Here is a 107,870-nt window from a genome sequence, read left to right as displayed (position 1 = left end):
AACTAAACTAAGACATTTTAAAGTCAGTATACTTTGACTACATCAGGAAATCTAGAAAAGAATACAAGAGCACCAAAGATTTTAATGAGCTTTGGACCACAGACAAACATCTCAAGAGAAAGATACAAACTTGACTGAAGGCACAAAAGCAAATCTTGAGCTTCCTGAAAGCATTGCAGAAGTATAATACATTTGTCATTTTACAGTAGGCAGATATGTTTGGCTTGTTGACATACTATATAAGTAACTCTTTCAATATGATCAGCCAGCAAGTACAGAAGACTTGCAAGCTAAGGCAGAAAATACCCTCCCACAATTCCAACTCCAATATCAAATTTTCGTAAGAGTACATAAAGCAATAAAGCGACCACACACACACAATGATTTACGACCCATTGAGAAAACTATTGTTTATTTAGAAAAAAGGTTACACTGGTAGAATTCAGCAGATAAAAAATTTTTTGTTTTTTCTTTTTTTAAAAATGTCATTGTGAAACTTTTCAGACTAAAGTTCAGCGATAAAAAGCTCCTGTAGCTGTAATTGAAATTTAATTTATTTCAGTTTTGAAGAGAGCACTTCCAATTAATCTAAAAACAGCATGACAAACAAAAGGCGTGGCAAGGGACAATTGAGCACAGGTTTAGGTTGAGATGGAGGGGATAGGGTTCATTCTTTGTTTCTTTTAAAGAAGTCAACGTTGTACACAATATACAAATAATCCCTAAGCGTTGCATGAAAACAGTGCTCCCACTTGGTTCATTTGTTTTAGTCACCGATATTAAAAACAGGCCAAGTAATAAATAAAAACTGAATTTAAATGAGGTAAATTCAAAAAGGTTCAATAACTGTTTATTTGTGGTTTTCAAACATCTAAAAGAATGCATTTCAGGTCAAAAGAATTACTAAACTCAGGCAGTATTTTAGACAACCTAAAGTGGAACTCTGTACACATGAAACCTCATTTGCACTATGGCAACTGTTTGCAGCACATTGTGCTAAAATATGGAATAGGTAACACTTTCAGCCAGGTACTGAAAATAAATGTGTAAGAAACTAAGCAACAAGTTAAAATACAGTAATGTACAACCCAACAATTAAATCTTCAGCATGGGGAAATAAAGCAGAGAACTGAATAATTTAAGGAGATGCAGATGGGTCCTCTTCATTCACAAATTTCTGTGCAATCTATACTCTGGAAAATACATTTCTGGTCACAGCTGGATATCTTTCCATTTTAATCTCACCTGCAAAGAAGGCACACACAACTGAAGTTAGATGCTGTTTAAATGAATACCCATCTCACATTTTGTTCCATTCACAATTCAAAGAACAAGGGAGAAAATGAAACCATTTTCAGTCATTTATTTCCTGACTCCAGTTTATTCCATAAGAAGAACTATGTTAATATAAGTATTGCATTGCAAATACTGAATACAGTGTAAATACAAATTTAAAGACACAAATAAGAAACAAGTAGTCATCTGTCAAGGTGAAAACTGTTTTAGAAGTACAACCTCCTCAAAATGTTACTGTATCTAAATTAGACAAAATAAATGCAGTCAATAAGAAGTTGTACATGAGGCAGAATATAAGAGATTTAACAAACAGGAGCAGGATATTAAATTCCATAACCATGTTGCTACTAAGAGCGTTTTTTCATATTTCACTATACAAATTACAGGGTATTGTCAGTATTTTCTGCCAGATGCCCCAGGCTAGCCCGCTGCATGCTTGATGTGAATTTCAGTGTGCAATTGCATTCACCTAAGCATTTGTTTAAGTCATGAATAGTTACAAAAACCACTTGTGCTTTTAATTAACTACAATCCTCCCTTTAAACTGAACTGCTGGACAAGATAAAACTTTACTTTTCTATTGAAGAAGCTACAATTCCTCAGTAATGAACTTCATCTGCCAAGAAGCGCCTCCCCCCCTTTTTTTTTTTTTTAATAAACACAACAGCAAAAAACATTTAAAGAAAATAACTACGTCTGAGATCCCCTCCAAAGAGTGTAAGGTATCAGTGCAAACTTTGTTACCCAAAACCCCTCCACACATCTGCCTTTGGCTTCAGTGACAGAGGAATGTCAAATGATCAAGATCCTTTTTCCAAATAATCTATCCATCCAATCCCTCTATGGCAACAATCCAACTGTGAAGCCAAGTTCAGAAGATGCTTCTAGACAATCAGAAGATTTCAGGAAGGTTCTTCCCCTACTAAAGCTGCATATTGGAGAAGAGAAAGCAGCTTTCCTGCAACATTATATTTCCGTGTCTAAAGCAAAACTCATTTGCCATCCTTGCACAACTTCTGCTCTAAACTGTTTTGATTTTAGGTTTTGTTGTGGTGGTGTTTTATTTTTAAGACCCAAGCAAAGCACAGCTATACTTCTCCTGCAGGGGACCTCACCATTCAGGTTTTGAATATTCTCCAAGCCGACAACCCCATACCTCTCTGAGCAACCTGTTCCAGTATTTCACCTCTCTCAGAGATCTCCCCGGCTTACTTTTTAAAATAGAATTCACAACAAAGCTTTCATAAGAGGTAGCTCTGCCTTCTAGACCAGCTAATACCATCATGAAAACAAAAACAAGTTTTCAGCCTCATTAATCTGCCTTATACATTGTTCTTTAATAAGAACAATATTACTCTGAGAAAGCAAATAGCTCCAACAGCAAAAGATATTCAAGTGAATTAAAAATTTGTGTGAAGTTTTGTTTGTAGGTTCTCGAGCATTCAAATAGAACACAAGGAGAAATGAAGTAGAAACAATTCATCTCTTCTAAATAGAGAACAAACAGGAATTATTATTGGACAAATTGGAAACAAAGAGAGAAGCCATATTCAATAGTTTTGAATAGTAATTATTTTCAGATTTACCCAACATAAGCACACTGGTCACCCACTGGTCTATGCAGAAAGATTAGAAGTGAACAAATTTTAAATTCAGTGGGGCACTTTACTTCCCAAATAACTGAAAATGTTATTCCTCCTCAGATCTGATCAAATAACAAAGATTAAGTGGAGGTGAAGAACTGACTTACTATACTATATAGCAATTTGGTTTAATAGTTACTGCTCTCCATACAGATAAAATGAAAGAGGATAAAAAAATTAAGTTTCCAACACATTAGGCAAAGATCTTCTTAACCAACAAGTAGACTAGCAGGACTACCAGGATCACAGTGATTCACCCTTGTTTTTGTATGGCAACTGTTCTTGGAAAAAGTGCCAAACATACAACTGCACCCAACACTGTCAACCACCTCATCCCACCTGACCCCATTTTTGGGGGGCCAAATCAGTTTGAGCATCTATTCAATCTCTATACTGATGACAGGGAAAGCTATTTAGCTATTTCTCTAGGACAGAATTTTTAAAAACTGTAGTTTCAGCCCTTTCACACTCAGGCTGTTTTGTGTGTATAGCCTTTACCAGTCAATAGGAGCCTCAGGAGCTATCAAGTCAAACAAGGTAAACCATAAAAATTTTTACCTTGACTAGAACATTCTTCATTATCTGTGCTTGTCTGAAGATTTATGAGTAGATTCAGCATTAAGGAAAAATATACATATATTTATCACTGCATATAATAAAAAGGAAGCTACTTTTCCGTAGCCTTCCTGTAACATTGACATGTAAAAGGATATTGTTTCTTTTCTTCTTTCCCTCCAGCACTCTCTCGTTTTTCTTTCTTTTCTGTTTTTTCTTTATCATGTCTTGATTCCTTCAAAAAAACATATGGAAGTAGTTTAGAGTATACACTAGACAGTCTGACTAAAAGGATTAAATGAGTCACATAGGTTAAAAAATCACCAGTCAGAATGACTATAGTCAGCTTCTGTGATTTTTGAGATTTACTTAACTGTCTTACAGCTCAATAATAATCTCTATCACTGAGGAGTTACAACTGGGAACTTATTTAATGTAAGTATGATGACAACATACTTACCTGGTTTCACAAAGTCTTAACACACACACTTGACAACACGAATACAAGCAAACTGGTTTATATTTAAATGAGACTTGCTTTTACATAGTTGCTCACCAAAACAGTCTGCAAATGCACTTTAGGTTTTGGATACTCTAGCAATTTCTGAATTTTCCTGGCTACTGCCAAGAAGAACTACTTTATCCTAATTTATCCTATCAGGAGTGACTGCTGAAATATTTAGAGCCAAAAGGCACCAGAAATTCCACAAGCATTTTCCTACATATTTACACTGTACTTTATTAGGCCATAAAACTGCATTATAGTGGAGTAAAAAGAGCGAGCTTATTCCATCGAAACAAACAAAAAATGAAGAACAAAAAAATCCCAAATCAAACAAGTAAACAACAACAACCACCGAATAAACTAAATGATAGTGGCTTATTTTACCTTTTTGCTACCAGAGGAGCTCTTTTCCATCTTTTCTGCTTTGATTGAATCACCTTTTTCCTTTCCTGAAGATTTTGATTTGCTCTTCTCCTTCTCTTTTTCATTTGAGCGAGGAGAATCAGAAGGACTTTCACTTTTGCTATGTTTTGAAGAACCAGCTAAAAACACAACAAAAAGTTTTAATTCACAACAAATAAAAGCTTAATACACATACAAACACAAAACAGAATACGTACTTGTCCCGTTTTCCTCTTTGCGTCGTTTAGCTGAATCCTGTGGTACCTCTCGGTCACTGTTTGAATGATCCTGGCACCAAATACACAGATATTAGTAGATTAATTCATACTCCTAAAGTAGGTACCTGCTAATAGTGTTATTTTGAAGTACTGTTTTTTGAATAGTTAAAACGTAATGGAGTTATTCCAGCTTGTTTAAGCTACCTTGAGATCGGTTTCGAAGGGAAAAAGTTTTGAATGCATTACTCTAACCCAATCTTTGAAAATGTAATGGAACAAAAGAAAACAACCCTAATATGGATCACTTCTACTTGCACAGGCTATGCCACCAATTATTACTGCAAGAACTCCAAATAAGCTTTCCAAGTATATACCAACTTTTTCTATACTAGTTCACAGAAGTTTCACCAACCCTTTTTCGGTCTTTCCTGTCCTTTTCCTCTTTCTTCTCTCTCTCTCTGGATCTTTCCCTTGATTTGTCCAAATCTTTCTTGTCCACTTCTCTCTCTTTACTCTTGGACAGTGTTGGAGTAGTGTGGTTAATGTAGTGCTGTTAAATTAAGGCAATATCACCAAATATTAATATATATTCCTAGATGCATAGGAATAAGAAGTCTTACTCTAACATAACAGATCTAGCTCAAAGAGCAAAACTTAATACTTTGATTAGAAAAGTGACTGAAGACACTTTCAAACTAGTCATATATAATTTAATTTACAGTTTTGTTTCCTCAGCACTGAAAATTCAAGAAACCTTTCACTTAACTGGAACACCTATTAAATAGACACAAAGTTGTTTACCAGTATTGTTTGATACATCAAAACAAATCAGCAGAACTACTGATACAGGATATGCAGACTCGTGGACTGACTTAGCACTTGCAATTCTGCCTGGAATGAATGGAGTCAGTTTCTTAGACAGGTTCTAATTAATTTTTCAAGAATAAACTTAAACCGCAAAGTATTTACGACAACTTTGAATAATGGGTTTTTCAGCTAAAGTAATACAAAACTCCACCTTAAACTTCCAATGATAAAAGCAGCTAAACACAAAATTCTGTGTGTTAGCTCTAATGTGTTCTAGATTGTTACTGCACTCTCTTCTAACCAATTTTAATGAACTGTAAAATATACAAATATTCAGCTTTGTGAAACTAGTAACGTTAATAGTAACATTAACTTAGTGAGGCAAGAGGGGGGACAGGGAGAAGAGTAAAAATCAGAGTAGCATCTTTAAAAAGAAGCACAGTAGCATCAGTAGAACACTTGGCAAAATTTAAGTGCTACTGTGTATATACATAAGGTAGCACACATTATATAAATATCAATGCATTACAGTAACCAATTCGTGTTTTTAAGTACAATTGTATTTTTAGTCATATCTAAGAAACACTTTTAATAAAATAACACATAAAAGCATATTTTAGCTGAAAAATAACTTTTTGGTATTTTCCTAATTTAAGTTACATCAACACACTCATTTAAATTGATATACTTTAGTATTTCCCCCATTCCATAAGTTATTAATTTTATTTGAAAAAGTGTGTTAAAATGTTCTATATTTTTTTCTTATTTTAAAAGTACACCAGAAAGAGAAGCATGCACAAGATTAGTTTAGAACAATCTAGAATCCGTTAGAACTAACCAAAACAAACACTTTCAAATAATTTTATTCTTTTAAGTTAATCCTGTCCTTCTACAGTTCTGACAAATGAGTAACTTCAGACCAGTAACCCTAAGTTTTGGTAAAAAGCACACCAACAACGTTACATCCCTTTTCCTTTTATCACTTACTGGAATGTTATCACCTTCCTATGCCAGTAAATGAGCCTTCAGTATCCCTTTATCTCCGTTCTTTCCCCTCACTCTTTTTTTTTTCTGTCACCTCCCCAGCATGTTTATTCCACAAATTTATCCTTGCTCCCTTGTCTGCTGTCACCTTTTAACATGACTTGGCAAATACATTTTTTCTAAGCAGCCCCATTTAGCTGTCTACCACAGATCCTTTCCATGTGAGTAAGTAAACACTCCTCTTTCCTCCTATTCTGCTTCTTACATTCACATGGCTGTTCAGGTCAGATTCCACTGCTCTTCTACTGTTCCAATGCAGAGTTTTGGAAAAAATTTACTCCCTCCACCTCTCCTTACAAGAAAAACATAGATTTGGCTTGTCAAGCTTTATTAGCTTGCTTCTAGAAATGCTGTTAGCTGAAACCACATCAAATCTGGGGCGCTGCCATATGTTGTATAACTTGGGCGAAGGCCAAAACAAGAATAACACAAATCTAACTCAAGACTGGCAGCATTTATTTTATAACCTGCAATGTAAGACAACATTTTAATGGTCTGCCCCCCAAAAAGTCAGGCAAAGATAGGAATAAAGAAAGTCTGTAAGTACATAAAAGCACTTGACTTCTACTAACTCTCAGTGGAAGCTGAACTCAGAAATCTTACAGGCTTCTAAATATCACATCCTTTCCCCCAGACACGTACATGGCAGTAAAGAACACTTGTCTTACACCACATACCAGGAACATAGTCAAGAAGTGTGAGTTCAATACAAATGTTAGATTTTTTCTAATTTTAAAATCTTAAATATACAATGATATATTTAATCTATAGACACTATCATTTCATCAATTTTAAGTCTAAGAATCAAAGGATGCCTCCTATGTGGACTCCCCGTATAAACAGGTACAGATGGCACTGGAAAGATTCAATTTTAAAAAGCTAGCAAGTATTGGTTATAAAAATCAGAGCTATTTTGAATTAAAACATACAAAGTGCTCTGAACGCTTTGTTTCACAAAAGGGAGCTAAAACTAAAACATTAGTGCAGTGTATAATACAGAATAGAACTGGTAAATCCATCACATTTTTAAATTTAAAGTTATCTAGAATCACATATATTAAGTAAATACACGTAATTCTAGATAAACCTACATGTTATCCAGAAAGTTCAAGTGTTCAACATTTTTCAAGTGATAAGCATTTGTGCTATTTACATAATGATACTGACTCCATAAGCTAAAATCTTAACAGGAACTATGGGAGAAGACTTGATCCATTTCCATCCATTAGCCAGATAAAATTAAATGTGTATTATACATGTTCAAAAGAAGTAGCAGAAAGCTATCTTAATATATTAGCAAGTTCACAGTATTTGTTACTGTCACTGTGTAAGTGGTTGAGTTTTAAAATAAAAGCAACAAAATAGTTGCAGAATCTGCCTAAAAATTTAATACTCTAAAACGTCATTTAAATCTTGAAAGCATTTTTAGTATGCGTTCCCATAAGCTTTCGAATCTGAAGTGTGTTTACAGGAAGCAAACAGATACGATGATCATTTAAGAGGTTGCCTATGATGCTTAGAAATAAAAACATTAAAACATAACTGTATTAAAACATTAAAACATAAACATAAAACATAATAGTAGCAAGGGGAAAAGAGTAGTTATTCCACAGATAATTCTCAAATATTTTTTGTTTTAAAATAACTGATTTTTTTAATACCGATAAAAAAGAAATACTATTCTAACTATTCTATTGCCTCTTGGGACAAATAAAAGGCTTAATCATAGGGAGGTTTCTATAAATGTGCAAGTATCAGTGAGGACCAGAAAAGATGTTTGTTCTGTTCAGAATATCCAAATAGCCAACATTTTTGTTTTGCAGTTTTAACTGACTATTCAGATGTGTAATCTTGCTTACTCGTTTGGAAGTAAGTGAAGCCAAAAGACAGTTGTGCTTCTTTTTCATTCCTTTCTACAGACTAAAGGAGAAGTTATCAGCTATGAAATAAAATCTCTTAGAAATATTGAGAGAATGTTAAATTCAGGGGCTTTTCTTAATGTTGCTTTCACTCAACAACTCTCCTTCTCTCCTGTACAGAAGTTCTACATAGTAAACTGGAAAAAATTCCCTCCTCTACTATACTAGTATTTACAGGAGTGAAATTTGAATTTTCTGATGTGGTTTGCCCCAAGATCAAGGTTGTTTCCTCTGCAACAAAAAGTAAACTTTGGTGGTGTCTAAAAGATTCAAACCTTTGCTGAAGAGTCCTTGAGTTCGTTGAGGTTGTCCTGTAGAAAATGAATGGAGATGACACGTAAGCTGGAATAGTTTTCAGAAACCAGAGGAACTTTGGGAAGCATGGTCGTACCCTCGAAACAAAAAACAGCTACTCCTTCTGGAATAAATCTCATGTTAATACTTCACACCGAGTGAATCTAGGAACTAAAATATTTTCTTAAAAAGGAAGAAGAAAAAAGACATCTATTCTCTAGACCCAATTCTTATGTAAACTACAAAATGTATTTATACCTAATTCTTCATAAAACACTGAAAAACAACCACTCTCCCACCAAGACAAAATATTAAGAAAAATAATCTTAATTCTAAATACTGCTGAACCACAGTTGAAATAGGCTTAAAAGGTTTTTAAACCTGCATCTTCTCCACATTCAGTTAAATGTGACAGAAGTTACTCTAGAACAACTTTTCTTGCCCGTTTATAAAAATAGGCAAGAAAAAATTCTTAGTTACATTTTGAGTAGTTATCACTGTCACCTGCTTCCTAAAATTAATAAACGCAACTTGAGATCTCCAAAATTAGCCTAAATCTTTTAAGTAAATCTTACATTGAAAAAGACGTACTCTTCGGGGAAAAAAAGAAAAAAGAAAAGCTTGTTCTAAAGTTGGTAAGATGGTGAAATTTAAAAGCCCACATAATCCATCAGAGTGCTCATGATGAAGTATTAGTAACTTACAGTTTTAAATGTTCAACGTACTGCAAATTCAAAGATCCCATGAACATAGATGGTTTAGAAATAAAACAAATATGGAGCAAGGAATGGCTACCCTGAGTCTTCAAGTAGGCTACGCCCAAGGTATTGTGCTGCGCTTGAATGCTTGGGGTTTCTCTTTGCTGGGTAGTAGGCTTGGTTGCCACATCTGGTTTTATCGTACCGCAGGGCTCAACATGGTGGGAACCCATTGGAAATAAACAAACCTCGAAGGGAAGGTACAACAGAAGCTGCATGCTCACTGATTATACACAACTACAGGAGAACTGATCACCAAGGAGACTTTAAAATGGAACTCCTTTCAAGACTCCTCCTTAGAAGGCACATATCGGTAAGATGCTCATCAAGAAGCCTGATGAATTCAGAGGTATCGTACATCCCGTATCATCCAGGAATCTTCAGTGCTATAGATTCTTCAATAGAAGTGCAGAAAAATATGCTCCATTCTGCTGCAAAGACTCATTTGCTTGTAGCTACCATTGCACTCCAAAAAAACTGACTGCTTAAAACAATGAGGCACTTCTGTGTAAAAATTCTCTTGCCATTTCCAAACACTATTTACAAAATTTGTGCTAGGTCCTTGAAGCTTTACTTTGGTTAATTAAAAAAGATATATTTTTTAATAGAAAAAAAGACAGTCCGCCAATAAAGAAAAGGAATGCATTTTCTAATGCAATATAAAACCTCCAGTGGCTCCAGTGTATACTTGGCACAAAACTTGAAGGAAGTCGGACATTGGCATCCCAAACTTGTGAGCCTAACATGGGCGCTGCCTTCCTCAGGCTATACTAACCTTTACTGTTGAGGAATGTGATGGAGAAGAATGGGTATCAACTTTTCGGCGTTTTTGTTCTGAGAAAAGAAGAGAATAACATTATTAAAACACATTTAACAGGAGACGACTAATAATATGACTCTCTGAAGTACCAAAATCTAAGTTAGAATTCAAGCTTTTCAACTACATAGAATTTTTTCTTAAGCTACCTAGAGATACCAGCATGCCTTGACCTCGTTATGCAAGCTTGCAGGAAAAATTAAATGTGAAGAAACTGCCACAAAATTATGTGTATTTCAAGCTTTCAATTTTACGTAAATTTGTATCTGAAGAGTTGAACAAAATAGAAGGCATTCCAGTCCTCCTTTACTTGGTTTGCCTAAAGCAATACAATTATAAAACTCAACATCAGCCTCCGCTTATGAGGAACTTAAAATACCAACATTTATCTTATTTATCCTTAATATATGAAAGAACCAATAAGGCTTACTGAGGCCTTCTTAAGGAGGGAAACCTTCTACATCCCTTTTTTTCAGTTCAAAAGTTAAGATTAAACCCTGAGCACACTCTTCAGGATATATGCAAAACTTCTAAGGTCATAGTTATAAGATACGTTTTAATAAAAAAACATTTAGAATTATACCAAAAATATTGTGAATGTCAGTACAAAACATTTATAAACTGATAGGCTTAATGAAAATCAGCAATCACTGAAGACAAGCTTCACACATTCACGCAGTTATCATTCTGGAGATATCCTGAATAGCTACTTCAGGCACTAAAGATGTCTACAAGTCATTGCTAGCATGGCTACATAATAGCTAGCACTTTCTCTCACCATGGTGGGTGTGAGGTGTTCGCTTTCAGTGATTTTCCAAAGACATGTCCTTACTGTTCTAGAAAACGAGAGAAGTTACACCAACAGACTTACCCCTCTCAGATTCTGATGTTTCTGATCGGGGAACAGGAGACTTCAAGGACCCAGCTACTGGAATCTTTTCTCCTCCTTTAGTAATTTCCTTGGATTTCATATCCTTCGCTACATCTTTTTCTCTGGATGGCTCCTTTTCTCTCTCCTTTTCTGCAGCTGACTTTGACTCGACGGTGGTAACAACTGTCTTGGATTTTTCTTCCTTTGAAGCTTTTTCTTCTTTCTTGGCTTTTTCCTTCTCCTTGTCAGATTTTGGTGTTTTCTCCTTGATCTCTCTTGCTTTATCATCTTTGTTCACCCGTTCTTCCTTAGGTTTGTCTTTCCCATCCTTCCCAAGTGCCTTCATCTCTGGAGTGGCAGCTGGAATCTTTTCTTTTTTTTCTTTATCTTTTTCCTTCCCACTTTTTTCTTTATCATCTTTCTCCTTAATAATTTTGCTGCATCAAAAATAAAAAGACCAATTGGTACACACAAAAAAACAGCTTTTGTTTTGTCATCAAGTTTTACTCCTGATGATTTGATAGAACCCCCCGAAGCAGTCAGACATTGTTTTATCGCTATTAGAAAATCATCACGCAAGTGTACTACTTTGTTTATCCTCACTAAACTAAAATGGAATGCATTTAACAATTGTGTCAGCTCAGGACAGCTACGTATTTTGGCAGAAATCATCTTATTTATTAAGCTTTGAAGAAATGGAAACAAGTTAAATGGTAAGTGAAAGAAAAGGTTTGTGAGTTTAAAGACAACATAATATCAAGGAGTGGATTTCTCACCTATTAGAAGCACTGTTTCCATTGCTTGTTGTCACCTTCGGTGTAGTGTTGACAGCTTTATTAATAACTTTCACAGCACCCTGAGACTTCTCCTTTAGTTTTTCTGTTTGAAGAGAAAAATTTCATCTCAACAATATACGTGTAATGGAATAAAACAAGTGTCTAAGCATATTCATGCACAAACCATGTAGCTAATAGCCAAAATAGGTAATTAAATGCAAAACTCCCCTGCAAAACCAACCTCCAACCAACCAAAGAACACACATTGACCCTATTTAGCATCACATTTTTTTTTTTCATTTTAAAAAGCCAAGTTTTGAGAGAACAGGCTTGCAAACATCAAAAGAATTCTACTAAAAATCAGGTTTGTTTACCAGTCTCTTCAGCAGGGCTTTCCTCCAGTTTAGCTGTGTTTATTGTGAGAGATGTAGGCATCCCAGCACCACCTGGCCCATTTTGTACTGTTGCAGCTACAGCATTCCTGGCAGGTGGGTCTTTGTGGTGGAATTCATTTTCAGGTATCATGAAAGGCTTCCTACTTTTCAACTGCCCAGAATAGCTGCAAGTCGCACAGATTGTTAAATATGCACAAACATAAAGCAAAATATGGGTTGAATTTTAAATGAGGATTTAATCTAACAGTTCGTCTGTTATTTTTCACAGTTTTTCCCAACTGATACGCAGTTTCTTCCCCCTTTATCGATCAGCTCGAAAAAATAAAAATAAAAAAAGGAACGAAAAACCCTCACACAACAGAAGCCCTACCTCCAAGCCCTCTTTGCCGCTACCACCACCACACATGCACACACACAGCTGTCAAACACACAAAAAATGGCCTACTGACAACACTGGAAGGGCAACCTGAACTGTCCCTCAAGCATCCATGGATGATTCTGCATTCATCACAGAAAGATGAAAACCATCATTAAGCATTTTAGTTTAACACTTTCAAATTGTATAAACTTCCCAAATCTATGCAGTTTTGCAACAATAGCCCTTGGCTTTCTTCATTTTACTCTCCCTTATATCTACTTGCTGCTATATTATTTCTCTACAATTAAACTATGCTCTTGTGAGTGGAAATCTTTACTATTAAATGTGTTTTACTAGAGTCTTGTAAAGGAAATTAGTGATCATCCAGCACGAAATGAAAGTTTTCATTCACACTGCCAGCCCTGAGATGCAGGATAGCGAAATCTTCTGTGATAAGGTAAAAATCAAATGTGTTAGGACTGTAACAGTTCCAAGTCTTTAGAAGCCTTTCATGATCCACTTTTAACCACTTTCTTAAAGTAAGGTGTTGTTACCCCATAGCCAATGCATATAGATCGGGTCTCTTCTCTTTCTCTTCCTGACATATCTTATGTACTCTTCTTTCCAAGGCTTGGCCCAGGTTCAACACTTTTGGATACCATGGGAGGATTTTGGTCAGCACAATCAGGATGTTTCTGATATGCGTATATTCACCTGTTTCAAGGCAGTGTACAGAAGCCTAGAAGACAAATTAAATCTAATCAATATTTTTCATTAAAACTTCCAAAAACCATGAGATTTTCAGTATCCTTATTTACCTTAGTTAATTTATAGTGCCATTTGTGTACCACATGTCTAAAATTCTCATAATCCAATTGATCAGCTTTATTTCCACCATCAAATCCAGTTGCCCGTAATATAGTTAGGAAGCCTGGATAGTTGCCACATTCCTGCATGTGCACAAAAGACAAAATAAAAATTAAAAATATGTATTTTTTCCAGTAAGCATAAAAACGGGAATTCTGCAAAAGTTAATATAACTGGAGCACTTGATTATTGATTCTGGTAAAGACATGAACAAACTTTACAAGACTTGCACACTTTTTTTTAAAAAAGCTTATTTATGTTGAAGCCTTACTTGTGGGCAAGGGAAAGAGTTATTTGCAATTTAACTAGCTTTTGTAAGAAGTATTATGAGGGTTCCCATATGCTACCTAAATTGTTATCTTCAAGACAGGCTACAAGAAAGTTGGAACTTTACTTTACTTTTGACACTATACAAAAATAACTTAGTGACATTAATTACAGAAACTGTTCTTACATGAGGCCATCAGAATACATTTTTGTTTTGTTCAAATACAATGTTTTTAAAGCAAGTTAATGACTTCACTAAATCCATTTTTATTGGGCCAAATTATACAAGTGGTCGTTATATAACTTTTCACAAGTGGAAGTGTTTTAGTAACTTTACATACCTTTTCATATATGACTCTGTCACTGTGCCATCTAGTCACAGTCTCCAGCATACAGCATAAAAACCTGCCATATCTACTAGCTTCATTTTCAGTGCAACTTGCTACTGTATATATAATATCAGAGAAAACCTGCAAATAGTAGCAATGAAAAGTCACTTTGACTTTACTGAATTACAAAAGGAGTAAGAACCATCAAGAATTTCAAATTCCTCTCATTTAATCCACTGTTAAATTGTTTCCTAAATATAAAGGAGGTCAAATTACAAAAATATTACAGAAATACCTGGAAACCATGGCTATTTGATTGAACCAAATCATGTTCTACTCAGAGAAATTAAAGGTACGTTTGCCTACAGAAGCTTATCAAGTACTCTCATTTTTTTCCAAGATTTTAACTAATTATTAGACCTTTATACTTAGCCCAGAGTTTAAGCTCTGCATACATCTGCTACTGATACACAGTTTTCCAAGTGTAAAGTGCGTCTTCACTGACATGTAACTGTGTTGGTTTCAAACTGTTAATTGAGTTGAACAAGCGAAAATAAACAGAGAACACAAGCAGAATATTTGAATAAGAATGCTCTTTTGGACCCATGAAATCAGAGCTGATCCCAGAGCTGATCCCAACTTCAAGTCTCATCTCAAAGGAAAACAGAAATTTTAATTGAAAACTCATAAAAATATTATCTTCACCAGTCTTATTATACAGACCCATAGATATCCTCTTAATCAAAGCTCATAGTCCAATGTGTTGTAACCACACAGATGATGCACTAGCTTAATTATCTGGCTTCTTAACAGCAGAAAGTGCCAGAAAGGTTCTGATATCCGCAAATAGTAGAGTCAGCTGGTACCGTTAGAGCTGAATGCATCCTGCAAAATTACCCCATTTACATTCACCACCTTTTTTCTCCAAAAGACAAAAAGAATGGCTACATGAACTGTGAAAAATGTCTGAACAAATACCTTCTCCGAGCACCCTGCTTGACCCAGAGAGTCAGGCTACTGCAGCTATCAGAAGTGTTCCCTATGGCATCCTATTCCCATGTCTCAGCAGTGTACAAATTACTCCCATATCTGTCACCAGGGTCAGGTCAGAAGGGTCTTACGGATGCTACTTGCTGGGGCAAGCTTAACAGAAGTTGCAACAGTATGGCCACAGAGCTGAAACAGGAAGGTTCGACGAGGCCGTAGAAACACAGATCACTGCAAGGCTGCAAAATGTATGCAACCTGTTCGACTAATGACTTCGCTCTGGAAGTCTAGATCCGTTAGGATAAACCAGAAACAAAATTTATTGAAAATAATCTTCTGAAGCACTAGTGAAGCTTTGTTTGTAGAATAGGAAGCATAAAGAAAAACTTCTGATTATCACAGATTTTGGAATTAAATATAAGTAAATATTTTGTTGAGATCTCTTTTGGGAGGCAGGTGGGACTCTAGTCTTTCATACTTACAACAAAAATTAAATATATATACACACACACACAAAGCTCTAGCTACTTACTCTGTCATAGCAGAGAAGAGTGGAGAAGTTGGGTGTTTTCTGCTGATGCACCAGTTCTACAAAGTGAGCACAATAAACTGCATCGATTGCCGAAAAAATGCAGCGAGGAAATATACATAACTGCAAAAATTTTGTGATAGTCTCATTTTTGGTAGACTCTTCAAAAGTAAAGAAATTGAGAGAAAAAGGAACAAAACAGTAGATTAATGGGTTAGCACAACTACTCTTCCCAATAAATTCAGTATTGCACATCCATATTCTCCAAGTTGTATTCTACAAATATCTACATATTCGACACTACTCAGAAAAGAAAAATAAGTTCTAACTGTTTGATGAACATGTGAAAGGGTAGAAAGGCTGTTACAGCAGATCTTCTGAAAATAAACATATGGAAGACTGAACACTGCAAAAGAATGCCTTCAGAGGAAGAATAGTCATGATCTTTTTAAGGGCAACTGATGTCACTATGCTGGGATTCTGCACAGGCTGCAGAGCACCAAAGTCGTAACAACCAGAAATTACTTGCTTCAATTCTGTGGTGCTCATGGAATAAAGCTTGTTCAAAAAGAACCATCAGCTTTTACTAAACTAAAAAAAAAGTTGATTTTATTAAATTTTAGTACCTTTGATGCTTTTTCAATAAAAATCACAAGTCACAATTGATTGTTCTATGAGCTGTAAGTTTTAATCCAAGGGCAAGGTAAGCAAGCAGCCACAGCAGAATAGCTAGTTTAATTGTTAGAACTACCAAAGTCCAGTTATTCTGCCAAAATTAATCTGTTAGTGATGTAACCACTCTATCAGAAGTGTCTACATGAGTCAGTCTTGAAACAAAAACAATTTCAAATGTCAATAAGAAAAATGATAATACTACAGCATATGTATTGTTCAATTTCCTCATATAGCACAATTACAGATAATTTATTTCAATGTGGAAACTACTGAAAATAGGTATCTATCCTCACACTTAATCCCAGAAAACAACAACTTGCAGCTGAAGCTTGAGCACTCAAGAGCCAACAATAAGGTATACATTCACCCTCCCAAAAGTCATTAGCATTAAGAGTACCTGTTTATATATACACACACATCATATCTACATGTGCAATTTTCCACATGCTTTTGGGTACTTCCTTAAATCAACAAATGTAGCAGTCAACTCTAGACCAAGCCACAGTCAGGTAGCAATTTTTCAACTAGCCATTTTATGTAGCTAATGTAGTGGTACAGAGAACTAATCAAATATTTATAGAGAAGAACCTCTCTTGATTTAACCGTCAATGGTTCTTTATCAAATCACTTGGGTGTATCTGGCATGGGTTAGACAATAAAACGCTTTTCCACTGGATGATGTTAGGCTCCTTGGGACAGACAGACAACTGTTTCCGCTTAAAAATAAAAAGTTCCTCCAGAGAACAAAACTGACTAGAAAACATTTTGGGTTAACCATACTAGTAATTTCCTCATCCGTAAGAAACATTACCAAAGCGCTCCCAGAGAAAGAAGTTTGTTCTGCCTCCCTATGAAACATTCAGGTGGTGTTTTATCTGATGTTGCTGTTAGACTGACAATATTTATCTTGTCATCGGAATAGGGTAGATATTGTTGGCCAAATACTGACACATTGTTCTTAAACATAGCACTCAAAGTTAGTTAACTCAAATAAATCATTGGGAGTTTACATTCCTATTCCCTGCAATACAACTAAGTTTGTAGAATTCTACCTGCAGAAACTGACCTGCAAACCACCCTGTAGCTATACCATCACACTTAGTGAGTCAAGCTCATATTTTCTAAGTCACCACAAAATTAAAAAACATCTTGACATTGCAAGAAATAAATAAAACATCTCCCTAAAAAGCAACTACTCAGCATTTGCAAAGACACAAAGATACTACATTCTAACTAAAACTTTATCTTGCTGGCAGACCTCAACATAAAGAGAGATCAACTTTTAAAAAATCAACATTTAGAGTACTAGTGCAAGCTAAGATTTCAGTTCTAAGGGCAGTGCTGACTACAAAAATATCCAGAATGTGTCATATATCCCCCCCACACACACTTACTTGCCAGAAGCCAGTTATCCTTCTCCAGTTTCAGTCTCTGTAGAACCCTTTGCACATGCTCCAACTGCTTCTTCTCCTCTTCAAGGAGCTTGTCTTGAAGAGCTGTGCAACGTTCTTTTTCCTTTTTCTTTTTATTTGGAGGCTATAAAACATCAATAAACTCATTTAATATTATACTAACATTTGCTGTAGACAGAACAATGACATTCCTGGTACTGCTAAAAAATGTGAAAAGCTTTCTGTCTCACTAAGTAATGTTCTGCTCTAATAATCACCTGATTTTATTTATGAATACCGGATAGCTAATGACAAAAAGTGATCACCTAAACTACATACACAGGTGTCAATGATTGTTTTCCAGAAGACTGATTTTTCCAGTAATTTTTACTCAGTGGAGCCACTGGTGTTTTTTAAATGGAAATCATATGCAAGGGTCAAATTAGATGACTGAGAAATCAGAACGGTGAGTGAGGTGACAATAAAGCTCTCTGAATGGACCAACTTACTCAGAATTAAGTTTTAACTTTGGTTAGCTTAACATAAAAATCTATTTACATAAAATAGGTGAAACAGCAGTTAAATGATTTAACTCAATATGGTACTTCAATATCCTGTCATTTACTGCAAATCAGTAGTTGATTTTTCAGAGATTTTTATCTTAAAAAAGCCCACACACCTCCATGCAGTCTATCTTACTCCATGGAAGGAAGTAAAATTTAGAACACAAATTATAATGTGCATGCATAACTTGCAGTTCCAGGAAAAGTTCTGTCCCTGCTGGCAAACAATCAATAATGGTATCACAAACAAATAGCACACTCTTCCTTAGCAATGACATATGCATACAAAAACATTTATTTATATAACTTTTAATTCTGTATTTGCTACAAAAACTAATATCCAGCACTACCCAAAGTGGAATAATCATGTCTTCATAATGGCATTTTGAAAAGTACTAGTTTGAAACAGTATCAGTAAACAGATAGTTGCTCTTTGTTTATATATGGGATTAGTCATTAAAAAAGTCTTAATACAACGTTTCATGAAAAAAAGTCTTTCAAGATTAAACAAGCATAAAAACGTATAAACATACCATTTCCTGATTGTCATCTATGGCTTTCATCTGGACTTTAAGTTTATTGACTTCTCTGTCATAGCTACTATGTGGGACAGCAAGGTCATACATTGTCAAAGACCAGAACGTAGCATAGAACTGAGGACTGATATCATCCCAGACTTTGGGAAGGTGCAGAGAGATCACAGCATCATGAACAGGTGCCATTACCAGCTCACACGATGTAATGTATTTGTGAACCTTGTGCTGCTGTTTATTTCCCTTTTCAGCTTTTTTTAGTTCATCATACTTGGACTGTGGATAGAAACACAAAGGTAAACACTTGTAACCTCTGTACACAGAAATCACTTAATTTCACAAAAGCTCTTCTATGTAAGAAAGATTTATGTAAGATATTTTATTTACGTACATAAAGAACTGAAGAATATCATACTGAACCTTTAGTGGATTTATCATTCTTCAATGATGGTACTATCTTTCAACTCACCTCTTCTTAGAGAAATAATTCCTCATAAGGCTTCTGCATTTTTTATTTAGCAAACAAACTTTCATAGGAACCTAACACATATAGTAATAAAATGTAGAATGGCCTCTCTAACAGCAGACAAATTAAAAAGCGTTCTACTTACTGAAATATGGTGAGCATACATAGGTCTCGAGAGGAAAAACGCAGCATCATGAGGTGTGTGAAATTCATTACAGAGAACATCAATTGAAGGCACTCGCTTGATGTAATCCTCTGTGCTTAGATTGGATGCTAGAAACCCACCAAATTGTACCAGGGTGTCATGGCACTATGTAAACGACACAAAGAGAGAACAATTTTATTTTGTTCAGAAATGAACCTAGGGAGGTCTTGAAAGTCTGTTTGCTTTTTTGGTTGCTCTTTCTTTTTCAAGGGTTAACACCACATATTACACCAAGAAATTTCTCATGGGGGAAGAACTGCTTAGTTTTCCATGCTACATACTTCTATCACTCAATGCTGATTCAACTGTTTCTGCACCTAAAGGAAAGACTTACAAGAGTCAGCAGATCTGTAAGAGCATTCTGTTCTACCAGAATGAAACTAATTCCCACTGCCTAAGGCAGCAAAGGAATCGGGCTGATTCTTTAAAAAAAGAAGAATCCCTCTAACAAAATAAGATCAGAAAAACACTATAACCTACTTTAAAATGTAAGTCCTTACCTCCTATGACAAAGGACACTTCAATCTTTCACTCAGAAAGATTAAGTATAAATTATGTTGACATCAGTGTGTTATAATGATATCACTGTAAATTTTAAAAATTCTTATATGTTGTGCTGATACCAAACGCTGACACACTAGAGGTTACCAAAGAAAAGTCTTAATGTTTTTATCTTACCTGGTCATACAGTTTTCCCACCAGCTTCAGATGTTTTTCCCCTCCCTCTTGAAAGATCACACCATTTCTCTGCTGAGCCATAAGCAGGCACAGTGGAAGGGCAAGGTCATGGTCCAATAATGCATCTTTCAATCTCTGAGAGGATTTTTTTGTATTCCTGATTTGGCCAAAGTATCCACCCTGCACAGTACAGGAAAAAAAGTTGCCTAAATTTGGAAACAGCAAATTACAAATTTAAACCATACGTGCTTCTGATCATGGAAATACTGGTGAATTAACATCAATACAGTTTCTTGTGTGTCAATAAAAATTTCTCTCTGGATCCTGTGTTGCTATGCATATAATATTAGAATCAGAAACAAACTTGTCTTGCATGCTGTTAGTTTTCTACACAGTAAATGCCACTTCTCATCATGGGCATCATGACACAGCATCTTTGAGCAGACCGTTGCAGACCTAGGTCTAAGTCTCTTCTATGATTCAATACAGCTATTATTCAATTCAGAAACTTCAGAATTTATTTCTTATTCTAGATATTCATCTGCCTAGGGAGTTCAGTCTAGGTCAGACTCAACTAGGTCTTTGCAGCCGAGGCTGCAACAGTTTGAACCATTAAGATGGCTTAAGATATTACTCCACTCAACAGGGAGTTGCCACACTCATAACTGGGCTAAAACAGCAGGACTGCACAACATACAAGCTCACTGGCTGCTGTAATTTGCAGTCTGTCTTGTAACAGCAGATAATGAAGGCTGCTTTCATTAACAGAGGGATGCTGTGAAGCACAGCAACTAAGGCTTGTGTATACTTTATCTTGGCTGCCTGTCTGCAAGGTCTGTAAGCTCAATGGAGTAGGAAGGTCTCAGACAAAAGCATTAACACCTTTCTCAGCTATGCTGCCAGAGGTCATGAATCAAGAGTCTTCAGGAGCACCATTAACAAGCAACAGCTATTATTAATTAAATCTAATATGAACACACCTCAGCTTTTAGTTGTTCTCCACCAGTCATGGCTTCCAATTGCTCCATCGTCATTTCTTCTGTAATTTCTATCCCTGCCATTTTTTGTACTACCTCTTTTAAAATAAGCAAATCAAAGCTGCACAGAAAAGTGGAGTAAAAACAAGAAAATTTGCTTAAGAAATGGAAGCTGTGACATTCAATACACAGTAGAAAGCAACAATATGATGCATGTTAAACCAAATGACATCTTAAATTGTTTTTTGCAGGGAAAAAGTATGATGAGCACACAAAGATTTCTCTATCACAGGTTCAAAGTTGTTATTTCAAAGCAGCACAAGCATTCAAGAGCTGGATTTTACAGTCCCTTACGAAAAACAGATTTCATTGTTTTTGAAAATATTGAGTATAGTCCTATTAGCTTTAAGTATCAACAAATTACTCAAAAATGTATTGTTCTCTCCTGTTGTTTTACATGCTTCATACTGTATCTATATCATTTCACCTACTGTGAACATGGAATTCACAGATTTTTTTTCTTTTTCGAATTTCTACAACAGTACATGGGTTTTGAAATTTACTGGCACAATTAGTCAACAGAGCTGACGTGGAACACAGAAAACATTGATATTTAAAACACAAGAAAGTACAAAATACTCCAGTAATTATGCCCTCCAGCAACTAGGCTTCATTCCATGCTATGAATTCTAAGGGCGATGACTAATCCTCAACAGAAGTACAGTTAAGGTATATTAGAATCATTCAAATAAGCAATATTTTTTATCTTCTCAAATTTGTGACCTACTTAGAAAAAATGTGTTGACCCATGCACTCCAAAACGAAGTTGTGCATTTAAATAATTTATACTGTTTATAGCTGGAGAAACAAGCAAAAATGTGTCTTCTGTTTAGGAACTTTGCAATACCAACATATACTCTAATCCAAACACTTGAATACTGCAGTCCTATGGAACTGGTCACAGTGGTAAATCTATTTTATTTCTAACATCAGAAGTACTAATATATTTTTTTTAAATATTCTGGGTTTGTGTTTTCTTCTAAATACTTAGTCTTAATATATAAATCTTGGTAAAGACAAGAAATACTACTTACCCTCCTGTAGCTCAATGTGATTGTATCACCATCAGAATACAAAACAAATTGGGGACAGGGGAACACATGAGACAGAGCATCTACTTTGCAGGGAAGGGAAAAAAACTAGAGTTCTCGATATAAATACCCTAAAATAACATGCTGCGTTATCTCCTGCTGTCTTTCAGTAAGACTATGGGGATTCATAATAGAATATAAGTCAATATTCACCTATGCAATGAGAAATAATCCATTAAAATTAATTAAATAAGGAAGCAGTAATACTAAGTGATGATGGCAGAAGGACAGAAGAACATAAAAGACTCAAATTGCAAACCTTAAAAAAAATTTGAGTGATTAATACTGATGTACCAAGAAGCAATTCAACAGTCATTACATAAATCAAAGTATTTAAAACACTATAAAAATCTTAAAAGATCCCTACAGATAAGACATTACAGGAAAGAAAAATCTGAAGTTTGAACAATCACATCCTTCTGTATCATAGATGGTTTTGGTTTTCCCCTCTTTTTTTTTTTAAATAACGGACAATAATTTCTACAACAGTATTGCAGACCAGGAGGGCTTTTTTTGCCTGGTTAGGCAAGAAAACTCTATTAAAATAAGTTACAGATGAAAGACTAGTGCTTCAAATAGTAACACAGCACAGCTATAAAAGTTCAGGAAAAATCCAGCAAACATATTATTCTTTTTTCTATTTAAACTTCTTAACATTTCTAGTAATATAAATGGAGCGTTACCACTACTAGAGTAACTACTAATTGAGTGCTATATATCAGCAGAAGAAACATCCAAAAAAGACATTGTGAAAATGGAGTTTATGAAGATCAGTTGTGCAAGACTTGCCTTTTCCCAGCTTTCAGTTGGTTGGCTACGTATTGAAGTAGGCCAGCAAGTTCAATTGGGTATTTTCTGAAAACAGCACCACAAAAGCTAGCCAGACCTAAAGCAAAGAGAAGCAGAAGCTGTGAATGAATCTCATTATATATATATATATAAGTATTAAACAAATACACATAGAACATCGGCAATGTGTATTTTTTTGTAATACAAAGAAAAATGTTTTTCCATTGATTAAACTTGCCAGCTTTCTGTTCAAAAAAATAGCTGGCAGATCCAAGTGAAAGACTGATAACAACAATCAATAGCATGGCAGATCATAGTGACAGTGAAGTATTAAATGTTAATGTAATAAAATAAAAATACTAACTCTGAAGCCAGCTTGAAATAGTAGTGTCATCATGCTTCATTCTCTCCTTCTCGGGATTTGCCAGTGCTTCAATGATACAGTCTTTAGTGGAGTTAAAGAGAATATTTTTCCTCCTTTTGTCAAAACAAAAGCTATACAGACATTTTTTCCAGCTCCACAATTTGTAATGTATGAATATGATATACAAGTACAGAAAGCATGATACAAGGGATCCACTAACATATAGCTCTGGTGTTAAAAAAAAAATCATGAAAACGGTAACTTAAAATCTTTAACCCACTATTTACAGGTTTGCTATGCCTTCAAGAAGGGTGCAAAAACAGTAAATCAACTTCAAAATAAAGTGTAATTTTCATAGTATGAAAGTAGTGTAGAACAAGTAGAGAGTATTCTGTAACCCTGTAAGTGTAAAAAGGTATTCCAAAACTTCACTAAAATTTCCAGCAAAAAGCAGCAACCAAACAGTATTTACTGACAAAGAAGAGATTTAATGCATCTACAACTGCAACTATATCAGTACCAGATGTATTAATTTACATAAAAGGATACATGCCAAGACATCGTAATTCAGTGAAGTGAGGTATTTCAGTGAATCAACAACTGGGGTTATTAAGTTATCGTATTTTTGTATTTGTGATAAAATCTGAAAGTTAGAAAAAGACACATTAAGCTGGAGAACAAACAGCATACCTTCTCTTTCACATAATAAACCAAAACCTTTTAGCGACACTCATCTTCAAAACCTACTCAAAATACTTAGAAATATGAGACAAAGCATCTCTAAATTCTAAAAAAAGAATTCTATATTAGCATTTTCTTTAAAATTTGACAATATTAACTTTTAATCTATCAGAAAATAAAAATCGCAAAAACATTTCACTGATTTTGTTTTTTCTAAGACCTCTCAAAATCCTAGACCCTAAAGCAGCAACAGAAACTTACAGCTATTTTAAGACTACCAAAAAGAAACTATTTCACAAAATAATACAAGTAAACTGTATTAATCAAATTTTAGTATGTTCTTTGCTACATGATTTAATACACAGACATAGTTACACTTCAAGTTAATACTGAAAAAATACTTAACAATAAATACAAAAAATAATACTTAAACTTATAAATAACAATTGGTAGATAAATAATCTGGTGTATCATTCCTGAATAACCTGATCAGCACATCTGTGTACCTCAGATCTACCTCAGCTGTCTCAAATTAAATACTTCACTCATATACAGAAGCAATGAAATTTTCAGTGCAGTTTTAGTTATTTAAGAGCTATTGTCAACATTTAATATCTCGGTCTTTGTTTCTATAGTACAGCAAATATCACACTTCAAAATTTGCATCAGAAAAGTAAAAAAATTGAAAATAGAACTGCCTTCTCATCAAGACCACAGGTGTTTTCTAATGCTCAAATATCTAGAGTTAGGATAAAAGTCTTTAAACACATGTAACTACATACATAATCAAATAAAATCGTAGGATTGCTGTGACTGAGCTTTCCGATTTGTCTTCCAGAGGGTTTCACATTTTCCTTAGTTAGACGCCTGTAAAAGAGAACATTTTTTATTGCAATGGAAAAGCTAAAAGAATATTAGAACAGGCTAGATCCAATGAAGAGCTTTATTAGTTGCAATGATTAAATCCTCAACAGAAGATGCACTTTTTAAGAAATCTAAGCATAGAAATATTATTCCTCTAGGAATCTGAAGCCTATAGTCCTAGAACGTGTAGAAGAAAAAAACAAACCTGTTGTCCCCATGTTACTATGGGCTGAATTCTAGTTTCAATTTTGAGCACCTTGCATTTTGAAGTTGTCAACAGGACAGATACAGCTTACAAAAACAGCCCGTAACACTGTTAGTTTCTTATGCAAATTTAAATTAGCCACAGATCAGTCACTTTGTATTCATCGCCCTGTTTATTGAAAACAAAAAAGCCCCCACACCCTCACTAATTTTATTGTTTTACTTCCACATCATTCCTTAATAAAGATAAAAGCTTAACACTAAATCTGAAGTTGATACATGAGTGTAAATTGTACACATTAATATTAAAGTAGAAAGGCAACACCTCAGCAGTTTTAGTTTCACTTGTCTCCAGTTCACACCCCACAGATGTTTAAGCACCATTTCTGCCTCAGTGATAACAACAGTATAACACCATCACAACCTCTAGTACTTCGTCAAAATTTTCAAAATGGTCTATATTCTGTACACAGCTTCCATGAACAGCTCCAACATGAAGAAATCCATTGTAACTGAATCTGCAGAGATTTTGGTATGTAGCAAGGTTTTTGAGAACTACACTGTTCTATTTAAATTGTACTTCAAACTTTCAAATTATCTCAGTTTCCTGTCTCAATTCTCTACCTGGAAAAGGAACAATACTGTAAATTGCATAACACCTTTAAAGAGTTTGGCCAAAACGATCATACACAAACAATTTTACCTTAGTTTTATTGGCTTTTCATAGCAATCTTAACTGTCAGCAGTGTGGCTCACCTGCCCAATAGAAATTCACTGTACAAGAAGGGACACACTTCCATAGTCTTCTCTAGCTATGCTCCAAGTCAGAAAAGAGAATCATAATCCTATCTAGATTTCACATCTGCAAGACCGAAGTCTCTTAGCCAGTAACAATTATTCTGTCTTGCCCATGTAGCAATTATTGTCTTGCCATTAAAGAAAAAGTTTGTTTTTAGCCCAAGCTATACAAAGAGAATCCAAATTCTTGAGATGTCACATTGAAGGTAAATCTTCATGCAAGCTCAAACAATTTAAGATGAAAACAAACCATTCCATTCAATTCAACTTATTGCTCTGCTATGAAAACTACAGAAAAAGAAACTGGGACAAGACTTTTCAGTCTGTTGGGATTAAAGAGCCTCCATACACAGAGAAAATTTGTTGCACTCAGGACATTCCCATAAGCAAAGCAGTTTATCAACAGCAGCATATCCATGGAAAAAGTTTTAAAAACATTTAATGGGTCATTTCGCAGATGAAATACCCTTATTGGTGACAAATTAGTCCATTTCACTACTTATTTTACAGTTTTTAAGCACACTACATTAAATATTTTACAAACAAGGATTGTCATTAGAAAAGGAAAGTATTTGTCAAGGTATTTTTTTTTTCTTCTTCAGCTGGTGAGATGCAATACACTGCACCACAGTTGATAATTTATGGAATTAGACAACTTACTTCATAATATATTTGGCTCGGTCTATGGTTTGAGCTTTAACTTTCACTAGAAGTGGATGACTATTGTAGGTTTCGTTTTTCCATTGTCCATAAAGACGGTACCTTGAAAAATAAAAGGAAAACTATTTTTAGTATTCACGGTTTATAAGAGGCCACTTCCAAAGAACAGAAACAAGTTATTCTACTCACCGGTACTGATATGGAAAAGTTTTGAACATTCCCCATAACTCCTCAGACATGCATGCATTGCAGTCCATCAAAGAAAGAGATGGAAGCAAAACTTGATCAGTAATACTCAGCAAACAGCTAAACAGTATCTCCTGAGATAAAGACAAAAAACTCAGGGTAACTACCATGTATGTCAAAAACAACATGAATTGCACATTTGCCACAAAATTATGACTTCTTAAACAAGAAAAAAGTCTAAAAGGACTTAGCTAATAAAAGACTTACGATGTGAGATATTCTTAAATCAAGGACCACATATGCTGTCAGTATTTTTTTTGCCTGTATGAAGTCTTTTGCAAAGTAGCTGACATTTTTCCAAGTGTTATATTCATATTATAGAATCAAATAATACATAAAAATGAATAAATTAGGGACTTGCATGAAGTGCAACATCAGAAAATAGATTTGGGCAACTAACTTCAATGTATTACGGTACTCCTTGCTATTACTTAAATTTTCAGAATTCTAGGTTAAAATCTAAAGGCATTGTATGTGTTCCCAAGGCACACAGTAACAATTTTCATGTTTTTCAATATCAACTATTTTTTTTTAAACTTGTGTTTTTTTTTTTTAAACTTCCGTTTCCCATTTGGACAGTTTTCTAAAGTTTCTGTTTCTGTGGCTATTAGAATAACCACAATGTAAAAAAAAAATAATAATTTCAAGAGAGCATAATCTTTAATATGGTATCACATCCTACATTATAATATATAAATACTAAAAAAGAAATAGTCCTTGTGTTTTTCCAGCACTTCCATGTACGAGCAGCTATCCATGTCTCCAGCCAAGATTTCTTTGCAACAGGTAACTCGGTCATGGATCCAACTGCCTTAGGAGTCAGAACTAATTCCCAACTGTGCACTCTACTCACTTCTAAGCTGCACTTCCTTTCTAGTGAGGCATAACAGACCAGTTAATGCACTACTTGGCAGTTTCTTCTGAGTCTCACTTTACATTCATGACAATCTCCTACAGGAGATGGACAGACTCAGTCTACAACTGTCTCCCTGAAACACATGGTTCTCTTTTAACCCAGAGAAACTTTCTCAGGGCTAAGAAAGAATGGGATAAACAAAGCCTACAGAACAGCAATCATCTGCAGAAGACTGCATGACTCATCTGCAGGCCATGGATCACAGCTGATGTTACCCCACAGTTAGTAAGTTCAAAATCTAAAGTGATTCTGATCAAATTGAACTCTTAGCTCAATTAGTTCTAATTATTAGTGCTTTTAGAAACAGTTCAGATTTTTTTCCTCTCTGCCATGATTCAAGAAGTCAGGAAATCATGACAAGTGAGAAACCGAAGTAATAAGAACCTGCTGAAAACTACACAAACTTTATACTGAAAACTTGCCTGTTCATAAGAAGACTGATCTCAGTGGGATACCTGGATTTCACTGTGGCCAATCTCGAGTTCACAGAATCGAAGGGGTTGGAAGGGACCTCAAAAGATCATAGGGTCCAACCCCCCTGCCAAAGAAGGTTCCTTAGAGCAGGCTGCCCAGGTAGGCATCCAGATGGGCCTTGAATATCTCCAGAGAAGGAGACTCCACAACCTCCCAGGGCAAAAGTTAGTGAGTTAGCCGATAAACAAAAATTACCAATTGTAGTGGAAGTACCTACCCTACTTCTAATTTCTCATTTCTCTATGCTCTTATGCATAAATTATTTAAAATACAAGATGCCACTATGACAGTGTATTTATGTGACAGAGATGCTCTACCTGATTCTAAGCCAACTGGTAGTAGAATGCACTAGGCTATTAGAACAATATTAATTGTGAGGCATCTGTGGGGAGAGAGGAAAACCCACAGCAATTCAAAAAAGACTGTGACTGGCTCAAACCTGCCTATAAAACCAAGACAAGTCTTCAGTGTACGTTTGGTAAAGAATTAAATTCTACAGAGGAAGAAAGGCTGCACAGTTATTAAAAATTTAGTCTCAGTTAAACTCTCATAAGAACTCCTTCCTCCTCAAAAGATGAGAGAAGTAAAATTTACAACACAAGTTCACCTCCACAAATAGACTGCCATTTTACTGAACTAAAATATGTAATAAAAGCAGTGTGCAGGAGGAATGAGATCACTAGAACATTTAAAGCTCTTCCAAGAAATACGTAAGAATTAGCTCTACTAGAAATTAGCTCTACTAGAAATGTTACGTTCATTTTCAGATCAGAAGTCTTTAAGAAACTCACCATTTTCTCTTTATCTTCTTGCTTACTTCCATCAGACTGAAACTATAACAAAGACAATGATGTTAATTTCAGAATAATTAACATAACAGTTTCAGAACAAGGTTACCTCAGCAAAAGCACACACCTAATGGGCCACATGCCTAGTAAATGTTTAATTTTCCAGATTTGTTAGCATTAAAATAGTTGCAGGCCTAGTGGGTGGAAGGACATCTAAAGACCTACACATATCCTCCCCAATCTTCATTAGCACCATCTGCTGCAGTGTATGCTCTCAATGCTACATGCTGCAGTGCTTTCATCTTTTCACATATGGCCTCTTCCTCCTCCATCTAAATCTCTTCATACCTACTTTCATCATCTCTGAACTGGGTGTAGGACACAGCTAAGCCACATGCAGAAACACTGCCACTGGTCCATTATGCCGTTTGTGCATGCAACATTTGCAACCCCCAAAGCTTTAAAATACACCTTATTACACCTAAAAATCCATAGGATATACACTTAATAGTTCTTCTGGAAAAAAATTATACAATACAGGGAAAAGTGAAAACCACTGATATTTGATCCATTTGTGGAAAAAACATCACGGTTATAAAGTTACTTTTACTTCATTTAATACTTACCATGAACATAAGATTCATTACTATCTTGTCTATCATCATAATGTAAAATTTTGACTCTAAGTTACACATTTGCACTTGACCAAGATTTCACCTTCTCTAAAACATACTTTTATCTAAATTCATAACTAGGTACTAAAATTGTGATCGACTGTCAATATCAGCATTTGTTCTAGAAAACACTGCAAAATATACAACATGAAATGAATAAATCACTTATTTAGAAACATTCTAACAATCCAAAATCAGATGCCATCCTGCTAGAAAAAAATTTTTCTCTTATTTTCAACAGCTTTTAAAAGCAACTCAGAGTGAATTAAGAGTATTCTCAGCACTACACTCGCATGGCTCATGAAACTACCTTCCTGATATAATGTGTTCTATAATGTGTTCTAGTCTCCCCCAAAAACCCTGAAAAATGAAGACTGATCTCCTACAATCCAAGATCAGCAACTACAACTTTACAGGACCTACGGAGGTAACCAAAAGAAGTGTTAGCTTCACATGGAAGCTTGCTGTATTTAGTTGTACTTGTTTGCAAGTGAATCATCTAGATATATATCTTGAAGTTCACTATGGAACAGAAAATGCCTGAACCCCAATCTGGTGGGCAGTTCAGCAACAATATGTTATACTATGCTTTGGTATAAATTTAAAGTTCCTGGCAAACAAATCAAAGCACAACATTTTATCAGTCAATAGGATTTACTGTTAATAAGAAATAAAAAGTATACCCAAAGATTAGCTACACAAACTCCTTGGTGAAACTGGTAATTATTAATGGAGTTTACCAAGAGCTTCTAAAGAAAAAAATATTAATGTATTTGAGAGCTATTATTGTGAGCAGAATCAATAGAGAAATAGAAAAGTATTTTCTTCGAACAAAAAATCAAATAAATGAAATATATTGCCTACATATGTAGCGACACTGAATGCTTATGTTGAAAAAGAGATAACTCAAGCATCAAGGAAATTTATTAATATATATGAAATACTCAATTTTCTTACTGGAAATAGGGAATAAACACACCTCAACTTCTACCTAAAAAAGAACCGCACTTCCAACACAAGTTACCAACAGCTATAGATTATTTTCCCCCATCTTTCTCTCACAATAATACCCTCTCAAGATTTTAGTCATAATTATACATTTCTTTTTTTGTTCCACTCACCATAAAACGCATAGTAAGCTAACGCATCAGTAAGTGCATGATTATCTTAAAGCTACACTTGAGCACAAAAGCTGCAGTGCAATGTTAGTAGTCTAAATTTTAAACTACTGAGTTAACTTAGTCAGATCACCTCCAGTTATATATCTACTGTATGTTATAGGCTTCTTAACTAGAACATGCTGATGGCAGTAGTGCATTAAAAATAACTTTCCCTATGTTACCTTAACCATTCTGTCACTGATGAATTTCTTCGTAGTTCCAACCTAAAGCAAATAGCTAAGATGTTGCTCATCCCTGTCATGAACACATTGAACTACTATATTTATATTATTTGTAATCCAAGTATGTATATATAAATATATAAATCAAACTATAACCAAGTAATCTCCATTCTATTGCCCGCATCCGCAAAGAAACAAGGTCTCACGGATCTTCAGTACTTGAACTTAATTACAAAGTCATCCTGATAGTCTGCTGACAGCAGTAATATGAATTACTCCCTTGAAATTATAATTTCCACATTAACTGCACTGTCAGTGCAATACAGTGTATCATTCAAACACCACTCTTCTCACAGGGCAGCAAGAAATAAACAGGAGTATTAGCCACTAGGGAATCTCATAGTTCTGGAAGAGAAGATGCTGGAAATTATACCTCATGGAAAGACAAAGAAGCAGGAAGAAGTAGGAAAAAGATAAAAATGCTTTAAGTTACCATGATTTATAACAAAGACTACTAGGAAGTCAAACTTACTGTAGGCTCTGTTACCCTATCCTTGAATTTTGGAAACTGAGGACAAAAAAACTCAAAATCTGTTAAGTTAAATAAAAACAACTTCAATCCTAACATCTATCTACATTCTTACTTGCACATCTCCAAATACAGCTGGACAGCAAGTACAGCTACCCCTCAGCTAGGTATGTTGACAATGTACACTTCGGACATTCTAATATTTTTTAGCTGTAGCCAAAATCAACAGTATTTTTATTTGAACTTTTAAAACTGAAAATTCCCCCCTTGAATACCATTTAAATCAACCAATCATCAAGTGCTTCACTTCATAAGTTAAAATTAAAAGCCGGGAAATATAGTGGTTTTCAAGGTTTTTTGTTTTGTTTTTAATAATAAAAAGGTATTTCAAAGACTTTGAATTCCAAAGTTTCTCAGAACTGATATTAATAAAAAAATAGAGAGAAACCTCTACTGTTGACTTGGAAAATAAAACAAAATAGTTAATCAAAGAGCAAGTTGCCAGAAAGGTAGCAAAATTCACTAGCCTCTGTCTGAGCTTCTAATTATATTCCAATGAAGTTCAGAACAAAAACTTCGTAGCCTTTTAAAACAGGTCACATGACCAAGTCTTCAACATACATGTGGGAATGTTTATTTTTTTTTGTCTTACTAACCTCTTTCATAAATGCTTTTCCAAGGCGCACCACTTTAGCAAATAAAATGGGATCGTGGGAGAGATGAGGACCAAGGTAGCACAGCATGTTGAACACTTCCTTTCTCAAGTCTTCGAAGCTGTCTGCTTGTTTTGGTGCTCTCTTGTTTGGCAAAGAAGAAATTGGTGACCCTTTTGCCCCTTTTGGTACACCAACCCTGAAAATAAGATGTAAGGCATTTTGCATGAAAAAAATATTTAGACACAAATACAGTTAGGCTCACTAGTGAATTCATGCTTGTAAGCTTTATGTAGTTTTCCCACTCTTTAGCAACAGAAATCTAGCTTTTACTTTACCTGCGGTACAAAGGTTCAATTGTCACATGCACAAGCTGGCAAAGGGCAATTGCAATAGGCTTATGTGAAGTAGCATAAAATGGAGGCATCTGATCCATAATACTTTGTGCATGCTGCCAATCACCAATTTTTAATAAAGCTTCCAATAAACCAAGCTTCTGATTATCAGGAGGCTGCAAGAAAATGAACAATTAATCAAAGTCTTTTCATAAAATCTAATATTTTTCCTTAAGTAGCACACAGCTGTAGTCCACAAGAAATTCCAGAAAAATATTATGCAGACTAAATACTAGTTTATATATATTATATATAAAGTAAAAACATAAAATTCAGCTAGACATTTACGCAACAAGAACAGTTCAAAAGCAATAATAAACCAGTCCACCTAGAATCTAACATCCTAAAGAAAAACTTAAGAATGAAGTTAAAGACACTGAGCTCTGAAATATGTCTGATCACGTACTTTTCAATATGTCACAATCTATTACAGGTTGCTTCTTTACATGACATTTTAAGAACAAAGCAAGCATGTAAGAATCCTTGGCACAGTGTGTTACTCTGGATTGAAAATATGAATTTCTTAACTTTTTTCCAAATAAAGTACTTAGCAAAACTAGATCTAAAAACAAACTTCCTTGTCTCTTAGTTTGCTCATATCCTAAGTTTCACACTGACACCTACTCTAGAAGAATCTAGTTTTAAGTGCAAGACTACAGAAAAATTAAATTTAAATCATGTATCGTTTGCATGGACTTTGTTTCCTTTTAAAACTGTTTATAACACTTGTAAGTGTTATAAACAACTGTGTTTTTCTGATAGTTATGAAAACATCGAACAGTATAGTATGTAACAACAAGCAGAGGAAATTTTCAGAGCAAAAAATGCACAGATATTCACAATATTCATACTGAAATCACACAGTAATGAAGCTTCACTTTTTCTTCAAGAAAAATACATATCCATACATCAGAACAGAATCAGCCTCTTGAAGATGGAAAAGGTACATGTGCAAACAGAAATGCATACACTAGTATTACTTCACCATGCAACTCCTTACCATGCAGTACCAAAGTTCCTCTGACGCCAGGGCTTGTATTTTTAAAGTCAATCTATACTGTGTTAACAAAAGGGTACACTAATCCTTCACTGAAGCATTTAAACACTTTTCCTTGTTCAGTATAAGCAGGAAGCTTGAAACCCACACTCAAAATTACAGACTTCTTAGAAGTCATGTTGTTTAAAATATCAAAAGTCGTAATTATTTAATTGGTATTACCATAATAAAGTTTGATACTACCAAATTGCCTTGTTAGGTGATTACTACTGTATTAGAATCCATGTTTCAGGTCACACAGTCTTTCTATGGAAATGAATATTGCTTCATTTCCAAAGCAGGCACTGCTTACATATACACACTGCTTGACCGTGTCTGTCCTTAAATAAGCGTGCTCTTCTGTAACATACTCTCCAACAGCAAAAGCACATATGACAGAAAAGAGTCGGTCTAGACTTTGTCAAATCTCATCATACTGTTGAGTTCTGTGACCTCAAGAATTTTTATCTCCCTCTCTGTCTGTTTTCACCATTATTTGGTTACACCAAATGCATCCCAAAAGGCAAGAGTAGATGATGCATTTGACAACACTATTCATATTAAGAGTCATGAGACAATAATACATTTTACTTACAAAGGACAGAACTTCACGAATTTAAAAAAATAGTTAAGCCAGTAATTGTTAAACATTTTTCTCCCTTATCCAGGCATGTATTTCACAGTACCATATCAAAAATAGTATGTTAAGACTGCATACTGGATAGAAATCACTCATGCTGGGACTGCCAACGGTGCTGGAACCTGTCGTTCCTCATTGCTACGAATTGCATAGCTAACATACAAAAACACTATTACAGAAACAAGCCTTTTGAGAAACAGCATGCATTCAGAGAAATTCAGAGTCAGAGAAATTGCTTAGGTACAGCTCTTTATCTTCCCACCACACAGACTCTGACTTTGTTACTCATCACTGTAATGCTTCAAAAAATGTTGCAGTTTTTGGTAGAGCTTAAAATTCCCTAGTTCTTAAATATAAAGCTTAGCCACAAGAACACACTCTTAATTCTTCTGACATTACTGAGCAATGTATATGCTCCCTATGTCCAATCGAGAGTTCGATCTTCCATCAGAACGTTATGACATGTGAGCTTCAGAAAAGGCCAGGCAGCTCATCTGACTGTAGAAAAGACAGACCAAAGCAATGTCGTTTAATAAAAAGCAATACAGAGATAATGAATGGGGAAAGAGGTCAAAAATTAAAGCTAGTGAAAGGAATCAGTTTAAGCAGCAGATGTGACTGCAGTTGAGCACCAGAGAGCGGTGATTATATCAGCTGCCTAAGGAACAAGAAAGAAATTAGATTTTTCAAGCTAGGCAAAAAAAAAAAAGAGGAGGAAGGAAGGTCAGAGATGCAGAGAATCAAGGTAAGGTAGAACAAATGAGAATAAGTAGACAAAACAGCTGGATATAATGAACCCAGAAGGATACAGAACATTAAGAGCAGGAGTTATCAATACTGATGGACTTGTCCACCCTTTCCATTATTCAAACTATCAAATGAAAGTAGCAATTTTTTTTTACCTTTGAAAAAAAAAAAGGGTATTTCAGCAGTGGTTACAACTCTGAAATGAAGAGGAAAACAGGCTCCCCAAAAATTAAAATAACTGCTAAGCTTAAAAACAACGAAGCAAGTTAGACCTAGGGCAACATGGACAAGACATGACACAGTAGCACCTTAAATAAGTATACACTGACACAGACAAAGATACAGGTCTAATGGAAAGCACAAAGGACAGTTTCCATAGAATATGTACAATTAAAACTTTTTCTACAGTGGAGGCTAATTATACTAGCATTCTTAAGTTTGGCAATTTTTTTCATCCCAATTCTTGACTGGGAGAAATAAAGAATGCATTTTATGTCTGCATCCTTAAGGTATCAACTACGATTACAACGTAAGACCTAGAAGACAAAGCTTTTAAAAGACTCTCAAGTACATGAATGCCGGTACACACACTGTGGAGCTGATACAACAAAAAGGAGGAATCATATTAATTAATTAGACAAGGAACCAAAAGCCTAAAACGTACAGAAATCCAGAACAAATCCCAAAGAACATGCTTGAACTTTTAGCATAAATCAAGTGCTATCAGAAGATAGACAAAGCCTTCCAAGAACAGATACTTGGATACCTGTATTTTTATATTTGTTTGAAAAAAATATATTTTCATGACAATGACTATGTTCCGTTTAAAGTTGTTTTCCTGGAAAAGAAGCTACTCACAGACACTAACCTTTTCAGTTTTCTCCTCCTCTTTTTCTTTTTCCTTCTCCTTTTCCTCAGTCTTTTCAGAGGATAAGACAACCATTGTAAGTTTTCTGACGATTTGCTTAGCTTCCACTATCTCTCGCTTGTGTTCTTCAATGATGGCATTATCCCCTGGAAGAAGCTAAGAAAACAGAACAAACGTGATTTCTGAAAATGAAAGTTAGCTACTCCTGCTTTTCAACACCAGAGGCCCAAGCCACACTTGTGTCCTTCCTCAATACTAATCAGATAAAACATTCCTTGGAAGATTTTTCTTGTTATCATAATCCCAACAAGGAAGCATGCTATTAACAGACTTCTGAAATCAAAGACAGATGAACAATAACATTGTTCACTTTCCTCCCAAAAACTGGTTGCATAAGCTCCCCTTTTTCCACCAAAAACATAGAACTTCAGATTCTTTCTTCTCCCACCTGGAAAGGTTTAAAGAGTTACACCCTTGTCACTTAATAATGTAAATAATCTATTAAGATTCACCAAGAAATACCTAAAGTGGAATGAAAAGTAACAAATCATATCTATAGGACCTAATGCCTGTTACGTACATGCCTGTGTGCATAAATAAAAGCAAACAACGGTTCTTGTACGACTGTGGGGCAGGGGAGCAAGGACATTCTTGATGTAAAGTGTAAGCCTGACAGCTGCTGCTGCACAGAAGCTGCACAATATATACCACTTAATGCTCAGCACCTGTATGTTAATTATCTTCATGAAACTCTCATATCACATGAAATTAAGCCTGACTGAGAAGAGGAAAATGCCATGCCAAACACGCAGTCAAAGATAGACACCGAGACTGGCAGAGAAAATTCTGGAATGAAAGCAGATTGCAAATGAGGCTGAGAATCAACGTGACTAAAGGTGAGCAGTACAAATAGATGCAGGGGCCGTTCCCACTGTGAGACTGGCAAAAAACACAAATACCTATACAGGATCCAGCTGAGATTGCACAGGCCTTCTTAACCTGAATCGAGGCATTCATTTTGTAACCTCACCAACATTCCTTAACAAACTAGCATTACCATCACACATTCCTCCCTCCACGCTGATTATTTGAGATACTCACTCCCACTCCTGCTCCACCTGACATATTTTTAGCCAAAAAAATAATGAAGCCAGAGACAGTAATTGACAAGTCAGATTGTGAGTGACGCTATTAACTGCCACACAAATTAACAGCAGAACTACACTCCAAAATTTCCATAGCTGTAATTAGAGCTCATTTGCTTGATTTCAGTGGAAGACTTAAGAGCCTTGAAATATATGGATATTCTGAAATTAAAAATTGGTGCATAATGTAAAAATATTTTGATAACTCTAACATTCTGTTTACCATCCGTCAAATTAGTATGCTGGCTGGTTGACAGAGTGCCAGACTGGAGAGGATAAATCTCTCAGATTAAATCTGAACGTGCAACTTCATTTTGCTCTTGCAGGCTAACAATTCAGAATTCTTGTAGGTTAAATTACAGACAGATTCGTGAATATGTATATATGAGTTTTTAAAAAATATACTATTAAAAAAAGGTAAGCTGTTAATCATCCTATCACTTTCTTCAAAAATTTTCAAAAGTGAAAACACTCCAAGGGTCTAGTTTTTGAGGAAGGTTACTCAAGGCATTTAAAACCAATCTCTTATCACTTACCTCCCGTCTCCTAATCCAGGCAGGAGGTTAAACAAACCTGGAAGATACTACACAGATAATTCAAAGAAGGCCTATCCTCTTTAATACTTCAGTGTGTGCTTGTTTGAATATGTGACATTACAAAGTGTTGGGAAATTTAAAGGATATTAAATGTACATACACAGGTACTACAAGGTATGTCATGAGTCTTAAGCTTTAGGAATAGGACAAGATATCTAGCACACTTTTTAAAAAATAATTCTTCGTTTTGGCATTTGACCAAGTAGCACTGTCACTTACATGGACATAAAGATCTTCCAAATCTATCAGATTATGTTGCAACAGCACAGCAGCAACTCTGTATAAGGAAGGAGGCGTCTCACCACTTGGATCCTAAAGAACACAAGATTACAAATTTAAAAGAAAGGAAAAGACATGAAAACAAATGAAATTTCATCAACACTGTTCCCCTTGCTGCCATGTCAGTTACACCTGCTACTACTCCAAAGCCATATTGCCTTATAGCTAGACTTAACTGCAATAAGCAATCAGATTTTTCAGAAATTGTAAGATTTAATTATCTCCACATCTCGTGGTGCTTGTATGCAATTCTATACCATACTTCAAAAATCTGCTCGAATATTCTCTTAAATATTAACCACCTTGCAAACATGCTCTCTACTCCTGTGGACAAGTCTTTTATTTATAAGGTACAGTTTCTTCGTTAATGCCAGTCCTTATATAACTATACACCTTCAAATGGAAGGTGTCATGATCAAGATTGCTGACTGACCATAACTCAAGACAGGCAGCTGAAAGCATTTTCCTCAAAAATACATTATAAAATTCTATTCAAATAATGAAATTATTGCTTTTAAAACTGGAATTCTACAACATATATTAATTTCCATGCTAAAAACACTACAGCAGATGTCTGTTATCACTGACTGCAGTTCATTACATAACCAACCAATGATGAAGATAATTAAGAAATACATTACCTGATAAAATTTGAATTTGAACCCAAGGATATGGCATAAAGTTTGTGGTTCACACATGTACATGTACGACTCTATCAGTGGTACAAAGAAATCATCATACTCAGGCCTGCACTCATAGACTTCCAGGATAATATCCAAAACTCTGTTAGGATCAAGGTTAAAACATCCTAGTGGAAAAGAACAGTAGAAAAGCTTAATATCACTACTTCTCATCTTCATTCTGTTACTAATCTACAAATGCATTAATTTTTAAAATTTAATCAAGGCGAAGTTTTAACAGAAAAGAATTACATACAACAAAATAATCTGGATCACCTCTAAATACACCGATCATTTTGACTTGTGTCTAGTACTAAACCAGGCAAAAGGCATTCAACAGGACTTTCAATTCAGATTACACAGAAATTTTAAGTTACCATCTTAAGTTCAGCATTTAAGAAGTACAAAACAAATTTCACTAATCCCATAGTGCCAGCAGAAGGCACAGACTTCCTCCTCTCTCCTTGTGTTGCCACACGTATTCATGCAGCTGCATCAATGAGCCATGTAAACCCAAAGCATTATTTTACACCCCAAAGAAGTGTTCAAGTTTGCAGCTAAATCCTGACCCATCTGGTTACACTGTCGTGCCAATTCAGCATTGCTGCTAGCAATAGGGAGAACTGCTTGTTTATTTTAAGGGAGCAAGAGCAAGGATATAGATCAACTTAAGCCAGTGTTGAAATAGTATCTGTATTTCACTAAACTTTTTCTGCCACAAAATAAATACTATTATTTATAACAAAAGAATCCACATCTACGCTATTTTCTTCTTTGTACCATGAGAAAAAACGTTATCCATGCACATCCACTACGCCGCTATGTAATTACATCAGTCTTTCTTTCCCCAGAAGCTATTTCCACTATGTCAGGACCTCCTGCAAATCAGTACTTTAGAAAATTGGACATTTTATAGGAAGTCTATCTGCAAATCCTAAAACTGCAGAAGACAGAAAAATACTGTTATGCAATTCCTCAAACTGAATGTGTATTTTTTACTGTAATAACCACCAAAAACCATCTTATTATCTAGCTCTCTTCCAAAGCAAGTAGTATTACTACAGGGATTTGACAGTCTCAAGCAAAATTTTGTGACAGATGGAAAATTATCTTTATAAAATACTAGCACATCTTCTGGACCACGACTGCACTGGCACTGTATAGAACAGGAAATGGTGCGAACATTAATATATTATAAAACTCTTTGTGCAAAAAGGAAGTCTAAAATATGGAGAATTACACAACATTTCCTGTTTCAAATGTATTTTGCAATTTTATTGTGACCCTATTACTACTAAATTTAGATATATGGAAAAAAAATCACAAATTGAACTAGACAAAGGAGAAACATTTACTACTCATGTCTCTTTATAAAGAACCAGTTGTTCAGCTCCTTCAAGATTAAAAGGATATTCATGCATTGAGTTCAGTACCTTAAAATAGCAAAAGACATTACTTTGTTACTTTCTAATCTTCCTGCTAAGAGATATCAAGAACATCCTCAAAAAACACTACTCTTCAAGTAGCTGCTGAAATTGATCAAAGTCACATTTGGGACTGTACTATACATTTAGTATCTAATTTTTAACTACACAACATTCCCAAAAATCAACTTTGCCAAAGAAACAGGAGCATCCAAATTTCATAATCCAATCGAAGATGGTCTGCCAATACGTTACTACCACACTACATGCCTGTATCATGTTATTTGATTCCCAGATGATCTCAAACAGTAGTCTAAGGTCACCCTCTACAGTTGCAAGACCATTTAAGAAAATCAGTACCCATATTCCTCCAACAAATTCCTTACCTATTAAAGATTTGATATTTTCAAGGATTAAATCACTAGTGATATTTCCAGATAAGTCTTGCCCCAGCTCTGCAATCAGCTTGGCGTAACCTTCATTCTCCTCTCTTAAGAGATTAAATTTCTGTTGTTTATAACTGCAAATAAACAGAAGTTAAACACTATTGTTTAACACATCCACAGTGAAAGCTTATTCATGTTCTTATGAATATTAAGCTTGCTATATAAAATGTTAACTTCAAATATATTTTCAAGAACTTGCAGTTTTTATCAGCTATTGCAAAAATGAGATAATGCAGTACGACAAATATCTGCAAGGCAGCAAGCACTCTCCAAATAGATCCATCTCTTCTTGTATTTCAGATGCAGACCATTTAGAAGCTAGATTATGTTAGCACTAACAATAAAGCTTGTCCTTACATGCTATGCTGAAGAACTACTCAGCACCTTATCAGTCTGTGAGTAAGGACCTATTCCAGTTTTAAATGCTCTTCTTTAATATAGAGACTGAAGCATTGGATGCAAATGCAAAAAAAAATACATTCACAAAAATCTATAGAGAGTGTTGCCAAAATTAACATAACTGCTTTTGCTTATTTATGGGAACATCAAATACCTATGCTTAATTGATGTAACAGCAAAAAGATATATATGCTCATACTTAATAAATTTATATTACAAATAAAATGAAAGATTAAGTATTTAATCTGTACATACAGGACAACTGTAGCAAAGAAAAGGTCATAGCAATAAGTGAAGTTAAAACAGGTTTTAGCATTCACATGCTTGAGAAATATAAGAGGGCTAATGATGTTCTATTATTGTCAGTGACTTGTTAGAGTGCAATGGAACATTTTTCTTAAAGAAAAAACAGTATTTTATTACAAGAAGCTTTTTTTTTAGAAAGCATTATTACCAGATTAATTAGCATTGCCCTTCCCCACCCACTCTCTAGAAAACCCTTACCCCAAAACTTACAATAGCTTTGTCTTTATTTTAACAGATTTCTGATTGAACTGTTGAGACTGCTTGATAAGTCCTAGTGATTCCAGTGTTTCTGGATCTAAACGCTCCTTTAGGACAGTATCAGATACAAGATACTAAAGAAAGACCAAGAATACACATCAGATTTGCCAGTCATGAACACGTAGAAACATACATATCATATACCCTCACACTAAGTTTGAGGCAGAATGCATTTAGAAGTGAATACAACTGAGAAACTATTTAACTAGAACTAGAATTTTACAAGGGTACACTTTATATACAGAACACCTTGAATAAGCAAGCTGTAGAGTCTAACTGCTGGTTACAAAGTATACACTGCTTAGCATCTACGGATGTTATTACAAGAACTGCATATTACAAAGCTTAAACCCACTCTCTCAATATGCTGAAAGAAGCCTTATTTTCTTACGCTGATTTTTCCTACAAGTCAAGCTTATTCCAGATGGCTAGGAATGCCACTTCAAAAGGCAAGAGTAGGTTGCATAAAGGAGAATATAACACAAAATGTACTGCAGAAGCAAAATTTGTTTAACTGAGAAGGGAGGAAACTTACACTCTCTCAAAACTACTTCCTTAAAGGATTCAAACAACTAGACTATATTACTCTACCCATAACGCATGTGATAAAGGTATGTAGAAAGAAGTACCAAGTCAGCTAACATAGCTGAAAAATGCAGAAAGAGGAAAAGTTTAACCACTTCCTGCTTAATCAGTTAGTCTAGTAAGAGATCTAATTCCCAGCGTTCTCCCAATACTTCTCTTATACATATTTTATAATTTTTTTTTTTTAATTCTCATTGAGGAAACGAGAAAAAAATCAGCAAACATGCTTTTAGGAACATTAAAAGTTCAAATTCACATTGCAGGACAAAACTCTGGATCAAAGTTACTTGTGTTACATCTCATTCCTGGAAACAGTGTTTGTTTCTGATGGCATGTATCATAGCTGCAAGTGCTCACTTCATCATTTCTTGTCTCCATGCTATATTCTTCCCCAATCCAAAAAGTATTCATTAAACAAACAATGCAGCAGCCTTACTGCATGAGAAGTTTGTTTGGTCACAGAACTCCTGGATGTCCCTAAATATTTTGCACTGCATTAAAAACAGGAAACTAAATGAACTACTCACATACAAGCAGCTTTGCATCTTACAATCTTGAGCTACATTAAATCTGTAGGTCCAAATGGCTATAACACTAAAACTAAAACAATGTTTTTTGAAAATGGGAAAGTAAATTTTTCATGCAGGTTGGGCTGCATCTAAACTCAAGGTCAGCAGCAAGAAGAACAAGTTACCTATATATATATATTAAATTGTAGTTTATTTTTCTATGATGGATAAAGCTAACCTAAGGAGACCTCCCTGACCAGACTAACAATATGGAAGATACAAATGAAAAGTTTCAATCCATAGGAAGGAATAGACTGACTCCAATAAAAGTATATTATCAGCATTCAAACTGCTTAGCCATCCGTTATGAACTGTAGTCAATAAGCAACAGTACATACACAATAATTTTCTCCTGAAATCAGCGGAGAAAATAACAAGCTCAGTGAGTTAATTCCTTTAAAAAAGAACCCAAAGGTTGGTCTATCTGATGAAACAACAGGTCTACCTATGCCATTTTCTAAACTAGATTAAAAACACGTTCAGCCTGAACCATCTTGTCAACAATACAAAACAGCTAAAAAAAATACTTCTTTGTGTATAATTCCTCAAGTTGTTAAAAACATTTTAACAGACTTCCTCAAAAAACAAAACTGCAACAACGTAGTTTTAAGATTATCTATTCTTTCTTAACAGATTTTGGCATATACGTTTACCAAAAGAATTTGTAAGTGCAACTGAACTTACCAAACAGGCTAATACCAGTTGAGTAAAATTATCCCTCTTACTTTTTTCTTCTAAACAACTTGTTTCAATATCTAGAAGAAAGGAAGAGGAGAAAGAAACACACGTTATTTGTGGAAATTTGCCTCTGTCACCTTCACGGAATTTACAAGTTTCTTCTATTCTTAACTATTGCAATAAATGCTCATGACGACACAACGCAAAGTAGCTTGTTTTTAACACACTAGCTGCCTGTAACATTGCAGCTACTCATTCACCTTGAGATCCCCGTAATATTTCAATGACAAATCTCACACATGCACAAATCTCACAGAAAGGTAGAACAGAAACCAGAGGAATGTCATAATCATAATTCTTTTCCCTTTCTTTGTTGGAATGAGGTTTATGGTAAACACTAAGAATGAATAATAAGCAAGAAAATAGAAATACAAATTGCTGAAGAGAACTGGGTGACCCTAGCTTTAATGTCACATCGTTCTAGTCTCTTTTCCCTTGTCTTCAGAATAACTGCTGTCTGCAGTCTTTTACTAGCTGTAATTCTGTATTTCCATTCTTTTTGCATTGTCAACGACTGAACTCAATTCAGAAATTCATTCCTGTGGAAAGAGAGGCCATAAAACAAAGGAAGTATGCCTGCCTAAAGTGGCTAAAAAAAAAAACATTTCATTACAGGAAGCAAGGAGCTGCAAAAGGAGTGGAAAACTCCGTAAACAAAGAATCAAAGGCAGACATTACCAAAAATAAATAAATATGTACAGACACGAGCACAAAAATACACAGAAAAACTAGACCCACAAAGTGACAACAACAAAAATCAGAAAAAGAGACGCCCAAACAGACTGGAAAACAATGATGTAGCAGGGTGGCAGCAGAGGGAACAGACATGACAAATCAGTCTGGACCCCTGCACCCAAGCATCTCAGCCATGAAGAATCTGGAGGAAAAAAATTAGTTTAAGGAATACAGATTAGAGGATAAAAACAAGAACCAAAATTCTTATATATGGAGACACAGTAACTGAGAGAAGGCTACATTAAAGGGGGAAAAAAGAATCCTGGTAGCAGCAGACACAGCTTAGAGGGGAAAAAGTGTTAGGGGAAACTCATGGAAAAATAAGCAAGAAAGCATATCAAATTTCATTTGTCCCCAGAGTAAACCTACCTCCCAGTTATACTATTTCTCTGCTGCTAGTAAATCTAGTAAATGCAGGGCAGCTGTCTACATAATATGGGGGGGGGGGAGCAGACACACACTAGTTTCAGTTATTCAAACTGTTTAAGGAGCAACCTGAGTAAATTTTCTAACCCAGCTCAAAAGCAAAGGATATCAGTACAATACTGCACTATAAAAACTATTACAAAGAAAAAAAAGATACAAATACAGAGTGAAACATTATGAATGAAATAGTCAAAATGTATCAGTTCAATATTACAGAACTGAGGCTGCACATACAAATTTAATTGGCTGTGAACAGAGACATATAGTCTCAGCACAGAGGACCCTAGACACCTTCAAACCAGTGCCTGTGACGAAAAGACTGACAGCAAAATTCACTGAAATGTGTTGAACAAAAAGACATAGAACAAGAAATTAAAAGTATGATCTGAAAAAAAGTATTCAGGATTAAAATTCTAAAAACGTGCCAGAAACAGCTTTGGATCAGCATTATACAACACAAAAATCTGAAAGTTATTACCAGAACAAGAGGCATACATCTTTAAAGCCTGCTCAGTTTGCAGATAATAACTTGGCAAGCAATTCCAGTTGCCTTTAGGTTTCTGCACAACTAGTACAAGCTCCATTTCACTAACGATGACAGTGCAGATAGAAATATTTACAGAATGCATTCTGAGAACAGAAGATTATGCACCGATTTATTTAAAATACTTATATGAACAATAACTACATTAAGTCACTGATTCCATTAGCTAGCATCCAATGTTCTTCCAACCTATCTACTTTAACTTTTCTTGACAGAACAATTTCCACTGCCTTTAATAGGTAAACATATAGGAACTGTAACAGAACAAAGCAGAAAAGACATTAAGAACTTTGATACAGATACACCGAGAAAGAACCAAACATTTTGTAGAGGAAAGTAATGCTATACAGATCTAATGAGTTTTCCTGAAGAAGTGAGCAATTAGATGTACAAAGCATGCATTTCTCCAAATCTATCAGAACACTGAAAAGGAAGGGAACACAACTCACCTAATATGCAGAATACATCAGCTAAGATGGAAGGCATGTCTTCCCGAAATTCCTAACAAGGAAAAATAACATACATAGTAAATACAGAAATTCCAGCAACTACACTTAAAAAAATAAATTATTCTGTTACATAAAAGAAAACAGTGGCTCTAGAGGAGGCATCCTACTGTTGAGTACCTTTCTGCTTAATACAGAAGGGTAATTGATTTATAGCATTAAACCTGGCATCAAACCAGTAACAGGTTTTATTTTTTCTTAAATTATAAATGGGTAATTAGTTAAGCCCTGTCACAGGCCTGCACTCATTCAGGAATAACTAATTGGGAGAACAAGTTCTTAGGTATATTTGCCCTTGTCAAAGCCTCTATATTAAGCAAAAATCCTCAAAAATTTCACAGCGAGATGCAGATAAATCAGAATCAGCTTTTAATTAAAAGAAAAAAAAAATTACATGTCACAACACTAAAGCTTCTCTAGAAAAGCTGTTTTTCCTTCCTGTGATTTCCAGTATCCTTCTACAATAAATATGACAAATGCAGAAGATGAAAGGATTAGCATTCTATATGTATGAAAGGAACTTTAAAAGTTACATTAAAAAGTATACTTACAGTATATAAATATCCGTATGTATATTATATGCAACATATAGAGATGCATCAATAATAAATAACAGTAGCATCGAATAGGAGCATTATTTTAATGGTGGTCATGGGACTTGGACATCTCAATAGTAAAACGGTAAACAAGAAACATAAATTACAAAAACCAGTAGGTGGCATCACTGCCATGCTGCATAAGCAAGTTAAATCTATTTTTATCATTTATGAAAAACTTCAGTCTTCATATGCCCTTAAAAAATTTATTTGTTTATGCTAAAATGAACAGAACTACTCCTCACCACAAAAAGTAGGGAATAAACAGAAACCCTAACAGCCTACATACACTTCAAGCACCCAGAGATGAAGAAAAAGGACTTGACAAGCACAACTTTTTAGATGTGAAAAACACGTTTCTCAAATATTATCCTGCTTGATTTGCATTCTGACTTAACAGACTAAATATTTGGTAAGTCTACAATTAAAACAAATATAAACTTACTATAACATCACCAAGAACATTAGAGGCTTGATCATGCTTCAGATTTCCTCTGACAACATGACATGCAAGCTCATACAAAACCTGTTGGATATCTGTTGAAAGAAAACAGATGATTAAAGAACGCATTAGGTAATCCCTGGTCTAACTTCCGAAACCATGTGTACAAGAATACTGTAGTCTTCAGACACTTGACAGGTAACGAGGACATGTTTCCCTTCACGAAGAGAGGGATTTTACTGACACTGACACATTAAATCTGAGCATCAATGTTTAAGACTTCGCATAAGCAGGCAGTAAGAGATGATCTACTTTCCTGAGAGTTTACAAAAAAACAGTAAAATGGGATGAAAAACTACAGTCCTGAGCATAACGACTTGAGTCTGCAGTTGGTTTAACAGAAAACTTACAATTCACGTGGATATTATATATTTCAGTTCAGAACTTTTTTTTCTTAACCTTCTTATAACAGATGTACTTTCAAAAGCCATTTCTCTAGCAGAAAGTAAGATTTAACTGGGGAAAAATGTCTAACCAGGATTTATTACTACTACTATTTATGGAATTCCCTCACAACCAAAGAACAAAAGCTTATATTACACTGAAATACTAAACACAGGTGCATTTGAGAAAAATCTTGCAAAGTTAAATATGGTGTTTGCAAAAACAGCTATGGTAAACTTATAAAGGATTGTTCTTTAATAAACAGCAATGTTGATCTACTTTTTAATACATGAAAAAATTAAAATTCCATGCTTTCAATTTGCAATTGTACCACATTTTCCTCAATAAATAGCATTTTCAATGATCATAATCATTTTCATTTAAACCAACTGATTAAGAACTTGGGGCCTGCAGACTACTGTCATTTCACTAAATACAGATGATAATAAAAAGAAACATGTTACTTTTACTTGTAACAATGCTTTTGGCAAAGAACACTAGTTGCACAAGACCTGAATATAGCAGGATTGGTTCCTATATCAGTTCTATGTAAAACACCCTTACCACTTTGAAGGCCAATTCAACAGCACAGCTTAGGGAAGTACCAAATTTAAAGATTTACAATGAACCCAAAGCAGCCATAATCATGGCCTTTGTCGTGTCTCTGCAAGTGCCTTCCCGTAGTGGAGAGAATTTGTTATGCAGGTACACTGCCAACCCTGACCCGGCCTCACAGGCCTGGGGTATACTGGACTTCAACAGATGTCTTTCTGGAACTAAAAGACAGAATTGCAAGTGTCAGTGTACTCTTCTCAACAGGATCCTGGTCATGTGGACTCAAGTTCTCAGCAGTCAGCAACTCTGTATCTCACTCCAGACTACAAATATTTTCAGTTGATTTTTTGTTTGGTTGTTTTTTTCTGCCCATCACCAGAAGGATTTCAACCCTTTCTACTGTCTTAATAATTTCTTCAAAATAGCTACTGTGTGTATCTAGTCATTCGCACTGGATCTCTTAGATTCTGACAGCAAGAAAAAAAATGTAAGAATTGCCAACCTTGGTCTAGAATAATTAACATCTGGTGACCATTCTTAGAAAGCTTTGGGAATAGCCCGTTTGCTTTGCTAAACAAATTGTTCTTTCTTAATGTTACTTGTAAACCAAAACATTTCAATATAAATTATCTTCTCCGCTATTACTATCACCTATGACTATTTTAGCAAGAACTCAAATCACCACCTAAACAGCACAGCAACATTTGCTGTCTTAGCAATATGGAAGCTTTTCTCCCAATAGATTCTGCAGAGTAAATCAAAATGTAGTTTTTCTTTAAACTTCAAAGACTTCCTGAAGTAAGGATTTAAAACTTAAAGACAACAGTGCTTTTCATTAACAAAAGGGATAGCATCTGTAACATGGGTAATGTAAAAATTACTTTCTGCAGTCCACAATCGCACTTGCAGGTATCAGTATTTACATAACTTGCTTTTAGAACAAAATCTAGTGGTATATTGAGTTTGTAAAAAGGAATTGTACTTTCTACAGCTTAAACCAAATACTAGCCAACCTTAACACCAGCTACTACTGTCCAAGTAATCTCTCATCATGACATCTGAAGACAAACCTAGGTGCGATGTCTGCACTGCCTTGCTACCTGTAGGATTCTCCTTTAGCATGCATTAATTGCCAATGTATATGAACACTCAAAGCAGATACATACACTGGTATCATAATCAACTGTTTCCAGGCTTTCTTTTCATTTAATTTGAAGAAAAAAACGAACACACAACTTACCTCTGAAACCGACATTATCATGGCTTTTGTTTTCACTGAGAGTGCGACACAGTTGCAAACTGCAGTAAGAGAAAACATGAAAAATATAGATATTAGGATATTAGCATTGAATAACCAGCATATGTTTCAGGGCTCTTGTTCTGGCTAAAATAATTTTAACTCTGGCAGTTTAAATACCTGACTACATTTTAGTTTTCATTAACATTTATTCAGAGGAGTTACACAGCAAAGAAATACGAGACTTCTAATATATCAAACATAGAATAAGGCCTTTTTACTTCAAAAAAGATGCTTCCTAACATTACACGTGCTTACACATAGAAAAGTCAGAAAACTAGGTGATATTAGTACACCTAAGGAGCCATAGAAATGCTAGCACTAACCTACTGTTAGACAGTGAGGAAATGTTCATCTATTTCTATGACTTGCCATCACTTCCAATCTCTGGCCTGCAAAATTTTTAATGTTAAACCACGTGCATGTCTTCCAAATGCAGTCTTAGCAAGGGTGAGGCAGAACTTTACCTCTAAGTGCAAATTCTCATCAAGAAGAGAAGCCACCATAGGCTGCAAAGACCTGTTGTGATGTTTTCTTGGCTACCATCGAGGTCTCCCTCAAAAATATCAGCCATATGTAAAAATTACACTAAGTACCACACAGACTGCAATAAAATAATAGTCCTTTGCATTATAAAATAAATGCTTAAATAGCAGCAGGCTTCACTACACTGAAGGCTTAGAAACAGATGTGCAACCCAAGCTGCTGAGGATTTTCTCTCTTCCATTACATTTTCACTACAGGATGAGGCTTCAAAAACAATTTCACATTTAAAAGCAACAGCACTCAAAAAGAGGTAGCGGTTCACCTACCGCATTACAGACATTAAGGGAAATCCTAAGAACTTCCTTCACATTTGCGAATTTCCAATCAAGCTTCACATTTTTCATCGTAAGTCTTTCACATGCAGAAACGGAAGACAGTATCAGAGCTACAGTGTTCCTATATAAGATGCTAAGTCTACAGTTTCCCGTGTGAGCGATTTTTTAGGCAACATTATCTAAAAAAGCAGGTATGTACAATTATTATAGAGGCTTATCATGGAAAAATAAATTGTAAAGGATTCTGTAGCAATCCAGCACTCATTCTATTTGCATCCTGTACAGATTATTACCTCTCTAGCAGGTGTAAACAGCTGTTCCAAGAATCAAAGGACAATATTTAGCAACTACAAGGTAAATACACCCTTAAAAAACAACTGGAAAATAGGCAGTTTTACGTATAGGTATAATGTAATCAGCAGAAACATGCAAGCTCAGCAAAAGTGAGGGTATGGCTAAGATGTTCTTAATGCTATTGAACAAAATGCAATATGTTTTGAAATAACCTGAACAGACACAGCAAAATAGAGGACTGTAAATTTATTTTATTCTTCATGAATGGTAAATGCACTTCTCATTTCTCAAGTGTGGATGGATTTTCCCAGCTGTTCTTGGAGACTATTAATTCAAGTCAGATTTTTCTTCATATTAATTACTACTCCTCAATGAAGAGGTAATCCTGCTCTCATTTCTAACCTCTGTACGCAAATAACAGGAAAGTAAAACCACTGATTCTACAAAATTATCTACCGAGATGCACGTCATGACCCCTACGACTTAAGATGATACCATCACATAGGTTGCAGTAGCAACAGCCCTGACTGCTTGGACTGAAGAGTTCACTGAAGCACATGTTAATACAAAATACAAATTGTAACCCTCTTCCAATCCCATCTCCAGCGATACCAAAATACTAGTATAAAAACTTCATAGCAATACAGGACCTGTTTGATCAATATAATAGGTCATACTAAAGATCAGCCTGTAAAGCAATCTGCTTTCCACTTTTAATTACATTTGAAAAAATGACTTAAAAATCTGGGAGACGGGGATAATAAGTTTCCTTAGGTCTACATGGGAATTTTGGTGGTAGAAAATAATGCGCTGGCATTCATATTTGGATATAAATTAATATCTGTGCTTATATTCTCCCATACAGGTAGACAACCTCTATAAAGGTGGATGACCTTCCCTGAAGGTGCTGGCAGGCAGTGCAGCTCTTTCATAGCTCGCTGAAGAGAAAAAAGAGCACGTTTGCTGCTCCTTCATCCCTTCCTTTCTGTCCTTGGCCACACAGTTCTAGCTCTCGTTTCAGTTAAATCAGTTAACTCAACTGACAAACCCGGTGGAAAACTAGTGAAGAAACAAGTCATCTGCCACTTTGCAAGCTGAATCAGCCCACCAAGAGGTCAGATAAACACCAGAGTGAATGAGGCAGTGAGGAATGAAGACCAGGCAGAAGCCCTCCCACCCAGCACCATCAAACCATGACATCTAGTCTTAGCTAAGTGCCTAAGTTAAAATCAGAACACTCGTCTTTTCAGTAGAATAAAACCCACCAATATTAGTATGATTAACTAACTCAGGCAAAAAAAAAAAGCCACTACAATATTTTCCCACCTAAACAACACCCAGAAAATGGAAACTCATTAGTTCGTTTTCAGTTCAATATCCCAAACGTTAAAAGCTCCCTTGAAACTTTTATTATTCTAACCTTGGAGCTCATTTCTGCATGTTTAGGACACAGAACTTCTCCATTCTACCACAACTTAAATTCCTTTTGAATATAAAATTATGTAATAAATTTGAGGTGCCATAGATAACAGGATAACCCAGAAAGTAAACATTAAAAAAAAACAACCAAATAGAACCACTTCCGAAAAAATCAGTCTCAAAAGCAAATTTGTTTTGGATTAAGATTGGGTAGATTTGTTTAAACAGGAACTGTGAAGCTGTGTCGATCACCTATAGAACAAGTTGGCATAGCAGAGCCAGAAACCCAGCCTAAGCCTCCCAACTCACACGCAGCGTCCTATATACTCAGTTACACTCCCACACATGGTCTACGGCAGTAATTATCATAAAGCACATGTGCCTGCAAATATGGAAGTATATGCATAACTTAACTGATGTGGGTAGTTCTTTTGTTGTGCACAATCAATTGCATTTTGCAGTCAGAACGGCACAACTACAACCAAGGTCTGTGTTCCTGACTCTCAGCCCTTACATTGCTCCTCATGCTACAACATTCCTCATGGAAGTAAAGTAACATGCTGGGAGTGCCTATAAGACGTCTCCAAATTTCACGTTCGCAGAATGTTGAGCTTTTTCAGTTTATCTTGCAACTTAATATACTGCAGAAACTGCGAGCTCAGCGGTGTACTTGGCTGGACTTCTCCTTTGAAGGGTCCTCGATGCACTTGATCCATCACAAAAAAACAAGTAACTATATCCCTGTAACAGTAAGTGCTTGCCATTGCATGATTGCATGTGCATTATCAATGGCCTACAGTCATAGATGAGCACCTTGTCGTGGAAGCCACTGGAGAAAATGATGTAATTTAAATACAAAAGGACAGTAGATGGGTACACAAATAGGTCTAGAAGGAGTCTAGACTGATGAGAATAATAAAGCAGTCACACAGATGCCAACTCAATCTCTCTTTTGCAATAGCAAAACAAATACACATAATTTAATAAAGTGTATTTAGACAGAGAAGGGTCTGAAAAAGAGATACAAGGTGACCACATCCTGACCAATTTTTCATTTTGGTAACAAAGAATGCTTGAACCTAGCACATGATCTGCATTCATGTATCTGTATTAAATATTACATATTGGTAGCTGGGTTAATTAAGTTGAAAGCATGTACAGCTTTGAAAAAAGAATCAGAACAATTTCTACAAAGTGAATGGTCACTACTAGTTCAGCTCCAGAACGCTGCCTTATTAAATGGTTCATTTTAGAAAGCGCACTGTTTTATTTTCCTCCAGTAAAATGGGAGATTAAAAGCTTTGGAAAAAGAAAGACTAAGTTAAACACTAAGAAGCGCTCTCAGAAAAACTTAGTTTAGTAAAAAGTTGTCTAGGATATTGGCTACAGATACATTATTTTGCTTCCAGAAAATACTTTCATGCATATTCCACATTTATAAAGCTAACACTGTAAAAATTGACAGCCCTCATCCAAGCAATCATATTTCCTTTAAAATGGATGGCTTCTTTTGAAAACTACTGATAAAATCATGTCTGGAACTGCATTTCAGCAGTATTTGGAATAAATAATTTGGAATAAATGCCACAAATACAGGAATCTAGCCTATTTTATTGGCCCACAGCAGGTTATCGTTTTCTCCCTGGTCATGCGTACAGAGTACCGCTGGAGGGGAAATGAAAGGTGTTAGCATGGCCAAAAGTTCCTTCCACCGTTGAAGTTCTGAGAATTCAATTCAAATGGTGCAACCGTCATTACCGGATCAATTATAAAGTTTCTGTCCTTGTGCAGTCTTCATACAATCTCCGTGTCCATAACAGCGAAGTTACAAAAATCATCATCATATTTGAAATACATAGAGCAAAAAATGATTTAATAACCATTATAGAAGGAGACTATCAAGTGAATTTCACAAAATAACACCATACAAAACCAGAGTCTGTTTTATTATAGCCACTTAGGCATTTTTAAGAGACGTACCCGTTTATACATTTCATTCTTTGTTGTTCATACAGAAATTCACTCAAGTTCAATAAAAAAGGCTCTACTTGTTGCCTAAATATTGTTCAGTTATTGCCATAAAACCTAAGAGTTTTAAGAGAGAGACTGAAAGGGTATCAATATGAACTTCAGCATCATTTGGGGGCTCCTGAACATGTAAGTTATTGTTGTTAGAAATCCAGGTATTGAACAGACTTCTGTTCACCTTGCATCATTCACATCAAAACACGTTAAAGTGACATGACAACACAATAACTGTTCTAGCACAATTCAAACACAATGGCTACAGAGGGGCATCCCTTCACTACAAAATGGAGGGTCTGGGGAAAATAGAGTTTTGTGCAGAGAGCCTCTATGTTGTTTATTCCCTACACCACTACCTCTTTCTTCATGCATAGGGAAGATTATTACCCTAGCTGCACAACCTTCTAAAATAGATGAACAAAAGAAAATAACATAAGGAGTGAATATCAAGAAGTGTATCTCATATAGTGACCCTCCAAATGCCTATGTTTGAAACTTTAGGGTTTTTTAGTTACAACAAAGAGCAAAAGCAAATAGACGAATTAAAAAAATGAGCATTTAAGGCTATGCGGTTGGTAAATAGGGCACTATTGTCCCAGGTAACATAGTAACAAGAAATTGACGAAGTGGTGAACAACCCCCGGACCAGCAGTGCTCCTGGAACACAGCAGGCAGCACGGCTTGCAAACCTGCCGAGCAGGGATTGCTCAAGACAAACAGAGGGAAAGCCCTGAAAAGGAAGCCCCTAGCACACCCGGATCGCTTTGGGAAGCCGCAGCCAGACCCTCTGGCACCCAGGCGTTACCCCGCAGGATAACTGGGGCCGGCCAATCAACCCCACCTAGACCGAGCCACAGAACGCAGCGCCGGCCACCTGCCAACGGGCAGAAAAACGGAACGGGGGCCGAGGCCCGGGCCCGAAAGGCCGTGGCGGTGACAACGCTCCCGAGTGAAGGGGGGGGGGGGGGGGGGGCGGCACCCGCTAACCCGGCCCAGGGCAGGAAGAGGGCGCTCGGGCAACGGGCGGGCCAGGCCCGGCCGGTGGGGCGAGCTTCGGCGAGGCCCGGCAGCGAGCGGCGGAGCCGGACCCAGGGGGGCGGCGGTTGGGCCCTCCGGCCCCGGTAAGTCCGCAGCGCCCCCCGCAGCCGCGCTCAGCCCGGGCCCCCCTCTTTCCTCCCCCCTGCTCCCCCCCAAGCCCGCGGCCCCACACTCACAACTCGTTCTTGCCCCCTTTCTCCCAGTTCTTTATCCACTCGGCGGGGATCGCGCCCGCCATCTTCCCCGTGTGGCGCCGAGAGCCCGGATGGGGGAGCGGCGCCCGCGGGTCAGAGGGGACGCGGCGGGCCGCAGGGCACGACGGGAGCCGCGCGAGCTGTGCCCGGGGAGACGGCGCGTTCGCGGTCACGACGCATGCGCGGTTGCGAGGCCGCGCCCTAAACGGGTGGCCCCGCCCGGTACGGGTGTGGCCCCGCCCCCAAGCGCGCCGACAGACGGTTGCAGGCCCTTAAGGCCGCTACTGCTTGACCGAGGCTGTGGGCGCTGCTTGGCAGCCCCCGGCACTAACGGGGGCTCAGTAGGGATAGGGGTGGGCCCCTCGCTAATTCTGTGGAAATTAACGCAGGCTGTGGTCTTCTAGAGACGGAGCTGAGCGGTCGCGCGGAGATGGCTTGTTTAAAGTGTTAAATGCACGCGAAATGTGATTTGTGGGCTGTGTCACTCCCTCAGAAAAATAATAAAAATTAAGACCAGTTAAACAATTGTATTACGATTCATATCCTAGGCTCTCAATTCAGATTCCAGATTCACTGATGGCAGTAATACATTTAATTTTCTTCAGAAAATAAAGCATGTTCTGGAAAGGGGATAAAGGACTGCTTTGTGCCACTGCTCCCCAAAACCATTGTTTTGCATTGCTGTTCCCCAAAATCATCACAGCATTGGGGGTAACTCTTCAGCTGGAGTCACAGAGAAGAGACTCAATTTAAGGGTGCGAGTTAACAAGCACAAGCAAACAATCTGCTTGTTTCTTTTATTCCAAAAAATACATCAACGTTTTTCGGATGTGGCCTTCCACGTAAGCAATTTACTCGTCTAATTGACAGTGACCCAAAGCGAGGCACTGTGTGAGTACCACATAGCTTTGTACAGATCTGTGAGCCACTGTCACATGAGCAAAAAGGACAAAGTTAGAATGGCCAACCAATGAGGGCTGACACACAAAACTAGAATTTAAAGGAAAGAATATAACATAAATAAAGATGATGATACAGTTTTCAGAATGCAATGCACCTGAAGCTTAAGTCACCCTTAACGAGTCTTTCAGGGTATTTTACGTGTCATTTGAGTTCTGCATATTTGGAAAGCACTGAACAAAAGAGTACGTGTGCGTGTGCACTCATTCAGTTCTCCTAATTATTTGGAACTGCAAAAAATTATAACCCTAGTTACTCAAAATGCAGGGACCCTTGTCCAAAATGATGAACCATCTCCACATCCTTTGTAAACCATGTTGCAAGATGTAGAGGTTTTATCTTTCAAAATAAAATGCAGATACTCTTCACCTGTTGACACAGCATTTTTACCAATAAATGATCAAATTAGCTTTTCAATTCCTATTTAGGCACTATTTTGAAAATTAAAATATTTGTCATTACCCCTTGACAAGATTGGGGATAAAATATTTTAATAAATTATGATATTTATTAAATGTACAGCAAACAACTTCATAGATGTTCTCTTGTGATCATGATCCCTAATACACATGCCCATCTTACAACATGTTTTACATCCCTGCAAGTCTCCCCAAGCTTTTCTTAATTTCTTTCAGTTGCTAACAAGGATATATAAGTTAAGAAATACTTAATTTGGTCAGGCAGCACATTATGTCATCCCAAAACTGCACATGGCCTGAATGTGAACAAGTTGAATTTTACCTTCATGATGAGTGTGAAAGGAGACTATTGAGAAAATAACAGAAGGCTAAAGACATCTAGTCATTGCAGGAGCAAAAAGATTACATCCCAAGTTTATTCAAGGAAACCAAACTACTTTTGTAAAGGATATTCATTACAGAATGGGTTGAAGATAAATGTAGTTATAACACACAAAGTAGAAATATATGTGACAGAAACAATTTGAAAATCTGAGCTTATACTAGTAATAAGTAATAGCTATAAAATCTATGAGAAGTGTTTAAGTAATAGCTATAAAATCTATGGAAAGTGTATACTCATACTTGTTGATATATTTCTTGTTAGAAGATAATCACTTCGCTATCAAGACCATTGGTTATGGGTTATAAGAAAAGCCATTTCAGGTCAGTATAGCGGCCTTATGCTTATTTTCATTATAACAGTGTTTCATATTAACAAGTTTTTGTCTTCCAATACTAATGCAAATATCACAGCAGCAGTGTCACAACTATAGATTTCAAAACTCCAACTTCTCTTTTACTTGAATTTTGTAATTTGACAATGGAACAACCTAACAGAGACAAATCATTGGAAACTGAAATATGGGCTTGCGTAACTGAATATGGCTTTAAAGCATACAAATTATTCAGTTGTAGGGAAGAGACAAATGTTCAGTGTTGCATAGTCATGCAAAATAATGACTGCTCCTTCTGCAAATGCTTAGATCCATTGACCTCTACCTTAGATCCCTTGACAGATAGTGATGAATAGAAGAGAATTTCTCTAAAAATACCATCTTCCCTCTCTCTTGGCCAGAGCTACGAACTTATTTTTTAACAATCTATATATAAATATATATGTATGTTTACTTCATGCAGAGACTTCAGTGCAGTGCCAATTTTTAGTGGTTCAAAGTCTGTGGATTTTTGTAGCAAATGGCCTATGGACTAGGTCTGTAAGAGTAGTACAATGCCATGTAGCCCTAATAAATGAGTAGTATTATATAACGTTTACAGTTTAGTTAGTGATCACAACATTTAGTGACATTAAAGCCAATTTTAAAAGATATTAAAGATGCAGTTGGGACTATAAAAAGATTTTGCAAAAGCAGATCACTTAGCTGGCTCCCATGGGCATCGATGGGTCTCATAACTATATGGTTTTGGTACATTTGTCCCACAGGCATGTCTGCAACTTTAGACCTAGAAATATCTTTGGATATCTGAATCTTAGGATATACACAATTAAAATATCATTAAAGTATGATACAGCTTTTGAAGGATGAGAGTTTTATGTGGTTTCATGGTTTCTAAAGTTTCACAATGTGAAAGTCACCAAAAAGAATTAAAAAAAAAAAAAAGTATTGTAGATCAGCCATTCAAAGGTGACTCATTAAAGGACCATCTCATTATTGTAAAGTTTGGGCTGTTACTTAAGTAGCTTATTAAATGCTTAAATAATTACGGAATAATTAGGCCTGGCATTAAAGTACAGCCAATTATCAAAAAAAAAATGTACCATGTCAGCATCACTATATTTGCTATGTTTTCTATACATTTCATTTGCCATAAGTGGGGTAATTAAGTTGTGATGAATGGTGCAACGTTTACAGTAAATGAAATGCATTATCTGTAGGTGCTGCTATACTGGAATTCTCTTCAGTGGTAAATACTTTGTAATATATTTATAATCCCCTTAGAATCGATTTTGTGAACATTTATGCTGGTGAGTGATTTTATCTGCTGAGACTTGAGGACTAGAAGACATGAGTGAAATTTTCCTTTTATGTAAAGAATTGCAAAGTCAGGTCCTGAGATTTTGTTTTTCTTTTGTAAATATATTAATATGTATCTCAAAATTATTAACAATTTTCAAAGCATTGCAATTCTCAGTTCCAAATCACTTTTTTTTTCATTTTTTAAATAAAAATAATTAAGAATACTAGCTGAGCATAGGTAGTGTATTATGTAAAGTCTTCTTATAAATCCACATAAAATGAAGTCTATTCTCAGAAATTATCATCAGATGAAGCACTATATTTTTCTTATTTCACATAGAATCATAGAATCATTCAGGTTGGGAAAGACCTCTAAGATCATCTGGTCCAACTATACCCTTACCACAAATGCTACCCACTAAATCATGTCTGTAAAGCACCATGTCCAACTTTTCCTTAAACACCCCAAGGGATGGTAACTCTACTACCTCCCTGGGCAACCCATTCCAATGCCTGACTACTCTTTCTGAGAAGAAATGTCTCCTAATTTGCAACCTAAATCTTCCCTAGTGCAACCTGAGGCCATTCCCTCTAGTCCTATCACTAGTTATCTGCGAGAACAGGCTGACCCCCAGCTCCCCGCAACTTCCTTTCAGGTAGTTGTAGAGAGCAATAAGGTCTCCCCTGAGCCTCCTCTTCTCCAAACTAAACAACCCCAGTTCCCTCAGCTGGTCCTCACAGGACTTGTGTTCCAGGCCCTTCACCAGCTTCGTAGCCCTTCTCTGTACACACTCCATCCAGAGCCTCGATGTCTTTCTTGTAGTGAGGGGCCCAAAACTGAACCCAGCACTCGAGGTGCAGCCTCACCAGAGCAGGGTATAGGGGGACGATCACCTCCCTGGTCCTGCTGGCTACACTATTCCTGATACAAGCCAGGATGCCATCGGCCTTCTTGGCCACCTGGGCACACTGCCTGTTCGTGTTCAGGCAAGCATCAACCAGCACCCCCAGATACTTTTCCTCTGCACAGCTTTTGAGCCACTCTTCCCCAAGCCTGTAGCACTGCATGGGGCTGTTGTGGCCAAATTGCAGGACCCAGCGCTGAGCCATGTTGAACCTCATCCCATTGGCCTCTGCCCATCAACCCATCCTTTCCAGGTCCCTCAGCAGGGCCTTCCTACCCTGTGGCAGATCGACTCTTCCCCCCAACTTGGTGTCATCTCCAAACTTACTGAGGGTGCACTCAATTCCTTCATCCAAGTCATCAATAAAGGTATTAAAGAGGATGGGCCCCAACACCAGCCCCTGGGGAACACCACTGGTGACCAGTCGCCATCTGGATTTCACACTATGCACCACCACGCTCTGGGCCCAGCTGTCCAGCCAGTTGTTAACCCAGCAAAAAGTGTACATGTCCAAGCCATGGGCTGCCAGCTTCTCCAGAATACAGTGTGAAAGCGTGTCAGAGGCCTTGCTGAAGTTTAGGTAGACTATATCAACAGCCTTTCCCTCATCCAATATATCTATCTATATAGATATAACTTACATATAGTTATATGTCTACATAGATATATATATATGTAGAGAGAGAGATTTGTAACTACATCATCAAGGAGTGAAAAACATATATAAAAGTATACTTGTGTTTTAGAGATATATTTGTTCTAGACTCAATCTGCTTTCCATTACTTCCATTAACTTTACCAAAGCTATTGTTTTTTTTTCCAGTTTAAAATAGATATGAGGAAAAAATCAAACAAAAAAAGATCTAAGCTGTTTCACAGTTGGCTAAAATATATTTTAGATATATTTTAGAAATTCTCTTGTGAACAGGTTAGCTATTGCATATTTTCTAGTATCTATTATATATAAATATGTATACATTTATATCAGCCATTTACATTTTTACAGCTTTTATAGTCACAGAATCATTGAATACTTCATGCTGGAAGGGACATTTGATGGCAATCTGTTCCAAGGCCCTGCTCCAAGTTAGGCCTAAAAGTTCAAGCAGGGTGCTCAAAGCCTTATCTGACAGAGTTTTTAATTATTCCAAGGAGGTGATTTCACAGCTCTTCTGGGACCCCATCCCAGTTTTGAGCATCAAAGAGTTTTTTCCTTCAGTCAAACTGGAATATCCCTTGCTGCAACTTGTGTCTGTTCCCTCCTGTCCCTTTGCAGTACCTCTCTGAGACTGGCCTGGTTCCTTAGTATTTCTGAAGTACTAAAGAAAGCACCTTGTGATAGAATTTATATAAAATATGTTCTACTTATCAAAGATGCATGACATATAACCCCTAAAACATACTCATTCATACATTATAATAAGTTAATGGAGGCAAAGCAAGATACTTAGGAATACTAAGATGATTAGGGAACTGGAGCATCTGTCATACGAGGAGAGGCTGAGAGAGCTGGGCCTGTTTAGTCTGGAGAAGAGAAGACTAAGAGGGGATCTGATCAATCTGTATAAATATCTGAAGGGAGGGTGTCAAGAGGATGGGGCCAGACTCTTCTCAGTGGTGTCCAGCAACAGGACAAGAGGCAATGGGCACAAACTTAGATGCAATCCTGTGCAACATGCTCTGGGTGACCTTGCTCGGCAGGGGAGTTAGAGCAGATGATCTCCAGAGGTCCCTTCCAATCCTAACCATTCTGTGATTCTGAGGTTTTAAAAATAAACATGCACATTTTCCTCTTCAGATTAATATATTATCAACAAAGAATAGTCCTCAATCATAGGCTATAAAGTCATATTTAATTTTGCCTTATCCTTGCCTATATGGTGCACATCTTTGTTTGTAATACCTGGTATTAGCTGAAGTGTGACCAATTCCTGGGCTGAAAAGTAATATCTATATTGCAGTCCTACACAACTTCTTTTAAAGTTTATTGTCCATCCCTTCATGAGGCTTTTGTGTGCTTGAAAAAGTGTCATGAGCATCCTACAATTCCTATAAATGAGTCAGAGACCCTTTTAAAAGCTAGGATGTTTCTCTCATTTCCAAAAATTACAGAGAGATTGGCATTTTGTTTCCTTCTGTTATTTTTAGAAGTTGGCATTTACCTTTCTAAATATTCAAATAAAGTAAAATGAATGAATGAATGAATGAATGAATGAAAGAAAGAAAGAAAGAAAGAAAGAAAGAAAGAAAGAAAAAGAAAGAAAAATAATTATGACTGCTATGACTGCAAAGCCATGGTATGTCAAACTGCAGTCTTAAGTCACCTACTGCGCCTTGTGCCTGAATAAAGAAGCAATCAGAATGTTTTGTCCCAATTTCATTAAAGAAAATGCCTCAGTTGGGCACTATGGTAACAGCTGGATAGCAGTAGGTTATTATTTAGCTTAACTACAACTATAAGGTTTTCAAAGGTGTAGTGTATTATGCAGCAAATACATAGTTAGGGGAAAATTAGTGTTAATTTAATCTTATAAAAATGTGTATGTTCTTGGTTTTCTAAATAAATACTACAGATGCCAATTAGGAGAGCTGTAAAATGTACAAAAGCATAAGAAAGAAAATGTCTGAACAGCTTGTTTCTTCTGTATGAACCTACTGCATGAATCTGTGTGACAAGGCACAACTTTATTATCTGCTCTAAGGGGTAAACAGCTGAATGTTTTACTTTTCTTGCACAGCCATTTAAGAGTGACTGGAATGAAATTGCCTTTAATGCTTGGGTTTTGTATCATGTACATGTAAGAATTAATTACTCTAAATTCCTGAAATATATGCTTTTTTATTATTATTTATTTATTTATTTATCAGTCATAGTTCAGTGATCGTTCCTGTTCTTTTTCTGGGAACATTTCCTAATTTCTCACACAGAAGAAAAAGGGTACAAAGAAGGCATGTTTCCACATTTTCCAGATGATTTCCATTCAGTAAATGCTGTTTAGACAAGATTCCTAAACATTATCTAGTACTGTCTGTTTCTATGCAGCGGGGCAATTTAAAGGAGAAACATTCTCACATAAGTGACTGCCAAATAGATGTTGTAACTTCTGTTTTTTTTCATAGCTAAACTCAGTATCAGTCAGCCATAGATTTGGGTTCGATATCCAAACGCTGTCAGCCTGGAAGCGTTCTGGTCCAGGTTTTGGAATGGTTTTGTTCCACTTAACTTTTTTGTTCATGCACCTGCTGATGGAGAATGGAGGGCAGAAATACTATTTAAGCTCTGTTCTACACGATGCCTGTGAAAAAGTGGTTTAGTTTATTAAAAAGGATGCTGTGCGCAATCCCTAGAGCAATTAATCATCCAACCTGTGATTGAGACTGTGTTTGGTAGGCATTAGAACAGTTATTTACTTGACAATATACTTCACTCTACCTCAAAATGCATTTCTTTCTGATCAGAGTGAATAACTCTGCTTTGAAGAGTGTTGCTTTTTGGGGTGTTGTTCTTCTTCTAATCAGCTGTTTCAACGTCGGCTTTGAACAGCTGAGAAATCTACAAATACAGGAAAAAAGAGAACTGTCCCTTTAATCACAGTCTCACCAAATGGTAAAATGTTAGTGGCAAAATGGAGATCTGCAAGGCAGTAACTGCTGTGGTTTCTCTGAAGGATGGAGATGAGCTGTTCTGATGGGCTGTGCTCACAGCCTGTGCTGGAACAATTGAGAGAATAGATGCCTGCCTGCCTGCTTTGAGGAAAGAAGGCACAATGGAAAAATTGTAAATGCTTTAAGATACATTCTGTCTTCTAGTACATACACCTGCCTAGCAATGGCTGTATCAAAGTCTATTAATAGAATCTCAGATATTAGTATTGGGAGTATGGAAATATGGAAAATCTGGGTGTTTTGCAAGTTTAGTAAGCTGAGCAGTGACAGCATCAAGCAAGGCAGTTGAGGGTCTTGCAGCATTACCTGGCTCCACTGCTGCAGAAAGGCAGCGTAAACTTGCAGAACTGCTATTCCTGACCTTGCAGCTCCTCATTACTCGCTGGGTTGTCTCATAGCAGGGTGTTCTTCAGGATGGCCCTGCATCAATTACACTTTTTAGGTAACATACATCCCACAGAACATTGCATTTGATTTAATGCACTTTTGTTTACTGACAGTACCTGTTTGCTAACTTCAGCACATAATTAGTCTGCAATCCCATATGTGAGGCTTCTGGCATGGCAGTGGCCGTGCTGGTCTGAGCAGATCTGGGGCAGCAGTGCTTACAGCTTGTGCTCCTGTCCCTCATCTGGGATGTGTCCAGAGAAGACTCCAGATGACTGGAGCATCTGGGGAGGGTTGGCTGCGTGCTGCAGGAAGCGTGGGGGGCCAAAGACTGTAAACAGCAGGCTCAGCTTGCCATTGGGTGGGCAGCAACTGCAGCTCGCAAGAGCCGATTGGCATGGCTATTGCTGAAGTTCACAGGCACTTACGCCCTGGCATACTTGATTAGGTAAAAGTCTGAACCCTGTAGTTACCTCATGCTGGTTTACTGTGAGAGCTAAGGGTATTAGTGCATTGCGAGAATGTGAAGGTTTGAAGGTCAGCCCTAAATTTGGTAAGTCAAACTCTTATCAACATGGTCCACACGCTCATTTGGGTTGTGTACCCCAGATATCAGGTATGTTAAAATGGAAGTGTGTCTGTGCCTAATGATAATCATGTAAGAGAAAACCTGAATTTCTAAACTTGGTGTTTGCAGACTGTTAGGCAAAGAAGCTATTTCTGAAACTGTCGGTCCTGATTCCTTTTTCTCAGTCCCACATTGGAAAACAGTTTCCATTGCTTCTCTGTTCTGCTCCACTACTTCTTTTCCTTCTGCTGTTTTGATTCTGACCAGAGTCCAAAGGCAGCATATACTTATTAAATACCACTGCCTCTGATATGTGAATAATATATTTTTAACTACCTACTTAAGCAGCAATATAAAGCATTTAAGGACTAGAAAAAAAAAAATTGCTCTGCTAAGATTTGGACAGTCATCTTGAGTTTCCCTCATATACAAAAATTATCAGACATCATCAATAGGATGTGGGAAAAATGAATGACCAGACTGATCAACTGAAAGGGACATGCTTGTTAACTGTAGCATTCCTCTTCACTCCTCTCTCCCTCTTTTCTCCCATCAGGATAGTATGTGCTGCCTTGAATGTGTCAATTTTCTAGTTATTGTAGCACTGAATTATACAGTACCTGTAAGCCAGCACTAATATTCCAGCATGAAGGAATTATGAGTAGAAAACCATGTATGTGGCCATGTGCCACATGCTTGCTAAGTCCAAAGTCCCAGCTCTAGATAATTATTTCTTGCATTAATCAGTTCAAACAGAACTAAAATAAATCACTAGTTGCATGTTTACCATTTTTTCCTCTCTGTTTGGCATTTATCTTTGCTCACCTGCTCAGTGAATTGTGAAAGAAAATAAATACTCTGTTTCTTCCTGAGTTGACACCATATGCAAGTGAACTTGAAAGTAGTTCCAGCTAGCAGTATATCAAAACATTAAAAGATGTTTGTTTGTTTGTTTGTTTGTTTTTCCTTGCTTAAATGCTAGCTTTTCCATAGAGCATATATTAACAGATTAAGTACCACCACCTTTATTTCATGCTTTTAATTTTAATTAGAAGGATATTTTATTGCACTGTGTGATCAGCAGTGGGTTTGGGAGTTACAGGAAAGTTTGTCTAGCTTAAGACTTTATTCCTGAAATTGAAAAGGCTCGTCATGTTGTGGGAATAAAAATGTTTTTGCAGAGTTACATTGTTTAAAGGTAAGGAATGGAGTATTGAGATATGCTTGCAGTGATAAGAAAACTTAGCAGGCGACCTTGTAAAATGCAGACAACCAGACTCCTTAGAATAATTAGGTGAAAATCACGGTGTTAAGTCAAGTCAGATAAGTGAAGAAACATTACCACTTCAAACAGTAAAAAAGTCAAAAGAAATCTGAAATTTAACAGGCCGGCAACTGAAGGCCATGCATTGTCTGTGAAGCATCAGATAGATTGTGAACGTGGATTACCCACTCAGTGGGGAAACAGGGGAGGGTCCTGTAATCAAAAAGTGTATAAACTGTGTTTTGGAACCAGTAGGTGTGCTCCTGCTTGTGGGACGCCCGCCATTGCAATCGCGAATAAATTACCACTTCACTGAGATCCTTGCCTGAACCTAAGTTATTGGCTACGGAGTGTTTCTCACAATGTTTTTCAATTTTTCCTACTTTAGTATGATGATACCCCTGATTACCTCTAGTCCTTTGGACTTTTCTACTACCTTCATTAAAATGTAATGAGAATGATGTTTATCATTTGCTGATGAAAGGAAATAAAGAAGTGCTGTGGGTGTTACACACTTCTGGAAGAGAGAAGCAGATTTCATTTTCTGTGGAACAACAAAAAAAAGTGTAAGACTTTCATATTCCCATCAAATGACTGTATCTCCTCCTCCAAGGGCAGCAAGAACATTGGATGAAATTCAGAGGAAAAACATAGCTTTCAGGCATCTGTTATTTATCAGTTATTCAATTTATTATTGCCATATTCATGGAAAAAAAATTCCTTGTTAGGCCACTCTTCTGTCATATTTTTGCATTTGATTTTCTTTCTCTGCTGCATCTCTGAAATTTCAGCTCTGCAGTGCATAGGTTTTTTCACCCCATTCATTAACCTGATAATAATGGGCCAATTAATGCTGGCATTTGAAGGTAATGAATGGGTTTTAAAATTCCTATGTAAATGAGATTAGTAGGAAATAAGAAGTTACCTTAATTTATTAGAGAATATATCAACAAGAATGGATTCCCATATTAACCTCTGTGACTCGTGACCCATTATTGATTAAACAGTTCATGTCAGTGAACTGTTTGCTAAGGCCAGTTTATATTTATCTGACTCAAACAGCCTGAATCTGATTGAAATATGTAATATGATTGTGTAAAAAAAAAAAAATGTTTCAAAGAGGTTAGCATTTTTTATGATCTGATTTTTCAGTTTGATATAATTTATTATGTTTTTGAGTCATAGTCTCATAGAATAATTCAGGTTGGAGGAAATCTCAGGAGCCAATCTAATCCAACCTCCTGCAGGGTCAGCCATGAGATCAGATCAGGTTGCCTAGTTTGGTCATGAAACCCTCCAAGGGTAGAGACCGCTTGACTGTCTTCATGGTTGAAAAGTCTTTGCTTACACCCAGTCAGAACCTCTTGTTTCTGTTTATGTACATTGTCCCTTGCCCTTCCAGCATGTCCCACTGTGAAGAGCCTGCCTCCATCTCCTTGGTAGCCCCCTTGCAAGCAGTGGAAGGCTGCTGTTAGTTCACCCAAAACCATATTTTGTCCACACTGAACAGGTCCTCTCCTTTGCCCAATCTTGACTATCCTGGTGGTTGCGGGGTGATGACCTCTACCTGGTTGATCAGGTTTGATTTTTTTTTTTTAGATATTTTTTTTCAGGGGTCCCTAGTACTGGATGGAGCATTCTAGACGTGGTCTAATGAGCACTGAGTGGAGGGGAATAATGACTCCTCTCAATGAGTAGATCCTGCACTGTTGTTTGTACCTTCCATGATACTTTTTATCTGCTTTTCAACATGACTTGTTTCTTAACTTATCCATAGTATAAATTACATGATCTGAAAAAAATACTACACAGTATGTCATGTAGGCACTACAGAAACCACGTTGTATACATGCATCCATGTACTTCCACACAGTAAGATAATTTTCTGTATCCATTGATTATAATTTAACGAAGCATATTAAACAGATTGAGAGAGGCATTTCTTTATCTCATTTACTGGCAGGGACAACCTCAGAGGCACGCCAGTGAGCTGAGCAGGCACAGTGCTCCTGGCCTGCTCTGGTGTGCCCTGTGCTGGGGCGGCTTCACCTCAAGCACTGTGCGCAATTAGGAGTGCCACAGTGTAAGGAAGACATAAAACTATTCGAGAGTGTCCAGAGGAAGGCTACAAAGATGGTGAAGGGTCTGGAGGGGAAGACATATCAGGAGCAGCTGAGGTCCCTTGGTTTGTTCAGCCCAGAACAGAGCAGGCTGATGGGAGGCCTCCTGGTGGCCGGCAGCCTCCTCACGAGGGGAGCAGGGGGACAGGCACTGAGCTCTGCTCTCCGGGGGCAGTGCCAGGACCCGAGGGAACGGCATGGAACTGGGACAGGGGAGGGTCAGGCTGGATGTTAGGAAAATGTTCTGCACCAAGAGGGTGGTCGGGCACTGGGACAGGCTCCCCAGGGCAGTGGTCACAGTCCCGAGCCTGCTGGAGTTCAAGAAGCACTGGGAAAGCACTGTCAGATATAGGGTCTACCGTTTGTTGAGTTGGCCCAGGAGCTGGACTCGATGATCCTTGTGGGTCACTTCCAACCAGGGATATTCTATGATTCTGTGATTCTGTAAAAATTCTTTTCATATCTGTAAGATTTCAGTTCTTTTTTTTCTCAGTTTATCTGAGAAAAAAATACAGGAGTAACACAGATACTCAAACGAATGGAGTTGCTCTGTGATCAGTTAAGATCCGTAGTGTAGAGGCTACAGGTCCTTCCACAAAAAGCAAATAAAAAGCATGGAGTGGTGAGGTACTTGAAATCTGTAAACTACTTTTTTGTTGTTGTTTGTTTTTGCCTTTTTTTTTTTTTAATACAGACTACTCAACCTATTCTAAGCACGATTTTGTTCATTCCATTTTAAAGGAAAGGGTGAATATAGTAAATAAGACTCTCTCTCTACATCCAGTTTGTGTTAACAAAGATACAGCCTGCAATTTTCTGCTCAAAGTTTAATTACTTTCTGTAGCTCAAGTACCACCATTGTAAAATTCCATCTACAGTGAAAAGTACTTCAAAGTAATACAATTACTTTAATGTTGTCATGTCACCAAGGGAATTGTTAGTTTTGGTTTACAGTACAATTGACTGATTCCGAATTTTATTTTAAACTGACCTTTAAATTGGTTAACCTTAACAGAAAAGAAAGAACTCACTTGTGTAGAAGGTAAAACATTTCATGAGCATTACTGTTCTTATTGTCATTATTTTTCTTTTCTGCTATGTTTTCTTATCTTCCAGCTATTCTATGTATTGAGGCTAGAAGTTTGGGGTTTTGTTTTATCAAAGTGCATGATTTAGACATCAAAACTTGTAAGTTGGTCACTGTAAAAATACCTTATGACCTCTATAAACAATCTGCTTCATTTGGAAAAGTATCAAAACCTCAACAAAGGAATGCCATTTGTGAAAATCATTGCTAATGAATGTATTAATAATGTGGTATGACAAGAATTTATAAGATTAAGTATTCATATTCCTATTACAATGTTAAGGTGCTACCCTCTTGCTGTGTCATAATATGTCTAAGATTCTTAAACAAATAATCTTGCTTTGGAATGATGTGAAGTGAGTTTTGATTTATGTGAATTTCTACTACTGAAATAGAGCTATTTCTCAGATTGTGAAAAATGGAATTTTTAGGCAACTACATTCTTCCTGGCTTGCATAAATATTGCCTGTGATGCTCAAATGTTTTACTTTTGATTATTTTCTCTTCAGGAAATAGAGAATACAAATGAAAAAGGTGAAAAAAATATGAGTATACACTATGGAACAGGTAAAGATTTAGACTATTTATTTGAAAGGTGTGTTTTATATTTCAGTCAGTTGTGTCTAAATAAATTTGTTTTCATAGAACATTTCTTGAGGCCATCTCTGTTCATAGTAAAGAACATCCCTTAAAAACTTAAATAATATTTTAGTAGTATGTGCCAGAATAATGGTCTGCATTTTCAGTATAGTTAGTTTTCTTATTTAGAAATTATTCATTTCTTGTTTTTACTCTATACAGATAACCCTGAAGATTCAAACTGAGGGAAATGCCAACCCCCTGAGAAATTAGTCCACACATTACCAATAAGGACTGGAAAAATTATTTATTCTCATGAAGGAGTGAGGGCCATAGTAGCCTCACCAGATGCCAAAAGTATAGAAACATGTTGAATTATACTAGTTTTCAGAGTCGCTGTAAAACATTTTTTTATTTTTGCAGAACAAGAGGTTCTTCAATATTAGAACCACAGGACTTTAATTAGATTGTAAGGCAAGTAGATGACTTTGCCTAAAGTTAATCATCTGCATAATCACATACTTGCAGTAATGAATTACAAAATGTTTATAATACTGCAGTCAAATCTGTACTAACAGCCTATCTGATATTTTTTTTCATGAGAACAGTCTCAGACCATTTGAGCCATTTTTTCCTTTATTTCAGAGAAATCTTTTGTTTCTTGTAGGCTTAGCATCACCATTAGGCTGCCATCACTAAATGTAAATTTTTAGGTTTCAGGGCACTCTCTTTTTTTTGACCTGAAGTCCTACCAGAGCAAATATGATGTGTGGTAGCATCCTAAATACTGAGTATTGTTGCTGACTGCTGTTGCTGATTTCATTATGACTTTTTTCTAACTGGCCAAAGGGCACCTATTATTTTTTCTTTACTTATAGTAATGGAAGTTAATACAGTTATTTATAGTGACTAGAAGCTTTGAACCAAGTTGGGGTCTCTAAATTCCGGACAACAGAAATTGAGAGATAATCCCTATCCAAAGGGCTTTCAATCTAAGCCCTGGAATCTGCAGGCATTCTGGCATGTCATATAATTAGGTTGCTTCTCTTGAATTTGTCCCAGATTCTCTGAGATAAGCTTTGGTAATTGGCCTATTACTCTGGGTTTGTTACTTCTGGAGTAGGCCCCGGGGAGGCCTTATGGTGGCCTTCCAGTACCTACAGGGGGCCTACTAGAAAGCTGGGGAGGGAGTCTGTCAGGGGTTGTAGTGACAGGACAAGGGGGAATGGTTTTACACTAGAAGAGGGGAGATTTAGATGAGATGTTAGGAGGGAATTCTTCACTCAGAGGGTGGTGAGACACTGGACAGGCTGCCCAGAGAAGCTGTGGATGCCCCAGCCCTGGAGGCCAGGTTGGACGAGGCCCTGGGCAACCTGATCTAGTGGGTGGCATCCCTGCCCATGGCAGGGTTTGGAACTGGATGGGCTTTAAGGTCCCAGCAAACCCAAACCATTCCGTGATTCTGTCATTGGCTACTTTAAAATTTGTTGGATTAATCATGAGGGCATGTGAGTTTCTACAAAAAAGAAAGGTTAATGAAATATTTTAATATTGCAAAAGAACTGTCTTAGTCATGAAAATGGACAAATGATTTTGGCTACAACTACCAAAGAAAGTAGCTTGAGGCTTCTGTCTGACTTGGGATATTTGAGTCCAAACGTGTGAAATTTAACAGGTTTAATAGCTAGTGAAAACACAGTCTGAAGTGGGGGGGGAGGGGGGAAGGCATACTCCTAGCAAACTTAGTAAGGACTTTTTTAATAGCGAAGATTAAGATGCAGTTGTAACACAGTGCACTCTGCAGTGTGAAGTGTGGTCAGCAGGCACCTCTCATCTTCAGTGGATACCAAAACGACCAGCATCTGGCAGATGATTTCTCAGCGCCCTTATGCAGCCGGTTGAGAAAGGCCTACGGATTTCGGGGTGAATAACCGGTACTTTGAGCCGAGGTCTGTGCGGAACCATGTCAGCACCTCACCGCAAAGTCCTGCTGCCCGTCCTGCGGGCTGGCGACCTCCGCCCGCTCCGCTCCCGTGTGTTTAAAGGCTGTAGCTCGGGCAGGGGGCGAAGAGAGCCGGGGAAACCGCTGAGGAGCGGGGTTTATGCGCTGCCCACCCACCTGCCACCACTGGGTGCCGCCATCCGCCGGCGGGCGCCGCTCCCCTCCGGCCCCGAGCTGCTGAGCGGAGCCCGGGGGCTGCTGGGAGCCGCCATTTTGTCGGCGTGCGCTGGGTACCGGGCGCTTGCTGCAGCCGGGGCGGGCGAGGAGGGGCCGGGGCTCGGTGAGTCGGCGGCGGTACCCCCGCGGCGCCGGGGCGGGGGCGCTCGGTCCTCGGGTGGCCGGGGGGCTTGAGGGGTTAGTGGGGGCGGCTGCCGGGCCGGGGAGGCGTTGCCACGGGAACGGGCGCGCCCCCATCGCCCTGAGTACGGAGCCAAGCCGGGCCGGGAGCTCCCGTCCCTGGTGCCGCCGGCCTCCGCGCGGGCGCGGGGCTCCCTGCGGAGGTTCCGTGGTACAGTCGCAGCGGGTGCCTGGGGGGCATCGCCCTTGCAGTGGTGTTTGGTGGAAATTCAGTGTTAGCAGCGCCCGAGGGGACTGTACCCGAGGCTGTTCCCTTTGTGCAGGAAGCTCTGGGTTTATCAGAGTGCTCAGCCGCCGGGACCTTGTGGGCACACGGAGCCTGCTGGCCCCGGGTTGTGTTTTCGCAGAAAGAAGGGAGCCCTTGTGTTAACAGAGCAGGGGCAGAGCAGCCTGTCACACCGCTGCCTGATCCTAGTACCTCTTGGGAGAGCCAGAATGAATGATAAGGTGAGACGTCCGCAAGTGACTTCCCTCTGGATAGAACAGAATACTGTGTTTTCTTCACATAACTAACTAAAATAAACATTTCTTATGCTAGCATACACTTTTCCAATCTTCATGGGTTCTTTTGAACTTTGTCTCTCCTTCCCTACTTTTTTTTTTTTAATACCCATTTCAAGAATGTTCTTTCTGCTTCTTGTAAATAAAAATGCAGCTTTATTAAAGGTCTCTGCAGTAAGAGTATTTGTTCTCTCAGGTCACTTTTTTCAGCTGTAATTCAAACCAGTTCAAGCAGTTCTCATTTGCCTAATAGTTATGTATTTATGCTGATATATTTCTTTTTAATATTTGGTGTACTTATGTTTCTGTACTATTGTCTATCTGAGGCTCCTATCTTCCTGATAGGAGCTGCATCATTGGGTGTAAGACCTAATTATGGTCTTGATAATTTCTGTACTTTTTAACTATATTGTTAGGCTGCACTTGCTAAAAGCTGCATTTGCTCTTGAAGCTGCTTTTAGATAATTTTGCAAATCCGCATTGATGAGGTTTTCATTGTTGCAATCTCACATGATTTTTGTACTTCATACGGTTACATGAAGGTGTTATTTCTTAAGTGAACAACCAGAAACTATAAAATCTTACACTAAGCCAGTTTGGAATGAAAAGCAGACAACCAAAGGGAAAAAAAATTGCAATTTTTTAAATCAAACAAAATGTTAAATCCTTTTTATCTAAAACCTTAACGAAGTCATGTAGGATATACATGAACTTAATGACTCTGTATAATGAAGTCACTGCATAACAGAGAAGACAAACTCAGTCTTCAAAAGGTGAGTTTTCATGTGGTGGATTTGTTAATTAAGTTCTTATTTGGATATTTTTCATTTTCTTAAGCCCTTTTGCTACCTTGCAGTTTTCTTTGGAGCCCTTTAAAGAACAGCTGACTTCTTCTGTCCTTAGAAAACTGGGCAGCTACTTGTTGGCCAAGAAGGGCAAGGAAATGAGTTAATGATAATCCTGTACCTCCTCTGACCTTGCCCTTTGTAACCAGCAGCAAAAGTGAAAGAATTCCGATGTGGGCGTGGGGTTTTCTTGGTTTCTTTTTGACTGCTCCAGCTGATATGAGGCAGACTTACATTTGTTATCAGAACAGTTAGAAAATGTGTGTTCATATCTAAGTTTCTGAATTACAAAGACGGATTTTGTTGCAGGCCTCTGTGTACCCACGATAGCAATTCTACACCTGAAGCAGTCCTGCCCGGGTGGGAGAGGCAGCTGCAGGGAGCTGAAGAGTTTCAGAAAATCCAGTTTATAGTCTGATGCAGAACTCTCTGAGGGAGAAGAGAAGGCTGGATCACTGGATCTTTTTCTGCCTGCTTATAGGCTTTCTTCTTTTTGCTGTCCTCTAATTTTTATTTCCAGGATTTTGTTTTATCCTCTTTGCATCTTTTGGAGTTTCCCCAGTCTTAAAACCTTTGAACTTTCAACAAAAACATCTGAATTTCAGACTTTCCCTGACCTTTGATTCTCTAAATTTTAAAACATATTTTAGCTTGGATTTCTTGTCCAAAAGATGTAATTGTGAAATGCTTTATTTGAATCATAGCCTTCTTAAACTATGCTGAAGGTTATATAGAAAGGAAAATTTTTAACCTTTGTATTTCTAGCAGCAAGAATGTAAATATTGGAATTTGTTGTAGAGATTGGACATAGTACAGGTGCAACTAGTATCTGCTTTGATTAATATATTGCTAAACTTGGTTGATGATTGGGTACTAATTTCATACGGGGAAGCTATTGTAAATACCCTTTTCATTTTACTTTTTGTATCAGGAGTTAACAGTCTCTTGCAGCTTTTTATTTTGTCTAACAAGTGGTCTGTCCTGGAGAGTTCTAAGCCAAAATACTCCAAACGTGACTGTTGAAAGTCAGGCTCCGGAAGCAGATTTTTGAACCAGAGGGGGAGAAATACGTGGTTTTGCAGGAAGGTTGAAGGTATGTGAAGACTGAAGGAGACATCACAAAGCCTGAACTGGGTTGTCCTTCAGGACTAGGAATCCTTAGGACTAGTTGCTGATGATTCCGAACAGCCCAAACTATGCTACAGAATATTTATTATTGCCTTTTCTATCCTTGATTGGTTATCGAGTTGATACCAGCAATCAGAAGTTTGCCCCCTCCATGTGCTGCTGTGCTTTTGAGTGGGAGAGGAAGGGAGAGAAGCTCAGTACATGGGATGAGTTTCTGCACAGCTAATTTTGGGAGCACTTCCTTTTATAGAAATGGGAATGGTAATACTGTACGAATACAACTGAAAATTGTTACAAGAGAACTTCTGTGCCTCCTGTGTTAATTTTGGACTTGATGACTATCCAAAAATCTTCTTTACTAGAGAGCAGGTTCTATTTTAAAACTTGCTTGATGGGATCTTCCCGGAGTTGAGAAGCCATCCTCAGCGAGCGGCGTTACTTCTGGTACATAAAGCGTAAAATGAAGTGGCACGTATCTTGTAGTCCACAGTCCTTCCCCTTGTGTGTTATGAACAGTTTCTTGTTAAATACAATGGTAAGCTGAGTGTTTTCAACAGGTGCAATTTTCATACTTCACTTTTGGTATGGTATTAGAATGAATCCCCAAGTCGAATGAATCCGACTTTCCTAACAAACCTCACATGAAATACAGAGGATAATTCGAGAGAGATTCCAACTTACACGATGAGGGCTGTGTGAGTGTATGCACATGTGAATGTACGGCCCCGCATGCAATAATGGTGAAGCGTTCCCACTGGTGATGCCAAGAAGAACCATGTTGCTGTCAGTCCGTGAGCCTAAGCCTGAGCTGCCTGCCCTCCTGTGCTGTAGGAGGTCCCAGGCTCACTGCACTTCCCTCCTACTACACTTTCTTTCCTTACGATCTGGAAGATTCAGCAGGTTTGCTGTGGCATTCATCACTTTATTGTAGCTAAAGTCACATCTTAATATGTCTCCTTGATGAAAGCTGCTCTCTTTTTTCAGTCTTTTCCTTCAATTATGAGTTTAAATAATTTGTAGCGAAGCAGTAAAAGCTTGTGATGCTGCAACCTGGAGCACAGCTCACGCTCAAGAAGGGAGCTGCATCCATCCCAGGGCACTGCAGTTTTTGCTTAGCAGTTTATGCTCTTCCATATTTATTTAATGTATTTCCATTGACTGGATAATTTGGTTTCTTAACCAAAAGAGCAGTAGTTCAGCTTTCAGAGGTTACATTTCTGTAGTAGCACACTTCATAATCCCAGATTAATATTTTTTTTCTGTATTTAACTCTGCTGCTTTAAAGTTGACAAAAGCAGCTCGTCATTTCCAGTCTTAAGAAGGCTGGAACTGCACGGGGATGAAACTGCACAGCTTGCTTACTTGCTTCCTAAAGTTGCTCTGTTGTGGCTCAAGTATGTGTATCCTTTTCCTTGAGGACTCTTAGGGTAGCTTTGAAAAGGACTGCACCTTTTCTGACGCAACTTGGAGGCTGCTAATGGTCATTGGATTGATTTAGGGAAGATTCATTAAAAAAACAAGCCAGCCCCTGAAATTGTTGGTGTTGGTTTCATGGATTAAAGTATGTTTCAGTTTGTATCAAATACAACTGCCAAGCTCTTAGCTATTAAAGGGGAAGATTCTGGAAGTTTAGTTGCAATTTCCTGGTGTAGAACTTGTACTAAATTAAATTTCTATGAATAATACAGCAGTTAATGAGTTAAATGTTCTGAAATTAAAACAAAAACTTATATAAAATGTAGATTTGCTATCCCATCAATTTTACTTCCAAAGTGTATGTACAATGTAAAAAGTAATATTTTGGGGAAAAAAAAGTTTTTGTTTTCTCTGTGTAACAGTTTTGTCCTATTACAAAATCTGAAGTTGTTGTCACGTTGATTTGTGGAAGAAGCCTTTTATAAGAGGGGGAATGGTAAAATATTTAGGAAAAGGAAGTTGTCGGTAGGGTTTGTGGAAACAAGATAGAAAGACTAATAGACTAGTTTTCCAGTAGGGATAAAAAAAAAATCCAAAAATGCTGACTTTATTATTTCCCTGTAGTTTATCTGTAAAGAACACTTACAGAATATCATTAGGCTGAAATGGTACAATTCTAAGTGACCTTGTAATTAAAAATTGATAGCTGAATCATGTATAGACTTTGGTAGGATTTACAAGAGCCTTTCTTGAACAGTATTTCGTAATGTTCCTGCTTATGCCACGTATAAAATGTTCATCCAACTGGAACTGCCAGAGAAATTTGAGACTGCCAGGATTGCTTCTTCCTTTTTAATATTCCTTTGTTTTGCTGGGGGGTTATTTGGAGTTTTTTGCTCTTGGTGTTAGCGCTTCTCTACTTGTACCCATAGTTTCTCCGTCTCACTCTCAGTATGCTTGAGGTTTGGGTTTTGGTGGGAGGTTTTTTTCTGTGATTTTTTTTTTCCCTTCTCCTAACCTATCTTATTTTTAGGTACTGTCATCTGTAGGCCAGGCCCCATTTCAGGGGCAGCAAATGTCAGATCTAAATTTCTGCTTTGGATAGGTTTCCCAAACTAAAGATGCCAGCATCTCTCTTGCACTTTACCGTGTAGTAAGCACTAGTAAGGTGTGGCACGGCTAAAATAGTTATCTCCAGACCTTCATTCCTTCCTCTTCCTTGGTACAATCATTAACAGCTCTAGGTGGTTATGTTTGACTGATGCCTCTGTAGGACCTCATACTTAGGCTGCAACATGCCAGTATTTTCTACAGCGGCTGATATTTATTCTTTTCTTATACATAGAGCTAAAATTCTTCTCAAGATATTATTTTGCAAGTTGGCAAATGTGATTTTTTTTTTTTTCTGTGCCCTTGGCAGATACAAATTTGTCTCACTCATCTACTGAAAGCACTGCCATGAATCCACTCTTCTTGTTTATTGTACTGATCTGTACCCATGTGACTTCTTCATGAAGAAAAATACCTGGTGAAAATCCTTCTCAAAACGGTGTGCTTCTATTGGCCTGGTTATATTTATTTCTAAGATTGATGGAGAGCATAAAAATCCTTGTGACTGAAGTCCAGACTTAGGAGGATCTAATCGCCTCCTGTAACCTTGAGCGGCTGACTGACTTCATACGGTGTTAAACCTTGACAGGAAGCTAAGTAGGACCAGTTTGAAAAACAGACACAGTAAGCTGAGCTGATGCATTTACGTAGGATTTGGTGCCAGATCAAAGAGTGTAGTGTAGATATATGCCCTCTTTATTTAAAAACAAAAAAACCGACAACCTTCTCCAGGCAATATTTTTTTAATGGTTATTGATACTTAGATATAAATGTGCTGAGGTTTGTAAACACTTTTAAAATTTCTGTTGTTATTAGTCCTTGTAGGTATAAGTAAGTTAGTAGCATGTGTCTTCCTTGATCTAATTGCAGTTGAGCAGGCACAAAATGAAATTCAGTGAAGTGACACATGGACAGTCTGCGTGTCAGCTGGTACGGCGTGTCCTGTCTGGTATTTACTTGGTGCACCACTCTCACATTTCAGACTTCAGTCAACAATAACACTAACATTGCTCTCATAGTGAGCGTGTCAAGTAGTAGGAGCTGGGTGTTGAATGTACCCTCTGGTCAGGAGCACCAGGCTGTGCAAGTGTATTTCTGACCTGAAGGTTACAGCCGTGCTTGCCATGTGGAAGGAGAGGACTTAAAAATAACTCCTTGTAATGTCAGTCTGTTGCAGGATTAAGGATGGAAGTCATGGCTGGTAAAACACAGTGAAAGAGAAAAGCAGGTTCTGTGCTTCCCTGAAGTATTGCAGTCCTGGGTGATATGGTGGTGTCGTATTGTTGCATAAAAACATACCTGTTCATGTTCTTAAACTTGAATTGAAAATCTTTGACTTGTGAAGCCCAAGTGTGCAGTTTTATATTTTGAATAAGGTAATATCTTCGTTTTAAACTTTTGTCTGCGTTTTTTCATCTGAAGCTTAATCAATGGACTGTATTAATTGGTACTCTAGCTTGAAAGTGGGAGGCGTCTTGTGACGAATACCTGCAGATATTAAACTTGGCTCAGCTACTTGAAGGCTTTCAGGCTAAAATAGGCTTTGTTTACTCACTGCACATGTAAGATACTTAATGCTTCAATAATAGTTTATATATATATATATATAAATAAAATCTCCTGGGCTTTGTAAGTGAAAACTACGTTTAAAATTTCTGGACCTTCTACTTACAATTAATATGTGATAAATTAAATATGTGTCAAAAGGCTTAAATAACTTCCTCTCTGAACTTCAATCTACAGCTGGTATATGTTGTAGAGTTTTATGTATGCATGCTAGTTGGCTGCTTGTTATTAATTCACGTTTCTCAGCCATAAACTGTTTGAAAACTTTTTTTCTTTTGTAGTTAATAATTTTGAGTTGTATGTAGCAAGTTATTGTTTATAATCATTGTTCCATGTAATATGTAAGGCAGCTGTTACAAGACCTGTGTAGAAATATTATTCTTAAGCAACAGCCTAGTTGTAACTTTACACTTCTTTTGTTAAAAAAGGTAAATAAATATTGAAGTACTCACAGCACTCTAGAAAACAGTGTTTGAAAGAATAAAGTCATTAATTTCAACGTTCTAAATAATGAATTCATTATATATACGTTTATTGGTTTTGCCCTAATGTTTATTTCCAGTCATTTTCCCTTGATTGTTATAACCTTCAGCACAGTACGTAGAGGGGTTTTTCTGCTTCAGATGGTGGTGTTACCAGCCTGGCAGGCATTGTCCTGTGATTTCCACGGCGGTAGAGGATGGTGCAGAATTTGAGGTAGTTCTGTTTGTTTGGTTTTGCTTAGCATTCACAGTTAATTAAATGTAATCACAGCTGAAGTGGTAAAGCTGGAAAAGAACATCTCAGTTAAGTGAATATAATCTCCATCATAACATCTACTATTTCGGTTTAGTCTTTGATCTTCTTGCTCCCCTCTTTGCATGTATTTCCTTCTCAATTCCTTAAGTATAATTCAAACACACAGCTTTCCAGGAAGCACCAAGAGGATCAACAGAGTAAGTGAAATAAAACAAATAGAAGCCAATTTATATAATAGTTCAAAGCTCATGCTGTTATTTCTGCAAGGAGAGTCTGTCACATATGAGATGTACCACCTACGTGATGTTTTGAGTTCTGTAGCCCATATTTTTTAAAGGTGATAAGTTATTTCAGGAGAAGAGGAGAAAATGTACAATTGAACTTGATATGCTTATAAGCACCCTGAAAAAGAAATCTTCCTTAAAAGAACATAAATGTTTGCCAATTACTTGAAATCAAAATTTTCAGAACTTCCATCTTATTAAATGATTAAAATTAAATTTATATATATATATATATAAAGAAAATGAGGTGTCTTTAATTTTCTGTTGGGGTTGAGGGCAGGGGGTTGAGGTTCATTGAAAGAGTCCAGAGATGGACTGCAGGACCCGGGCTGGCCCATGAAGCATAAGCATGAATCAGAGGGTACTGGAGAAGTCGGGCCTCACTCAAGATAGAGTGTTTGCTCTGATTGCTTTGGTAAAGTACCACATTTAGCTAATGAAAAATAATAACTTAGTGTGAGCAATGTATGCATGTTATAATGAAGTTCAAACCTAGTGCACGTTGATGTATTTTTTTTTATTTTTATCCATACATATGAATAATACTGCTATACTGGACTTTTATTTTTTTAAGAATGGAAAAATTTCAGATGAGTTGTGATAAAGCATCAATTCTTCAAGTTCTACCTGTTCAAGATCTGCTTCTTGAAGTGCTGCTTAAAACATGTTGGTAGTTTATGAGAAATGGAGGCATAGGAAATCGTGTCTCTTAACAATTTTTTACTTCCCACGTACTATTCATCATTGTAGTGTGAGGTCACCCATCTGACATAAGGAACAAAGAAGGAGGAACCAAGGGGGATCTTTGGTTCTCTAGTAAATTCTTCGGATGTCAGACTTGAGCCTCTGTCCGTCTCCTCCCCTTTCGCTGAAGGGAGGGCGAATGACAGAGGGTGGCTGAGCACATTGTGATTTGCCTCAGTTAGATTGTATCAACAGATCCAAAAACGTTGGAGAAGCTCTGTTCTGGTTTTAAAGTATATATACGAGGAGCGGCTGAGGGAGCTGGGCTTGTTCAGCCTGGAGAAGAGGAGGCTCAGGGGCGACCTTATCGCTCTCTACAGTTACCTTAAAGGAGGCTGTAGAGAGGTGGGGGTTGGTCTGTTCTCCTACGTGCCTGGTGACAGGACGAGGGGGAATGGGCTAAAGTTGTGCCAGGGGAGTTTTAGGTTGGATGTTAGGAAGTACTTCTTTACCGAAAGGGTTATTAAGCATTGGAATGGGCTGCCCAGGGAGGTGGTGGAGTCACCATCCCTGGAGGTCTTTAAAAGACGTTTAGATGTAGAGCTTAGCGATATGGTTTAGTGGAGTACTTAGTGTTAGGTCGGAGGTTGGACTCGATGATCTTGAGGTCTCTTCCAACCTAGAAATCTGTGATACTGTGATACAATTTACTATGTAAAAATTTTTATAGGGTAAGAGTCGTGTTTTGTGTTTTTCATTGTTTCTGAGCTGGTTTCTATGTAAGTAAAGTAAAAAGAAAGATATGCTGCTATTCATACATTGAAAGCACGTGTATTTGTTTTTTCAAGATTGATTTTGAGAAGGAATCTCAGAAGGGTGTGAGTAAGCTTTGTTTGCTGCCTTCTGGGAAGTCTTGTAGGCATGAAGATAAGAAGAAGAGTGTGCAGCTCAGGCTATTTGGGTACTACAAATCGTTGTATGAACACAGTGTAGTAATAACGATGAGAGTCCCTTAAGGTCATTTGAGATCTTTACAGAAACAATCCTGGAAGATTTCAAAATAAGATTTTTAAAAGGAAATAAACATGAACCTTTAAACTTGTGATTATAAAAGCGGGTTTCTTTATTAGTAGTATGTATCATGACAGTTCTCATATTACTACATGTAATTACTGTTTTTTGCCCTTTGAAAATCCAAAGAAACATATAGGTCAGATTTCTAGGTCAGTCAATGCAATTTGTTCAGTAGCTACTTCTGAATTTGCTAAGCTAAAGCAGAGAAGTACAGTATGATTCAGTGTAACGTCAGGTGTTACTACACTAGTTACAAACTGCCTTACAGAAATAATTCGGGTCGGTGCTCAGAACTAGTCACGTCTCTGTGGCTGCACGAAGTGAGCATGCCGGCTCTCCAACGTCATGTTTTCTCACCCTGCTTAGTGGTTAATGAGCTTTGTCATTTCGGCAAGCGAGGCAGTGATCCTGCAATACACAGTAATTTTCCCCACCCATGTCAGAAATTTGAAAAAGGTTTTGCCTCTTCTTGCTAAATCTGGTATTATACAAACAGATATAATTGGAACATCTGCACTGACTGTACAGCAAGTATAGTCGGTGTTACTGCAGGTGTTGGGGAATGAGAACTGAGAACAAAGCTCTTGGGCAGATAAAGGCCTCCTGGTTTTTAGATGTTTTCAGCATTGTTTTAGTTCAAGTTTCTCTTTTTTTAAAATGTCTCAAGCAAATGCTTTTCTTTGAGCAAATGTAGCTCTCAAGAAGGGTGTTGCATTGAACTAAAGTCTTTGATGGCAGTAACTGCTGACAGTACAGAGGGTCTTCCTGGCAAATTTTACTAAGGACAGGTAATAACTGCTTGCCCGTTTCTGATTTGCTTTACATACCTTACTGGTGTAAAGCATGTTCTTGCCTAACACAAGGAGCAGAGAGCTGTGGAGGTACTGTGGGCAAGGGGCAGTCTGGACCTGCTGTGGGCTGGTCCCAGCTTATCCCAGGCAGCCCTGGAACTGATGGAAATAACGGGGAACCCTGGTGCTTTACGTCAGGCTGCAGAACAATGTTCAGACCAAGAAACGTAGCACCCTTTCCTAAACTTGGCTACCTGGGGCTGGATTCACCTGCCTGGGCATAGGCTGCTCCCTGCCAGTAGGGGCACAGGTACCCATAGGCGGCTGTCACCTGCAGGCAAGCCACGCTGGAGAAGGAACCCCTAATTTTGCAACACCAACTCATCCTATTGCTTTGTATTAATGAAGTCCTACCAGTAACGAGTTGGGTGGGTGCTTACTTGGAGTAGTTCCTCTCAAATGGAGGGAGTGGAGTGCACCAGGTGTGCAAGAGGAACTGGTTCAGGGACAGGACCACTTCCAGTGCGAATTGCCAGGGATGGACGCTAGCATGGCTTTTGCTCCTGTGCTCACATGTGAGCTCTCAGTGCTGTTTCAAATCACAGGTGGCTTTGTGGCCATTTGAGGAAGAGAAGTGTCCTTTGACCACTGAATGTGACTTGGTGTGTCCTGTGTTTATTTTTGTGGAACAGCTAAAAGAGGAATTGGCCTCAGAATTTGTGGTTGGTTTATTGCAAAGATTATTGGTAGGAAATTTTTGGAATGTTTAAAATAAATGTGGTATTATTTTATCCATAATATGTGTCATTTTTTGTTGTAGAGTAATGAGAGGTTTTTTTCCTCATGGAGTTCAATGGATGCTGCTAGCAAAGCGGTGTGTTTGGCAGTACAAATATTAGTACATCCTCTGAGAGAGGAACTAAAGCTGTGACTTGTTTCTTGGTTGTGCTGTAATTCCAGGAATAAAAATAAGCATAGATAGAAGGCACCTCTTGGCTTTGATGGCATGGCTGGTAGTAAATAAAGTTAAACATATCCTTAAGCATTTTTAGGATTAGCATCTAGCTTTGTAAAATTATATTTTTCCTAAATATTTTGCAGACTTCATATTGTGTAAGTTGAGGGACTACAACTCACCAAGTTTGCATCTGACTTGGACCGAAAAGGGTTGTTCTGTCTTGCTCTGCACCTGGCAGCACTTATTGTAATGAGGATAAAACCGCTTACATGACCTTGAAGATTTACCACTTCCGTGAGCTTAAGGGTCTTACAGAGGAAAACCAGCTAAATTAATGTACTACCTGAATTCTTCATTACAGTTGGTAGGTTTCAGAGTCCTCTACAGAGTAAGTGGTATCTTTCCCTGTGGAAGATGAAGTTGTTTGGCAGTGCGTACCAGGAAACTTCTAACGTGGAATGCTTACATGGAATGCCTCCCTGTACTCGTGTAATGCTTACCTGTACTCTTAACTTCTTTGTCTCGCTGGGGAATGTACTTGTGTCTTCTGGAGTGTGGTTGGGCTGGGTGGTTTCTTTCTCAAGTCCTTGTCATCTGTTCTTAAGGTCTACCGAGTTCTGCGAACTAGGCCTTCGGTGTGGCGGGTCGCGTGCTCTCTGTAACCTCAGAATAGTATTTTCTCTCATCCCCCTACTGCTTTGTTGATCCCCTATGCAATCACTTTGGCATGAGTAAGCTTGAACAAGCCTCTTCCATCTACCCCACCTTTTCTTTTGTGCTTCTCCCTGAGCAGGATTGACCAGTCAAGCACATGCTGAAGCGTCTGTCTAAAGGATTTACATCCTGTCAAAATTTGATAGATATTTTGTTCTGTTACGTGGCTTTCACAGTGAAAGTCATTATTATTTGAAGTAATAGTTCTCAAACAGAATGTAATTTTCTATATATTGGCTTTGTCTTGCTGCTCGTGGTATCTTTTCCCTTTCCTGGTCACCAGTTTTCATGATGCTGAACTTTAAGGACTTCATCGCCTTGCCAAAATGGGTATCAGCTTGCCCAACACACATGAGCTCAAATATTCCCGGCAGAATAGAAAAGGGCAGCACAGATGACCTGGCTGTTAGATACATCTTGTATCTTTTTACCTACAAGATAATGTCATGAACTTAGCTATGTTATTGCTATGAATGGTGTAGTTAATTAAGAACCATGGAAAATGTATGCTTTTTTTGTATGTGAGCTGTGTACATTAGTGCAAGCTCTTAGCCTTGAGGCTCAGACAGAAGAGGCTTTTTTGCCCACAAGCCTAAAGATCCCAAATCCAGAAGGTTTTATGTAATTTTTGCCTCATGATTTACACTTTTTGAGTTCTTTATATAAGCAGTACTGCTTCTAATTGCCATATATACGGTTTTGAAGAGCAATATATCAGAAATAAGTGGAATTTCCTTCCATTCAATGAAACATCTTTTCAGAATAATAAATGCAGTCTAGTTCTGTTTTCCAAGCACTGCTGACGAACTGATTGAGATTGACCATGAAAATAAGAACATACCTGTGCTCCATAGCCAGCACTATGAGTGCTAAATTCTTGCCTGATGGCCTGCCTTGTAAAGCTGCAGATGGGAAATAGGATATATTACAGGACTCTTATGTAGAGAATGGCACTTGGTTAAATAAATACATTTTGTTCTTCCATTTCTTTTTGCTAATCGCTGAATTACTGCCTTGTGCTATGAAGTTTGTTTGAGCACTCTTGTAGTAATTCAATTTACCGCTTAGCGAAGGAGTAAGCTTGAGATGTCTGTCAACAGTAGCCTGTGTTTTACATGAGGTTTTCTAAATCATATCACTGCACTTGTTAGGAGAAGGGATGAATTTTTACTGTACTCCTACTTAATCTGTCTTGGGATGAAGGTTGTGATTGCTTGGGCTTTGTACACCGAGTTGCTTTATCTCATCCTTATGGCAGAAGGGGCTCGTCTGAGCGCTTTTAGCAGCCACCTGGTACAGAGGGGCCCAGGGTGCTCGCCCAGGAAAAGCATTGGCAGAGGTAGGAGTGGGACCGGTGGTAGAGAGAGAGGCTGGTTCCCTTGGGGAGGGCAGGGAAGGCAAAAGCTGAGGTGGTGGCAGAAATACAGGAACCTCTTGTGCTTCTGCTGGCCAGGCACGAAAAGAAGCAGTGTGCTGGGCACAGCACTAACCCTGTGTAGGGCAAGAAACTGAGCTGAAAGGCGAGCACAGCATCTTAATAAATGGACAGTGAAACATCTGAATTAATTTACTCAGATATTTTGCTAAAATGAAAACTGAGAAGTATGTCTTGAAAACATAAACACAAGTCCGAAGGCTATTATTTTTTCTTTCTGATGATGGATTTTGCCAATCTGTAATGGACAGGTGGTTGTGGCATTAGTACAGGGGAAACAAAGATAGTTGTGCTACAAAACTGGACTGTAAAATCTTGCACATGTAAATCAAAGCCAGACTACATCACATTCAGTAACTTCATATTTTGGGTTTGGAAGTTTTTTGGCAGAGTTTTTGCCCAGAGCTTTTGTTAAATACTTAATTTCATTCTTGAATTCTTTTTTCTTTAAAAAAGAACATTGTTTTAAATTTATAAATGCATAAACTTGTATACATTCCAGACAAGTTTTTATTGGTCAGGTTTTATGATTTTTTTTCCTGTAAAACGTGATCTCCCAGGCTTTATTTTATTTTTGGTTTAGCAGGCAAGGGTGAGATGGAAGGAACAGGAGGAGGCATTCTTTGTATATTTAAAAGATAGCTAGTTTAATTTAGCCTCTTTCCAGGCTTGCAAATGTGTACCATGGTTTCTTCTGTCTGAAATTAACATCTATGTGCTTCATTTAGGAAATCTGAAAGAAGAGCCCTGCACATGAAGAGATGACGTGTAACCCAGGTAACTTTGAGCCTCGTGCCACTCCAGGCACTGACTGTGACCAGGACTGGGCCCAAGAACACCACCGACTAGGAAGCTTTGTTGAATTTCCACTTGATTGTCCGGTTTCAGCATCAGCTCTGGCACAAGCTGGCTTTGTTTATACCGGCGAAGGCGATAAAGTGAAGTGCTTCAGTTGCCACGCGACTATCAAAGGATGGCAGCCTGGGGATTCTGCAGTTGAGAGACACAAAAACCTTTCCCCAAACTGCAAATTTATTACCGAGTCTACTTTTTTGGAGAATGATCTGCGTCCTCTTGCCCAGAGCTACCAGCATAGAGCTGAAAATGGCAGCAGCAATTCGGCGTTCTCGCCTGCTCTGGATGACTCGCCTGAACTGGAGGCAGACTACCTGTTGAGAACTAGGCAGGTTGTGGATATGTCAGATATTTTGTATCCTAAAAACCCTGCTATGTGCAGTGAAGAAGCAAGGTTAAAGTCTTTTCACAACTGGCCCTCCTATGGTCTGTTGACGCCAAAGGAATTGGCTAGTGCTGGACTCTATTACACGGGTGTTGGTGACCAAGTGGCATGTTTTTGTTGTGGTGGAAAACTGAAAAACTGGGAACCTAGTGACAGAGCGTGGTCAGAACACAAGAGGCACTATCCCAGATGCTTTTTCGTCCTGGGCCGGGATGTTGGAAATGTGCCAAGTGAATCTGTGCCTGCCGAGCTTGGAAGAAATGGTCTAAATGATGAACAGCATCCGAGGAATCCGTCCATGGCAGAATATGAAAGACGGATACAAACCTTTTTAAATTGGATATACCCTGTTAACAAGGAACAACTTGCTGGAGCTGGGTTCTATAGCATAGGTAAGACGGACCTTAAAATGGCTAGTATCTCTTACAAATACATTTTAATTGAAAAAGTACTTTATCATGAAAAAATAAGCATTTTGTTATTCTAATATAGAATGATTTGCCAGAATTTTAGTTGAGTTGAAATTCATTCCACTCTGCTCTGTAAACTAATTTTTGTAGTTCTTATATAAAATATCCGTAACATCAAGGTTTTTTTTGTTTGTTTTTTTAGCAAAATATAAACTTATCATAACTTTATTTTTCTAGCAGTAAAATGTCAAAATGAATTTTCCTTGCTGGCTAAAACTTTGTTAATCTATCTTTCACAATGACAATTACTGAAGTTAATATTTTTTAAAAAAAAATATGAAGTGCTGACTTTCAGGTAGTGACCTCAGGTTTAACGAGCAGGCTTGTGGCTCATACACAAGCCTATGAACAAGGCAATCCAGGTTATCTGCCATTTTAATTAGGTAATGAGTTCCCATTATCATAGCATCTGGACACCCAAAACAAGCCAATGCCATTATGACCTACAGTAAAAGCTTTTTGAAGACAATGACTCTACTGGCAGAGTTTTTACTCTTAGAAATGTAGTGTGTAACTTGGATAAGGCTCTGATATCTTTGTGCATTGGTTTCCCAAGCTGGAGAAGGCAAATAATTCCTTATTAGATTGAATTGCACAGTGCAGATAAAGCTCTCTGAAATTCTTCACTGAGAGATGCTGTGCAAAGTATGGCTATTATTAGGTCACAAAGAAAAGGGGGATTATCCAGGATAACTTCTTCGTCTGATCTTAATTGGCTTCTATCTTGGTAGCTCCCAGGAGAGCTGTTTAATCTGATACCATTTGTTTTACTTGTGGCCATAAATGAAACTGTTGATATATTCTTATATGGGTGATACATGGGCAATATTTGTACCCATTAGAATTGTTTTATTAATTTCATCTTGAATTCCTAAGTATAACTAGCTTACCACAGCCAAGATAAATATGTACTGCGGAGGTATGCTAAAAGGGCAGTTTGGCAGACCAGAGAGCTTTTAAAGTGACTTCCGTGGAAACTGTTTCTGGGGGGCTGAGAAGGGTTTAATGCTGCAGAAAACAAGTATCCCTACTTTCTCTCATTTCAATCACCACACTAACTAAGCAGTTTCTGTTGCAGTCTATAATTGTAGCAGGCCCAATGCTAGAACTGAGAGATGCAATTTCTTTTAACACCTGAGCCAGTTATGCTACAGCTGCGTAGAGTCCATTAATTTTAATGGTGAAGTGGAGGAGCAAAAAGGCACATAAGCATCCTTTTGAATTAAGTTTCTATTAATAATTTTCACTCTTGCTTGCTTAGCTGTGACTTAAATAGAAAACAGATCTCTGGTCATGAGGACAGATAAAGTTGTGTCAATTACTTTCCAAATAAATTCTTTGTGGTAGTCATGTAATGGTGTGCTTATCAGTGGAATGTGCTATCTGATAATAGATTATTTTTAGCATTTGCTTTTTATCTGTATAATTACATGCTAAAACGGAATTCAGAAACATTTTATATGACTCATGTTTTGTATTTTTTTAAGCTCAAGTTTTTTCCTGAATGTTTGTTTCAGATCATATTTACTATGTCTTCCTTTAAATTTGATTTTTTTTTTCCAGTTGCAATTGCTAATCAGTATTACAAATACTTTTTTCTTTGTTTCTGTTTTTACTTCCTTAATAACATAGAGTTTTATTTGAGAACTCACATACTTTTTTTGTAAGCCTAATACTGACTTTATCCTCATGTGTTTCCTAAGGTAACGGTGATCATGTTGTGTGCTTCCACTGTGGTGGAGGATTGCAAGAATGGAAGGAAAATGAAGACCCATGGGATCAACATGCCAAATGGTTTCCCGGGTAAGTTATATTTTGCTGTTTTCTTGTGGCATCCCTAAGTCTTATTTATAGTATATTATGTCTTTATGACAGAGCATATGAATAAAATTTTCAGAAATTTGGCTATGGCTTGACGTATTTATGAAAGTAGTTTCATTTTCTAGTTGCTTCCCTCCTCTTCCTTCATTTCTGTCATGTAGGCACCAACGTATTGTTATCTTCCATGTTTTATACTTTGTGGTCCTCGTTTTTGTTATTCCATATGTTTTATCTTCTATAATCTTGCTGTTATGTGTATAATGATCCAGATATACTTAATGTTGTATTGCAGGCCTCAGAAGAGGATATTAACACAATGTCGTCTTTGAGAGGTAGAACGAACTTATTCTAAAGTGGGTGGGGAAAGAACTAAATCTCAAGAGGTTGAGGGCACAGCTAAGTCATTAGAAGTGATCAGACTGAAAGTCTGTCACGAAATTTTACTTTCTGAAACTCTAAGTCAGTATTATATGTACGTCAGCTTGATTGTAGGGATTATTAAAGGGAAGACTTGTGTCTGGAGTTACTGACATCTCAGCTAGCATAATTGTGAAGTTTTGTGAATACATATCTGATTATTTCCTCATTATCCAAGCAGTATATTCTAATTGTTATTTTAAGAGCTTGATACCTGCCAAAGTTTTTAATTTAAGTCAGGATACAAAATGGGTAGTTTACTCATGGTGCAAACAAACCTGAAGAAATCAGTTATGGTATTGAATTCAAAATAGACTTCTGCATAATTTTCAAGGATTGAGGATTCTAAACCTGTAAGTGTTTTTTAGAAGGTTGTCTATTTTCTAAAATCCCTTTTGAGGAAAGAAGGAATGACTCATTGTCTCTTACAGGTGGGTAAAAGCTGTCTAAGTACAAAGTGTAAGCTACTTGTATAAAAAGGTGAAAGATATCTATCTTTTGTGTGTTAGCTGCCAAACTCATCTTCTGCAGTGAAAGATCCTCTGGAAAGTTTAAGTTCAAGATCAGCTAATGCATAAACATTTTTTTCCAGTAGTGATACAAGCATCTCTTAAATATTAGTCTCTCCCAGTTGAAAGCATACAGTTCCTAGTTTTGGGCTTGCTGTAGTAAATGATTAAAAGATATTTTCTTGCTGCTACATTTCATTCCTCATATGGGTTTGTCTTTGTTTTAATTTTCTTTGTTGTGAAAATTGTTTCCTTAAATTATACCTAATCTGATTACCTCCTCTCAGATCATTAAAAGTTATATATGGAGTTTTTGTTTACACATCCACTTCAGTGGCAGTGTTTGAGTCTCACAACATGCTATGTATGTCCATGAACTGCTGAAGGTAAAGAACTACTTGGGAGAAGTTACAGCGTTCCCTACATCATCTTCTCATAAGTAAAAGCTGTGCCCAGTGGCTAGGACTGGTTGGAAGACACAAGGCACCTGCCTTACCAGGCAGGTTACGTGGGCTTTTCTTTGCTTACTAAAGACTAAAAGAAACAGCATTTTAATATAATGTTAGTTACTCATTGGAGTCCTAACTTTTATAAATTTGTGGTGTCAGATGGCCTGGCCAACAACTCTTTAGCTTTCTGTTTCACCAAAAACATGCAACAGTAAGTATTGCTGAAATGATTAAGATGTTTTTAGAAATGCTAAGGTGTTACTGATGTTGATTAAACATTTAGAGATTCAAGAAGCAAGCATTCTGTATGATGTAGGAATTCTGTTAAACCTTTCTAATGCCATATAATCAACTGTTGTTTGCTGCTTGTGTAGTTATATTAAAACTAAATATTTTTGTTTATAGATGCAGGTTCGTGAGAGAGGAAAAGGGACTAGAATTTATAAATAATGTTCACTTAGGAGGTGGATGTAGGGATTCAACAGTAAGTGCCTTGCTTATTAATCAAATACCATTTTGTTAAAATAAAAAACAATATTAACATAATTTTCTTATGGTTGCTCTTCTCATCTGTGTAATTTATAGTCTTCCTGCTGCTTCATTCATTAGCAAAAAGTGAAAAACATTGAGGTATATTTTGGGTTCTGTTATTTGGGGTTTATAGATCTCACAGTTCTTCCTAATTACGTTATGGATCAGAGCTAGGGTACCTTTTATGTGTTGTATATTTGATACTAAACAAATGCTATTTTTTGTAGCCTAGGAATCAATGGCTTACGAATAATTTCATTATTGAAGTGTAGTAGATATCTTTTTTTTCTTGTTAGTAGGGCATTGATAAATTGTATAGTTACCAAAAAGTAAATCTGATGTTATTTTAGAATTCTTTGGTAGACTAAGAACTATATAAATCTTATCATTGCAAAGAAGTGTTAAAATAAAAATTTAAAACAATATGAAAAGCATAACAAAATAAGGATCCCTTTGTCATTGTTGAGAACAGATTGAAGTTTTACTCAATAAAATAACCAAGATCAAATAGCTATTTGATGTCTTGTAACTATGTAGGTTTTCCTTTGTCAATTTCAGAAGTGTAATTTTGTCATCTTTATATTACTGTTTTTTAGATAGAAGCTGCTGAAGTGACAGTACTTCCTAAAGGTATCTATTAAAACAATCATTTTATAATTAGGTATAAAAATAATAAAAACTATTTTGGACTATCCATATTTTCAGGGATAGTAAAGGAAATGGTTAATTTCAACGTTGACTATTATATTTTTCAATAACAAATGACAGGCAAAATGTTGGGTGATATTCTTCCACTGCTCCATTGCTTCTAAGCAACTGCACAGTGAGGCTTATTTTCCCTGGCGGAATTTGAATCATGATAGGATAAATATTGTAAAGAAGAGGTAGTAAACCATGAGAGTACCGATAGGGTACAGTATTATTTTTGTATCTAGGAAGTATGCGTCAAGTATTTAATTAGTAGTGTTATGGGATAAATTCAAGAATACTGAAATGAAACAGTCGTTGCTTTTCAGTGAGGCAGGGAGAGTTCGACTGTTGAATGGCAAGGAATAGGAAGCTAAGAAAGCTTTAATAGCTTGTTACATTTTCGATTATTAGACATTCCTGCAATGTTTCTCACAAATATGAAGGAATAAAAACATAAGATAGTTAAAGGAATAGTAGGAAGACAGCATCATGACAGGGAATGATAGCTGTTGCTATTAAGAGTGTTTACACAAAACCTAGTTTAGAAATCTCTTAAATACTGCTATTTTATGAGAGGAAATTAAGAATTTTGCTCTTTGAATAATCTTGTGAAGTAAAGAAGAAATTAGTCTTTTACTAAAAGAGGAGTTGGAAATAAGTCATACTGCTAACAAACCTATTCAAACAGTAACATTGAAAAAGAGGAAGGAGGAGGTCCAATAGACTGAAGTCTGGTTTCCTACAGCTGTATTTTTTTATTTTTTTTTTTTACTGTGGAGAGGCTTACTTCAGAAATAGGACAAAAATCATGCTTGTGTTTTGGTTTTGTAAATTCATATTTTTTGGTTTCTATCACTGTATATGATTTTTTTCTTCCCCAAACTGAATTACAATTAATGTAATGTTAACAAATACTTATGTGTTTATTGTGCCTTGGGATTTCTGATGAATTTCAGCTAACGTTCAGTTATGGAATTTGTGATATTAATTATACAAGACATTTGACTTTAGAAATTACATTGACGCTGTTGAAATAGTAGATTTGAATAGTAAACGTAGGAGTAATTTTCTTATAAGTAGATAAAGAGTCTAGGAAAGCTAGGGTTGAAGAACTCAAATCTGAAATTTCCAGTGTTTTTACAATTCCTAGAACTAGCAAAATTTCCTAGTTATTTTTTTTTGCTAAGTATTTGCAAAGATGTCTTAAACTATTGTGAATACTGTTCGAAACTCAGTCTCACTCTTGTTAATTTTTTTCTTGTTTTAGATGATCACTTACAGAATCATTTGGTACAAAATGCCGTACACATGGGTTTCAGTTTGTCCGAGATTAAGAGCATTATGCAAAAGAAATTGCAGATGTCTGGAGCAAGCTATACATCTGTTGAGGATCTGGTAGCAGACTTAATAAGTGCTCAAAAAGAAAATCTGAAGGAAGAAACACCAAATGAAAACCCACTTGAGCAAGGTGAACTTATTAAATTGTAAAACTTATGTGTGTATTTTCATATCAGCTCTTTAGCCTATGAAATAGATCCTATTATTATCTATCTATCCTCAGACCCAAGTCTTACTTAATTTAAAGATAGAGTATTATAGCTTAAAATTCAAGACAGTATTTTTGGACATAAAAAAGATGAACAAGGGGGTAATAAAGATATTTGAGGTTAGTAACGTTTAGAAATATCATCTACAAAATAAATTGAGTTGTATTAATACCACAAAGCTGTATAATATTGAAATAGTCTAGCGTCCTGCTGGGAAAATTGATACGTTAACTAAAAAGACAAAATTACTGTGACCAAAAAAAAAAAAAAAAAGGCAAGGATAACTATAGGTGTGGAGACTCTAGTGGCAAACTGAAATAGACACAACAATGTTCTGTCAAATATTCGGTATACACAAAATTGAAATAAATACTCCACTGTTAAGACTTTCCAAATATAAAGTTAGCATTAGTACTAACAGCACTGGATAGAAGCATTTTCCTTCTTGGCAAGTAAGAAAAAGTGTACTTCTAGGTGGTGGTTTTTTTTCAATTATTTGTGTTCCAGCTATGCGGGGATGTGCAGGTCATGGTCGGAAAGCCGTTGTGGTACATTCCACAAATAGACCAGAAATGAGATTTCTGAGTCAAGAGACTTGTAGTTTAAAGACAAGCATATGGGTGAATTCATAGGGAGGGAAAAGACCATCTGGTTGGCATGTTAGGCAGGGATGTTATTAGCCCACTCTTTTTGATAAGATTTTTCATAGATATTATTTGGATAAAGAATTTGCAATGAAGATAGGCATAATTTTTTTTGTGACTGATTGTGGGGAATTTTTCCCAAGTGGTAGGGGAAGGCCTTTGAATTGGGCATTTTCAAAGTGGGCATTCTATAAAATCCAGAGCTAATGTACAATGGAAAATGGATTCATTCTAGATTACAATTCTTTAAGCTTTTGAAGTATAGGCATTTTTGTAAACAAAGATAGGGAAGGAAATTATATCCTCATTCTTCTAATTGAGGAAACTTGCTAAGAAAAGAAAATCCAAATTACTTAACCAGTATCAGTGAACCTTTCTTTCACATTCTTTATAGATTTTGAGAAAGCTATTCATGGGAAATTTTTGGAAAGAAAAGTTCCTAATTGGAATATGCATAGTCTAGATTCCATGTATATTTCAAACTTAAAATATAGCAAATATAGATACTTTCCCTGCATTGGCACTGGAGGTGGTGTGTGTGTGAAGGGAGGATTCCATGTTACAGTGTGGCTTCCTGTCATGTGTAAATTTATTTTTGCTTTTTAAAGGTGTGACCTTTAAATCATATGAAGAGAACCTTGTCCCTCTGTGAAGAGCGGAAAAATTAGATGTAGATGCTATTAAAGTATGTTAACTTTTTTTCTATGTGTTTATTTTCCTTAGATCTCAGTATGGAAGAGAAGTTAAGGCGCTTGCAGGAAGAAAAGCTTTGTAAAATCTGTATGGCTAAAAACATATCAGTAGTCCTCATTCCCTGTGGCCACCTAGTTGCTTGTAAGGAATGTGCTGAAGCAGTTAACGTATGTCCTTTGTGTTGTACAAATATTCTAAAAAGACAGAAAATTTTTATGTATTAGCGTACAGTACTGTAGATGCAACTGTTTCCTGCTTTATTTCTTTAAATGTGTATAATGTGCTAACAGACGGTTTTTCAGCAGTCTAGCACACCTATTTATGGAGCATCTCACTTTAGGGATAATGTAAACAATAAAGCTTTAATCAACACTCAGAAATAGGAGTTGACTGTCAGAAGCTGCTAATTTTTGTTTATAACACTCATGTTCAACTGCCTCTTCATTGCATTACTTACTTTTTTTTTGTTTTTACTGCAAAGTTGTAACCTCAGATAACTTCCTGTATTTTCAGATCTTCTATTTGAGTGTCCACACTTCTATTAATATAACAAATACGTGAGTTAAATATATATATTCTTTCATGAAATGGAATAGGAAAACTGAGTGTTTTGATGGAGCAGTAGTGATGCTGCATTTTCCCCCACTAACAAATCAGCCAAGTCATACTGAGTGAAAAGTATATATATATATTTTTTTGCTATTTATTTGTAGTCTGTTTCTGCTAATTGTCATTTACTCAGCTCTCATTTATCAGAAATAGAGCTGGTTAACTTCTTGCGGAATCAAGGATGAAAACAGTCTAATCAGAGGAAACAAATTGCTTTAGAATAGTTTTTATGTTGTTACTTTGAATTCAAATGTCTGAATTTATTTTCTGGGGGTTACAATACTTTCTGATTTGTTAGATGCTACCATATATCTTATCCCCTACTAATCCAGTGTTACTGGTTTTAAAAAAATATCAGCTAAAATATCATGTCTGCTTATTTTATTCTTGTCACTTGCTCATCTAAAGAGTTAGATTCCCACAACATCAGTAAGAACAGGTTTGCTATACTGAATTGTCATTTTTTTTCTAGCTACAATTGCCTCTGAAGGATGTCTGTCTTCTTGTCATTCATGTTTACACTTCTAAGCTTCCGTAACCAGCCTTCAAATAATCATTAACAGGCTAAACAAACATATGCAACGCATAGAAAGAAATAGCTCTGAATATTTCTGATTTTCTTCTGTTTTCTTTCTTGATTGACAAGTTAGCAGCATCCTCACAATTAATGGACCCTTTTGAAACTACTTTAAAAATATCGTAATTGCTTCTATATAGCTGTGACTAACAAAGGACAAATTTTAACTGATGTTAATCATGATGTTAATCAGAACATTCATTCTTAAGTTAATTTTATATGCTACTTACAAACATAAAAAAGTGCAATTAATCCCAGGATGTAATCATATGGCAGTATTTAGATTTTTCTGCTGACAAACTACGTGTATTTAAAATTTTTAAAAATTTTTGTAATTGATTTTTTTCTGTAAACTCCAATACTGAAAGGTAAATAAATCTTCTGTAAGTTCAGTTCATAGACCTAGCTTGGCAAAGCGTAAGGAACATAAAGCTTTATTTATGTGATCGTTCCTTTGCTTCATTTTGGTAGGACTCTCTAACTGAAGTTTATGCCAATACAGCTGTATGAAGAATCAGGCGTTTGATAAAAATTGGTGTATACTAATTTTTGAAATTCAGATATTATGTGTATCATCTCAGGTTTTAGCTTCTCGAAAACATAACGTGTGATTGAAAATATTGTCTTATTTCTGTAAGTATGGTTGTGACATAATTCAGAGACTGTAAACCAGCTGCTCAAAGATTTCACCTTATGTTTGGTACCGCTACTCTGTAAGTTTGTCTGTTCTGATAAACAGTTCCTGTCTCCCCATTTATTTTTTCTGTTTTAGCTGTATATAAGTGGCCTCAGTAAACTGCTGGTAGCCTTCTGTTTTTCTCAAAAATTCCTCTATACCAAGTTCATTCCTTACAAGAGAACTCAACAGAAATGAAGGAGATTTTACATACCTCAAGCCCTTCATTATGACAGTAGCTGTCTTACTGTAAAATTGCCCCATGTACACAAAGATGTTCAATGTTCTTTTTTCTCATATTTGTAATATTTAGCATTATCCTAACTCACTTTACTGCTGATACTTTAAGTACAGCTGGCTTACAGTCATTCCAATTATGTGACTTCCTTATTTTGTGGATGTACTAATATGTTCTGTGTACATAGAAATTTTATCTTGGAGTTGTACACACTGAGTAATATATTCAATTAATGATACTTTTTACAGAATATAGTTTTTTTAATATGATACAAGTTTTAAATCCAAGACACAGAAACATAATGTCTCTATTTTTTGTTAGATATTTGCTATGATTATATGAGATTTCACAGAACTGACATGTTGTTCTGGTGCAATTTTGTGAATATTTTAAATAAAGTGCAATCCAGTTGTTCCCGGAGTAGCATATTTGATTCTTACATGCAGAAGATGTCATAATAGAAGGTTGCTTTCTGCTGCATTTTTGGTTTGTAACTCAACTGTTCCTAATTAACATGTGTTAGTAAAGATGATATTTTGAGAGGAAATAATCCATGTTTTGTATGAGTTAAAAACTGTTGATTTTAAAAGAAGTTCAATTAGCTATTTTTTGTAATAAATTAGAATTTAATTCTTAGGAATATACGACTAGAACTTCGTAAAGAATTCGTCACTTGGATTCATATTCCTCTTCTGGGGAAAAAATAGATATGTCATTCTGGTAAGAAAGGTTTTATTTTTGCTGTGTGTCTTTTTAGAAGAGCTTAGCGTTTGAGAACTCATACATACAGGGCTTACTGAGACAAAGGTTGGCTGTTCTGGCAAGCTTGTTTATAGCTTCCATATTCACTTACAGGGAAGGTTTTTGTTAACTTTCATAGGAAACTAAAGAGAGGTAAGTGCATGTGAGCTGGTGTATCTTGCCTGAAGTAGCTTGTTTAGTTAATGTTGCAAACTATGTTAGGTTTGTTACCTAACCTTGACCTAAGTCACATGAGAGAGACTATCTGGATGAGTTGGATCTAGTTTACAGGCTGCAAAATTTGGCATGAAGACTAGCCAAAACCATACCTGGGAAAGAGATTGACCAAATGTTATTTAGAATCCTCATAAATTTTTATCATAATAAGGAGGTGAATTGGGATGTTAGTATGTAAACTGTTCAAGAAAAAAATAGAAATAAGGCACAATATCTTCAAAAGTGAAATGGATATTGCTTAATCTGTTTGCTTTCCTAGTAAATAATACAAAATGCTTGATATTAAATCTTAATACTAATTTTTAAAAGATATACTGTACCATTTCCTTTTTTAAATAAATATTATAAAAGATACAGTACTATAGCAATACTTCAAATTTTAATCATTTGGGAACATTAAAGGGTTAAGATCCTGTTAGCAAGATGACAAAACTGCTCTGTAGGTTTAGTTTTTTTATTAAAAAAATTATAATTAGTTCTATTCAGACTAAATGTGAGAAAATAATTAGCATACTCATCAAATTTTGACAGCTTGAATTGGGAAGATTTTTTTTTCAAATTACTTTTATTTTCAGTATCTTAAAGAAACAGAAGAAATTACATGGACACTGATGAGTATTTAAAGTGAGTGAAATGAAAGATGCAAATAAATGCAATAGAAGCACAGGTCGTTTGAAAAGGAGGCTAGTAGCAGGATAAAGATGCCTGGAATTTGGCTCTTACAAAAGATTTTTTGGAATGAAGAGCTATGGAGTAAAATCAAGTATCGTTTATTTGGTAGCTGTTTTTCTGCTGATTACTATGTAAAATCTTTCTTATTTCCATTTAACACAGTGGTAGAACTATTTGCTGCTCTAGGTATGTGGGAGATTTACATGGGTTTTTAATAATGTATTCAGGATTTTTTTGTTTAGAAAATGTGGAAATTACACGCCTAGTTTAGCATGCAAAGTAAGGAAAAAACATAGATTAAATTCTTACGTGTTTAGCTTTTTCTCAGTGTTTTGAAACATTATACTGATTTATTCTACAGGTTGCTGTAACTTGTATCTCCACAGATACTTAGCTGTCCATACTTTTTTTCTTGTTTTGTTTTTGGCTTGTTCTAAAGCCCATAGCTCACTAAAAAGATTTTCACTGATTATGGAATTTTTTGGATCATCTTTCCTTTTCAAGTAGAGTATATTAAAAGTTCTTTTTGTGTTGCATGATTAATTTTGACCACAATGAATGCCCAAATGTTTATTTTGGTTAGTGGTATGTGCTGCCTTAAGCTGCAGGACAAATAGTTTGAAGTTTTCAAAGTTTTCATTTTTGTTAACCTAAGACATATTTTTAAAGTTAGCTTTTATAGTAAAATTAACATAAAGATAATGGGCCATTAGAAATAAAAATATAACTGGGTGAGAAGTTAATGCAAGCACTTGATTACCATATTCATAGTAAACTTCAAGCTTAAGTGTTGTATACTAGGATTAAACTTCAGAAGGTGTAGTAAATTTTGCTGCCACGATATTTAGTGGCAGAAGAGAATGTCCTGCCTTTCAAAGCATGCAAGTTCTAGTGTACTGTGTGTAAGGCCTACCCAAAAATGTCATAGACAGAAGAAGGATTTGGAGGTATTTCTGGCCTTTGCAATATTCTGTGGAGGTAAGTATGTGAAGGAGTTGTTGAGCAGTGTTCTTTTTTACCCTCCATTTTGTGTGAGATTTACTCCTACCAGCAAGAGGGCTGGTTGCCAAAGAGGGGGAAGAAGCACTTCCATTCATTGCAAGTCTCATGCAGGATGACTGTGTTGGTCTTACCTCCTGAACCTGCTTTGTGAAAGGTCATGACTGTCTTCTCCAGTGAGATCACCTTCATTCCTCCTGCAATTGAGCTATGAGTGAATACTCACCCTGTCCCCATACTGTTTGTGTTTCACGTGAGTAAATTTTGCTGAGTAGCTTGGAAATTTGATCAAGAATATTTTTCCTTTGCTGTGACCCTACCCTGCCTTTGCACTGATTCAGGTTGTTGAAAGTATGTCACCAGCTTCGTGAGTCACTGTATTACATTGCTTCAAGGGATGTGCTGATGCTGCTGTACAGAAATTATTGTGCCATAATCGTAAAATGGCTTTTTGTGGGGAAGCCAAAGAGCTGTGATAATAAATAAAAACTGGATTCCAGCAGTTTATCTTCAATTTGTTTAACCAGGGTTAAAGTAAGCTTACTTAAGCAATACTGACATCAATGTTACGGTAAAATTATTAATGTTAATTCAGAGAATACAGCTCTGTGACTGACATAGCAGACGAATTTGCTTTTTCCTATGATAGGGAAGAGGACAGTACACTTTCAGTTATAAATGGCTTGGATAAACAAAATTCTCTGGAAAATCTGGGAGAAAAGTGTGTTAATTTTACTGTAAATGTGTGATGTTGAATGATAGGTGAAAACTACTTAGATTCCTCTGGATAATTAGTAATTTACAATTTTATAGCGTAGGAAGCTATTGACGGCAGCAAAGTTAAATGCTTGATAATTGAAAAATGGAGTTTACTATCAAATGAAGAAGTCCTTTGCGGAGTGCCTTTATGAAAACTACTAGGAAAATCATTACAGTAAGTACTGAAAAGTCAAGTTTAGTAAAAATGCATGAACATCTTGGGGAATGAATTACTCTAACTTTGAGAAATTACCAAGGCAGAGAGCACTTACATTTATTTACACATAATATGTCTTTTTAACCTTACGAAGTTGGATCTTGCTGCAGAACTCTGACACGATTTCTCTTACCTTTCAACAGTGTGATGAGGTTTGTCACTTAAAGCAAATGGTTAATCTTCAAAATGCATGCTTTTCAAAAGTGGGCATCAAGATGTAGTAAGTCTTTTCCTTTTAAGTCTTGCCTAAGAGAACTAAATTTCTGAATCTAAGATTGACTTTGCTTCCTTTTTCTGTATACCCAACCCTTGCGGAGTTACTGGAGTCAGTAGGGGAGCTATTTGTAGGGTACAGGCCACCAAAAAAGTAAGAATCAATGCAAATGTCTAATGGCATTTTGCAAAATACAGTGTACCAAAAGTAATATTAATTCAACATCTATTCCTATGTCATAATTTAGCCCTTTTATAGCAATGTTAGAATTTGCTTAGTAAATGCTTTATCAGCAATGGCAAGTCTTTGTAACAAAGACCTGTGCTTGGGGTTGGAAGCTTCACTTCTGCAAATGGCGATTCAAGAGGATGGGAGAGGCGCACTGGGAACCGCTGTCCTCGGTGCTTAGAGTGAGCTCCCGGGAGCGCCTTCTGCCCTGGAGCACACAGGGAAAAGTGCTTTGGTTGCAGTTGCTGTTGCTGAGGCTTTGCAGTACTTCTAAAAGCATGCTAAAGGAAGTTAGGTTCTAAAAATGGTATTTTTATCTTAACGGTTTTCAACATCTGTGCAAACCGCCAAGATGTCATAAACTGTTGTATTACTTGCCACTTGTTATGCTTTGTTTCATTAAGATAAAATGTCAATCACAGCTTAATGACAAGATCACGCTTTGCTTTGCTTTCATGTTAACACTGTGTTAGAGAGTTCAGGCAGCAGGAATGGCTTTGGGGACCCCCCCATGCATGATTGGAAGGAGGGGACTTTCTGAGAAGCGCTGCCTGAACGAAACCTTGAAGCTGGTTGATGAAGAAAACTAAATCCAAGGAAACAGCGATAAAGATACAGGTAGGATCTTGGGAATGTGATAAGTCAGCCACATAAAACCCTGCAGGCTTATTATCTGAAAGAGCAATCAGTTCTGTAGCCAATAACTTAGGCTCAGGCCAGGATCTCAGTGAAGTAGTAATTTATTCGCGATTGCAATGGCGGGTGTCCCACAAGCAGGAGCGCACCTACTAGTCACACAGTACGGTTTATATACTTTATTTCTCAATGACCAGGACCCTCCCCTGTTTCCCCATTGACTGGGTAATCCAGGTTCACAACCTATCTGATGCTTCACAGAAAATACATGGCCTTCAGTTGCCAGCCTGTTAAATTTCAAACTTCCTTTGACTTTTTTACGCTTTGAAGTGGTAATGTTTCTTCACTTATCTGACTTGACTGGACACCGTGATTTTCACCTAATTGTTCTAAGGAGTCTGGTTGTCTGCATTTTACAAGGTCGCCTGCTGAGTTTTCTCATCGCAGCTAGTATATCTCAATACCACATTCCTTACCTTTAAACAATGTAACTCTGCAAAAACAACATTTTTATTCCCACAGTTGCCCCCTTTTCTTTTTTTACAAATTGTTGATTTTTGCAAAACTTTTCTCTAAGGTGTAATTTGGTAGATATCTTCCTCTTCTTCACCTTATTTGCTTTCCATCTCCTCTAATATCATCACCTTATCTGAGTTAGGTGGTGGCTTCATGGTCATTTGTTTCAATAGTGCAGTTTCAGTTAACCACTGTACTAGTCCTCTTACACAGGGGATAATGCAACAACCAACGGCTGTCAAAACTCCTGCAACTACGATCAAGGATGTAAATATGCCTAATTTTTCTGCCAATTCACTGGCAAGGGTGGTAAACCCTTGCAATGCTCTAGTTACTATGCCATCCGGGGCAGTATTGTTGGGTATAAAAGTGCAACGATGGTTGCTCAGTTCACACACACACACACACCTCCTTTCTCCGCAAGCACCATATCTAATGCTATTCTGTTTTCCTAAGCCATTTTGCTGGTGGCATCTAGCTGTTCAGCGATTCCTCTTGTTGCATCCCTTGTATAATTTATGAATCTCTGCTGATTATAATAAATATAAGTAATCCAATCCACATTCTTATTGATTGTTACCCACCGGAACAGTGACTCAAACCCTGCAGCAATTTGATTCCTGGCTTCCTGTTCATCGGGAACTCCTCTAGGCACCCCAGTAGAATCTACGTACGCTCTATCATCAAATGATACTCCTAAGCTTCTTTTACTTCTTCTGGGTATTTGGGATGTTTCTCTTTCAAATGCCAGGGTAAAGGGTATAGCTAATTGAACAAGTGCACAAGTGCCTTCCCAGTTAGATGGCAGGGTGGACCGTAAGATCTTCCCTCCACAGTACCACCAGAGGTCTGCCCTGGGGATCTCAAGTCTTGAGCAGTTTCCCATCAAGTCCTTGGTAGCATTCAAGGTCCTCAAGCACAAGGCAAATTCTCCCAGATGCCGGGTAGCCCTCACACCCTGCCATGAGAGGCAAGCTGTACGGTTACCTATAGCTGTACAGAATGCAGGGGGAACCCTGATATTGCTATCACGCAAGGAAGGGAACAGCAAAGAGAGAATTACAGGCCTCATTTCCCCAGGCAGTCTTTTCTTAGTACAATGCAATCATACATCGCATCCCCTGGGAATCCTTGGTCCACCCTAATGGGCAGGGCACTATCTGGGCAATCGGTCATCCCGAGGCACAAGCATAGCAATTGCTATGGTTGAGACTCTGGACGGTATATTTGACCCATTCTATCCAGGCATTCACATCCCCATACCCTGTTTCAATCTCAAGTGTTTGAACTGCCGCATTTCAAAGAGGGCCTCCTGTTTTCTCCTTGAGTTTCTCCCTTTCTCTGATGGCAATAGAGGATCGTTTCCATACAGCTATTCTCAATCTGGCTATTGGGTCTCTCCCAGTTATTTGTTCTCTCTGCTCAATTGTCCTTGGGCATTTAAATCTCCACAAGCTAACACCTCACAAGCACCAAACATGACAGATAGTGGTACATAACCCTCTGTCACATTCACCCATATTTTTATGGGGTATCCCGTCTTACTATTATCTCTGGTCATGCCTTTTCCAAGTTGCCAATTGACCAAGGCTTTCTCTGAGGCCTACAATCACTAGAAACAAAATTAATAATTGATTTTTCCCTGTCATTATTTTTAAACCTTAGGTTTCCAAATAATTATCAATACAAAGAATAAGATATACACTACTACTACAACAAACCCCCCTTGGGAGCATTTCAATTCGCTATAGGTCTGTCCTTTCTCTCAATCACAAGTCACACTCATTAGTGACCTGTGAAAATAAAAGGTTAGTTTACAATTGCAAGCTTTTATCCTGCTCAGAGTCTATTATGTGATTTTTCTTTTTGATTTCAACTTCCAACAAGTCTTCTGTAGGAACAGCTTCCCAGGTACTAGGGTCGACGGATGCCTTCACTCAAGTATAGTGAGTCCAACCTTTTTCCACAGTCCTTACGGCTGTTTCTGAGGTTAGTAATGGTCCTTCCCATTCAGGCCAGAGTTGATTCCTTCCAAGTCTGAATCAGGACCCAGTTTCCTGGGTGATGGTGGTGAATGGGGAATTCCAAAGGTGGGGTTTGAGCCAACAACCCACGGGTCCTGAGAGATGACAAAGAAGAGGACACCCTAGAATACAGTTCTTAAGAAACCACAATTCGGAACAAGAGAGTTATCTCATCCTTTCTGCCCAGATGGGGCAATCTGAACAGCATCTCATATGGTGAAATTCCTATATCCTTTCTTGGTGCTGTTTGAACCTGTGGGAGTAAGCATTTTACCCAAGGAAGTTGGGTTTCTAACACTAATTTAATTAATTGCTTCTTTAATGTCTGGTTCATTTGCTCCACCTTCCCAGAAAAGGAGGGGTGGCAGGGGGTGTGAAAATCCCACTCAATCTCTAAGACCTGCATTAACCCTTGCAGTACTTGTGAAGTAAAATTATTTCCTTGATCTGAATCAATGTTTTCAGCTATCCCATATCTAGGGACTATTTGCTCCAGTGATACCTTAGCCACCGTGTTCACAGTGGCAGATATGGAGGGGAAAGCTTACACCCATCCAGTCACGTGGTCAATTAGGACAAACAAGTACTTAAACCTCCCTGCTTTAGGTAACTCAGTGAAGTCCACCTGAATACTTTGGAAAGGTCAAATCCCTGGCTCCTGTCCCCCTCTAGGTGGGTTACGGATGACCTTTTTATTTATCTTTTGACATATGGTACATCCTCTGCATATTTGCTTCAATAAAGTTTATATTCCTACACAGACATACTTTTTTTAGCACAATATCACAATTGCTTGCGCCTCCCAATGACTGTCTTGATGTAAAACATCATATTTGCCTCATTGGTGCTTTATTCAACATTTCTCTCCCATCAGGGAGTATCTGTTTTCCCTCAGATTTCGTGGCTCCTGATTCCTTAAAAAAAATCTTTCTCTTAAAACTTTTTAGTTCCTTCTTAGTTTTCAACAATTCCCTGAATCCTCTCTGGATTTATTCTCAGTTTTCCCTCAGACATTAGATGCCTTAAATACCTGACTTCTCTTTCTACATATTGTAATTTATTTTTCAATACTCCCAAGCCCTGCTTTCCCAGAAAGTTGAATAGCTTGTTAGTAGCTTCCTTCACAACTGTTTTCTCCTGTCCTGACAATAAACGATCATACACATTTTGTAACAGTAATTCCTCCTCAGGAGGTTGGATTTGCTCCAAAATTTGTTCCAAAACTTGCCCAAATACATCGGTGGCCCTGTAAACCCCTGAGGTAAAACTGTCCATGTGTATTGTTGCTTCCGCCCCCGTTTCAGGATCTTTCCAGTCAGAGGTGAATATACCTTTGCTCTCAGGGCCTGAGAGCACTCCGTTAATAACACTGTTATTCCAATCTAACGATTTACTATTTGAATGCCCGATTTCATCATCAAATCCCTTCCCAACAAGTTAGTCCCTGCATTGGGTACATACAATAATTGCCCAGTGATCATTTTATCCCCTAGTCTCAGCTTGGTATCCCCCAAAGGTGGCACTGTTATCCCAGCCTCTTCTACCCCCATCACTTTTTAGGGTTTCATTAGTAATAGGCCAGTAATGACCTAGCTGCCCCAGTGTACTGGGTTCAATGGCAAGGTTCCGGGGGGGCTGCAGTGGCAGTCCCTGCAAGAAGAATCCAGAAGCCTCTCCGTGGCAGATAAGGGACAATTTCATCCGGCCCCAGAGGGGCCCACCGCTGCCCAGAGCCAAGCCATGAGCAACACAGTCTGTGCCTCTGTGAAAGCACATCCACGAAAACAAACAAACAAACAAAAACCTGCTGCTCAACAGCAGCTGGGAGAGTGAGGAGTGAGAAACCTCCCCGCAGACACCAAAGTCAGCACAGAAGGAGGGGGTGGAGGCGCTCCAGGCGCCAGAGCCGAAGCCCCCTGCGGCCTGTGGAGAGGCCCCTGGTGGAGCAGGCTGCCCCCCCCCGTCTCCCCCCCTTCCCGATACTTGGGAAACTGACCAAACACCACAGCAAATATACCAAAACTTCTAAACTGTTACTTAGATAATGCCTACATCCTCTTTCCCTGCTCATTCAACTTTCCCAACTCATTCAAAAAAACAGCTCTGTCAAACATTACATACCACACCTTTAACACCTTCAATAACCCTTTTTAACACTTGTTTTTATCTTTCTCCAACCTGTACTTTCCCATTTTCCTTCTCTCCTCCTGTTCCTACTTGAAGTGGCCAGCCTGGCCACACTTCAAAGCCTGTCCCTGAGCTTTCCTTGCCTGCTGTTCCTCCATCTCTCTTCCTCTCCTTTCCATCCTGGCCCTGACTCCTCCTGAAAATTTTCTTCCTCTTTCTCCAACCCTCTGCCTCACTACCTGCTACACTGTCAATACCATTAGTTTCTCTCTCTGCTTTTCCTTCTCACCTCCGCTCCTGACACACACCTCCAGGGCCTCCTGCAGGAGGGCCCCCCACAGTGACTGTTCACTACATCCCCACACCTTCTGGAGCTTTTTCTGTGTATCTTGCCAGGCTTTAATCACAAAATGAACTTTCAAGAGCCCCCAGGACACCGGATCGCCGGGACTCACCCCGAGCACTCCCCCACCCCGACCCCAAGTCTCCCACATGACCCCTGTGCTGCGCACTATCACTACTCCAGCCAGGATTGGCAAGTGGGCACCCCTGCTCTGCAGGTATTAACCCTAGTCCCGGAGGACGAGCTCCTTCCCTTTCTTGTATAGCAGCTCTCCTCCTGATCATTCTCATTTCTTTCCCTGTAAACAACATACTTAGTATAGACATCATTTCCCCCCAAGAGTATAAGTTAGGTCCTAGGAACTGGTCTAATTGTTCAGCTAGCCTGGTGGGGTCCTCAATTAAAGACTTCATTTCCTTAAAACTCCTAACCTCTCTGCTGGTAAGGAGGGGGGGAAGTTCACTTAAGAGGATACACACAGTTAGTGTTAGTACTGTTAGTATCAGGGAAGGCAAAATTCTCAGTACCTCTTCTACCTTGTTCCAATTCTTGCCAGAGCCTAGAGTACGCTCTTCTCTAGGGACAGTGTTAATTGCAGTCCCTGTCTCCCTTCCTGGAGTGACTGCTGCTGCCACTGGTGCAATATTAGGATTATAGGGAGCACAACTTGGCTCCTTCTCCGAAAAAGGAATCTTATTGTTTACACATAAATTTAAAGCCTGAATTTTCATCAGACCCGTATTTTGGCCAAAATACTGCTGTTTCCTTAATTGGTTCTTTTGTCCAGACTGATACACAATATTTAACCTTTTTTTTTTTATTATCTCCTCCAATTTTGAGATTATTTTTCCAATTTCTTATCATTCTTCAGGAAGAACTGTCGGTAGGCACTCCCCCAGGGATATTTCCCTGTCCCCTGGAACTCATATTTCCCATTTTTCCTAGCCCTTGTCAGTGTGCTGCTACAGAAATTTCCCTCCTGCAGGGTACCACACACTAACGTTCCAATTCTGGAAAATGGGGGTGTACTGCCAAGCACTTCCCCGTGCAAGGGGCACCGCACACCTATGAGTTTACCAGATTCCCTGGTGTACTGCCAAGCACTTCCCCATGCAAGGGCTACCGTACACCATATTTCCCTGGTGTACTGCCAAGCACTTCACCGTGCAAGGGCTTACTGTACACCAAATTTCCCAAGACTCTTCCTTTCTCTCCCTTATCTCACTCTTTGTCCGTCTCTGCCTGCGCCCCGCGTGGAGCTACGGAACCGTGGATCAGGACTCCACACTCGCTTCGTACAAAAGTACGTCTCAATCACACATCACACGTCACACAGAGTCTCACCCGACCCCCAAGGCAATACTTAATATTTCTTACCTTGGTCTGTGCACAGAGTTACCGGATCAATTCTTAAACCCGGAGTGCCTACCTTCTTCCCTTCCCCACTACTTCACGGATCCTGCCTCTTTAATCAGTCTCGGGCCCTCTGTCAGCTCTCCGCAGAACCGCCGCCGTCGATGCACAGGACCGCTGAAATCAGCGGGGCATGCCTTCCTGCTGCTGCGGCGGTGGGGCTCCCCGGTAGGTGACTGGATCCCGGACGAGCTCCCAAATTCTGAGAAACACTCCATAGCCAATAACTTAGGCTCAGGCGAGGATCTCAGTGAAGTAGTAATTTATTCGCGATTGCAATGGCAGGCGTCCCACAAGCAGGAGCACACCTACTAGTCACACAGTACGGTTTATATACTTTATTTCTCGATGACCAGGACCCTCCCCTGTTTCCCCATTGACTGGGTAATCCAGGTTCACAACCTATCTGATGCTTCACAGAAAATACATGGCCTTCAGTTGCCAGCCTGTTAAATTTCAAACTTCTTTTGACTTTTTTACGCTTTGAAGTGGTAATGTTTCTTCACTTATCTGACTTGACACCGTGATTTTCACCTAATTGTTCTAAGGAGTCTGGTTGTCTGCATTTTACAAGGTCGCCTGCTAAATTTTCTCATCACGGCAAGTATATCTCAATACCACATTCCTTACCTTTAAACAATGTAACTCTGCAAAAACAACATTTTTATTCCCACAGTTCCTTATCCTTAGCTATCTTGTCAGCAACAAGCCTTCACTGCACTGCCACTCCAACCTCCTAAGCTCCAGCCTCGGTAGTTTCTGAGGAAAAGACCAAGATAAACTGATCCACTGTCAACATCCCTAACTGGTGTTTGCCTGAAAATGCAGGAGAGAGCTGACTCATTTGTTTGATGGATCATTTTCCTCAAAGCTCATTGATGACAATTTAAACAAATACATTTGACTTGTTTGTAATCTTTTTGCTCTACGATCTTGGGCAGTTTAAGCTGACTAACAGCGTTTCTGTCCCAGTTCCACTCTAATCTCATCTAACTACAAGCCAGCCTTCTTCCCCCCATTTTCAGGCAAGAAGCTGGCTCCGTGTCAGTCTTTGAGGGACCTGGGTCTTGGGAAAGCCCGACCAGCTGAGAACTGCATGCTCCTCACAGGTGAGCAGCCCTGGGCATCCAGGGCATGGTGTAGTCTCAGTATCTTTTTTTTTTTTTAAAGCTGTTTCTTAGCTAAAGCTGCTTCCCTGTTTATGACCAGAAGATGCCTCATTGCAGCTTGTCTGCTTCTTGACCCAGCCCTATTTTTGTTGTTTTAACACCTGTTGTTTCCTGCCTCTGACTGTGCCCTTTGACTGAACCAACTCACCCAATTTGAAACATGCTTCTCTCATACCTGTGCTT

At 37.4% G+C, this 107,870-nt stretch overlaps 2 protein-coding genes and 1 long non-coding RNA gene across 11 annotated transcripts; 1 reads left to right on the top strand and 2 right to left on the bottom strand.

The window, feature by feature from the left end:
• Positions 1 to 384: 384 nt before the first annotated feature.
• On the bottom strand, positions 385 to 54,895 carry THOC2 (THO complex subunit 2). Of its 3 annotated transcripts, none has more exons than XM_080553784.1 (39): positions 54,688 to 54,895; positions 48,858 to 48,916; positions 46,622 to 46,713; positions 45,524 to 45,575; positions 43,316 to 43,386; positions 41,430 to 41,551; positions 40,455 to 40,588; positions 38,606 to 38,772; positions 37,905 to 37,997; positions 35,945 to 36,100; positions 32,597 to 32,769; positions 32,262 to 32,457; positions 29,064 to 29,105; positions 26,826 to 26,956; positions 26,637 to 26,738; positions 24,893 to 24,977; positions 23,979 to 24,072; positions 23,430 to 23,510; positions 23,066 to 23,162; positions 21,129 to 21,246; positions 20,149 to 20,328; positions 19,411 to 19,575; positions 18,800 to 19,075; positions 17,707 to 17,848; positions 15,641 to 15,798; positions 14,134 to 14,262; positions 13,477 to 13,608; positions 13,213 to 13,397; positions 12,280 to 12,464; positions 11,906 to 12,008; positions 11,130 to 11,566; positions 10,217 to 10,275; positions 8,665 to 8,700; positions 5,032 to 5,169; positions 4,620 to 4,689; positions 4,384 to 4,541; positions 3,653 to 3,729; positions 3,498 to 3,545; positions 385 to 1,245 (listed from the first exon to the last, which is right to left on the bottom strand). In XM_080553784.1, the coding sequence occupies exons 1-38, from the start codon at positions 54,747 to 54,749 to the stop codon at positions 3,518 to 3,520; spliced, it is 4,785 nt and encodes a 1,594-aa protein (XP_080409910.1). In that variant the 5' UTR covers positions 54,750 to 54,895; the 3' UTR covers positions 385 to 1,245; positions 3,498 to 3,517. The 3 variants fall into 3 exon arrangements, 2 of the variants coding, with proteins under 2 accessions (XP_080409910.1, XP_080409909.1); XM_080553783.1 differs by lacking the exon at positions 54,688 to 54,895 and adding an exon at positions 49,727 to 49,746; XR_013938866.1 differs by lacking the exons at positions 385 to 1,245; positions 3,498 to 3,545 and having other exon boundaries at positions 3,672 to 3,729; positions 9,409 to 10,275; positions 54,688 to 54,877.
• Positions 54,896 to 63,481: 8,586 nt separating this feature from the next.
• XIAP (X-linked inhibitor of apoptosis) lies at positions 63,482 to 96,029 on the top strand. 7 transcript variants are annotated; one of them, XM_080553314.1, is made up of 9 exons: positions 70,730 to 70,960; positions 71,385 to 71,484; positions 72,693 to 73,476; positions 85,010 to 85,913; positions 87,695 to 87,794; positions 89,593 to 89,671; positions 90,315 to 90,348; positions 91,676 to 91,876; positions 93,323 to 96,029. In XM_080553314.1, the coding sequence occupies exons 4-9, from the start codon at positions 85,043 to 85,045 to the stop codon at positions 93,514 to 93,516; spliced, it is 1,479 nt and encodes a 492-aa protein (XP_080409440.1). In that variant the 5' UTR covers positions 70,730 to 70,960; positions 71,385 to 71,484; positions 72,693 to 73,476; positions 85,010 to 85,042; the 3' UTR covers positions 93,517 to 96,029. The 7 variants fall into 7 exon arrangements, with proteins under 7 accessions (XP_080409442.1, XP_080409440.1, XP_080409439.1 ...); XM_080553313.1 differs by having other exon boundaries at positions 71,301 to 71,484; XM_080553315.1 differs by lacking the exon at positions 72,693 to 73,476.
• Positions 93,880 to 107,528, bottom strand: LOC308176897. Its single transcript, XR_013938717.1, has 2 exons — positions 106,483 to 107,528; positions 93,880 to 102,730 (listed from the first exon to the last, which is right to left on the bottom strand). It is a non-coding gene; the product is annotated as an uncharacterized lncRNA (long non-coding RNA).
• Positions 107,529 to 107,870: the final 342 nt, after the last annotated feature.

Source organism: Anser brachyrhynchus (assembly GCF_964034855.1).
Source record: "Anser brachyrhynchus genome assembly, chromosome: 13".
Taxonomy (NCBI): domain Eukaryota; kingdom Metazoa; phylum Chordata; class Aves; order Anseriformes; family Anatidae; genus Anser; species Anser brachyrhynchus.
Note: the sequence above shows the minus strand (reverse complement) of the source record. Positions and strands in the feature narration are given on the sequence as shown.

Excerpts from the sequence above, each read along its gene's own strand:
- XIAP (XM_080553316.1), top strand. The coding sequence starts at position 85,043 with ATGACGTGTAACCCAGGTAACTTTGAGCCTCGTGCCACTCCAGGCACT. Across the intron at positions 87,795-89,592 it reads CATGCCAAATGGTTTCCCGG|ATGCAGGTTCGTGAGAGAGG; the intron begins GTAAGTTATATT and ends TTTTGTTTATAG. Across the intron at positions 89,672-90,314 it reads GTGGATGTAGGGATTCAACA|ATAGAAGCTGCTGAAGTGAC; the intron begins GTAAGTGCCTTG and ends ACTGTTTTTTAG.
- THOC2 (XM_080553784.1), bottom strand. The coding sequence starts at position 54,749 with ATGGCGGGCGCGATCCCCGCCGAGTGGATAAAGAACTGGGAGAAAGGG. Across the intron at positions 13,609-14,133 it reads ACAGAGTCATATATGAAAAG|GAATGTGGCAACTATCCAGG; the intron begins GTATGTAAAGTT and ends GTGCACATGCAG. Across the intron at positions 10,276-11,129 it reads AACATCAGAATCTGAGAGGG|AACAAAAACGCCGAAAAGTT; the intron begins GTAAGTCTGTTG and ends TTCTTTTCTCAG.